Source organism: Sorex araneus, chromosome 6 (assembly GCF_027595985.1).
Source record: "Sorex araneus isolate mSorAra2 chromosome 6, mSorAra2.pri, whole genome shotgun sequence".
In the NCBI taxonomy this organism is placed as follows: Eukaryota; Metazoa; Chordata; class Mammalia; order Eulipotyphla; family Soricidae; genus Sorex; species Sorex araneus.
In genome coordinates, this window is record NC_073307.1 from 110,980,329 (window position 1) to 111,094,893 (window position 114,565).

General features: G+C 41.9%; 1 protein-coding gene, 1 non-coding gene and 1 pseudogene across 3 annotated transcripts; all 3 read left to right on the plus strand.

The window, feature by feature from the left end:
• Window positions 1-31,802: 31,802 nt before the first annotated feature.
• IPO7 (importin 7) lies at window positions 31,803-102,732 on the plus strand. 2 transcript variants are annotated; one of them, XM_055142435.1, is made up of 25 exons: window positions 31,803-32,045; window positions 53,008-53,089; window positions 57,924-58,077; window positions 59,541-59,699; window positions 64,174-64,330; window positions 66,454-66,543; window positions 73,784-73,878; window positions 73,994-74,078; window positions 75,486-75,620; window positions 78,054-78,153; window positions 78,935-79,011; window positions 79,138-79,254; window positions 83,906-83,995; window positions 84,438-84,603; window positions 85,023-85,183; window positions 86,814-86,942; window positions 89,345-89,411; window positions 89,489-89,614; window positions 90,223-90,320; window positions 92,078-92,173; window positions 93,663-93,883; window positions 93,974-94,179; window positions 95,825-96,028; window positions 99,945-100,061; window positions 101,047-102,732. In XM_055142435.1, exons 1-25 carry the CDS (start codon window positions 31,962-31,964, stop codon window positions 101,142-101,144), a joined length of 3,114 nt encoding a protein of 1,037 aa, XP_054998410.1. In that variant the 5' UTR covers window positions 31,803-31,961; the 3' UTR covers window positions 101,145-102,732. The 2 variants fall into 2 exon arrangements, with proteins under 2 accessions (XP_054998410.1, XP_004613669.1); XM_004613612.2 differs by having other exon boundaries at window positions 31,804-32,045; window positions 95,822-96,028.
• Window positions 48,087-48,235, plus strand: LOC129406293 (small nucleolar RNA SNORA72; annotated as a pseudogene).
• LOC129406322 (small nucleolar RNA SNORA23) lies at window positions 84,182-84,367 on the plus strand. The gene has a single exon (XR_008630930.1). It is a non-coding gene; the product is annotated as a small nucleolar RNA SNORA23 (small nucleolar RNA).
• Window positions 102,733-114,565: the final 11,833 nt, after the last annotated feature.

Consider the following 114,565-nt stretch of genomic DNA (forward strand, 5'->3'; position numbering starts at 1 on the left):
TTGAACCTGGGCCAGCCTCGTGCCAGGCAAATGCCCTATCCGCCGTGCTATCACTCCAGCCCCCAAAATGAAATTCTTGATGAGCAGAGATTGAAAAGAAGAGCACCCCGGGGCGGGGGGCTGGAGTGATAGCACAGCGGGTAGGGCATTTGCCTTGCATGCGGCCGACCCGGGTTTGATCCCCAGCATCCCATATGGTCCCCTGAGCACCGCCAGGAGTAATTCCTGAGTGCATGAGCCAGGAATAACCCCTGTGCATCGCTGGGTGTGACCCAAAAAGCAAAAAAAAAAAAAAAAAAAAGAAAGAAAAAAAAGTAAAGAAGAGCACCCCTGAATTTTTTTTTTAAGAGAAAGAGGATAGAGAGATAGAATAGCAGGTGAGGTACCTACTGGCTCTCAAATGATCTGGGTTGATTCCCAGCACCACATATGGTTCCTCCAACCCCACCAGCACTGCTGGGAGTGATCCCTGAGCACAGATTCAGGAGTAAAGCCCAGAGTATAACAGCTGTGTTCCTAAACAAACAAAATAAGGAGCTAGAAATTATATAACTATCTATGGGGGACTTTAGAGCTTATCAGCATGGCTACAGTAGAAAATGATTTGAAAAAGATAATGCTGCAGAAGTTAGTTCTTATTAGGTCTAGGATCTGGACTGAGTTTGTGCTGAGAAATGTGGCTTTTATCTGTTCTCAGGGAATAAAAGTGTTTGAAATAGAAAGAGGTGATGGAACATTTCAATAGTTTTTAAATGGTATTTTTACAGGAAGAAAGTTTAATCAATCAGGAAATTACATGGAGGGGGAGCTGGTGGGATAGTACAGGAGAATTAAGAAGCTGAACTTCCACACAGCCAAACCTAACTTAATCCTTTGCACCCCATATGGTCCTCTGACCAGTCAGCAGTGACCGCTGAGCACAGTGCTAAGAGTAGCTCCAGATGAAGCCAGAGAAATAGTACAGCAGGTATGGTGCTTGGGGTGCCAGGGATGCAACCTAGGGTTAGAACAGGTAATGGCCAGTTGCAAGTTAAGTACCCCTGTACTGTCTCTCTGGCACAGTTACCTCTTATTTTCTTTTTGGTTTTTTGGGCCCAACCCTGCTTGATGCAGGGTTACCGGGGACCATAAGTAGAGCCAAGGATAGAAGCCAGGTGGACTGTGGAGAAGCGTTGTAGACAGATAGGTCAGGGGTCCTGGTAAATGTACTTTTGAGGAATAATAAAACTTAAAAGAACAGGAAGACCACAACTTTGAAATTTGAAATTTCAAACCACAAATTTGAAATTCAAATCCTGAAGTCTTTGTTTGAAGATGTGAAGTAGAGGCACCACCCAGAGAAGGGTAGACCCTCAGAGAAGGAGAAGCTACCAAAGAATGATTCTTCCATCATGAAAGTACCATTAAATGTGTAACGCTTTCCTGTCATGACACCCAGATTAATTTTTACCTTCGCAAAACTCCAGGAAAAAAAAAAACCCATTTGGAAGAATTGTATAAAAGCTTCTCCCGAAAGACATTCGGGTTTGCTCTCCCTTAAACACGTTTTGTTTGCCTACTTCCACTCTGGAGAAGTCCTTGCTCTCTTGAACACACACTTCTCCCTTTCTCTCCCCTCACGTCTTTCTAAATAAGTTTCAATAAAAGCTCCCTTGCTTCCCCATTTCGCCTCCTCCTGAGTTACTTTTCTATGAAGGAAGGTGGGGACCGACCTGATGCAGGCCTGGCCTTTCCCGCGGGTCGAGCAGAGAGGTGGAAACACTCTTTTCTCAAGTCCACCTCACTTGCTCCCCACTTGACCCAGTGCCTTGCCGGCGTTCTATCTCTCGGACTTCCAAAGATGTGACTTTTTTGCAACAAAACCCGTGCAGGGACACTTTTGCGACGGTTACTTGGGAATGCAGCAAAACAAGTTAGAGGGAGGCACGGAGGCGTCTCCGCGCCGAGATGTTAAGAAATTCCACATCACTGCGGCAGCTTGAGAGGGGACGCGACGTCGAAAAGGTATTTCAAAGGGAAAGAACAAATGCGATTTGCTGAGTCCCAAAGATCTGCTCAACACCTTGCCAACGACGACGACGACGACCACCACCACCACCACCACCGAGGCGGATATGGTACGGCCTTTGCTCTTGCGCCCACGCAATGTGAGATTTGGCCGGACCCAGTGACCCGGGATGGGGTGCGCGGGGTTCGCACCCGGGGTCACTAAACTCCGGCATCCTCAGCCCTGGGGGCTCTACAGACGACAGTGGGGGAGGGGTGCTGGAGGCCTCCCCGCCCCCCCCCCCCAGGCCCTTTCCGCCCTGCGGGCTCAGCAATGTTTCCTTCCCGGGCCGAGCCCCGGCGGCTGGAACGTTTCTCGTTGTCCTGGAAAGAGCCAGGCCGGCAGCGCCGGCGCCGGGGCCCCTAGCGAGCCGCCCAGCCGCTGCAGGCCTCGGGGAAGGGCCCTCCGGGCGGGGGAAGGCGAGTGGCGGCCGCGTAAGCCGCTGAGTCACGCGGCCGGCGCAGGAATGCGGCCCGGCGGGCGGCTCCGGCGCTAATGAGCTGGGACGCTCGGCGTGGGCATCGCGGGGCCCGGCGGGAGCCGCCGCTGACGAGGCTGACCGGAAGCTGTGAGTCAGCGCGGGCCGCGCCAGGGCGGACGTGGCCCCAGTGCGCCCGGACGCTCCGCCCCTGCGCGCCCCGCGGGACCCAGCGGGAGTGGCCGGGGCTCCCCGCCCGCAGAACCTGGCTGGGGCGGCCGCGCTCACGGGTGTCTCCCCGGAGGGGGTGGGGGGCAGACGGAAATCGGCCAACTCAACAGAGGCCCGAAGCAACGTCTGCTACGGGCAGCTCTGGGGGGAAGCTACTGACCTTGAAAAGGTGACAGGGCGGTGTCCGGATGACCCAGTAGATTTTGAAGATCAAAGGGACTTGCCCAGGGGCCCAGTGCATTTGCCTAAATTCCAGAACTGCGGGCAGTAGTAATTTAAATAGTCCTACACTCTCCTCTCCTCTGCTGGGGCTCAAACTCAGAGCCTCACGCATGCAAACCGGTGCTCTATTGCTGAGTTGCTGAGTCAGGCCAGTTGGGCTCAACACAATTCTTTTTTTTTTTTTTTTATTTTTTGGGTCACACTCGGCGATGCACAGGGGTTACTCCTGGCTCATGCGCTCAGGAATTACTCCTGGCAGTGCTCAGGGACCATATGGGATGCTGGGAGTCGAACCCCGGTCATCCGCATGCAAGGCAAACACCTTACCCGCTGTGCTGAAGCTCCAGCCCCTCAACACAATTCTTACTCTTTGTTTTCTGGGGGCCACACCCAACGGTGCTCAGGGCTTACTCCTGGCTCTGCTCAGGAGTCATTCATGGCAGCGCTTGGGGGACCATATGTGGTGCCAGGATATAGAACCTGGGTCAGCTGCTTGCAAAGCAAGCTCACTACCTGCTGTACTACCTTTTACAACCTGCTTGCTTCTTTCTCTTACTTCTTTCTTTTGAAATGGAAAAAAAAATTAATTTCATGTTTGAAAACATATTTAAAAGACAAGTATCTAGACCAGAACAATCTTCAGAAGAGGCAAGACTCATAAAGATGATGAGCTTTGGGCTTAGGGATAATAACTCAGTGGAACGGCTTGTTTCCACACCTACATGTCCCCAGCCCAGTGTGGTCCAGGCTGCTTTGATATCTGAGACAACTACCCCAAATAACCCACCCACATCTACCCCACTCCACTCTGTGTGAGCATTGTACTGAAAGTGTGGAGTTCCTGCCAGCAGCCAAACAAGCCAGTGCCACGCCCACCTACCCCACCTTCATCACAGCAGTGGCAGTGACAAAGTAGGAGAAGGGGGTAGGTCTAAAAGAAAATGAGGGAGAAATAGGACAGGGTTTAAGGTACTTGTCTTGCCTTGCGTGACAAGGGCTGGAGTGATAGCACTGCGGTTAGGGCGTTTGCCTTGCAAGTGGCCGCCCCAGGTTCAATTCCTCTGTCTCTCTCAGAGAGCCCGGCAAGCTACTGAGAGTATCCTACCTGCAAGGCAGAGCTTGGCAAGCTACCCATGGCATATTCAGTATAACAAAAACAGTAACAATAAGTCTCACAATGGAGATGTCACTGGTGCTCGCTTGAGCAAATAGATGAACAACAGGACGACAGTGATATAGTGTCTTGCCTTGCGTGCCACTAACCCAGATGGATCCTGGCACCATACATGAAACCCTGTGCATCACTAGGAGTGATCCTTAAGTACCACCTTGCATGCCTTCCTGCCAATTGAATATGGGTTAGCTGCATGCAATGCAGACACTTTACCTGCTGTTCTCTCTCCAACCCCATTTTCTCCCACTTTTATCCTAGTTTGAAAGCAGTAAATGTGCAATACTTTGGGTGCTGGGATTGGGGGCAGAGATCTTATTATAGCATACTCAGGTTTTGAATCTCTATTATTTCTAATAATAGAGAAGAATCTCTATTATTCTCAGACAAGTTTGAAAGAGAGGACTGGGTGAGTAAGATATAGTCTTGTGGGTAGGGCACTTGCCTTGCATGCAGCTGACCTGGGTTCGATCCCTGGCATCACATAGTTCCCTGAGCACCACCAGGAGTAATTCTTGAGTGCAGAGCCAGGAGTAACCCCTGAAGAATCACCAGGTGTGGCCCCCAAACAAACAAAAAACAAACATAGAAAGAAAGAATGAAAGGAAGGAAGAAAAGAAGGAAGGGAGGGAGACAAGATGGCCAAATTTAGTCAAAATTTTGAGAAAAGGCATGGAAGGGCAGGGAAGAGCATGACAGGTTCAGAATTTGCTGCATGGGGATATTCTTAAGTAGGAAGTCTCAGAAAATAGGACACCTTCTCTTTTTATGTTCTTTTTTGGAGGGAGGGGGGATAGCAGGAGGGGGCACACCCAACAATGCTCAGGAATTACTCCTGGCAATGCTCGAGGACCATATGGGATGCCAGGGATCAAACCCAGGAGGGCTGTGTGCAAGATAAATGCCCTACCCACTGTACTATCACTCCAGCCCCCTCTTTATATTCTTTTTACTAAGGGAATGGCTGAGCATTCTGCATTGGGTCTAAGACATACAGGATGAACAAGTGTTGCAAAAGAACAGGATGTTTGGTCTTTTTTTTTTTTTAATGCAGGTGCATATCCTGAGTCCATCCTGCCTCGGGAATTTTTCTGTGGGGCTATTGTCTTTCTTTTAATTTCACCCTGCCTATTTCCCTCCTGTCCCTATGTAGCTATATCAACCAAACCTAAGTCTCATGCATGCCACTCATTGCCTTAAGCTACATTTCCAGTTCAATAAATGATTATGAATTGAATTTGTTGAAATAAAATATTTTTAGACCCTTTTATATAATATTAGCTTTGGGCAGAGCTCCAGAAGAGCTGTATCTATAGAAGTGATTCCTTCATCACAGGACTCCAAATCAGTCATATCTCTATTTCACATGTGTAGGACTAGAGTCTGAAATAGAATGTGTTAGGTCTTAGGGCTGGAACAATAGTATAGCAGAGAGTGTGTTGCCTTGCATGTGACTGACCTGGATTTGATCCCTGGCATCCCCTATGGCCAACTGAGCACCTCCAGGAGTGATCCCTGAGCACAGAGCCAGGAGTAAGCCTTGAGCAACACAGTGTGTGACCCCAGAACAAAACACTAAAGTGTAACTGAGTACCTAGATACTATGCTACTTTGCTAGGCATAGTAAAACATGCCCAGTAGTATTATTCTTGGGGTACCCCCAGCTGTGAATCACTCCAGACAGTGATCAGGGGAACCATGTGGTATTGGAATGCAAACTTGGAACTATTTACCCAGCCCTTGATAAACCATTTTTTATACTTTTTTTTTTCCTTTTTTGTGTCATACCCAGCTATTCTCAGGGGTTACTCCTGGCTCCTCACTCAGGAATTATACCTGGTGGTGCTCAGGAAACAATATGAGATGCTGGGGATCAAACCCAGGTCAGGCAAAAGCAAGGCAAATGCCCTATCCACTGTGCTGTTCCTCCAGCCCAACAAACCATTTAAAAAATTATATTACTGAGGGTCTGGAAAGATAGTACAGCAGGTAGAATGCTTGCCTGGCATGCATCAATCCAGATTTGACCACTGGTATTCCATATGGTTCCTCAAGCTCTACCAGAAGTAATTACTGAGTGCAGAGCCAGGAATAACTCCCTCACAACTTAGTGTGGCCCAAACTGACCCTCCCCAAATTTTATTACTGATTGCAACTCTGGTCGTATCAGAATCACCATATGGGCTTATATTAGTTATTTGTAGTCAGATTTGTATCAGTAACATTTAGAATGTTCCTAATAGATTTTTGAAGGTATCTGACTACTGCTTTATGACTTCTAGTGTAGAGATTTGCCACTTATATATTGAAATGCAATTTATTTTATTATAAATTTCTTTTCATTCACTTTTTTCTTTGTATTGTTAATACATTATATTATAGTCCATATTGGTGTTTAAGAATAATAAAAAGAGGTCAGAGAGATAGTATATAGATTAAGGCACATGCTTTGTATAAATCCAACTCAGTTTGATCCCAACATCACATGATTCCCTTAGTGTCAGCTGACCCTGGAGTCCCCTGTGCACTGCCAAGGTGGCCTCGGTGATCCCTAACATTGCAGGGTGTAGGATAACATTGGTTTGTCCTTCCTCCCTTGCCACATAGAGTTTAGGTTTAAGTGCTCTGGAGATACTCCCATTCCTTTGTTGATCTGTAAACTCTTCTCTGCACCCTCCTTTCCAACCAGTTAATCGCCTTTTCCCTAATCAGATTCTGTTATCTTGTAAGATCAGATTCTTCTAAGGACTCTGAAGTTGTATTGTAAGTTAGTGTCTTTTGCATAGTTTACCTTAAAGCAATGTCCTTTCCGTATGGACCCAGGAAGACAATTAATATTATGCTTTGTAACTTGGGAGTTGATTGACTCCAAATAATATTTACTCCTGGGCATCTACTTTCTCAACTCAGTTGCCCTTAGTTCCTAGCACCCCAAAAGTAGGGTCCCGACGAGGGACAGAATGGACCCAGGGCAAGCTGTGAGCTACCCTGGCATCAAAATGGGCCAGGCCAAAGCGCCACAATACTCAACTATAAGTTGAGGGCATGATCATGGACAATGCTGTCATGATCCAAAGGTAATGACGAGATTAGGACCCTTCTGGGGTTAGGAAGATTAACCTGGCCTGAGGACTGTGGTCTGGAATGCATGGTGAGATGTCCTCAGGAAGAACCAAACTTTAAGGTTTTATCTCTTTTTTTTTTTTGCTTTTTTTTGGGGGGTCACACCCAGCGATGCTCAGGGGTTACTCCTGGCTTTGCACTCAAGAATTACTCCTGGCAGGGGCTGGAGCGATAGCACAGGGGTAGGGCGTTTGCCTTGCATGCGACCGACCCGGGTTCGATTCCCAGCATCCCATATGGTCCCCTGAGCACCGCCAGGGATAGTTCCTGAGTGCAGAGCCAGGAGTAACCCCTGTGCAGAGCCAGGTGTGACCCAAAAAACAAAACAAAAAAAAAGAATTACTCCTGGCAGTGCTTGGGGGACCATAGGTTTTATCTCTTACTGTGCTCATACAGAATGGCATTGCTAGAAATATTAGAAGTAGATTTACTACAACTATTTAAGTGGATTACTAGTTGAGGAAAGAAGAAAGCGACACACCCTTCTTTGGATCCCACCCTTGAGCAGCTCTCCTAGTAATCTTCTTAGATGAGATTTTGTCCTTGAGGAGTGGTCTTACCTCTTTGTTGATGTGTTCATGTTCCGACCCACCTTTGTGTCACCACCCTATGTGATTGCTATATAAACTAAGACTGTAGGAGACAGAAGAGACAGAGAAGGAGTCACACGAGAGGACACGAGAGAAGAACGGAGAAGACACAGAAGTGTGGGAGAACACACAGAAACAGGGGAGACACTGAAGCAGAGCACAAGGTGAAAGAAGTGAGAGTGAGCGGGGCTTGGGATAGAGAGAAGCCAAAGCGCCCGCGAGAGAGAAGCAGAACAGGAACAGAGATTGGAATAAACTGCAATTGACACCGACCAGCCTGGCACTCATTCCTTCCTTCACCTGCCAATCTCCATCAGCCTCCCTGGGGTGGGGGAAACAGTGCAAGACTACCAAACTTCGGGTGGCGGGAGAGATAGAGCCCCGAGGCCCCCCTCTTCTTTTGTGAACACACAGCAGTGCTCTCACTGCTCCGCATCATCAGGTCCTGTCACTGAACTGTTTGCCTGGCTGTACAAGAATCCCTGACAGGAAAGAAGTTACATTAAAAAGTCTGATATGGGATTGGAGAGATAGTACAAAGGGTAGCCTGCTTGCCTAGCATTTGGTCAACCTGGTTTCCTTCCCTGGCATCACATGTGGTTCCCCGAACACACCAGAGTAATTCTTTTTTTAAAAAAAAATTTATTTATTATTAGTTTGAGAGCATTACAAAGCCATTCATTATTGGATATCATGAGCATACAATATTCCAACATTCATCCCTCCACCAGTGTACATTTCCCAGCACCAGTGTCCCCAGGTTCTCTCCCATTACCCCCACCCCCCACCCCAACCCTTGCCTGCGTCTATGGTAGGCGCATTTCCTCTCTCTCTCTCTCTCTCTCTCTCTCTCTCTCTCTCTCTCTCTCTCTCTCTCTCTCTCTCTCTCTCTCTTTCTCTCTCCACCCCCGCCCCCACATCAGGAGTAATTCTTGAGCTCAGAGCCAAGGGTAATTCCTGAGTATCCCCAAGTGTAGCAAAAAAAAAAAAAAACAAGAAAGTTTGATAGGGGCTGGAGCAATAATACAGCTGGTAGGATGCTTGTCTTATATGCAGCCAAGCAGGTTTTATCCTTGGCACCCCACATAGCCCCGGAGCCCCATCAGGAGTCATCCCCCCACCACCAGAATTTAATTAATTGAAAGTTCAATAGGGTTGAGGACTACTGCCCTAGACAAATAAATCTAAATTATGTATCCTGGCAGGACTATACATCATTGATTATTCTGGGGTTGTCCCACTGTCTTGTTTCTTAGCTGAATCTAAGATGAGGCCAGGTTGTTCTACTTGATATCCCTAGTATTGAAGCTGACTCTTCCCCACAGTTCTAAGATCTTTGTCTTTATGTCATACCCCTTGAATAGTAGTTTGTCTAGTAGCTCAAGAGATTTTGTTCAATAGAAATGATGATTAGCCAAATCAATCAAATTATTCAATCAAATTTTTTCTTGAAAAGGTAGAATTTGAGGGCCAAATGGGAAAGTAGTTAATATCAGGGTTAGACAGGAATGCAGGTAACTCAAAGTTACGGTACTGCAGAAGATAGGAGACAAGTCTTTTATTTATTTATTTATTTATTTTATTTTTTGCTTTTTGGGCCACACCTGGTAATGCACAGGGGTTACTCCTGGCTCTGCACTCAGGAATTACTCCTAGTGGTGCTCAGGGAACCATATGGGATGCTGGGAATCTAACCCAGGTCGGCCACATTGGAGGCAAACGCCCTACCCACTGTACTATCACTCCAGCCCCAGGAGACAAATCTTGAATGTGCAGAAGCATACTAAGTGAAGCAGCAGGAGCTGTAGGTACAGGGTGGCCATCCTTACAGAGAGACAGACCACACAAAGAGATGGAGACAAGCATCTGATCCTTTGTGTTGTCTTGAGTCCTATGTAGCCTTCCAATTTAATCCTCAATGAAGCTTAAATCCTATGTGATTGAGAGTTCTGTCATCTTTATTTTCCCACTGAGTCTCCAAAGAAATCTTTATCACCCAAAGTAATGTGATCTTTTGCAGCCATAGATTCTGACTACCATATTATCCAAATCATGCTCTCTCATTTTTGTGCATTTTTGTTGCAAGCATATTCTACTTGTAGCATTCTGCCTTCACAGCCCTCTCAGTGTATCTATTTTGTGTATAAAATATCCAACATAGAGGTCTAGAGAGATGGTTAATGTTAGGCATAATGCATTAATTCCTTAGAGGAAGCCTGGGTTCAGTCCCCAACAATGAATGATCTGTGGCTTCCAGAGCACAGAGAGAGATTAGGCCCTAATATCATTAATAGTGGCCCAAAAGGCAAAAAGATTCTAACTTAGATGTCACCTTCTCCTTCCTCCCATTTCTGATATCTCACTGCAAGAAATAGCTCCTTCTTGGGCCCGCTTGGGATGGGAGATGCGGGCTGAAAGTGGATCATAGACCAAACATGATTGCCACTTAACACCGCTACTGCAAACCACAACACCCAAAAGAAGAGATAGAGCAAAAGGCAATGCCCTGCCACAGAGGCGGGGTGGGATGGGGGTGGGGGAAGGATACTTGGACCATTGGTTGTGGAAAATGGACACTGGTGGAGGGATGAGTACTCAACCATTGTATGACTGAAACGCAAGCACGAAAGTTTGTAAATCTGTAACTGTACCTCACGATGATTCACTAATAAAAAATTAAAAAAAAATAGCTCCTCTCCTCATAGCTCCAATTTTCAATATTCTTTTTGGAAATTTTCAGTATTTTTAATATATTAATACTATCAGTATATTAAAACTTTAAATATACTAGAACTTTTAATAGCACTGTAGCACTGTCATCCCATTGTTTCATTGATTTGCTCGAGCAGGCACCGGTAATGTCTCCATTGGGAGACTTGTTTTTACTGTTTTTAGACATATCGAATACGTAACGGGTAGCTTGCCAGGCTCTGCCGTGCGGGTTGGATACTCTCAGTAGCTTGTCAGGCTCTCTGATAGGGATGGAGGAATCTAACCCGGGTTAGCCACGTTCGAGGCAAATGCCCTACCTGCTGTGCTATTGCTCCAGTCCAGAACTTTTAATATATTAAAACAAATATAACTAAAACATAAATATAAAATAAATATGGGGGCGGGGTTTGCCTTGGACTCGATGGACCTAGGTTTGCTCCCTGACACCCCATATAGTACTTTGAGTCCACCGGGAGAGATCCCTGAGTACAGAGCCAGGAGTAAGCCCTAAGCACCATGTATGGCCTCAAAACAAGCAAAAACATTTTAAAATAAAAAGATAGTTTTTATTAGCTAATAAAGAAGATATGCAGCTACGTTTTCTTCATTTCCTGTACAGAAGAGCTAAGCATAGAGACCTATACAAAATAGATGTCTAATTATTTACTATTCCTGGACCAGAGAGATAGTACAGCAAGTATGGCATTTGCCTTGCACATGGCAGACCTCAATTTGACCACCGGCATTCCATATGGTCTCCTGAGTACCTTCAGGAGTAATTCTTGAGTACAGAGCCAAGAGTAATCCCTGCGCAGCACCGGTGTGGTCCAAAAAACAAAAATAAATGATTTGCTAGTTCTTCTATTGATATGTTGCCTATCTTTCCCCCATTTCTGAGCTCTTAATTCTCTAATGGTGTCAATTATGTTTAAAATCTCTAGGATGGGGTGCCAGAGAGATAGAGAGCTCAAAGGAATAAAGCACATGCTTTGCATGCGGGAGTTAGAACCGCAGCATCACAAGACTCCCCTGAGTACTGCTTGGAGCTATCCCAAGCACCAAACCAGAAGTGATAACACTTGCTGGATGTGGCACAAATAAAACAATCGTACTATGGAATCAAAATCTGTTGTCACACTCAATTTTAACATGTTTGCTGAATAAAAGATTTAGCTTGTACCTGATCGCTAATCCTGTATCACAAGGATATACCCTGCTGCTTCAGAAGTTTTTAGTCATAAACATGCTCTTCCAATGGCATTGCTGTCTTTTTCCTTTCTCTCGTCTACTCCCCTTTTTATTTGGGGGTGCAGGGAACTGAACCCAGAACAAGGCAGTTGCTCTACTATGAGTCTCTGTTCTGTTAATTGAAAGAAGTTTGCCAAGCATATTTTCTTTTTCTTTTTTTTTTTTAATTGAATCACTGTGAGATAGAGCATTATAAAGCTGTTCATGCTTGGGTTTCAGTCATACAGTGTTCCAACACCCATCCTTCTACCTGTGTAATTTCCCAGCACCAATGGTCCCTTTCCCTCCTACCCCCCAACCAACCACATTTTCTTTTTCTTTTCTTTGTGCTCTCTCTCTTTCTCTCCTTCCTTCCTACCTTCCTTCCTTCTTTTCTTCCTTTCTTCCTTCCTTCATTCTTTCTTTCCTTTCTGTGCTCAGGCCTTCTGGCTCTGCACTCAGGGATCACTTCAGGCAGGCATTTGGGAACCTTATATGGTGGCAGGGATTGAACCTGGGTCATACATGTGCAAGGCAAGTACCTTACTCACTGTACTGTTTCTCAGGCCCCTTTCTTTCTTAGTTCAAGATGGAGCAACTTTTTTTTTTTCTTTTTGGGTCACACCTGGTGGTGCACTCCTGGCTCTGTACTCAGGAATTATCCCTGTTGGTGCTCAGGGGACCATATGGGATGCTGGGAATCAAACCAGGGTTGGCCGCATGCAAGGCAAATGCCCTACTCGCTGTGCTATCGCTCCAGTTCCGCAACTTGTCTTTTTAAAGTTTTTTTGCTGGTTTGTTTGTTTGGGGCTGCACTTGGCAGTGCTCATGACTTACTCCTGGCTGTGTGTTCAGGGTCACTTTTGGAAGTGTGGGGTAGGCATGGGGGACCATACATGGTGCTGGAGATTGAACCAGGATTGACCACATGCAAAATAAGCACCCAATCCTAGATAGTCTCTCTTCGGCCATGTTCTTTAACTTTTAAGGAATGATACAGATTATTGGACCCCTAAACATTTCACTAATTAATAAGCCCCAAATTCTCATAAGTTTTATCTATTAATCTCTCTTTCTCTTTCTCTCTCTAGCCTGTATTGAGGGATGTTTTCTACTCTTGCCCATCAGATCCAGTTAGTATGATATCTTTAATATAGTTGATGTGTCTGATGTTCAGCAGAATGTTAAGAGATTAGGGTTACAGCAGACAGAAATATAGTCAGTGGGACAATAAAATAAATCAGCCTTGGAGCAAGACAATAAAAGAATACTAATGCTTTTCTACTGAAGGTAAACTGCTTTTAGTTCTTACTTTCTTCAGAATCGTAACCACTTGACTTGCTAGAGACTATTGATGTGTTGACATGTCCCTCGTGTCCAGGCTTCAAAAGATCTTTACTTTGAGACCCTGAGGATAGCTCAGTGGCAAAGAGTCTACCTCAAAAGACTGAGGCTGAGAGTTTAATCCCTGGCACTTCCACACATGTACGGAATCAGTTTGGCAGCTCTATTCTCTGGGACACCTGGCGCTGCAACAGAGTGTGTGTATCCTGCTAGAGCACCACAACTAGAGTTGCACGTGTGAACATGGCAGCAAAAGATACAAGCACTATAGCCAATTTGTAACCCCTTGACAAGCAATACTATCAATCGCGTGTTTGTCCCCCAGCCATCACAACAATGGAAAAGGGAAGGTGGGGTTGGGCTGAGGGGGATGGGAGAACCTAGCCTTACTGAATAGCAGGACCAGCTCTACTTTGTTATTTTTTTTTATGTTAAATGTATTTTTAATTTTTTTTCTTTTTGAGTCACACCTGGGTTTACTCCTGGCTCTGCACTCAGGAATTACTCCTGGCAATGCTCAGGGGACCATATGGGATGCTGGGAATTGAACCCAGGTTGGCCGCATGCAAGGCAAATGCCCTACCCGCTGTGCTATCCCTCCAGCCCCGATTTTTTTTCTTTTTTTCTTTTTACTGAAGTGAGATACAGTTACAGACTTACGAACTTTCATGATTACGTTCCAGTCATATAATGAGCAAGTACCCATCCCTCTACCAATGTCCATTCTTCACCATCAATGTTCCCAGTATCCCTCCCGCCACCCCCCACCCCTCTCCTGCCTCTATGATAGGCACATTCTCTTTTACCCTCTCTCTCCTATTGAGCAGGACCAGCTCTAGATAATATCTTCCCCAAACACTGAATCTGCATTTTGGGCAACAGTGTTCATATCAGTGCATTCTCACTTCTTTAGCCTTATCTGTCTCATTTTCAGGATGAAGTCTGACCAGGAACACAGCTCAGAGAACTAGAGAGCATATATGATGTGCACAGAACCTAAAATTTGATTCCTGGCACTGCCTGAATTTCTGGGCACCATTCTGGTGGACCTCTGAGCACTTCTGGTGATGTTAATTTTTTTTTTTTAAAGCACTCCTTTGGTTTCCGGAAAGGTACATTAGCTAAATCTTTTTTTTTTTTTTTTGTGGTATGATTTTTTTCCTTTTCTTTGTTTCTTTCTTCATTTGTTTGTTTGTTTGTTTGTTTTTTCTTTGTAGGGGTGTTACACCAAATTGGACATGATTAGGTGTTCTTTCTGACTCTGCATTCTATCCGCTGTGCTATTGCCCCAGCCCCACCAAAATAATTCTTATACTTGGAGCCACAGAGGTATCCAAATAACTTGAATACATGCTGGAGGACCAAATTTGAACCTCAGCACTTCATGAGTCCTTGAGCACTTCTGGGAACAACTCTGAACACAGAGCCAGGTGTAGCTCCTGAGTACTGCAGTTTCATATTTAATCACCTGGTTATCGTTTGTGTTTGTTTTGGAGACATACCTGGCTGTGCTCAGGGATCACTCCTGGCAGGCTTGGGGGACTGTATGAATGCCAGGAATCGAACCCAGTCAGCTGCATGCAACGCAAATACCCCACCCATGGTATTATGTCTCTGCCCCCCCATCCTACTGTAATAGGAGTTGAGTCTCCTGAAATGCTATCATAGAGGTCTTCTCACTATCACCACTTAGAAAGCATTGTCAAGTGACTTAGAGGGTTTCCTTTTAAGGATTTCAAATCATCCAATTCTCCTGGAATTAATTTTAAAAGTGAATGACCCTACAATCCTCACTGTACTCATTGTCCCATATCTTCAAGTCTCATGTTACTGAATACACAGACAGCACATCTCTTTCACCTGCAGTTATTCCACACACCTGCAGATTAGATTCTTAGTATGGTGCCATGGCAAATCAGAGGTATCAGTAGACCAGATAGCAGCATGAAAACATTATTATGTAATGCAATTTCTTCCTGCTTTCTAAGGCAGGTTTTTTGTTTTTTATTTTTGTTTTTGTGCTCTGCTCAGGACTTATTCCTGGCTCTGCACTTAGGAATTACTCCTGGCAAGCTTGGGGTACCATATGTGGTCCTGGGGATCAAACCTAGGTCTGGTGCATGCCAGGCAAGCTCCCTACTATTGCTTTGGACCTCTAAGTTTATTTTATGTAAAACCATTTTAGAATATGATTCCAGAGGAGAGATGTGTGGTACAAGATGCAATCAGAAATGGAAAGAAGCCAATACAAAGATAGTCTATGAGAACAGATAGTATAGGGAGTATACAACAGCTTTCTTTGCATGTGACTGACCCAAGGTCTATTCCTGACGCCACTTATGGTCCTCTGGGCATAGCCAGGAATGACTCCTTAACACAGCCAGGGGTAGTATTCTGAGTACCTTTGAATGTGTCCCAACCCTCCTACTCCCTCAAACACGCACACATACACACTCACATACACACACAAAGATGAATTACAGAATTGCTCTCTAATTTGAAAATTCGGTGCTAGAACTTGTGAGACAACCTTAAGAATTATTTGAAATGCATACCAGATTGTCCCAGAGAGGAAAGAGGGAAAAACATTTGTTTGTCCATTCCTCCTTTCATTGGTTAAGGATTGCTCCACAGGCTTAAACCTGCCTGGCTACTTCTGGGTTATACCTGTGCAAATACCAAAGCAGATGCCCACAGGATCTTAAGAATTGTAATCTGAGAAGGAGAAGTCCTAGGGCAGGGAACTAGAGAGAAAGAGAGAGAGAGAGAGAGAGAGAGAGAGAGAGAGAGAGAGAGAGAGAGCTTACAAGAGAACTAAATTACATAACTGAAATGAGGTGCTGTCAAATTGCACTTAATCTGCATGAAGATGGCTCAAGACTGCACAGAATTGATCACTACAGCTAGAAATAAAGTGGTTCCTGAGAGTAATATGAAAGACCATGAACTTGACTTCCTCAGGTTTGCTCACTAAGTCTCTTACCCTCCAGTAACACTTAGACTTCTGTTATTTCTCAACGAGACAACTGCAACTTACTTTATCTATTTTTAATTTTTATTTATTTATTTTTTGCTTTTTGGGTCACACCTGGCAGTGCTTCAAGGGTTACTCCTGGCTCTGAGCTCAGGAATTACTTTTGATGGTGCTCGGGGAACCATATGGGATGCTGGGGATCGAACCTAGGTTGACCACATACAAGGCACACACCCTACCCGCTGTGCTATCGCTTTATCTCCTATTTTCTAAATTGTAAAAAAAAGTTTGTTGGGTCTATCTTGGACACACCCGGTGATGCTTAGGGTTTACTCTTGGCTCTGCACTTAGGAATTACTCCTGGAGGTACTTGGGGGACCACATGGGATACCGGGGATCAAATGCAGGATGGCTGCATATAAGGCAAGCACCCTACCTGCTATATTGTCACTCCCACCCCTGCAACTCTAAACTGGTTTATTTGCTCTTAGTCTTACCCTTTTCAAGTCAACCCTCATATTACTACTAGAGTGATCTTTTGCTCTAGTAGTATTTGCCTAGTTTTAATAATAGCCATGATGAAGACAGTGATGATGATAAAAATAACTATCTTATCCTCAACATTTATTTTATGCCAAATACTGAACTTACTGACAGAACCTGGCAAGCTACCCGTGGCATATTCCATATGCCAAAACAGTAACAAAAAGTCTCACAATGGAAATGTAACTGGTGCCCACTCGGGAAAATCGATGAACAATGGGACAACAGTGCTACAGCAGTGCTACTGAACTTACAATGTGTTCTTTAATTTCTCAGAAGTCACCCTAATAAATACCATTATTATTTAAAATTTCAACATGAGAAACTGAAAATTCATTGAAATTAACTGGCACAAGGACACAAGCCTTTTAGATAGTACAAGTGATATTCAAATCCAAGTCTTTCTGGTTTCAATCTGAGCTTTTTTTGGCCACACCTTACAATGCTCAGGGCTTATTCCTGGCTTTGCATATGGGATGCTAGAGATCAAACCTGGGTCCACCGCATACAAGACAAGCGCCCCACCTGCTGTATTATATCTCCGACCCCTTAACTCTGGGCTTAAAACCATTATTTATTATTTTTTAAACATGTGTTTTTACCAACAGCACAAAATCTAACATTCTTACATTTTGGCACTAACTGACCTTCCCAACTCATTACTCATCATTTTCCTCCCCTTCCTACTTAAACATGCCAAGTTCTTCCATGACTGTTACTTACTATGCTTCCTTCCTGCAGCATTTTCCATTCTAATTATGTTTAGGATAGTATTGCGCTCTCTCCCCCTAAATTCAGAAATTATGACATAGACTCATATGAAAAATTTTCTTGAACTCCTTGAAAATGTGTAGGTTTTACCTATATGCTTTTGTCTTCTATTCTTCCATCTTTAGTTAGTCTTAGTTTTGTTTTGTTTTGTTTTGTTTTTTGGAGGGGTGAGGGCACACCTGACAATGCTCAGAAGTTACTCCTGACACTGCAATCAGGAATCATTCCTAGCGGTGCTGGGGGGTCAGGGGTGGGGGGACCACATAAGATGCTGGGAATTAAAGCCAGATCAGCTGCCTGCAAGGCAAGCACCCTAACCACTGTACTCTTGACCCTAGCCTTACTTTTTCTTCTTTCCTTTCTATCCACTTTTTTTTTTTTGCACAGGGGTCACTCCTGGCTCATGCACTCAGGAATCACCCCTGGCAATGCTCAGGGGACCATATGGGATGCTGGGATTTGAACCCGGGCCAACCGTGTGCAAGGCAAAAGCCCTACCCACTGTGCTATCACTCCAGCCCCTCTATCCACTTTTCTTTCTCTCTTTCTCTTTCTCTTTTCTCTTTTACTACTTACTTTTTGGATCTCACAAATGCAGAACTGGGGTTTTAGAACAATAGTACAGCGGGTAGGGCATTTTCCTTGCATACAGCTGATCCAGGTTCAATCGCTGCCATCCCATTTGGTCTCCCCAGCTCCGCTAGGAGTAATTCTGAGTGCAGAGCCAGCAATAACCTCTGAATATTCCTGGGTGTGACCTAAAAAGCAAAAAAAAAAAAAAGAGTTAACTATAATCTCAGTTTGTTGCACATGTCTTAGCATTGTTGACTCATGCAAAACTCTTCTTCCCCGGGCTGGAGTGATAGCACAGCGGGTAGGGCGTTTGCCTTGCATGCGGCCAACCCTGGTTCAATTCCCAGCATCCCATACAGTCCCCTGAGCACTGGCAGGGTTAATTCTTGAGTGCAGAGTCAGAGGTAACCCCTGTGCATCACCAGGTGTGACCCCAAAAGAAAAAAAACAAAAAACTCTTCTTCCCGTTTTCTCTCTTACACTCACTTCTCTTTCATGGGCAACTACATTAATATGTTTGCTATGTATTCTTAAATAACTATTATTTTTGTAAGATATATATTATTTTATGTGTCTGTAGCTTTAAATGTTAGATAAAAAGACTTTGATTTTAAAAAAGTGGTAAAATTAATTCATTGTGGCAAAATGCTTCAGATCACTAGGAAGTAACCTAGCCCTAAATATGTGATGCAAACTGATCAACCCAGAATTATAAATTTGAAATCCACAATCATAGCTTTTTTTCTGGGGAATGGGATCTCACACCCAGCTGTGCTCAGAGCTGACTTGTGGTTCTGTACTCAGAGTACCATAAGTGTTGCTGAGGATTGAATGTGTATCCCCCGTGTGGAAGGTAAGTGCCTTACCCACTGTCCTCTCACTCGGCTTCTTGAGCATCTCTTTATTCCCTATTTAGTTATTCAAATTTCCCCTTGTATGGATTTCCATTAATAACATGCATCCATTTGCTTTGGGGCCTTTCTTAAATGTTTTATTTTATTTTAATTTAATTTTTAAATTTTGGGGCCATAGCTTGTGATGCTCAGGTTCTACTTCTGGTTCTGCACTCAGGGATCACTCCTGGTGGGTCTCAGGGGACAATATGGGATGCTAGGGATCAAAGCTGGGTTGGCTGCATGCAAAGCAAGTGCCCTACTCACTGTACTATCACTTCAGCTCCTGCTTTGGGATCTTATTTGTACTTTTTAAGTTTTATTTTGGTTTGGGGGCCATACTCAGTGGTGCTCAGGGAGCATTATCAGTTCTGTATTTGAGAGTCATTTCTGGAAGTTCTGGGGGATCATGTGGTGTTGAGGATTGAACCTGGACCTCCTGCATTCAAGGTCCATGAACTTGAACTCCATGAACTCCAGCCTGTTGAGTGATCTATCTGGCTCCATGCAGTCTCAGACTGATATGTAGGTATTCCACATATATATATTTTGCATTAATTTTCTTTTTATTAAATCACCATGTGAAAAGTTACGCTTTCAGGATTAAGTCTCAGCCATACAATGATCAAACACCCATCCCTTCACCAGTGCACATGTTCCACCACCAACAACCCTAGTATACTTCCTATTCCACTCCCACCCCCCCGATCCCGCCTGTGTGGCTGATTACTTTCACTTTACTTTCTCTTTACTTTGATTACATCAATATTCCAACAGAAAACTCACTATTATTATTTGGAGTTTTCCCCCAACAATCAGACCTGCCGAAAAGGCATCATTTGATAATTTGTTTTCCATTGCTGAGAATGAAGAGCATGTGAGGTTTTGGATTTCTTGTATTTTTGGAATTAAGTCCAGAGAGATTTCTGCCAGAAATTGCATCATTGCAAGCTTGTACCTCTGTTTAGTGAGCCTTATAAGATGGTGGTCGCCACGCCACCGCCGGGGAAAGCAAAGGCCGAGAGAGAAAGACCTTTCCCCTCCCGGGGCGGCATGGGGCCGTCACTTAGTTCACAGTCTAGAGGCATTTCGGCAATAAGCTGCTGGGTGCCGAAAGTAGTTAGTGGGCCTCTGGAATCATGGGCGTTCAGGAACGGAGGGGCCGCTCATGTGCGGCTGCTCAGGATCACTCCCACATATATATTGTATAATAACATTTTCTTCAATTTTCTAGGCATCATAAATTACAATACTATTAATAATAGAAATCCATAAGGCACAGGGAGAGTTCAAGAATTAATCACATTCCTTGCATATGGAAGACCCCAGTTCAATCTCCAATACTATATAGTCTCTAAACATTGATGGGTGCAACCCTAAAGGCTCCTGAGCACTGTCAGATGGTTCTGTGACCCCGGGACTGCAGGCCTTCCCGTGCAGAGCTGCATCCCCTCTCCCTGGCATTGAACTGCAGGCCCAGTTGCCTAGAATTTCTAGGAGTGCAATGAGTCTACTCCTAGAAATTCTTACTCCACCCACTTGACTGACTCTTTTTCTTTTCATTTCACTACTGCATTTTTTGTTTTTGTTTGCTTTTCTGTTTGGGGCCACAGTGGTGCTCAGGGCTTACTCCTGGCTCTGCACTCAGGGATTACTCCTGGGAGTGCTTAGGGGATCATATGGGGATGGAATCTGGCTTAGCCACATGCAAGGCAAGCAACTTACCCCCTGTACTGTCTCACTTACCCCTTACTTCACTTGTTTGTTGTTGTGATGATGAGTATCACACACACACCTGATTGTGGTGTTTGCACACTTTAATTGTTGTGCTTGTGAGATATTACACTTTAGTTATGGTACTTGCACCTGCCTGGTTGTGGAGTACTGGAGTATCATGCTTGGTTGCACCTCTAAGGGTCCTGGAAGGCAAACACTCAGCCATCCCTCAGCCTTCTTAACAAACCTTTGTAGATTTTAAATGGAATAAATATGCTTACAAACTTTGTCATCTGTTGCCTTTTTATATGGTGTCTCCTATTAGCTGGAAAATTTTTCATTTTCACTTAGACACATTTTTGGTTTGAAGAGTTTTTTTTATATATTTTTGTTTTTCTTTCATTTTTATTGAGGTACTGTGGTTTGGCTTTGAATTTTAAGAGCCTTTTCCTTCCTCTAAGTAAAAATAAATTTTGTTAGACTTCTTTTTTTTTCTATTCATTTCATAATCACAAAAGTTCTGTAGTCTAGCTAGAGAAGGAAGAAAGAACTTTGTCAGCAAAAGTTTGATGGAGACTGGGCCCAGGCTCACCTCAAGGGTGACAGCTAAGAACATGATGTAGTTGACCATGGTTGCACAAAACAGCTGGATGGTGGTAGTGTCCGCAAGAACCTTTACTTTTCTTTTTGGTTTGGGGGCTACACATTTTCCTTTTATCTCAGACCTTGCTCCTGGCTCTGTGCTCAGGGATTAGTCTTAGCAGTGCTCATGGTACCATATATAGTGCTGAGTCATCTGTATGCAAGCCTTATATCCCATTTTACCTCTACAGACAACTTCTGTGAGCTTTTGTTTGGGGAACCATATCCATTTGTACTCTGGGATTACTCCTGGCTCTGTTCTCAGGAGTCACTTGCAGTAGTCCTCCTGGAATCAAAGGGCTTTGCATGCAAATCATGCGTGCTAGCTCTTTGGGCTATCTTCACATCCCCTTCTGTTTGTATTGCAGTGGTGCTTTTCAAACTAATGTCTCTAATCTATATAGGGTCCACTTACGTATATGGTATGAAGTAGGAAGAATCCAAGTGAAAAACTAGGTGATTGAATTTTTTAAAATTTTAACTTTCTGGACTGGAGCGATAGCACAGCAAGAAGGGCATTTGTCTTGCATGCGGCCAACCGGGTTCGATTCCTCTGTCCCTCTTGGAGAGTCCAGCAAGCTACCGAGAGTATCCCGCCCACACGGTAGAGCCTGGCAAGCTACTTGTGGTGTGTTCAATATGCCAAAAACAGTAACAAGTCTCACAATGGAGACATTACTGGTGCCTTCTTGAGCAAATTGATGAACAACGGGACGACAGTGCTACAGTACTACAATACTATTGATATTGGTTTCTGGGGCCTGGAGTGATAGCACAGTGGGGAGGGCATTTGCTTGCATGCAGCTGACCCAAGTTCAATCCCTAGCACCCCAAAAGGTCCCCCAAGCACAGCCAGGAGTAACGCAGAGCCAGAAGTAACCCCTGAGAATTGATGGGTGTGACCCAAAGAGCAAAGAAAAAAAAATGGTTTCCTATGTACACAATTCCAACACCAAACCCATTTTACCTATCTCCCTCCCACAAAATTTTCATTGCGCCTCAGTTTTGTGGATCACTCCTCCTGTTATGTTGCCTTTGTCTCTGTTGCAGAACTAGGTAATTTGGGAGGGGGCGCCGCACCCAGCTCTGTGTTTAGGATTTATTCCTGGATTTATGCTCAGGGATCATTCCTAACAATGCTCATGGGAACTTATATGGTGGTGGGGATCAAACCTGGGTCAGCTGCATGCAAGGTCAGCACTTTATCCCCTGCACTATCTCTTTGACTCCAGAACTACATAATATTTTGTACGTGTATTTAATTCTTGTAATCCTTATCCAGATAATTATGTAGAACATTTTCTTTTTCTTCTTTTGGTTTTTGAACCACATCCAGCAGTGCTCAGGGATCATTCTTGGTGGTGCTTGGGACCCCATATCAGTGCTGGGGATTGGACCATTGTTAACTTTGTGCAAAGCAAACACCTTAATTCTCTTTGGTCACTGTAGAATATTTTTATCATTCCAGAAGATTCCTTGTGTGCTCTACATGCCACTCAGTATCCCCTATGGAGTGATTGCCATTCTGATTTCTATAGCCGGTTTTTAATTTTGTGTTTTTGAACTTAAAGTGACATATGTTCTTATAGTATATTTTCTATTTGTATGTGACTTCTCCGTTCAACATTGTTCTGGTGGTTCATTCATATTGTCTGTTTTTTTGGGTTTATTTTGCTTTTTGGGTCACACCTGGCACTGCACAGGGGTTACCCCTGGCTTTGCACTCAGGAATTACTACTTGTGGTGCTCAGGGGACCATATGGGATGCTGGGAACCTGGGTCTGCTGCATGTAAGGCAAACGCCCTACCCACTGTGCTATTGCTCCAGTCCCTGTTCTTCTTTTTTTTTTTTTTAAGGGGGCCACACCTAGCTGTGCTCAGGAGTTATTCCTGGCTTTGCACTCAGGAATTATTCCTGGCAATGCCTGGGGCACCATATGGGATGCTGGGATCAAATCCGAGTCAGCCACTTGCAAGACAAGTTCCTTACCCACTGTAGTATGTATCTGGCCCTTTATTTATATTGTCTGTATATCAGTAATGTTCATTTTAACTGCGCTGTAATATTCCTATGTATTAATTTGTTCATTCCATTGATGTATATTAGGATCATTTCCAATTTGGCAAATGACAAGAAAAATTACTACAAACATTCTTTATACATGTCTTTGATGAGTATAATTATTAAAAGCTTCAGGACATATATTTAGGACAATAGGTATGCTTAATTTTAGTAAGCATACCAAGTATTTTTCCAGTGATTATATCAAACTACACTCCAACTGTAGTGCATGAGAGTTCCTAATAAACACTGTATTATCAATAATTTTCTCTAAGAAGTTCTTTGGATAAGAAACATTTATTTGTGGTGGTTTTAATTAATATTTTTGTTTATTTGTTTTGTTCTTGGGCCACACCAGGTGATGTTCATAGGTTACTTTTGGCTCTGAACTCAGGACATACTCCTGGTGGTGCTTGGGGGACCATATTGAATGCCAGGGATCAAACCTGGGTCAGTCGTGTGCAAGGCAAACTCCCTACCCGCTGTACTATCACTCCAACCCCAGCATTTCTTTGATAATTGATTGTGTGAACACACATTAATGTTTATTTTCTATTATTTTTCTTTTCAATAAAATGTCCTTTTATGTCTTTTGTATTTTGTGTGTGTGTGTGTGTGTGTGTGTGTGTGTGTGTGTGTGTGTGTGTGTAATGTTAGGTATGGAACCAAGAGCCACACACATACAAGGCAAGTGCTCTACAACTGAGCTACATTCTTCCTTTTGTGCATTTTATTTTCTTTTGTTTTTTGGTGGTGCTCAGAGGTTGTTACCCGGGGTGTGTGAGAACTATCAAGTGCCAGGAATCACACTAGTGTTCCTGTATGCAAAGTATGTGCTCCAGTCCTTTGAGGTATCTTCTAACCCCCTTTTGTATTTTATTTTATTTATTTATTTATTTATTTATTTATTTGCTTTTTGGGTCACACCCAGCGATGCTCAGGGGTTACTTCTGGCTTTGCACTCAGGAATTACTCCTGGCGGTGCTTGGGGGACCATATGGGATGCCGGGGATCGAACCCGGGTCGGCCGCGTGCAAGGCGGCCCCCCTTTTGTATTTTAAATTTGTGCAGCTTCTGGGGGCTGGAGCGATAGCACAGTGGGTTGGGAGTTTGCCTTGTACGCAGCTGACCCGGGTTCAGTTCCCAGCATCCCATATGGTCACCTACCAGCATCCCATATGGTCACCCCAGCACCACCAGGAGTAATTTCTGAGTGCATGAGCCAAAAGAGTAACCCCTGTGCATTGCCGGGTGTGACCCAAAAAGAAAAAAAAAATTGTGCTACTGCTGACTTTTTAGTACTTGTATTGAAAACCATAATGTATAAAAGGAGAGAGAGAGAGAGAGAGAGAGAGAGAGAGAGAGAGAGAGAAAAGAGAGAGAGAACATTGGTGAAGGGATGGTGTTGGATTACTGAGTGACTGAAACCCGATCATGAGTAGCTTTATTATGATGTACCTTATGGATATTCAATAAAAATTAAAAAAAACTGACCATGAATAAAAATAAATTAAATAAAATTGTGTTGGACCAGAGAGATAATACAGGGATTAAGGTACTTGACTTGTAGGCAGCAGACTCTGGCTGACTTGCAGGCACTACGGAAGGTCCCTGGAGCACCTCTAGGAGTGACCTCTGAGCACAGCCAGGTATGGAAGAATTTGTGGTTTGCAGGAATTCTTTTTTTTTTTCTCATGGGGAGAGGTCCGGTTTTGGTCCGAACCTGCCTGTGTTCAGGGCTTACTCCTGGCTCTATGCTCAGGGATCAGTTCTGGCCAGGGTCAGGGGAGCATATGTGGTACTGGGAATCGAACCCAAGGCAAGCACCCTATGACCGCAATATCTCTCAAGCTCAGAATTATTTACTTATTCTGGATATAAGTTCTTACTTTGCTTGATGAATATTATTATTAATCATTTAGAATTTTTTTTATTGTTTGGGCTACACCTGGCAGTGTTCAGAGCTTACACTTGGTTCTGAGCTCAGGTATCACTCCTGCCCTGACTCAGGGCACCATATGGAGTGCTGGGGATCCAACCTGTGTTAGCTACGTGCAAGGCAAGTGCCCTACCCACTGTACTATCCCAGCCCTTATTATTATTATTATTTTGTTTTTTTACTTTTTTTTTTAGTTTTTGCTTTTTGGGTCACATCTGGCGATGCACAGGGGTTACTCCTGGCTCTGCACTCAGGAATTACCCCTGGCCGTGCTCAGGGGACCATATGGGATGCTGGGATTTTAACCCGGGTCAGCCGTGTGCAAGGCAAACGCCCTACCCTCTGTGCTATCTCTCCAGCCCCTTGTTTTTTTTACTTTTTGGGTCACACCTGGTGATGCTCCTGGCTTTGCACTCAAGAATTACCCCTGGCGGTGCTCAGGGGACCATATGGGATGCTGGGAATTGAATGGCTGTGTGCAAGGCAAATGCCCTACCCGCTGTGCTATTGCTCCAGCCCCCACAGCCCTTTATTATTTTTGCAGTAAGCCTTTTATTTTATAATAATTCTGAGTTTTTAGAATTATTTTAGAGTTTGTACAGAGTTTCCTGCATATCTTATACTTTTTTCCTATTATTAACAATTTATGTTAGTATGGAACATTTATTATAATTGATTAATCACAACAGACTGATTCATCATTTTTTTGTTTGTTCGATTGGGTATGTGGGCCACATCCCGTTGTTCTCAGGATTTACTCCTGGCTCTGTGCTCGGGGATATTTCTGGCAGGGCTCAGGGGACCATATGGGGTGTTGGGGATCAAACTTGGGTCAGCCACATGCAAGGCAGATACTCTAGCAGCTATACTATTGCTCCCATCCCTGATTCATCACTTCTAATTAAAGCCCATATTTTTTTCCCCAGAAATCTTTTTCTCCTAAAATTCTTCTTTTTCTTCTTCTTCTCCTTCTCCTTCTCTTCTCCTCTCCTCTTCCTCCTCCTCTTCTTCTTTTTGTCTTTGCGCCACACCTGGCAATGCTCAGAAATTATTCCTGGAAGTTCTCTGGGGAACATATGGTGTGCCAAGATAGAACCTGGGTCAGGTACATGCAAGGCAAGCCAGTGTCCTACCCACTGTACTATCTCCCTAGTCCTTAAAATTCTTTCTTTTCTAGAAAGAAAATACCATCCAGGATGCTACATGACATCTAGCGTTTATGTTTAGTTACATTCTTCAGTTATCAAATTTTTTATTGAAAGATGTTTTTATTATGAAATTACAAATTTATAGGAAGTACTAAGATAATTAAAAAAAACACAATAGTTTTCAACTCATTTACCATGAGTAGTTTCTTAGTTTTTATGGTATTTCAGGACTTATGCCAATTGCTTTACATATGTGATCATATAGCAAGAGAGTAATAGAAGAAAAAAGTTGAAGCCCTTAGTCATATCAAAGGCAGGATGTTTTATTGTTTTTAATTAATTGATTTTAATTAATTTGGGAGGGAGGTTGGTCTATATCTGGTAGTGCTCTCTGGCACCTGAGTGATCCTGAGCACAGAGGCAGGAGTAAACCCTGAGCCCCAACGACTGTGGCCCAAGAAGATTAAACACCATTTCACTCTATCTGCCTACAGAGTAGCTTCCTGTCCCTGACTCAGGGCCCTGTCACTGATTGCAGCGGTCAACAAGTGCCATTGTATTCCTTTGTCCCCTTCGTTGAAAATCATTATTCATATAAATGCAGATCTATGTTTGACTACCTCTTTTGTCCTATTGATCTGACCCTGTGACAATCAATATCATGATATCTTGATTAATATAGCTTTCTAATCTTTTCTTCTTCCCTAAATGCATTTGAAACGTTCAGTTTGCTAATATGCAGTTAAAAAATGTCTGCAAGGGAGTTGAGTAGTAGTAGAGCATTTTAGGGCACGCCTAGCATGTACTGACTGGGTTCAATTCCTTGTACCACATAGTCCAGCGAGCATCTCAGGATGCAGACCTGGAGACTCCTGAGCATCTCTTGGAGGTCCCCAGGAGGTCCCCGGGATGGGCCAAGCAGCAAGATCACGTCACTGGGTCCTTGTACTAAATCAAATGCTGTAGAATCACCGGACCACCTGAGCACTGCTTGTGAAGCTCCCCACACCCCACAAAAAAAGGCTGTGTGGGGGGCCGGAGCGATAGCACAGCGGGTAGGGCGTTTGCCTTGCACTCGGCTGACCTGGGTTCGATCCCCGGCATCCCATATGGTCCCCCAAGCACCGCCAGGAGTAATTCCTGAGTGCAAAGTCAGGAGTAACCCCTGAGCATCGCTGGGTGTGACCCAAAAAGCAAAAAAAAAAAAAGGCTGTGTGGATTTGCTTTTAATCTATGTGTGGATTATAATCTACATAATTGGTGATTTTAATTTGGGTAAATATAATTTCTTTGGACTGAGCACATGTGACAATGTCAGGAGTTGTTCTTAGCTCTGTGCTCAGGGTTACTCCCAAAGGACCATGGTCAAATCCAGGCCTCCCACTTGTATTTATCCTTCTGAGTTGTCTCTTTTATTGTTTATTATACTACTTTTCTTTTCTTTTTCAACTGTTTGTTACTTGCATTTTGAAAATTAATTTGGTATTTTGACCTTTTGTCCTGCAATCTTATTAAACTAACTTAGTTACTTTAGCAGTTTCTTTCCTAGATTCTTTTGAATCATCCCTGTACATAACAAAGTTCTTCTGCATATACAAACAGTTCGGGGGCCAGAGCAATAATAATATAGCAGGTTGTACACTTGCCTTGTACATGGCCACGCTGGGTTTGATCCCTGGCACCATACTTGGTCCTCCCAGCCTGCAAAGCCAGAATGAGCCCTAAGCATTGCTGGATGTGAGCACCCTCCTAGAAAAAAACTGATCTGCTTCTCCCCCCATTTTTGTGCTATAGATTTTTCATAAGAGAAAGTTAGCATATTGAGAAAATTCTCTTTTGTTTTGTTTTCCTCTTTTTTTATTTTATTTATTTTTATTTTATTTTGTGTAAAATGCTGTCAAATATTTTCTAGAGTTACTGATATTACAAATGGATTTTCTTATTTGTTTGTTTGGGGGGTGCACATTTGGGCTGTGCTCAGCTTTACTGCTGGCACTGTGCTTAGGGATCATTCTTGGCTATGCTGGGGCAATTTATATGCTGGCAGGAATAAAATTGGGGTCAGTTTCATGCAAAGCAAACACCTTAACCTCTGTATTATCTCTTCAGCTCCAAAGTCTTTGAGATCATGGTGTGTTTTGGGTGCTACTCCTGGCTCTGTGATTGGGGTCTTTTCCCCTGCAGTGCTTAGGGTCCATCTTCAGTGCCAGGAATCCAATCCAGGCATCCTGCACGCTAAGCTCAGTCTAGTGAGCTGTAGTCCTGATCATCCTTCCTTCCTTCCTTCCTTCCTTCCTTCCTTCCTTCCTTCCTTCCTTCCTTCCTTCCTTCCTTCCTTCCTTCCTTCCTTCCTTCCTTCCTTCCTTCCTTCCTTCCTTCCTTCCTTCCTTCCTTCCTTCTCTTACTTTCTTTCCTTCCTTCCTTTCTTTCTCTCTTTCTTTCTCTCTCTCTTTCTTTCTCTCTTTATTTCTTTTTCTTTCTGGGTCACACCCGGCGATGCTCAGGGGTTACTCCTGGCTCTGCACTCAGGAGTTACTCCTGGCAGTGCTTGGGGGACAATATGGGATGCTGGGGATTGAACCTGGGTCGGCCGCGTGCAAGGCAAATGCCCTCCCCACTGTACTACCGCTCCGGCCCCTCATTCTTTATTTGTTATTGTAAATTTTATTAATTCATCTTTTTTGGTCAAAGTATATTACTTTTAAAAAATATGTAGGAGGGAAAATATATAGAAGGATGAGCCAGAGTTTATCAAACTTTAAAAAAACCCAAAATATATATATATGGAGGGGATATTGAGTTATTCCTCTCACTCAACAAACAACTCAAATCACTGTGTAACTTTGTAACTTCCCTTGCTCCTTACAGCTAGTTTATATAGAAATCATGTAGGGTGGAGATACAAAGGTGGGGTTGAACATCAACAAATCAACAAAGAGAAGTAAGGCCACTACTCCAGGAGATCAACTCAAGGACAAAATCTCATCTAAGGAGATTACTCCAGATTACTAGGAGATCAGATTACAAGGGCACGATTCCATCCAGGGTGTGTTGCTTTCTCCTTTCCTCAGCTAATAATCCACTTAAATAGTCCTTGTAAATTTACTTCTAATATTTCTAGCAATGTCATTTTGTATGAGCACAGTAAGAGATATGTCAAGCTTAAAGTTTGGTTCTTCCTGAGAACATCTCACTATATATTTCAGACCACAGTCCTCAGGCTATGTTAGTCTTTCTAACCCCAGTAGGGTCCTTATTCAGTTGTCTCTTTTGGATCACGACAGAGTTTATCCATGACCGTACTCTTAACTTACAGTTATGTATTATGGTGCTTGGCCTGCCCATTTCGATACCATAGTAGCTCACAGCTTGCCCTGGATCCATCAGTCCCTTTTCGGGATTCTGCTCTTGGAGTGCTAGGAACCAAGGGCAACTGAGACTTAAGTAAATACGGATGCCCAAGAGTAAATATTATTTTGGAGTCAATTACCATGATACATAGCATAGCATCAATTGTCTTCCTGTGTCTATACAAAAAGGACATTTCTAAATAAGCCATATAAATGACACAAAGGAAAGAGAAAAGCAATGTAGGATTATTAGTTGTGCCTCAGTTGCTCTGCTGTAAGAGTGGCTCAATATACCTTAAGCTCCCTGTGGGATTGGCAAAGCGTTATCCAACAGGGGAAATATAGTAGTTTATTTTTTTCCTTTTTGTTGTTGTTTGGGTCACACCTGAAAGTGCTCAAGGCTTATTCCTAGATCTACATCCAGAGTATACTCCTGGCGGGCTTGGGAGACAAGATGGGATGCTGGGATCGCTCCAGCCCAAGTCATTTCTTTTTTACTTTTTTGGATTTAGGGCCATATCTGGCATATCTGGTGATATACGTGAGGACCATGTGCTTCCAGAAATTGGCCCACACATTGTACATTAAAAACATATGCTCCAGTCCACTAAACTATCTCTCTGGTCTGGTATATGACCATTTTATACATTATTAGTATTATAAGGCAAATCACTATTACCATTTCACTTACTGCTTTTTCAAAAATTAGAGCGATAGCACAGCTGTAGGGCGCTCCCCTTTCACACAGCTGACCCGTGTTCGATTCCTCCGCCCCTCTACGAAAACCCCGCAAGCTACCGAGAGTATCATCGAGCCTGCCCGGCAGAGCCTGTCAAGGTACCCTGGCGTATTGGATATGCCAAAAACAGTAACAATAATCTCACAATGAGAGACGTTACTGGTGCCTGCTCGAACAAATCAATGAGCAACGGGATGACAGTGACAGTGACAGCTTATTAGCAATTCTGTACTAGCTAGATAGTGGTTAATGGAAAGTACTGACAACTACTTAGTGCACACTGTCCTTTTTTTGTTTATTTGCTTGTTTGGGGGCCAAACCCGGCAATACTCAGGAATCACTCCTGGCAGTGTTCAGAGACCAAGTGGGATGCTGGGATGGAACCCAGTTAGGCCTGGGACAAAGGAAAGTCCTACCAGAAGTATTGCTGCTTGGCTGGGCCAGGTGGAGTGTGGTGGGGGACTGGAGAGTTGGGAATGATGCTTGCCTTGCTTGCTGTTGAAGATGGTTGGATTCTTTGCATCCAACCATCCCATCCAGCCCTGCCAAAAGTGATCTCTGAGTTACAGCCAAGAATAGGTCCTGAGCAGCACCAGGTGTGACCCAAAAAACAAAAACATAAACTACAACAACAAAAAAAAGAAAAGTGGATTTTAACAGGGGTTATGTTTTCACTCTGCATTTAGAGGTGATTTAGTTCCTGCCAAAACTCGAATACTCAGTAAGAAGTTGTAATGTTTGCTAGTATTTGGTTGGCTATCAATATGCAATGTGATAAATACCTACTACACATATTTCATTCATATTTTGAGTAATTTCCTTTAAGAGGTAGCTTCTTAAATGGCATTACAATGTTAAAGATTATCAACTGGTTTTGGTTTTGTTTTTGTGTTTTTGGCACCACACCCAAAGGTACTCTGGGTTTCTGCCTGGCTGTTTAGGGGTCACGCCTGGCAGCTTCTCGGGTTCGAACTGGGGTTAGCTGCATGTAAGGCAATTGCCTGGCCCATATTATCTCCCTGGCCCAGATTGCAAACATTTTTTTGTTGTATTTAGAAGCGTCTGAAATTGCTTTTAAAAGATTTCCTTCAGTTACAATATCAATGGATTGTATCACACATTGCGTTAGATTCTATTTATGGTTACATTTGGCACATTACGTGAAGCCTTTGGGATTGGGTATTACAATTTTCCATTCCGAGGCGCTTAAAACCCTTTTTAATCCCTTCTTGAAAATGTTTTTTGCAGGACATGTCCATAGCCACCAGCCCAGGGCCACGTGGGTTGAGGACGGCGCGGGCGGACTACATCTCCCAAGGTGCTCCGCGGGCGCGACGACAGGAAGTGGCCGCCGCTTCTCCCGCCTCCACGCTGGGGCGAAGAGGTTCTATCCGGGGCCTTGGCGCTTCTCTTTCCTTTCGCGCCGGTTGCCGCTGCTGAGCGCGGCGGGTCCATGTGCGCAGTGAGCGGCGCTGTTCCTGACCCAGTAGCACCCGAGCTGAGGGTTTGACCGCCTCCGCGCCGCGATGGACCCCAACACCATAATCGAGGCCCTGCGGGGCACCATGGACCCAGCCTTGCGTGAGGCCGCGGAGCGCCAGCTCAATGAAGTAAGGACGCCCGGCGGGCGGAGGCAGCGGCGCGGGCTGGCGGGCCAGCGAGCGGCTGACGGTGGCAGGCCGGGCCCTTCGGGCCTGGCCGGAGGCGCGGAGCGCGGCGCTGCGAGGCCCGGGCGGAGGGGTGGGGCGGGGACCTGCCGGCGCTGCCACGCCGGGCCGCCCCGCGCTGCCTGCGCCGTGGGGTCGGGCGGCCGCGGCAGCCTCCGCGTCGGCTCCCGAGCTGGGCCTCGGGTGGCGGCGGCCGGGGCACGAGGAGCCGGCTCCGGCGAGGCGGGCGTGACGGCTCGGACACATGGCCGGCCCGGGTGGCCGGCTGCCCTCTGGCTCGCTCCCAGCGCGTTCCCAGCGCCCAGGAGGGGGCGAAACTCCGAGCGCTTTTCTCAGACGTTTCCGGGAGCCCGTCTCGCCGGCGCCCGCCGCGTTTGGAGGGTCTCCGGGCCGCGTGTGTGTGCGGGGTGGGGGCTGGCGCCTGTCAAGCTTGTCACTGGCGGGGGGCTCATCTGGGACCCGCACCAGCTGCTGCTCCCGCGGAGCTGCTCGGGAAAGCCCTCGCAGGCCAGCCCCCGCCCCCCACCTCTCCCCACTACCGCGCCTCGGTGCCCTGATGCCCCGAAGAATGCCGCGGCCCGGGCGCAGGGCGAGGAGTGGGAAATGTCAGGCCAAGTGCTCTTGGCTAGGTAGAGCTTCACCGCTATTTTCTTGAGTGACCTTGGGCAGATGGCTGTACCTGCTGAGGCTGAGTTTTCCCCATTCATGCAGTTCGGACTCTGGGAAGCTGTGACTGTCAAGTGAGAGATTTCTCTAGGACGGAATGAAAACGCCTTGAAACGTACCAACTCCAGATCAGTGGACCCAGGGGCTTGTTTGTATTTTCCACTCCCTTTTTTGGGGGGGGCCGCAGCCGGTGGGGGGAAGTCACTCTTTAGGAGATCGCCTTGTTTTAGGTACTTTTATTACGGTGTCTTCACTTTCATGCTTTGGTTTTAAATTTCTGCAGCTTTGTATGTTAGTATTTTAAAGGTTTCTTAAAAGGGCTGTTGTGACTTCCTATGCCAGCGAATTGCCTTTCGATATACTGCTGAATGTGCCCCCTATATCAAGAGTTACTGTACTCTGTACTTTTTTTTTTTTAAAGTAATGGGAGATTATCATCTTATCGAACATGCAGCAGATGTTTGATAAGGGGTTACTTAGTGACAGTGTTGAAAAAATTTCGAGGCTGTCTTTTATGAAACTGAGTGAAGTCTTAGATGCAAGTACCTCTCCACCTGCCATTAGTTAGGTCCATGACAAATTTCCATTTGAATTAGTGTAAAAATGTTAACATTAAAAAGTTCAAGCTGAGTTACTTAACACTTCTCCTAATTGGTGGTAAACCAACTCAGTAACATTATTTATATTGACTTACTGGACCTAGGATTCTTTCTGATGAAACTCTGTACATACAGGGACCTCTGCCCTCAAGGAACTTATTCTGACCACTTTTTTTAGACAAAGCGTAAAATTATTTGAAAAGAAAGTTATCTATTTTGTATGTACATGACACCTACTTTAAACGTACCTATAGTGATGTCCAAGTTCTTAGGTTCAAAGTCACCTTGGGAGGACTTATAAATTATAGATTTTGTATTACTGGTGCCCGCTGGAGCAAATCTATGAACAGTGGGTCGACAGTGCTACAGTTCAAATACTAAATAGTAAATTGAAACAGAAGAGCCAACACTAAATCATGAAGAGTGTTTATGGATCACTTTTTATTTTGTGATAGTCATAAGATGAACATTATTTAATTATTTATTTTGGCTTTTTGGGTCACACCCGGCTATGCACAGGTGCACTCCAGAATTAACTCCTGGCGGTGCTCAGGGGACCATATGGGATGCTGGGAATCAAACCCGGGTTGGCTGCGTGCAATGCAAACGTCCTACCCACTGTGTTATTGCTCCAGCCCCAAGATGAACATTATTTTATAAAAATGTATGTATGTAGCCATAAAAAAGTTAATAGTGATGCCTACTATAACTTACTCTAAGCATATTTACATGTTTTATCGAAGTTATTATTATTTTTTAATTGGTGAGGTTTTTTTTGTTTGTTTTTGTAAAATGGGATAAATGATACTTATTGCAAATCTGAAGTTTAATTAATTTATTCTTCAACTTGATATTGACTGTCTAGTTATAATCTATTAACATCTGTTTTTGTTTTTGAGCCATACCCAGCAGTGCTCAGGGCTTACTCCTGACTTTGTGCTCAGGGATCACTCCTGGTGGAGCTCTGCAGACCATTTGGGGTGCTGGGGATTGAACCCAGGTCAGCTGTGTGTAAGGCAGTACCGCCCAACTTGCAGTACTTTCTAGTCCCTGCACTAACACCTTGCATAGACTTGTGGTAGGTGATTAGTAAATACCCAAATAGTATTCAAAATATTTCCTGTAACTTAACCAATTTACCATTCACCAAGTGTTTTGAAATATTTTGGAAAAGGGAACTCTGACTTTTTATGTCAGAGAAAGATTGGTGTCTGGCCTTTATTTCTGTGTTTATTAGCACTCCTCTCCTTAACCCCCACCCCAATTCTCACTTAGGTTTTAAAATTTATCTTTCTTTACTTTTCTCCCCTCCCCTCCCCTCCCTTCTCCTTTTCTTTTCTGGTCACACCCTGTGATGCTCAGGGATTACCTCTGGTTCTGCACTTAGGAATTACTCCTGATGGTGCTCAGGGATCCATATGGGATGTTGGGGATTAAACTTAGGTGGGCCGCATGCAAGGCTCTACCCACTGTATTATTGTTCTACCCTAGTTTAATTTCTAAAATGAACTTTCTATTGAGTAAATATTCAAATCTTGCAATTTTGGGGCTTCTATTTGAATACTTTTGTTTTTGTAGCAGAGCCTTGATTTCTGAAATCATGACACTTGATGCCAAGATACTTCACTGTTGTAAGAATGAAAAAAATAACATTTTATTTCTGGCAGGCTCTTTCTTGCTTTGGAGGAAAGATAAGATGAACCAGTTGTTCCATTGGGCTGGAGCGATAGCACAGCCGTAGGGCGTTCGCCTTTCACGCGCAGACCCTTGTTCGATTCCTCTGCTCCTCTCGGAGAGCCCAGCAAGCTACTCTTGGAGAGAGTATTGCACCTGCATGGCAGAGCCTGGCAAGCTACCCGTGGAGTATTGAATATGGCAAAAAGAGTAACAAATCTCACAATGAGAGACGTTACTGGTGCCCACTCGAACAAATCGATGAGCAATGGGATGACAGTGACAGCTGTTCCATTATGTCTCATTTACTGAAACTATATTTTAGTTAATTTAGTTACAAGGAAAAAGATCATTGGCTTTGCGTGAATCTCTTAAAATAAGTGAAATTATAATTATAATTTAAAACTGGTAAAAAAAATGTGTTATCAAAATGTAGTGCAGATAATTAAATATAAAAAGTGCCCCTAACTCAGAGTGCTTACAGTTAACCGTTCCAATCTGGTTGGAATTCCTTTTACAAGTCTCTTTGTCTTTTCTCATTTCCATCATTGTTCAGTTACTTGCAGACTTTAAATCTGTTACTAGCACATCTGTCAAGTTTTTTAGGATATGTTTCTTTTAAATACTACATATAGAAAATATTTTGAGAGATTCCATTAGACTGTAGGGATCATGGTAAGAACTCTTTTTGTTTGTGTTTTTGGTTTTTGGGCCTCACCTGGCTGTCTCAGGGCTTACTCCTGGCTCTGCCGTTGGGGATCACTCCTGGTGGTGCTTGGGGGATGCCTGGGATCGAACCTTGGTTAGCCATGTGCAAGGCAAGTACCCTACCCACTGTACTATGGCTTCGGCCCTCATAATACAGATTATTTTCAAGGTACAGCTGAGAATTCTCCACTGACTTGACTTTGTGGTGTATTACGAATTTTGCCCCCTTTTTATTGAAACATTGGGACAGAAAGATAGTACAGTGGGTAGGGTGTTTGTGGCTGACCTGGATTCGACCCCTGGCATCCTGTATGGTCCTCCAAGCACCACCAGGAGTAATTTCTTGAGTTCAGAGCCAGGAACAATACCGGAGCATTGCTGGGTGTGACCCCCCCCCCCCAAACAAACAAGAAACACTTGCAATTTTGTTGATGTTTTTTCACTTTGGCTTTGGTTTTTTGGGCCATACGTGGCAATGCTCAGGGCTTGTTCCTGCTGACTCTGCACTTAGGGATCACCCCTGACAGGGCACAGGGAACCATATGGGGTGCTTGGAATTGAACCCGTGTTAGCTATGTGCCATGTGTAAGGTCACCCACTACTGTGCTAGCAGTCCAGCCCAGAACCAGTTATAATTTTGAAATGCATTGTTGTGTTCCAATTTTTGAAGTACCTTCAGGTAGTGAGCTTTACCTTGAGACTGGAGTAAATCACATAAAAGTACAGTATTGAGAACTGTAAAAAAAAAATAAACTTTAAACTTTAAAAAAATAAACACTTAAACTTTCTTGAAAAGTTCTGTGTTCTCTGGAGGTGTTCTAACATATAGGAATCATTTTCCTTATGCATAAAATGCAAGTAATAATAGTAAGAAATACAGTGGCTTTAATGAGATGATGAATGTAAAAAAATTGAGGTTACATGATTAGATTACAGGAACTACTTTAGATTACATGAACTACTGTGTAACTCATGGTCTTTCATGTTCTGGTGGGGAGGCGGTGGCTTCGGGCCTTCCTGGGAACGTGGCTGGGAGAGGGAGAAGGGGAAGAGAGCACATGCCTCCTGTATGGGCCCATGGTTATTCCTCCATTCTTAAATGTAATTTAAAGTAGTTTCTGAAAGGCAGCCAGTAAGACAGCAGGGTTGTCATTAACTTGAAAATTTTTAAAAAAAATTTTAAAAACTTTTAGAGGGGGAGGTACTAGGAGATAGTATAACAGGTAGGGCACTTGCCTGGCACCCAGCTGACCCGGGATCAATCCTTAACTCCTTTAGAACCACTATGAGTGATCCCTGAGCACAAAGCCAGGAGCAAGCCCTGAGCACTGCTGGCTGTGGCCCAAAAACAAGAAAAGAAAGTATCTGCCCCCAAAGTGAAAAGTAGAAGTAAAAGAAGTGGAGCCGGAATGAACTTCATATGCAAAGCATTACCTGAAATAGAAAGGGTCCCAAATTTTAAAGGGGCTGTCTGGCAGCCATTGTCAGGAAAGAAACGATAGCAGATATTCAGTGATTCCCATAATTATTTTTTTTTATTGAATCACTAATCACTACGAGATGGGCTGGAGCGATAGCACAGCCGTAAAGCATTCGCCTTTCACGAGGCCGACCCGTGTTCGATTCCTCCGCCCCTCTTGGAGAGCCTGGCAAGCTACCCGTGGCGTATTGGATATGCCAAAAACAGTAACAATAAGTCTCACAATGAGAGACGTTACTGGTGCCCGCTCGAACAAATCTATGAGCAACGGGACAGTGACAGTGACAGTGAATCACTAATCTCTATGAGATGGGCTGGAGCGATAGCACAGCAGGTAGGGCGTTTGCCTTGCGCATGGCCGACCCAGGTTCGATTCCTCCACCCCTCTCAGAGAGCCCAGCGAGCTACCAAGAGTATCCCGCACACAGCGGAGCCTCGCAAGCTCCCCATGGCTGGCATATTCGATATGCCAAAAACAGTAACAGGTCTTACAATGGAGACTTTACTGGTGCCAGCTTGAGCAAATCGATGAACAATGGGATGACATTGACAGTGCTACTGTCCTAATGTGTAAATACCAGTTGATTAACAAATCCAACTTACCATATTTCCTGTCTCAGACTTAATAGTTGTACTGAGAAGATTGTTAGAGCTGATACAAGTCTTTGTATCAACTCTTTGTTAAGAAGAATACCGGTATTTGTTCTTTGGACACATCACTAGTAGGAAGCATTATGATAATATGGAAACTTTTTTCCACAATTAAAGCACAGTACCTGGCACATTATAGAATGTCAGTAAATACTTATTGAATGTGAAGAGAAATAACTTGAAAAAAATGGAAGTGTTGAAAATAGTCATCTTTTAATTTTATTCTGTTTTTTGGTTTTGGCCCATACCTGGTGGTACTCAGGGCTTATTCCTGACTCTGCACTCAGGAATCACTTCTGGCTCGCTCAGGGGGACCATATGGGAAAAAGAAAAAAAAAAAAGAACTTATAAGAACTTAATGGGTTGCAGCTATTTTTTTTTTCTTTTTGGGTCACACCTAGCAATGCACAGGGGTTACTCCTGGCTCACGCACTCAGGAATCACCCCTGGCGGTGCTCAGGGGACCATATGGGATGCTGGGAATCAAACCGAGGTTGGCTGCATGCAAGGCAAACGCCATACCCACTGTGCTATGGCTTCAGCCCCTGGGTTGTAGCTATTAAGACTGACCCAAGTATCCCTGACAATGAATGTGGTCCCCTGAACCCTGTTGGAAGTGATCCCTGACTGAGCATAGAGCCAGAAGGAAGCCCTGTGACCCAAAAACAAAGCAAAGAAAAAAAACCAAGAACTTGCTACCTAAGCTATATTTTCTAAAGCCATAAATCTCACAAATGCCATCTTTTATATTGTCTTTTCATGGTTATACTGTGCATGCAAAATTAATCGTTTAAACAATCATAATCATATATGACGATTACTCTTTTGGGTCACTACTTTCCAACTCGGTGCTTTGGGTCACTCTTGGCAGTATTCAGGGTTCTCAGGGGCTCATTTGGTACCACAGATAGAACCCAGGCTTGCCACGTGCTCAATATCTATGTTTTGTTCTTGTTTTTGTATTTTTAATTTAAGGGGCTGGAGAGTGGATATAATGGGTTAAGTTGCTTGCCTTGTAGGTGGCTGACGGGGTTCAATTCTTGGCACCTTATATGGTCCCCGAGCCCCTCTATGAGTAAGCCCTGAGCGCTGCCGGGTGTGGTCTTCTAAATAAAATTAAAACATTTTTGAGTGCCTATCATAAACAGATTTATCTCTGAGAATGGGTGATCAAGTACTGTGCAAAAAGCAATGTCTTGGGGCTGCAGAGGTAGTACAGTAGTTAGAGAGCTTAACTTTGTATGCAGCTGATCCTGATTCCAAACCCACCACATGTGGTGTCTCGTCCCCACTCCCCCCCCCCCGCCCCCGCGCAAAGGAAAAAAAAAGAATAGGGAAAGTATAGGGGATTGGAGAGATAGTGCAGTGAGTAGGGCGCTTGCATGGCTGACTTGGGTTTAGTCTCCAGCACAGCACCCCATAGTTGTCCATTGAGCACTGCCAGAAGCCTTGATTCAGGATGGTTACATTTTATTAAAAAATGCAACTATCCTGAAGGGGGGGAGGGTTCTACAGCAGATTGATGGGTGGGAGTGGGGATGCATGTCTTGTACACTACTCCAGTATTGGTTTTTGGGACAATGTAGCGCTGAGAATAGAACCCTGAGCCTCCTGTGTACAATGTATGCACACAGCCCTTGTTTTTAAATGTTTTTAATTTATTTTTTTGTAAGTTGTTAAGAACTCTCAGCTCTGTTGGGGTGGGTGAGCATGTGGTACTGGCCATTCTTTCCAAGACTTGTCACCTGCTAGGCATGTGCTGTACAACTGTAGCCACATCTCTGGCTCCATGAAGCTTAACATTTGAACTGGAAAGTTTGTGGGTTTTGGTGTTGGTTTTGAGACTTGCCAAACTGTGCTCAGGTTCCCTCCCCGAGATTCTTGGGCAATTGGGCTGGCATTTCATTGAGAGGGTTTGCAGTGTTGGGAATTCCCCAGGCCACCTTGATGGTGTGTGGCGATCCATGTGGTGCCAGAGATTGTACTGGGGCTTGAAAATGCATGCAAGATTTTTTTGGGGGTGGAGGGGATTGTATCTGTTTTTTTTTTTTTTTTTGTATGTTGGAGCAGGGGTGGGTAGGAGGCTGGGGGTGGGGGCGGGGGGAGGGGCTGCACTCTGCACTCAGGGATCACCCCTGCCTGTGCTTGGGAAGCCATGTGTGGTATCTGGCATTGAATCCAGGTTGTCTGCCTGCAAGGCAAGCAACCTAGTTTTATCTTTCCAGTCCTATTTTTGTTTCTTTATAAGGGCCTACTCCTTTGGCAGGAGAAATGGTACCTTGGATAGGGCACTTGCTAGGGTTCTGTCCCTGACACACCGTATGGTCCCCTGGTCCCTGTTAGAAGTGGTCCATGAATTAGCCCAGAGATAGGAGTAAGCCCTGAACACAGCCCAGTGTGGTCCCAAAACAAAAGAGCCCACCCAAGGCTATGTTTGGACCTACTAGGACCATTGGCTGAGTGAGATGGTGCTTGAGGGCCACCAGGGCTTGGTCTTGGACTGTCATGCAGTGCCTGTGATTGAATTCAGGGCTTCACAGATGTTAGCCCTCCTAAATTTTCATTCAACTTACCCCTTTCCTATGTTGTCATATTTGGTACCTAAATACTTGGTATTTTTTTTTGCTTTTTGGATCACACCCGGCGATGCACAGGGGTTACTCCTGGCTCTGCACTCAGGAATTACCCCTGGCGGTGCTCAGGGGACCATATGAGATGCTGGGAATCAACCCGGGTCGGCCGCGTGCAAGGCAAACGCCCTACCCGCTGTGCTATTGCTCCAGCCCCTGGTACCTAAATACTTGGTTATGGTCAGTGTTAGTGTCAGATTGCACTCAGATACAGTCCTGGGATTATTAATATGCAATCTTACTCACTCTACACAGGCACTCTACCACTGAGTCACATCTTTGTAACCACTGTGAAGGGTTCTTTTTTTTTTTTTGGTTTCTTCTTGGGCCACACCGTTGTGCTAACCCGGAGTTAACTGGTGGTGCTCAGGGTTAACTCCTGGTGCCACACTCAATGATTTGCTTCACCACCCACAATTGAAGTTTTACTTATATTTATTTTTACGCTCAACAATCCTCTCCAGTTTTTTTTTCTTTTGTCATCTAACCAGATACTTGATAGCATTGCATGCTACTACACCTCATGTTGCTTGGCAGGAGTCACATTGTTTTGTTTTGAGGTCACACCCAACTGTGCTCTGGGCTTACTCCTGGCTTTGCTCCCAGAGATCACTCCTGGCTGTGCTGGGGGACCATATGGGGTATGGGGGATTAAACCTGGGTCAGCCCCGTGCAAGGCAAATGCCCTACTATTTCTCCAGCAGAATTTTTTTGTTCTTTTTTTTTTTTCAAAGTTTTACTCCAGACTCGGGGTCAGGGGTGTTGCTCAGGGCATCCTATATGGTGCCGTGGTTCAAAGCAGGGTAGGCTGCGTTCAAGGCACCTTACCTTTGCTATCTCTGTACCCATGAGTCACACTGTTGAGTTGGCTGCTTATACACATTTGTTTATGGTGTACCAGAAATTACACATTTTGTTGTCATTTGGGATCCCAGATAGTAGCACTGCCTGGATCATGCTCAGCTCATTAAAGTTGCGACTGAGTTATTCCTGGGCCCCCAAAGGTGAAGTTTTGAATGTAATCAAAAAGAAAAGAGAGAGGCTGGAGCAATAGCACAGCGGGTAGGGCGTTTGCCTTGCACACGGTCGACCCGGGTTCGATTTCCAGCATCCCATATGGTCCCCTGAGCACGCCAGGAGTAATTCTTGAGTGCATGAGACAGGAGTAAACCCTGTGCATCACCGGGTGTGACGAAAAAAGAAAAGAAAGAAAGAAAAGAGAAAGGGGAAAAAAAACCCTTCCTTGATGTTTTTGCAGTTTATTTTATTTTTGGCAGGTGGGGGAAGGTGCATACCCACCAGTGTTCAGGGCTTACTCATGGTAGTGCTCAAGGGACCATGCACTTTAGGAACCCTGGTTGTATCCATATGCAAAGTGTGGGCTCAGATCATGGGGGTTATTTCAGTTCATAGCTATATTTGTTCTAGGCACTGGACTAAGTTGTAACTGCTACGTGAAAGAAATTCCTATTTTCCACCTCTAGAGCTCCGGTGCCATCATGACCACAGAAATACATGTTGTCAAGTTTATAATGGATTTGTACATATCAACATCAATATTCTCTTCCATTTTACACACAACTGGGGAGATAGCTCACAGAGCTGGATGCATGTTTGCTGTGCATAAGACCCAGGGTTTGATCCCTAATACCACGTAGCCTCCCTCGTTCTAGTAGTCCCAGCACTTCAGGGGAGGTGTCTCCATCTTTCTGTCCTGCACCCTCATCAAAAGAATTTAAGGAGAATCCTCTAGTAGAAATTTGAAAGTTTACCTAGGTTTACTGTATTATAGAATGAGGCAGAAATGCTGATTTTTCTTATGCTTTGTATGAGAAATGGACTTGCTTTTGCCTCATTTATTTCCCTTTTTTTGATTTTTGGGACACAGCTGACAGTCCTCAGGGATCAATCCTGGCAGGTCCCTTCTCATTGTATCATTCCTCCAGCCCCTCATAATTGAGATTTAAAAAAAACTTAATTGAGGCCGAGGGCGAGGCTCTGTGGTAGAGCACTTACCTTGGGAGGCCCTAGGTTTGGTTCTTTTTTGGGGGGTGGGTGCAGTCACACCTGGCGATGCTCAGGGGTTTCTCCTGGCTCTGCACTCAGGAATTACTCCTGGTGGTGCTTGGGGGACCATATGGGATGCTGGGAATCGAACCCGGGTCAGTGCGTGCAAGGCAAACGCCCTACCCGCTGTTCTATCGCTCCAACCCCCTAGGCTTGATTCTTTATAGTCCCCCAAGCACTTCTAGGTGTGATCTTGCACCTCAAGCTGTGGTGACCCTAAAACAGAAACAAAGGAATCTTTATTTGGAGTTCATACAATTTTATAAGAGAGAGGAGGAAACTGAAGTCTCAGCCTAGTCTGATTCTACCACTAAATGATAATATACCTTCATTATACCTTGTATTTCATATAAATAAAATATTAAAAATTGCCTTTTTCAAAACTTTTTTTTTTTGAGGGGGAGGGATTGTTTCGTGTTTACATCAGGCTGTACTCAGGGATCATGCCTGGAGGTGCTCTGGGGACCATATGGGATGCCAGAATTCGAACACGGGTCAGCTGCATGTAAGGCAAGAACCCTACTTGTAGTATTGCTCAACTTTAATAATGATAAGTTATATAACTTACATTTATGAGGCCCTGGATATAATTCCTGGCATTGCAGAAATACCAGGAACAAACAAGCAGAAAAATTAACATAAAAGGGATTGGAACGATAGCACAGTGGGTAGGGCGTTTGCCTTGCACGTGGCCGACTCGGCTTCGATTCCCAGCATCCCATATGGTTCCCCGAGCACTGCCTGGAGTAATTCCTGAATGAAGAGTCAGGAGTAATCCCTGTGCAACGCCGGGTGTGATGCAAAAAGCAAAAAAAAAAACAACAAAACAAAACATAAAAGGGTATTGAAGTTATCGTTTATTGTTAATTCCGATGCAATGTTTTATAAAACTTGTACTTGAGCAGGGGGCCTTGGGGGACCATCTGGAGTATCGGAGATTGAACCCAGGTTGGCATTGTACAAGAAAAGTATCCAACCCCCTGTACTCTTGCTCCAGTCTCAAATGGAACATATGTTTAGTTTCATTTTGTTGGAGAGAAATAAGTAGAAATGATCTTTCGAAGATCCAAAACTTTAACAGCCCAGTTCAGAAAGGTTCCTGTCGAGGGCAGCCTGGAGATGGGGGATATGGGATAGAACCTGGGAACATTGGTAGAGGGCAGTTGACATTAGTGGTGGAATTGGTGCTGTAATATTGTATGTCTAAAACCCAATTATGAATCACTTTGTAAATCATAGTACTTTAAAAAATTAAATTTTAAAAAGTTACATTTTGGGGGCTGGAGCAATAGCACAGCGGGTAGGGCGTTTGCCTTGCACTCGGCCAACCCGGGTTCGATTCCCAGCATCCCATATGGTCCCCTGGGCACTGCCAGGGGTGATTTCTGAGTGCAGAGCCAGGAGTAACCTCTGTGCATTGCCGGGTGTGACCCAAAAAGCAAAAAAAAAAAAAAAGAAGAAGTTACATTTTGAAGGGGTCTTTAGAGCATATGTTTTAAATTTGCGGGGTCCTGGATTCTATTCCTGGCAGCGCCATCTGCCAGCTTCCACCCTGTGTTGATGTGTTGACCACAGCCTGGTCCTGGGCTATTCAACAAGCATACAAAAGTCTATAAACCTTAATGATGTCAGGTGCATATTGAAAAATGTACATTTAGACAGGAGAAACTGATTTTGAAGGAAATTGACTTTCAAGGGATGTCAGGGGGCCAGGGAGCTAGTAGAACATTAGTAGAAAAAGTCTGTTAGGATATTGGGTTGTAGAACTAAAGTTGAGAAAGCAGCAACGTAAAAATGTTTTTTCTTTTGCCTGTGATTAGAAGTAGAATCAGAGGTGTGGTTTGTACAGGAGAGCTATACTTGGGGTCGTGTTCATTTTAGAGGCCTTGAGAAATAGGGAAAGGAAATTGGGGGAGAATTTGTGTTCTTAAAGTAGGAGGAAGCAAAGAAAAGGAATTTCCAATATGAAGATTAGTTATAGATCATTTTCTTTTTTCTTCAAAGAGTCTCATAAATTTTTTGTATTGGGGCCACATCCAACGGTGCTTGGAATCTTCTTCCATCAATGTTTTGGACAATGCAAGGTTAGAACACAAACACAGGGCACCCACTGAAAAGCATGCACTCTGTCCCTTTGAGTCATCTCCCCAGCTTGAGTTTAATCAATCTTCTGGCAGTAAACATGAACTGCTTTGTAGTAAAGAGAAGGCTATTAGGGAAAAGGTGAGGATGTGATGTCATGTTTCTGAATGAGGGAGGCTTAACTCAAAAAGATAATTGTGTTTGGGGTAAGGGGGACTTTAATATTGGTAACTTTGGAGAAAGCAATTTCTTGACTAGTTAGTGAGTAGAATGCTAGTATGTGGCAGAGATAATATTTGGTTAAAAGGTGAACCGGAGGAATAGTACAGTTGGTAGGGTGCTTTCCTTGCATGCATTTGACCAGGATTTGATCCCCAGCATCCCATGTAGTTCTCTCAGCATCATCAGAAGTAATTCCTGAACACTACTGCGTGTGTCCCCTAACTCCTCTGCCCCATCCCCAACACACACAAGTAGGTTTGAAGGGTGGTAGGTAGGGTCAGGGCCAGAGTCAGACTTTGCTCTGCAACGGCCAACCCTGGTTCAGCCCCTGACACTTCATATGTTCCACCAAGCCCTCCAGGAATGATTCCTGAGCGTAGAACCAAGTGTAAACCCTGAGCGTCACTGGGTATGGCCCCCAAACAAAAGCAAACAAAAAAAATGGTGGGGAAATAGTACAGTGAGTGGGGTGCTTGGAGTGCTTACAATCATGTAGCTAACATATGATTGATCCTCAGGACCAGATAGGGTACCCCAACCCACCAGCAGTGATCCCTGAGTGCAGAGCCCAGGGTAAGTCCTAAGCACTTCTGGGTGTGGCTCAAGGAGATCCCTCCCTCCAAAAGAAAGCCCAATGTAATAGGGTTAAGGAAATTCTCATTATGAGTATGTGTTTCAGTTTTTCAATCCTCTATAAAGTTAGATAAATTTGGAGGGGGAGCAGGGGAAGCTGCCTGGGGAGTATTTCAGACCCAAGATATTTCAGAACTTTTATAATAGTTTTAGCATAAAGCTTATCATAATCTATAGTCATCTATCTTAGAATTATATATCCTTCCTACTGCTGCAGGAGACCTTATCTTTATAGAATAGATATGATAAGGTAAAAACTGGTTAAAAATAAACATTTTTAGGGGGACAGAGTAAAATGGGTAAGGCGTGCATGTAGCTAACTTGGATTCGATGTATGACACCATGTATGATCCCCTGAGCATAAAGCCAGGACTAAGTCCTGAGCACTACTGTGACCCCAAACCCATGTGTGTACAACACCTGGTCACTGCACCTATAAAAGGAAAAATAGGGGGCTGGAACGATAGCACAGTGGGTAGGGCGTTTGCCTTGCACTTGGCCGACCCGGGTTCGAATCCCAGCATCCCATACGGTCCCCTGAGCACGGCCAGGGGTAATTCCTGAGTGCAGAGCCAGGAGTAACCCCTGTGCATTGCTGGGTGTGACCCAAAAACCAAAAACAAAAAAAAAAAAAAGGAAAAACAGCAGGGGAATCTTACTTTAGGGCAATCTTACTTTAGGGCTAAAAGGCATAAAGGCATTTTTTGGGGGAGTGGGTAGCAGCAGGGTGTTTCTGGGGCCACATCCACTGTACTTGAGTTAAGCTCATACCTACTGTACTATCTCTCAGGCTAATAGAAATTTGTTTTTTAGATGCTAAGGTGGTCACAATTTACCTTCTAATTTCTTAAAATTTTGTTCTAATAATCTAACAATTTTTATTTTCCCTTTATAGAATATTTTTTTCTTGCGTTTCTGTGAGTTTGAGTCTTTAAGGTTTAACTTGAAATTTCACTTGTGGACCCAAGTGATCATAGTGCAACAGTTAGACTGTTTGCCTTGTAATGACCAATTGGAGTCCTGTTTCCAGCACCACACATGGCTCCTCATATCTGCCAGGAGTAATTCCTGAATACTATGATGTGGTCCAAATCTCCTCCCTCTAAAAAATAAGTATACGTAAGGGAAGTGAAATTGAATGAGTTAGGACAGTTGAATTTCAGTGGTGTGGATTAAAGGTGAACATAGAAAGGTTGGAGAGGTAGTACAGTGGCATAAGTTGATTGTCTTTCATGAGGCTGACCCAGGTTTGATCCCTGGTATCCAGTATGGCTTTCTGAGCACTGCAGGGAGCAGTTCCTGAGTGAAGAGCCAGAAGTAATCCAAACATCACTGGATGTTGCCCCTACCTCTACCTGCCCCTCCCCCCAAAAGAGTGAACGTTAATCTTTGGTTGATGACAGATAATGAGCAGGTAAGAGAAGCTGTCTAGAAAGATATTTTTGTGTTTGCTTTTAAACTGGAGTTTTAGATCTATTTAATGATGTGTAATGATCCATTTATTGCTTCAGTTCTCTTGGTTCTCTGACTGCCGGAAGACAGGATTTTGAAGCAGACCTATAATTAGTGCCAGTATCTAGAAGTTACATTTCTGCATTGACTCATATAAAACATAAAAGCATCTTGTGATGGCTATATCGATGTTTAACTGTTAGAATAATGAATTAAATTTTAAAGATGTTAGTGATATTTTTACTTACTGTAATTTACTATAAAACTGTAAAAATGTAAGATAGTACAGTGATTTAATATCTTTTGATTTTCTCTTAAGAAAGAGGATGAGTTTTTAGCCATTTTAAATCACAAGTCCTCTGCTTTACTTTCCCTATCAATCAATATAAGTGTGTGTTAGTTAATTGGGCTGGAGCAATAGCACAGCGGGTAGGACGTTTGCATACACACCCCTGACTCGGGTTTGATTCCTCTGCCCCTCTCAGAGAGCCCGGCAAATTACCGAGAGTATCTCACTGCATGGCAGAGCCTGGCAAGCTACCTGTGTCATATTCGATATGCCAAAAACAGTAACAATAAGTCTCACAATGGAGATGTTACTGGTGCCCGCTCGAGCAAATTGATGAGCAACGGGATGACAGTGACAGTACAGTGAGTGAACATGCAGCTTGCACCCAGCTCAATCTCTGACACTTGATTTGGTACCCTGAGCCCTGTCAGGAGTGATACCTTAGCAGAGAGCCAAGAGTAAGCCCCTGAGTATCACTTGTGCTCAAACCAAGATAATTTAAAATAAAAACTCTAAAATAAGGTAATGTGAATAATGTGTAAGAGTATAGTGTGACATCATCCCAAGCACCCAACTAACTGTACTACCTCTCTAGCACTATTTCTACTCCCTCCCTCCCCTTTTTTGGTTTTTGTTTGGGGGCCATTCCCAGCGATGCCCAGGGTATACTCTATGCTCAGGAATCACTCATGGTGAGCTCAGGGAACCATATGGAATGCCAAGGATTGACCCGGGTTGACCACATGCAATGCAAATGCCCTACTTGCTGTACTAGGGCTCTGACCCTTTACGTATATAATAGTTTTATATATCTAAGAATATCAGAAGGTTCTATGAATTATTCTTGCTGTTCTGATTTTGTAATAATCAGGGCAGGCCAAATATTCGGTATAATAATAAGTCTTTGCATTTGTCCCCAGACCTAGTTCTTTACCTACCTTTCCTACCTTGTTCTAGTCTTAGAAATGATGGTGTTAACTTAAAAAAAAGTTGAAGAGCCTATCTAATGTTTACAAGATGGTTTTTAGTCCGAGGGTATAGAGGGCTGGAACAATATATGCTTTGCAGGGTCTCAGAGACACTGTATGTGTGTGAGTTTCCCCCTCCCCACACCACCTACCCACCCAAAATAAGCCTCAAATAGTGCCTGTGGGTTTGGCTCAGTGATAGTACATTTGCTGTTCATGTGTGTTGCCCTGGGTTTTATCACTGGCACCTCAAAAGAAAAAGGAGAAGGGTTTCCACAAGTCAGGTGGGAAGGGAATACAAATAATAAATTTTCCGGGCTAGAGAGATAATGATTGCCCTTCTCTGAACTAACTCAGGTTTGATCTCTTGATGTCACATATGGTCCTCCTCTGCCCACCGATCCTCAGCAGACAGTCACCACTGGTAACTCCTGAGTACACTGGATTTTGCCCACCACCCCATGTTTTTTCTGATTTGAACAGTTAATGTGTCTTTCATTATTTATTGGTGGTGCCAAGGATTAAATCCAGGGCCTCACAAATGCAAGGCATGAGCTCTACTACTGAGCCACACTCTGGGTCCTTAAAGTGTTTTATTTGATCTTTTTTTGCTTTTGTTTTTGGTTCTTCACTCAAGGATCACTTCTGGGCAGGGCGTGGACAACTGTATGTGGTATAGGGGATCAAAACCAGATTGGTTACATGTAAGGCAAGCACCCTACCCACTGTACTATCTCTCCAGCCCCGGTTTTTGCTGATTCACTTTTTACTCATTTAATTATCTATTAAATAACTTAAATTCCATGTATTATATGAAGGAAGGGTATGCACAATGAAGTTACTACTGAAAGTGGAACTTAAGGTCGTAATATAGAAGAGAGATATAAAACCAATATTTAAATTTTAAGTAGTAAGTGCAGTGAAGGAATTGAACTTGAAGATGAGAGTAATAGGGAGTACTGTTTTAGCTTGCTTAGTTAAGAATCAGGTGAAGTAACAGTACAGAGGGTAGGCTGCTTTTGCTTTGCTTGGGTTCCATCCCAGGCACCCTATATGGTCCCTGAGCATTGCCAGAAAGACAACTCCTAAGTGCAGAGCCAGGAGTAATTCCTGAGCATTGTCTGGTATGGCCCAAAAATAAAAGAAAAATATTTTAAAAGGAGAAAAGTCTTTAGGGTTGGGGAGATGGCTGAAATGGCCAGAGCCCATATTTTTGATGCAGAAGCCCTGGCACTGCTACCTGGTCTGAACACTGGTGGATCACTGGAGCTGAGTGTTACAGGGAGAAGTCAGATCATATACCGAGACTGCAAGACCTGAAGAACAGGTGAGGCAGTGGAGGTTGAAGAATAAAGAAGTTAAGATAATGTTGGGCCATATGTATAGATTTGGGAAATCAGTAGAAAAATACTGAAGTTTGTTTTGTTTTTGTTTTTGTGGCTATACCTCCTAGTGATGGGGATTGATCTGGTGGTACTGGGATACCATGTTTTACTGGGGATTGAACCTGGGCCTCCTGTATGCAAATTGTGCTCCAGCCACAAGGTTTCTTACTTTTATTTTATTATTATTATTGTTGTTGTTGTTTGCTTTTTGCTTTTTTTGGGTCACACCCTGCAATGCACAGGGGTTACTCCTAGTTCTGCACTCAGAAATTACTCCTGGCGGTGCTCAGGGGACCATATGGGATGATGGGAATCGAACCCGGGTCAGCTGCTTGCAAGGCAAACGCCCTACCTGCTGTGCTATCCTTTCAACCCCAGGTTTCTTATTTTAATGGGGGTTGATTGAGTTATATTTTTTTGTTTTGTTATGTTTTGGGGGCCATACCCAGTGATTGATTACTCCCAGGGATTATTCCTGGCTCTGCACTCAGGAATCACTTATGGTGAGGCTCAGTATATGCTGGGGATTGAACCTGGTTCAGTTGTGTGCAAGGCAATTGTCCTATCCTGGTATCTGTCTGGCCCCTGCGTTAACAATTTAAAAAATTTCTGGTGGAATACTAGACAAATGTAGGAGTACTGGCCCACAGTCATTGCCAGAGCAAAGGGAAGGAAATAGGAAAATAAAGATGATTTATTGAACTAGATTGGTGGTAATGGCAGTGGAGGGAATTATACATGGTTTTGCAAAATAAAATTAAGATCTCAGGCATTGAAATAAAGAAGATATTAAATATTAAAGATATTAAGGATATTAAGGATGGTAGTTGTTACTTTGGGGGGTAGAAGTACAGGGAGACCTCCTAACCAGTGCTTAAGGTGTGTGGGTGCAATACTCATCTCAGCTGTTTAGATATCACAGTTCAATGCTTATCCTTGCTAAACATTGTAGAGTTGATCAAACTTCTGCTACAGCCTTTTTTTTTTTTTTTATTGCTTTTTGCTCTTTTTGGTCACATCTGGCGATGCACAGTGGTTACTCCTGGTTTTGCACTCAGGAATTACTCCTGGCGATGCTCAGGGGACCATATGGGATGCTGGGAATTAAACCCAGGTGGGCCAGGTTCAAGGCAGCCTTTGAACTATTTCCTTGCTTCTTATTTTTAGGTATTGAATGCAAGAAAGGTTAGGTTATTCCTTTGATATAAAGGAGTTAAGGTAAACTAAGGGATGTTAGAATGAATTGGGTGGGAAATAATTTATTTTACATAGAGATAGTACTTAAAATCCAGGATTGAGAGAAATCAACTGGAGAGTGGAGAGGATGTTCTACTGAGTGCTAGGATTGGATTTTTTTCCCCTCATACTTTTGAATAACTTTGGAAATATATGAAAGCATTTTTGGTATATTTCATTATTTTGGGATGGGGTGGGTTTTGGGGTCATACTCAGCAATGTTCATGTTTAGAACCTACCGTTCTCTGAGCTCAGGGATCACTCCTGGTATTGCTTGGGAAACCATATGTGGTACCAGGGATCAAACTGGGGCCAGGCACATAGAAGTCAGATGCCTTAACCTATATAATTTCTAGGGCCCCACATTCTTTTCTGTATGTTGTATTGTAAATTCATATGTACCATAATAGTGTTTTGTTTTGTTTTTGAGCCACACCTGCTAGTGCTCAGGGATCATTCCTGACAGGCTTGTGGACCATATATGTGTTGGGGATTGAACCTGAATTGACTGTATACATGGGAAACATCCTACCTGCTGTACTGTTGTTCTGGTCCCAGTAGTTAGTATTAGTACTTTTACCGTGTTGAAATATAGACTTGAAACTTGTACTGAAATATAACATACAAACCACAAATGATCAAAGGGGTGTATTTGATTATTTTTTATGAACTGAACACCTATATCACTGTATCGCTGTCATCCCATTGATCATCGATTTGCTTGAGCAGGCGCCAGTAACATCTCCATTCGTCCTAGCCCCGAGATTTTAGCAGCCTTTCTTTACTCATTCTTCCCAGCAGTGCCGCATTAGAGGCTCTTTCAGGGTCAGGGGAATGAGACCCATCATTGTTACTGTATTTGGCATATCGAATACGCCTCGGAGAGCTTGCCAGGATCTGCCCTGCTGGCAGGATGTTCTTGGTACTTTGCCAGGTTCTCTGAGAGGGAGAACTAGGCTATAAGAGGTCGCAGGCTTCCGAGAATGTTGTTTTATAGTTTCTGGATCTTGGCTGTTGATGGGATTACGGGGTTGGGGGGGGTGGGAGGAAAAGAGTTTGTGAGTGTGGCTGCCAAACTACTGGAAAATGGGGAATCTGAGTGGATACCTTCCTCCTATGAGGCCCAGACCCCATGGGAGCAGGCTTGGAGATCTCAGCCCCGGGTCTCACATACCTGGGTTCCTCTGCTGGTTCCTTCATGAGTGAGGCTCATCCGAACATGTGGAGAGGGGCCTTGAGCATGGCTGTTGCTGGGTTCTGGAGTTCTTCGGCTGATCGAGGAAATAGTCCCTCTTCACTCCACCTGGAATTCCCTTAAAAATGAGTGCTGAAAGGAGGTAAAGAGATATACATGATACATACATGATAACCTTTCAGTACCTGCATTGCAAACCATTATGTCCAAAAGCAATGGGGGTGGCGGGGGGAGGCAGGAAACGTGCTATCTGGGTGGGGGGGAGGTAAACTGGGGAACATTGGTGGTGGGAAATGTACACTGGTGATGGGACAGGTATTGGAACATTGTATGACTGAAACCAAATCATTAACAACTTTGTAAGTTTGAAAAATGAAAGGTAAAGATAATTGAATATTAAAAAAAATGAAATATATGCGAGATTGCACTCAACATGGGGGATGTGTGCTGAAAGCAGATAAAGGACCAAACATAATGCCCTCTTAGTATATGTATTGCAAACCATGATGCCCGAAAGTAGAGGGAAAGAAGGGAATTGTCTGCCACAGAGGCAGGAGGTGGGAACACTTATATAAGACGTTTCTAGTAATAAAACATTTGCATCTTGAAAACATCTTTAGACTACTTATGGATTTAATTTGTCTAGCCACTTATTAGAATGTTTATATGGAAAACTTATTGCAAATTAAGAACATGGGTATCACAGGTGGTTGTATCTAAGCTACTGCGACCAGTATAGTTAAAGAATGTTACTTGAGGATAAATGGGAAATGCAGCAGTATACAGGAAAATACATACAACCAAAATTGTTTTGGGAGTTAGAGTGTATTGATATTTTAGTCCATCATAGGTAAATACTAGGAAATAAGACTGCTTTGCTTTTTTGGATAAGCCTCTTTGATAGATGAGCAGTGTAAAAGAGTACTGAGAATATTTGCAGAAATTTAAAATGTATTTTCTGTTTGTAGGCACACAAGTCTCTGAATTTTGTTTCAACACTGCTTCAGATTACTATGTCGGAACAACTGGATTTACCTGTGAGACAGGCAGGCAAGTTTTCTGGATTATTTCTTGAATATATGTAAATGTATTGTCTTAAAGGTTATAATTGAATAGACACATGTTGGAATACCCTTTCATTGATTTGATTCCTTAGAAATTATTTTTCCTTATGTGTTTATTACAAACAGAAAGTACCTTGATATTTGGTAGTGGAAATTATGTTGAGTTTAAAGAGAAACAACTATTTCATTTTTGCTTTGCTGGTGGTTGATTCTAAGATTAAAAACAAAAACATTTTTCTCCTTCCTTAAGCTATTTGCTAAGTGGTTTTTTGTTTGTTTGTTTGTTTTTGTTTTTTCTTTTTGCATCACACCTGGCGATACTGAGGGGTTACTCTTAGATCTGCTCTCAGGCTCTCCTCGTGGTTTTGGGGGGACAGTATGGGATGCCCTACTCACTGTGTATCGCTCCAGCCCCAGCTAGTAGTCTCTTAACCATTTAAAAAGTACTATTTCTTGGGCTGGAGAGATAGTACAAGGCATATGCCTTGTGTATGCCTTGTATGCAGACAACACGAGTTTGATTCTTGGCACTGCCAGGAGTGACTGCTGAACACAGAGACAAGAGTTTATTCCTGAGCACCACCAGTGTGCTCCTCTCCACAAGAAAACCCACCTCCTCCTCCAAAATAAAAAGTATTGTGTCCTAGTGTTTAATTTTGTTTGCTTGTTTGTTTTAATTTGTATGCTTGTTTTCTTGTTTGTTTGGAATCACTCCTGGTGGAGATCTGGGGAAGTTAATGGGGTGCTGGGGATCCAACCTGGGTTGTCCACGTGCAAGGCAAGTGCTCTACCTACTATACTATCACTCGAAGCAGCAACTGCTAGATTTTTAAAGAAGCATTTGTTTTCTCTTTGATTATTCTCCTATACCCGTTTGATTTGGGGACACAGTAGGTGGCACTTCAGGTACACCTGACTTGATGCTTAGAGGTCCCTCTCAGCAGTGCTAGGGATCAAACCAAGGCTTTGCATGCTGTGCCCATCCATTTAAGCTATCCCCAACCCTTGTTTTGTCTTTGTAGTAGATTTCAGGCATTCTGGATGGAGTAGAATAAATCATGTGATGCCTATAGCACAGTTCTCACTTTACATGTTGTGCTGGATTAAACAAGTCTTAAAGCTGAGCAAATAGGAAAGTATACTCCGTTCCTTTGTGCCTTGTGATTATTTGGGGATAAGATGTTGGGTCCTACTGACTGTGCTCAGGGCTTTACTCCTGGCTCTGTATTCTGGAATCACTCAGAGCAGGGTTCAGAGGACCATATACAGTGTCAGGAATCAAATCTTTGTCAGCAACATATGAGGCAAGCCTTCTTTCCTCTCATATCTCTCTCTTCCCTCCCTTTTGTGCATTATGGTACACAAAGCCACCCTGTGAGGTGCATGGGTACCAGGTGGTGCTGGGGGTTGAACCTGGCATCTTATACATGCAAGGAGAGTGCCAGGGATCAAATCAGCACTCATCATTTAGCCATATTCTTGACCTCAATCTTTAATTTTTATTGATTGGTTTACTTCTAAACAGTGCTCTGGGGCCACTTCTTTGGTGCTGTGGGGGCCATGTGGTCTTAGGGATAAAAATCTAAGTCCCCCTGGTGCTCGGCGGGAAAAAAAAAATCTAAGTCCCCCTAATACGAAGTATATGCCGAATGGCTAATCTGTATTTGGTGGGGGTGGTTGGGTCCACAGTTTGAGATACTGTGCTCATGGGTCATTTTATTGGTCGTTACTGGTCATTATTGTCTAGGAATCAAACTGAAGTCTACCACATAAGGCAAGCATTTTTTAAGCCCTTGCACTATTTGTTCTCTGGCACCGCCCACCCCTTTTTTTGGGGACACTCCCATCTATTATGCTGAGGGCTTACTCCTGTCTCTATTCCTGCATCATATCTGGTAAGGTGTGAGGTCCATATGCAGAGCCAAGGGATTGAACCTGGACTGACTGCATGCAAGGCAAATGGCTTAACTGCTTTTCTCTCTGGTCCCAAATAAATATGTGTGTTTACAGCCCCAGCCCCTCTTACAATTTTTTTTTTCTTTTTGGGTCACACCTGGCAATGCTTAGGGGTCACTCATGGCTCTGCACTCAGAAATTACTCCTTGTGGTTCTTGGGGAGCCATATGGGATGCTGGGAATCAAACCTGAGTTTGCCCTGTGCAAGGCAAATGCCCTACCTGCTGTGCTATTGCTCCGCGCCCCCTCCCTCCCCCACACACTTAGAATTTTTCACTTTTGCCATACTTCAGGGCCAAGCCTGCCATAATCACCTACCACAGTCTTACCCCCTGATATTATTACATTGGGACTTAGGTTTTCATGAATTAATTATAGGAGTGATATCACTATATCACTGTCATCCTATTGTTCATAGATTTGCTCGAGTGGGTGCCAGTAACGTCTCCATTTGTTCCTGTCATGTGCTAGTGTAGCCTGATGACTTATTGGGGACTCTTTCAGGGTCAGGGAAATGAGGACCATCCTTGTTACTGTTTATGGCACATCAGGTATTCCATGTGTAGCTTGCCGGGCTCTCTGAGAGGGATGGAGGTTTTTGGGGTGGCCTTTAATTGCCTTTACAGGTGTTCCCAGTCAGAGAGAGAGAGGTGTGTGTGTGTGTGTGTCTGAGAGGGATAGAGGGATGGAGGCTTTTGGGGTGGCCTTTAATCACCTTTATAGGTGAGAGAGAGAGAGAGAGAGAGGGGTGTGTGTGTGTGTGTATGTGTGTGTGTGTGTGTGTGTATGTCCCTGTCCCTCTATGATTTTGAACTGGAATCAGTAATAGCACAACAGAGATGGAGTTGGCCTTGCACATGGCTCATCAGGGTTTTATTCTTGGAATTCCACATGGTCCTCTGAGCACTACCAGGATAATTCCTGAGTATAGAGCCATGAGTAACCTCTGAGCATCCTTGGTGTGACTGAAAAGCAAAATAAATAAATAAAAAAATTTTATTTTATTTTATTTATTTATTTAAAAAAATTAAATATGAAAAAATAATTAAATCAAGCAAGTAATAATATGATGATGATGAAAGGAATTTATTTCAATTTTGAAAATTACTTAGTTTAGCACCAGTGAGGGCACGCTCCATTCCCAGCAATAGCCTCCAGATTTCCTCCTAGCAGGGCCTATAGGCCATATATGTGGTGGCAGGGATGGAGCTCGGATACCTACCTTTCAAGTCACCTTATTATGCACTGAGTATAACTCAGCATAAGAATGTTTATTTCATGGGCTGGAGCAATAGCACAGCGGGTAGGGCGTTTGCCTTGCACTCGGCCAACCCGAGTTAGAATCCCAGCATCCCATGTGGTCCCCTGAGCACTGCCAGGGGTAATTCCTGAGTGCAGAGCCAGGAGTAACCCCTGTGCATCACCGGGTATGACCCAGAAAGCAAAAAAAAAAAAATGTTTATTTCAAGTGTGTGAATCTTAGAAGCTCCCTCAGATTTGGTGACCCCATTCCCAAATCACACTGTACCAATGCCAAATCCTGAAGCTATGGCTTAAGTTCTGAAATCAATCACAATACACAAGACAAAAAATGGTCAGATGGCACCAGGTTGATCAGGTCGAGCAGGTGGAGGAAATCTTGATGGTTCTCACAGTCCAAATAGGTCCACAGCAAAGGGAAGATCCTTTGGGAGGATTGCTGTGAGGAGTTTGGCAATCCTGAAACAAGCTTTTTGGGGTTTGTATTTTTACCAGACCCAATGATGTTCAGGGGATCAGTTGGGATTCTGGGGATCAAACTCGGTACAGACATGGGCAAGGCAAGTGCCCTCCCTGTAAAACTATCTTTATAGCCCAAACTAGCTTTGTTATGGGCTCAATCATTCACTATATATAGACAAAAAAAATTTGGGGTTGTTCAGAGAGAGAACAGCAAATAGGCATTTACCATCCATGAGGCTGACAGTGGTTGCCCCCTGAGCACTGCCAAAATCAACCCTGAGAAATGCCAGAAAAAAACCCTGAGCATCTCTGGGCCCAAAAGCAAAACATAAAGTTCTCAGTAAAGGATTAAAGTATGCCAGGGCAAAGATAAGCATGACAAAGAACGCAAAGAAGTGATACAGGCCTGTTTTGTTCTTAGAAGTTTTGTGTAGAAAAATAATTGGTAAAATATACATAGTGCCAGGAGATATCTCAAAGGGTTGAAGCACATACTTTGCATGTTGGAGCCTGGGGTTAGATTCCAACTGGGGCTGTGTAGATAGTACAGTGGGTAGGGCTTTTGTCTTGCATCCCATGTGGTCCCCACAGCACTGCCAGTAATAATTTCTGAGTGCAGAGGTGAAAGTCATAGGTCAGACTTTTGCCTTGCACGGAACTGACCTGGGTCTGATCTCCAGCACCCCGTATGGTCTCCCAAGCCTTCCAGGAGCTATCTCTGAGTTCTGAGCCAGGAATAAGCCCTGAATACCTCTGGGTATGACTCAAAAACAAGAGGATTCCAGCACCTCTTGCTCTTTGTCTTAAGCAGACCTCAAGTACTGAGACAGGAGTAACCACCAAGGACTGCTATAGGTGATCCCAAGACCAAACAACCCCAAAAGTATAAACAGCTTTCCTACAGATAAATGGATAAACACTGTTATGAATGTGATATAAAAATTAATAGCCATTTTATAATTTCTTTGTAACAATCTCTAATTACTAAAGCTGTTTTGATTATTCACACTTTAAATAATAGCCTGCAATGTTTTGTTTTTAAAAGGTATCTATTAATTACTGGTCTGAAAGAAGTTGAGATGTTGACTGTTATAAGGGATAGTCACAGTAAATACTGTTGTCAAATTTTATCTGTATTTTAGGTGTTATCTATTTGAAAAATATGATAACACAATATTGGCCTGATCGGGAAGCTGCATCAGGGGACATATCCCCTTATACTATTCCAGAAGAAGACCGACATTGTATTCGAGAAAATATTGTAGAAGCCATTATTCACTCTCCTGAGCTCATCAGGTAAAAATACGTGTGTGTGTGTGTGTGTGTGTGTGTGTGTATACACATACATATATTCTAAACTTCGCTATATTGGCAGGTCTATGAGGCAGAAGAGCTAGGGGGATCTGTAGAGGGAAGACATTTAGATGTACTAACCTGTTTTTATAACTAAAAATTTAGTAATTGCTGTTAACAGAATTCCTTTTTGTTTGTTGAATTTCATAAAACCAAAAATTTACAAATTGGAGTAATTGGTTTATCATTAATATTTATATATAATGATATGCTTTAGGAGTGCACCATTAAAATTAGACATTTATACATGCTACAGCAGTCCAAGATAGATTATAATGTTGGGGTGGGAGTAAGGATAAAGGGGATAGTAGTAGTCTTGGGTACAATTGAATGGTGCTTTCTCTTTGCTTAAAGAGTTGCTGAGTTAAAATAATAATTTCTTTTTTTTCTCCTGAGATGGATGTGGTAGATCAAATAAGTCTGGGAACTTCTGGACATACCATGCCTTTTTTATTTTTTCCTTTTTAGGTCACATCACAAATGCCCTACCCGTTCTACTATCACTCCCAGCATGGTTTTTTTTTGGTTGTTGTTTTTTTTTCTTTTTGGGTTTTTTTTTTTATCTTTTTGGGTCACACCTGGCGATGCACAGGTGTTATTCCTGACTCTGCACTCAGGAATTACTCCTGGTGGTGCTCAGGGGACCATATGGGATGCTGGAGATCGAACCCGGGTCAGCCGTGTGCAAGGCAAATGCCCTACCCGCTGTGCTATCACTCCAGCCCCCCAGCATGCTTACTTTTATATATCTAGTTTCTACCTCTCACCTTACAAAACCTCCACTTTGCCCCACCCACAAACCTTTCTACTGGTGGCTATACCTGTTCCTCTATCTGTGAGTTTGTGTTGTACACTTTGTAGGAACTTGCAAATTGTATACAAATATACAATGATATACAATGTGCACAAATATACAGTGCATACAATACACAGTCATTAGTTAAAAATTAAAAAAAACTTTAGAATGTTATTATAGTATTTTGATACTTGAAAATGCCTATGTGGCCCAGGTGTTTTTTTTGGAGGGGGGGATGTCATACCCAGCAATGCTCAGGGACTCCTGGCTCTGCACTCAGGAATTACTCCTGGGAGCCCTGGGAGGACCATATGGGATGCTGGGGATCCGTGTGCAAGACAAACTCCATACCCTCTGTACTATTGCTCCGGCCCCTGTGGCGCAGAATTTTTAATGAAAAAATCTTATGTTTTAAATGAAACTTGTCAGTTTATGGGATTGAAAATTGGACACCAACCCCTTCCCTACATCACCTGTATATAGGTTTCTTTTAAATCAGAAAGAGCAGATAGTTTTTGCTTAGTACTCTTATCTGCATAGCCTTTTCTTCATGGGACTTAATAATTTATCTAGGTAGCACTTCTTCCCTTTGTTTATTTTTTGCTTTCAGGGTACAGCTGACAACATGCATTCATCATATTATCAAACATGATTATCCCAGCCGTTGGACTGCCATTGTAGACAAAATTGGCTACTATCTTCAGTCAGATAACAGTGCTTGTTGGCTGGGAATTCTTCTTTGCCTTTATCAGCTTGTGAAAAATTACGAGTAAGTGTCTTTCTCAATTCCTTTTAAGAGTTTGGAGAATTATAAGAAGTCTGAAATTTTTGATTTAATGTCTAGAATTATATTTGGATATGTATTCAAATTAGTGAATTATATGTTGAAAGAGCTCATTAAAATTTTGACCTAACTATGGGATTCCTTATGCCCTTTAAAAAAAAATTAATCGGACAGAGTGATAGTACAGTAAATAGGGTGCTTGCTTTGCACACAGCCAACCCAGGTTCAATCCTTGGCAACCTGTGTTCTCCCCACAATCCTGCAAGAAATAAATTTTTAAATGCAAGCAGAAGGAAGCCCTGAACAATATGGCCCAACTCTCCCTGTTGTGATACCTCCCCCACCTTCCCAATTTATTTTTTTCACCTAAATAAAGATTATCTCTAATTTTTCAATAAGAGCTCTTTAGTATATATATTAGGTCCTATGGACCCTAGTGTGACTCAGGGTAGACAAGTGCCAATTTTAAGATTGGAAAATTGTACTCAGGATACCTCAGTACTGAAGCACTTGGCTTGCATGTGGAAAATTCTAGGTTTGATCCCCGGCACCAAAAACAAAACAAAACAAAACAAAAAATTAAGTGAAATTTGAAGCAGATTAAATTGGCTTCCCATGAATTTTGATCTCTCAATAAGTTGTGTCTTTTTTTTTTATTTCACTTTTTGGGTCATACCCAACGATGCTCAGGGGCTACTCTTGGCTCTGCACTCGTGGTGCTTAGGGGACCATATGGGATGCCGGGGATTGAATCTGGGTCAGTCATATGCAAGGTAAATGCCTTCCCCTCTGTACTACCTCTCTGGCTCCCTAGCTCTGGATAAGTTTTAAAAATATTCAAGTAATTATTTTATTGGTATGGCAATGCTAGGAATTGAATCCTTAGACAGGGCCTTACAGATGAATCATATGTTCAAATTCTTAAAGAATAGATTATGCTTTGATTATTTTGGATTTTGGATCACATCTGGCTGTGCTCTAGGCCTACTCCTGACTCTGCTCAGGGATCAGTCCTGGTAGTGCTTGGGGGAAACCATTTGTATACTGGGAATTCAAACTGGGTTCTATTTCATGTAAGGCAAGCACCTTAGCTCTTGTACTATTTGTCCAACTCCAGATATGGTCATTTTTAATCATTGTATTTTGAGGAATTCATAGTTTGTGTGTGTGTGTAGTTGAGCAAATTGTGGTTCATGTAAGTAATTTATATCAGGATATATACTAGACAAAAATATTTTTTGTTGTGGTTTAGGAATCAGGAAAACATCTAACCATGGAAGATGAGGTATAGCTCTGAAAGAGGAAGTCAGTGTTTAAGGAGTTCTCTCCTTTCAGTAGTGAAAGAAATAATAATGGTAGCACTTAAAAGTCCTGCTAGAAAATTATGAGGAAGTCATGAGAAAAACTTATACTATGAGGGTTATTTTATTTCTAGTCCTAACAGCTACACAGATGCCATTGTGATCCCTCTCATTCTGGGACTTGCTTTTAGCCTCCAAAACCCTTTTTGGGTTTCAACTCAAAGTAGCTGCTGAACTGCTGCTTTTATTGTGAGCAGGAGAGAAATATACTATTTACAGCATTGGTACTGGTGTTTTTTTGTGTTCCCACCAGCTACCCATCTTCCTGCTAAGGAATGTTCCAGCTGTTGCTCCAACTTCTGTCAGAGTGCCAGTTGTAGTTCTGGTAAGTGAGTGACTAAAATGAGAGACATGCTGTCCTTTCATTGAGATCAGGTCTCTCCTGTTCTATAGTCTCAGCAGGAGAGTATGTGACAAGGATTTTTTTACTGGGAGGCTGCTACAATTTTGGAATTCCACTTGATTTTCAGCCAGTTTTTAGTTGTGGAACACAAGGTGTTCACAAGGGATCTGTGTGGACTGAAGCAATAAGACAATTCGTGGAGAAATTGGAAGTTGTGGTTGCCTTCAGGAACATAGATCCTTAGGAAATATTGTCAGTTGAAGGAGCACAGGATTATTTGAAGAGGAAGGCATGTCATACCATATGAGCCCCAAGAGAAAAATGCATTGAGGTGGAAATGAGACACTATGGTGAGTAATGATATTTGAGAAGTTGAGGCTAAATTTGGACTGGTAAACTCGTAGTGGACTTTCATTTAGTATTACATTTTCTTTCAGAAATTTTTCAGATCCTACCATAAATTGCTGTCATACCTATTATAACTTAAATTATAGATTAAAATTAGTACCACCCAACTTCCCAGAGAGGGGAGATATGTCTAACAAGAGGGGGTTTGAAATCCTCTTAATGTAATCATATGGGTGGGATAAATGGGGAAAGGTGTATAATACAATTCTCATCTTTACAGTGGAAATTATAGTTTGTATAATCAGTGCAAATAGCTTTTATGAGTTGTTACTGTTTCATCAACTCAGAAGATATATACAGATAATATTTGGGTTTTTTGTTGTACTTAGAATTAAACCCAGTGCTTCAAACGTCAAGGCAGGTGCTCTTCTTCTGAGCCATATCCCTGACATTTTAAAGGTAGCCACGGAGAAAGAGCATAGAGGGTAAAGTGCTTGCTTTGTATGCACAGATTCAATTCCTCACAGGCAGTATGATCCCCCAAGCCTATCAGGAGTGATCCATGAGTACAGAACCAGGAGTGAGCTCTAAGCACAGCAGAATTTGGCCCCCAAACAAAAACAGATAACTTTTGAAAGAGGTAGAACTACTTGCCTTATACCCTACTGACTCAGGTTTAAATCCCTGTGCCATGTGTCATTGCTGAGTGTGGTTCCAAAAACGAAAAATTAAAAGTGTATGCTATGAATATTGATAGCATGTGTCTAGGATGTGTGAGGCCCTGAATTCTGTATCTAGGACCACATAGCACCTAATGCAACCAGGTCAAGCCTTCCTGGGCACCATTACTTAAAGTACTTCAGGTTCATTAATTGATATTTAAAATGTCACCTCGTTATTCATTTTTGGTTTGAGAGTCATACCCAGCAGTGCTCCTGGGCTATTCCTAACTGTTGTTTTTAGGCAGTGTTTGGAGATCTTTAGGTGTTGCCAGGGTTCAAACATTATAGAAATGCCTTGGCGTAACACTCCCATTTCCATCCATTGTACTCTCTGTTAAACCTCAATTAAAATTTCAGTCATAATTATTGATTTTCTTGTTATTTTATTCTTTACAATTTATTTTGCTTCACATTATACCAGTAGGAAGTTTTTATTCAGATTAAATCTTTTTTTGTTTGTTTTTGCACTACATCTGGCAGTGCTCAGGGCTTATTCCTACTGTACTCAGAAATCACTCCTGGTGGTGCTGGGGGGACCATATGGGATGCTGGGGATCAAACTTGGGTTAGCCACATGCAAAGCAAGTGCCTTACCCAATGTACTATCTCTCTGGTCTCTCAGATTTAATTCTCAATATTTCCTGTCCCTCCATTCTAAAAACTAATATATTAAGAAAATGGTTTTCCTCATAGGGAAAACCAGTCTATAAAGGTAAGTTGTGCCTTTTAAAATAGTGACTTATTAACTAATAATCTATATTTCACAAAGCTATTCTGGTTGATTTTTTTTTTTAATTATATAAGCTAGTTTTTTCCCATAGGTCTACGAATTTGACTAATCTGATTCAGCACCATCAGGTTTGGCCAAATGGAAACAGCAGCAACAGCATTCAATAACTAATGGGATAAATAGCAAATTTTGTTGATACACGTATTATTAGCAAAGAGCTAGTTTATGTTACTTTTAGAAATAAAACACTTTCTGCTTTATGGATAAAAAATATTTTGGTTTTGGGCCAAACCTAGCTGTTCTCAGTGCTGACTACCAGCTCTGCGCTCAGGGATTGCTCCTGGCCAGCTTTCTGGATCATATTGGGTGGTAGGGATTGACTGCATGCAGAGCAAGTGCCTTACCTTAACATCTATACTAGCTATAGTATCTCAGGCCCATACAGATAAAACTTCTGTTGATGCTCTTGAGTGTAAATTATGCAAGGGTAATAATGTTGTAATAAGTTATATATGGATCAGCTGACACTATTCACAAGTTCTATTGTAGTGCATCAGTTGTATCAGTATTGATAATTAAGATAGCACAGTGAAGTGGTTATGAGAGAAAACCCTGAATTTTGACTGCTGATGTTTATGCTTGAAATTTATATTGGCAAAAGTATTTAACGTGTCTTTTTCTTCAGCTGTAAAGGGGAAGGGTAGGTGGTAAAGGGACTTTGAAAAGCATGGACCTTACATAGTACATACTCAGTAAACATTAAATGCTCAGTCATAGCTTTTCTCAAGGTACCTTGTGGATGATTCCTGTAGTCATCTTAAGGTCATCCCTTTAGATGACCTTTCTTGTAACTTATAGTTGGTTAGGAAGTTTTTGCATATATTTATGTGAGCAAGCAGTTTAAGTTTATACCATATATAATTCTTACAGAATTAGTTTGTATTCCTATCCAAAGGTACAAGAAGCCAGAGGAACGAAGTCCATTGGTAGCAGCAATGCAACATTTTCTGCCAGTTCTGAAGGACCGTTTTATCCAACTTCTTTCTGATCAGTCTGATCAGTCTGTCCTTATCCAGAAACAGATTTTCAAGATCTTCTATGCTCTTGTTCAGGTAATTTATTTAATATTTTAATATTTTGGTTTTGCAGTGGGGGAGTAATACACCTAGCGGTGTTCAGGATTTACTCCTGCCTCTGTGCTTATGGATCACTCCTGGCAGAACATGTACTATGCCAGGATTCTAACTGGGGTCTGCCAGTGTACGACAAGGAACTTAGCTCTTGCACTGTTTCCTCTGGTTTCTAAAGCAGTTTTTATCAGTCTACCATTTGTCACATTAAAAGATAACCAAGTGGGGGGCTGGAGCGATAGCACAGCGGGTAGGGCGTTTGCCTTGCACACGACCTACCCGGGTTCGATTCCCAGCATCCCATAGGGTCCCCTGAGCGCCGCCAGGAGTAATTCCTGAGTGCATGAGCCAGGAGTAGCCCCTGTGCATTGCCGGGTGTGACCCAAAAAGGGAAAAAAAATAAATAAAAGATAATCAAGAATTTCAGTATCAGAATAGTTTTCATTGAAGATCTAAAGTGTGATCATACAGGGATCATTTCAGAGTGATCTCTGCCTGCAAGACAAGCACCCACCCTGACAGCTGTACTATTGCTCCAGCCCTGAGTGTATTGTTTTCTTGTTACATGCCAGACATATGAGTGCCAGGTACATTTTTACCGAATACATAAACAACTCTAATACATTTTTATTTATTCACCAGGAGGGATGTTTTCCAGGAGTGCTCAGGATATCCAGAGATTGATCATATGATCTTGTGTCCAACTCTTTAGACTTGAGTTACAATACTTCGTCCTGTCAGTATTGAGAGCCACCAGAGCTATACCTGGCAGTGCTCAAGGATCTTGTTTTGCTGGGGTTTGAACTAGGTGTTCTTACATGCAAGGCACGTGTTCAACCCTTTGTTACCTCTCTGGCCCTGTATAATTTTTTAAAAAATAATTCTAATTGGGACAAGAAAGATAGTACAGTGGGTAAAGTGGATAAAAAGAAGTTGCTTACCAGTACTTTGGGAATCAGAATAAGTATGTCCACTGTTTTTGGTATATTAAATACCATTGTATTGAACTAACCCAAACTACCAGGTAAAAAAATTGCTTGTGGGGAGATGCAGAGATAGTCCAGTTGTTAGGGTGTTTGACTTGCAGATGGCTGGACTGGATTCAATACCTGGCACTCCATATAGTTCCCAGTACTCTGCCAGTGCAGCCCTGTAGGATATGGGGTTTTTTTTTTTCTCTCCAAATTTTTGTGTTTTTGTAAAAAGAAAAGGGGTAGAATAACATTAGGTTTGTCTTTTCAACCTTGCCACAGGGAACTTAGTTTACCTTAAAGCAATGTCCTTTCTGTATGGACACAGGAAGACAGTTAATATTATGCTTTGTAACTTGGGAACTGATTGACTCCAATACTATTTACTCTTGGGCATCTTCTTTGTCAACTCAGTTGCCTCTAAGCTACATAATTTCTTGTGATTTGCTACTGCAAAATATCGTGTATCCACCAAGTTCCCATGAACTAAAAAAAAAAAAATCTTTTGGCTTTATTTAATCAACCCTTTCCGCAGACTCAAACCTCTGGCAAACACTAATCATTTTATTGTCTCTGTAGTTAGATCTTTTCCAAAATGTCATGTAATGGAAGTACATAGAATATAATCTTTAGATTCACTGTTTTTTAATTTGAAATATATCCACATCTGAACAACTAGACTGTCAGTTAATTCTGTGAATTATTGAATTGAATATAATCAATTTTTTTTGGAATTTATTTTGTTCAGCTGATATAGGACATCTTTTTTACTTAAAATTTAGATCAATTTTGAATAAATCTGTGGTAATGAGAAAAAAATATCCTACACAGCCCAACGGAAAGGAGAAAAAAAATCTTTGTTTTGGGGGATACACCCAGTGATGCTTGGGACTTACTCTTGGGGTGCTTCGGGGACCATATGGGATGCCAAAGATGGAATGAGCATAGGTTGGCCACACGCAAAGCAAACCACCCTACCCACTGTGTTCTCCAGCCTGAAATTTTTTTCCCCTTATGTAGTAAAAACAGATTATACATTTAGTGAAATCTTTTTTGCAGATATTGTAAAAGAAATAAAAATAGGATTTTGGGGAAATGAGGATTTTAAAATATTGATTCTTGATTTTTATTTAGTACACGTTACCCTTGGAGCTGATAAACCAACAGAATCTGACTGAATGGATAGAAATTTTGAAGACTGTTGTGAACAGGGATGTACCTAATGTAAGTTTTCTTTGTTCTTACATTGCTAAATTTAAGAAAATTTTGAGAATTTTAACTGGTTTCCTAGAGCATTTCTTATGTATATTTATATAATTTATGGTGAGAGAAACCATTTCTTTTGTTTATGTGTAGGCATATACTTAATCAATGAAGGAATGTATTTAAGTTTTGTTATGTATCATTACTTATTTTATTTTTTATTTTTCTTTATTTTTTTTTTTGCTTTTTGGGTCACACCCAGCGATGCTCAGGGGTTACTCCTGGCTTTGCACTCAGGAATTACTCCTGGCGGTGCTTGGGGGACCATATGGGATGCCGGGGATCGAACCCGGGTCGGCTGCGTGCAAGGCGAACGCCCTACCCGCTGTGCTATCGCTCCGGCCCCTCATTACTTATTTTAATTGGGGTTTTGTTTTGTCTTGTTTTTGCTTTTTGGGTCACACCCAGTGATGCACAGGGGTTACTCCTGGCTTTGCACTCAGGAATTACTCCTGGCGGTGCTCGGGAGACAATATGGGATGCTGGGAATTGAATCTGGGTCGGCTCTGTGCAAGGGTAACGCCCTATCCAGTGTTCTGTCGCTCCAGCCCCTTAATTGTATTTTTTAAATTAAGAATTTTTTTTTTTTTTTGATCACTGAGATACACTATAAGGTGGTTATAAAGCTGTTCATGGTTGGGTTTCAGTCATACAGTGTTCCAACACCCTTCCCACTGCCAGTGTACATTTCCCACCTGGGAAATGTCCCCGGTTTCCCTCCTGCCGCCCTCTCCACCTCCAGCCTGACTGTGCTAGACACTTTTCTTCTCCCTCCCTCTCCTCCCACCCCCCTTTTTGCGCATTATGGTTTGCAATACAGTTACTGACAGGTTACTATGTTTTTTCCTTTACCTACTCTCATAATGCAGTTCTTATCTAGAGTGATCATTTCCATCTATCATTGTCACAATGGTCCCTTCTCTATACCAACTGCCTTTCTCCACAGCACTTGAGGCAGACTTCCATCTGTAAACCAGTCTTCCTGGCCCTTTTTTTTCTACTGTCCATATAGTTTCATATTAAGCTTTTTTATGTTTTTTTTTTTTTCTATGTCTGTGTCTTGACTTTTGAGACATTTCAGTCAGTATGATCTTCTCTGTGTCCATCTATTTATAAGCAAAGTTCATGACTTCATTTTCCCTCATGGGGTATAGTATTCCGTTGTGCAGATGTACCATAGTTTCTTTATCCATTCGTCTATTCTCAGCATCCAAGTTGTTTTCAGAGTCTAGCTATTTTGAATAGAACTACAATGAACATAGAAGCGCAGACGGCATTTCTTCTATGTGTTTTTGGGCGCTGGGGTATATTCAGGGTAATGGAAGTGGGTATTGCTGGTTCAAAGGGGAGCTCAGTTTCTAGTGTTTTTGAGGAATGAGCATATTGTTTTCCAAAAAGGCTGGACCAGTCACCATTCCCACCAACAGTGAATGAGAATCTCTCATCTGTACCAACAGGTTGCTCTTATTCTTTCTTTTTTTTTTTTTTTTTGCTTTTTGGGTCACGCCCAGCAATGCACAGGGGTTACTCCTGGCTCATGCACTCAGGAATCACCCCTGGCGGTGCTCAGGGGACCATATGGGATGCTGGGATTTGAACCAGGGTCGGCCGCATGCAAGGCAAATGCCCTACCCGCTGTGCTATCACTCCAGCCCCACTCTTATTCTTTTTGATGTATGCTAGTCCCCCTTTTCATTTCTGATTGGTTTATGAGGGCTCTCTCTGTTTCTTTGTGAGTCTTGCAAGTGGTTTGTTGATTTTGTTTATTTTCTCAAAGAACCAGCATTTGCTTTTGTTGATCTTTTGTATTGTTTATTGGGATTTCAGCATTTTGATTTCTGCTTAAGGTGTTGTTGGTTCCCCCCCCCCCCCTTTTTGGGTCACTCCTGGCGATGCTCAGGGGTTACTCTTGGCTTTGCACTCAGGAATCACTCCTAGCGGTGCTCAGGGGACCATATGGGATGTTGGGGATTGAACCCAGGGCAGCTGCATGCAAGGCAAATGCCCTACCCGCTGTGCTATTGCTCTAGCCCCTGCTCTAATTTTTATTGCCTTCCCCTGCCTGGTTTGGGCTCCTTTTATTGTTTATTTCCCAAGAGGTTAAGCTATGAAGTTAAGTTACATATGTGGGCCCTTTTTTTCCTTCTTGATGAATGCTTTCACAGCTATAAACTTTCCTTTTAACACTGCTCATTGGCTTTTGCCATGTCTCACAAGTTTGGTGGCTTCTGTCTGCATTTTCATTTATTTCTGGGAACCTTTTGATTTCCTCTCTAAGCTACTGGTTGTCCAGTAGTGAGCTATTTAATTTCGAGGTATTTAATTTGATTGTCTGTTTCTCTGTGATTAACTTCTACTTTCAATGCATTATGGTCTCAAAAGATAGTTGATTATTAATTTCTAGCTTCTTGATTTTATGGAGGTATATTTTGTGTGTCAGCATCTGGTCTATCTTCAAGAATGTTCCTTGTACACAGAGAAGAAAGTATTCTGCTTTTTGTGGATGTAGAACCCTATATATAGCTAACTTCTTTCTTCCATTTCTTCCCTATAACAGTATTTTCTTGCTGAGCTTTAGTTTATTTGATCTATCAAAAGGTGACAAAGTGGTGTTGAAATCTCCAACTACTATTGTATTGCTCTCAGTATCTTTCAAGTCTTTCAGTAGTTTTAAGTATTTTGCTGGTCTTTCAGTAGGTACATGTATGTTTCGGAATGTGAGTTCTTTATGATGTATAAATGCCTTGATCTTTAAGAAATGCCTTCACTGTCTTGTAACCTTTTTCCAGCCTGAAGTCTATGTCATCTGATGCTGGTATGGCCACCCCAGCCTTTTTTGTGGGGTTGTCTACTGGAAGGTTTGTTTCCCAGCCTTTTGACTTTGAGTCTGTGTTTGCTGTTTGTTCAGATGAGTTTCTTGGAGGCAGTACATTGTTGGGTTCATTTTTTGTAATCTGTCCTGCCACTGTTGTTTCTTACTTGGTGATTTAGTCTATTGACATTGAGAGAGATTATTGTTATGGGGTTCTGTGCCATCTATCTGTGGGAGTTTGGTGTGTTTGTGGGGCTTGTCTTAAAATAGCCCGTTTAGTTCTCATAATAATGTTTTTGAGCTTATGAATTTCCCAGGTTGTTATTTATCTGTTATTTATCTGAAATTGTGTTCTTTCAAATATGAATGAGAATCTGGGTATTTTTTTTCTTTTCTTTTGAGTCACACCCGGTGATTGACAGGGGTCACTCCTGGCTCTGCACTCAGGAATTGCCCCTGGCGGTGCTCAGGGGGACATTTGGGATGCATGCAAGGCAAATGTCCTACCCACTGTGCTATCACTCCAGCCCCTGGGTAAAGTATTCTGGACAGAGGCCTTCATTTTTTGAGTTTTTTTGTTTTTTGTTTTTCCCATTGTATCCCACTACTGTTTTTGGACCTGAAGCGTTTCTTCTGATAAGTCTGCTATAAATCATAGGATGCTCCTTTGTAAGTAATTTTCTTATTTGATCTTGCTGCTTTCAGTATTCTGTCTTTCTCTGTCCGTCCATTTCCCCCATTCTGACTAGGATGTGTCTTGGGATATTTTTATTTGGATTTCTTCTACCAGGTACTCCGGGATCTGGGAACATGCATTCTTCGGCTCTAGGAACTTCTCAACAATGATGGTTTTGACAGTTGCTTTTTTTGCTTTTTTTTTTTTTTTTTTTTTGCTTTTTTGGTCACACCTGGCAATGCACAGGGTTTACTCCTGGCTCTAAACTCAGGAATTACTCCTGGCGGTGCTCAGGGGACCATATAGGGTGTTGGGATTCGAACCCTGGTCAGCTGTGTGTAAGGCAAACACCCTACCCGCTGTGCTATTGCTCCAGCCCCACACCCCAGTGATTCTTATGTTGTTTCTCTTGAATTCATACCAGTGTTCTCATCATCTTTTTGAGTTTATTTTGAGTCTCTTTTCCATCTTCTGCTGTTGTCTGGAGATTCTCTGCACCTCATCTTGAATCTCACTGATTCTGCCCTTAGCAGCTGTTAACTCTGCTACTGAGGCCTTCCAGGAAGTTTTTCATTTCACCTGTCACGTTTTTCAGATCCTCGTTTATGCTTCACTGGGTGCATTCCATTGTTTCTTTGAGCTTCTTTTGCATCCTCAATCGTTCCATTCTATATTTCTTATCAGAGATTATATAGCTCATTATTATTGGCTGGGTCATCTGGGGTAGGGTCATCTCAGCTATTGTCTTCACTCAGGAAGCCTGGTGGGTTTCTGTGTTGCTTTACACATTGTGACCTTGGTAGTTTGGAGTTGTATCTTTCTTTATTTAAAAAAAAAAAAACACACCTTTTTTCCCCAAAGAGTTGTTCACAGTAATTGATTACATTCAATATTTCAACACCAATCCCACCACCATTACACCTTCCCACCACCTTTACTTTGAGTTTCCCCACCACCATCCAAGCCTGCCCCAAAAGCAGATACTAAATAACCTAACTTTGTATTGCTTGTTATGAATCATTGACTAAAAATGATCCAAAAAGTTTTTCTTAGAGGAAAGTGTGAAAATTGTTAAATTGTTGTATCTCATCTTGGAGTCTTTAAGCCCCTAAATTAGAGATCACTAACATGTTGTTCAAGTGGAGTCCTGTATGCTAAAATATATTTACATATATTTTGTGTGTTTGTGTGTTTGTTTTTTTCCTAATCAAGATTGCGTGTCTTCTACCTTACACCCCATCAAACGTGGTGTGCTACTCTTGGTGTATCAGTGGCACAATTGTACAAAATGTCACATGCATATGGCGGCAAAAGCAGTCACACGCTCCTGAATTCTACGATTTTTTTTTTATAGGATTCTAGAACAGGAGTTAATTTTTTTTTTTTAACTGGATGATGATTTTGGGGTCCAGAGGTCTTTGCAGCATGCTGCTCTCTTCCGAGATTCATTTGTGAGACTGGATCAGAGTCATTAATGCCCAGGGGCCGTTTGTGGGTGTGACTGCCAGAAAAGCAGAAGCACGGGAAGATGGGAGGAAGGACTCCAGCGTGCAAAGCATAGCTAACTGGTTTCGCTCATATTTTGTTGTGTTGCTTCTTGGGGATTTTTCATCTGGTTGTGGTTCTAGAATGTTCAACCATAGTACTCACCAAAGTTTGCACTCCATTTAGTTGTGGTACTTACACATGTGCTCACTGATAGTCTCAACTCTTAGTTGAGTGGCATGACACTCACTTTATTTTTATTTTATTTTATTTTATTTTTTAATTTTAAATGTATTTATTTTTAATTAGTGAATCACCGTGAGGGTACAGTTACAGATTTATACATTTTCGTGCTCATATTTCCCTTGTACAAAGTTCGAGAACCCATCCCTTCACCAGTGCCCATTCTCCACCACAAATAAACCCAGCATCCCTTCCACCCCCCAATCCCATCTCCCCCCACCCCACCCTGCCACTGTGGCAGGGTATTCCCTTTTGTTCTTTCTCTCTAATTAGGTGTTGTGGTTTGCAGTAAAGGTGTTGAGTGGCCATTGTGTTCAGTCTCTGGTCTACATTCAGCCCGCATCACCCTTCCCCCCGCATGGCCTTCTACCACATTATACTTGGTGATCCCTTCTCTGAGTTGCCCTCTCCCTAGAATGTGAGGCCAGCCTCCAAGCCATGGAGTCAACCTCCTGGTCCTTATTTCTACTATTCTTGGGTGTTAGTCTCCTACTCTGTTATTCTATATTCCACAGATGAGTGCAATCTTTCTATGTCTGTCTCTCTCTGACTCATTTCACTCAGCATGATACTCTCCATGCCGATCCACTTATATGAAAAATTCATGACCTCCTTTTTTCTAACAGCTGCATAGTATTCCATTGTATAGATGTACCAAAGTTTCTTCAATCAGTCATCTGTTCTAGGGCAATCGGTTTTTTTCCAGATTCTGGCTATTGTAAACGGTGCTGCGATGAACATGTAAGTGCAGATGCCATTTCTACTATACTTTTTTGCTTCTCTGGGATATATTCCCAGAAGTGGTATTGCTGGGTCAAAAGGGAGCTCAACTTCTAATTTCTTGAGAATCGTCCGTATTGTTTTCCAAACGGGCCGAACCAGTCGGCATTCCCACCAGCAGTGTAGAAGGGTCCCTTTCTCCCCACATCCTCTCCAACAGTGGTTGCTTTTGTTCTTTTGGATGTGTGCTAATCTCTGTGGTGTGAGGTGGTATCTCATGGTTGTTTTGATCTGCATCTCCCTGATGATTAGTGATGTAGAGCACTTTTTCATGTGCCTTTTGGCCATTCGTATCTCTTCCTTGGTAAAGTTTCTGTTCATTTCTTCGCCCCATTTTCTGATGGGGTTGGATGTTTTCTTCTTGTAGAGTTCAACCAGTGCTTTATATACCATTGATATCAACCCCTTATCTGATAGGTATTGATGACACTCACTTTAGAAGTCTTTTTCTTGAAAAGTTCTACCAGCACCTATATATCTTGGATATTGACCTCATCAGATGAGTGTTGGGTAAATAGTTTACTTTTCACTGTGAGCTGTCTTTGTATCTGGTCATCCTTACCTTTGAGGCCCAGAAGCTTCGTAGTTTAATGTAGTCTCATTTGTTTATCATCTTTCCTTCCACTCGCTTGGTCAGTGGTTTTTTCATCTCTGAGAATGGCCATAAATAACTCCAGTGCCATGGAGAATTCTGCCTGCATTTTCCTCTATGTACTTTATGAATTCAGGTCTGATATCAAGGTCTTTTATCTGTTTTTGATTTGATTTTCATGATGGTATTCGAAAGAGGTCTGAGTTTCTTTCCCTTTTTTGCATGTAGCTGACTAGTTTTCCCAGCACCATTTGTTGAAGAGGTTTTTCTTTGCTCCACTTCATTTTTTTTTGCTCCTTAATTAAAGATAAATGATCGATACCTGAGGGTCTGTCTGTATGTTAATACCATGCTGTTGTAGTTACTACTGTTTTGTAGTACTGTTTGAAGTTGGGGTAGCTGATGCCTTTCATCTTCTTTTTCCCAAGGGACATATCCAGTAGAAATCTGGGGACTATGAGGTGTTATGGGGCCTATCACAGAACTGGTTATGTTTACGTGCAAGGCAGACATTTTTTTAGGTGTTTTAAGTATTTGTGACCTTTTTACCTTATGCTCATCTTCTTAAATTATGTTACGTCTTATTATCATTAAACTAAATGTTTCTTTAAAGGAAACACTTCAAGTTGAAGAAGATGATAGACCTGAGTTACCATGGTGGAAATGTAAAAAGTGGGCTTTACATATATTAGCCAGACTTTTTGAAAGGTAAGCTCCACATAATTGGTATATGATATTTTAAATTTATATTTCAAACTTTTCACTTTATAATGTTAATATAAAGTAATGAAAAGGACCAATGCATGTTTTAATACTATTTTAGATACGGAAGCCCTGGCAATGTTTCCAAGGAATATAATGAATTCGCTGAAGTATTTCTAAAGGCATTTGCTGTTGGTGTTCAGCAAGTAAGTATAAGATAATTTTTCTTAGTAGAATAATAGCATTTGTTTCTGTTCTTTTTTTCCCCCCTTGTTTTTCTGCATCTAAGATCACGTGTTAAGAACATTTTAAACCTTGTCAGCTTTCTGTTGATACTGTTTCAGGAGTGAAAATATACTTTTAAATTACTTATACTAGTGAGCTTCCATAGCATGAAGATTTTTTAAACTGATAGTATTTACCATGTTAGAAATGATAACAGTTCAATACTACTAATTTAAAGTAATAGCAAATCTATTTAATGTTAATATGATGCATTGAAAATAACAAAAATGATATTCAAAGTTAAAATTTTCTAGAAGAAAGGAATAAATTGCTAGAAATTTTTACTTTATCTGGGCCCAGATTTATAGTGCAGTACGTAAAGTGCTTGCCTTGCATGTGGTTTACACTTTGATCTGCAGCATTCCATATGGTCTCCTAAATACTGCCAGAAGTTATCCCTGAGCACAGAGCCATGGGTAATCCCTGAGCACCACCAGTTTGACCCGAACCAAGATTTTTTAAAAAAATTTTTGTTACTATCTTTAATATCTGGCTTGAAATAAGCCTATATATTTATGCCTCCATATTTAATTTCTATTTTAATTTGTAGAAATAACTAAGACTGCCCTTACAGAAAAATAAGTTAGAATAGAATAGGGTGCTGGTTTTGTTGTATTGTTTTTATTTTCACTTTTTATGCCCCACAATGGTCCCCACATTTTCCTGGCTCTGCACTGAACAATTACTCCAAATAATGCTCAGAGGACCATATGGAGTTTTGGAAGAGTCAAACCCAGATTGGCTGTGGGCAAGATTCCTACCTGCTGTACCATATATCCAGCTTGAATGATTGGATTTCTTAAATAACAGATAGAATCAAAATCCTTGACTGCCGTTAAGTATAGAAAGTGACGTTAATGATATAGTCCTGTCTTTGTGTAGTTTTGGCGGAAGTTGGAGTAGGTTAAGTTATGCTTGGCTTTACTCAGGGCTTACTTTCTAGCTCTGTGTTCAGGAATCACTTCTGGCAATGCTCAGAGACTGTGTGCTATGGATCGAATTCCAGTCGACTGCATTCAAGACAACCACCTTACCCACTTGGGACCTGAATATTCAATTTTATATGAAATAAATTTCATATGATAATTTCAGTAAATAGCATATATTTTTCTGTTTATATACTTAATTAGAAACTGCTCTTTTCACCGAATATTAGTTCATTTTGCATATTTAAATGTGTTTAAATATGATTGCTTCAACATAATTTTTAAAAGCACTTGATTTTGAGGAGAATGTGACTTCTTATAAACTGGAAATTTAAAGTAAGTGTTGGATATTCTGAATTACATGTGACAGGTGATTAAGTTTTTAAATTTTTTCCTCGAAAGGTTTTACTGAAGGTATTATATCAGTACAAGGAGAAACAATATATGGCTCCTCGAGTTTTACAACAGACATTAAATTACATTAATCAAGGAGTTTCTCATGCCCTGACCTGGAAGAATCTGAAACCTCATATACAGGTAATAATTTTTTTGTGATTTGCCACACTTTACAGGGGGGCTTTTGGTTTATAATTAATTGCTTTTTGTTTGGGGTGCCACACCTGGTGATACTTAGGAATTGCTCCTGGCCTCTGCACTCAGGAATTATTCCTGACATTGCTTAGGAGATCCTATGGAATGCCACAGATCGAGCCTGGGTTGTATGCATGCAGTGCAAACACCCTACCTGCTGTACTGTTGTTCTGGTCACCTACTTTAGACATACATTGTTCCAATACCAATCCTGCCACCAGTGTCAGCTTCCCTCCACCAGTGTTCCCAGGCTCCCTCTTCTACCACTCACCCCACCCTACCCCCCCAACAAGTGATGATTTTTTTATCTGAATTTTTTTTTTTCAAGGAATTAGAGTGGAAATAACATTTGCTCTTATAAAAGGTTTAGGAGATGCTTTTTATTAACTTGTATTATTTAGTTCTGATGATTGAGAAAAATACTATAAGTATTTTGTGAATACTTAAGATCATTATACTACATACTTTTTGTTTTTATGGGTGGAACACAATCAACTTTGCTTATGGCCCAGAGAACCCAGAGATTGGCCTTACTGTGGCAGTTCCTGCCTTATGAATGTACTGTCTGTCTCTCCACGTTCTTAGATTTGTTTTCTTCTTACTGTTTTGGAACATACCCAGCTGTGCTCAGGTCTTAAGTCTATTTCCTCAAGAGTCACTCCTGGATGGAAGAGGGTAGAGCCATATGCAGGGAATTGAAAGTGGATTTGATGATGGACAGGACAAACATTTCAATCACTTTTCTATTATTCCATTCCCTGGATTATCTTTCAATCTACTCAAACTTGCCATTGAATGTGATTAGTCAATATTTTAGTTTGGTCATTTGGAGTAAAGGTTGACTCCAGTGTGTGTGTGAAGTAAAATAGTGTAATTTAACAAAATTCACTTAGATAAATATAAGGAGAGAGAAAGAAGCAAAATATGCCTTCAAGAGAGAAAATGGGCTTCTCCGTCATGGAAAAGGGTTCATCAGGGGCTGGAGTGATAGGACAGCAGATAGGGCATTTGCCTTGCACGAAGCCGAACCGGGTTTCGATTTCGGGTCAAATATGGTCCCCTGCGCATCGCCAGGAGTAATTCATGAGTGCAGAGCCAGGAGTAATCCCCGTGCATCGCCAGGTGTGACCCCCCCCAAAAAAAGACAAGAAAAGCGCTCATCAGATTAGTTTTGAGGATAATTGGCTTACATGTATGAGTTGTTTTTTTTTTTTTTTATAACTTTTGGGTTTGAGGTACTCAAATTTCATGGTTGTATTTTCTCAGAATTCATAATGCTGCCTATGTATACCTGTCAGTATATAATTGTACAGAATATAAGACGGTATATGCTGTAGTGGGCTGGAGCAATAGCACAGCGGTAGGGCGTTCGCCTTTCACGAGGCCGACCTGTGTTCGATTCCTCCACCCCTCTCAGAGAGCCTGGCAAGCTACTGTGGCGTATTGGATATGCCAAAAACAGTAACAATAAGTCTCACAATAAGAGACGTTACTGGTGCCCGCTCAAACAAATTGATGAGCAACGGGATGACAGTGAAAGTGATATGCTGTAGTTACTCCTAGAATGCATTTTTTTTTAATAAATTTATTTATTTTTAATTAATGAATCACCATGAGGGTACAGTTACGGATTTATACACATCTGTGCTTATGCTTCCCCCATACAAAGTTCGGGAACCCATCCCTTCACCAGTGCCCATATTCCACCACCAGTAAACTCAGCATCCCTCCCATCCTCCCCAATCCCATCTCCCCCCCACCCCACCCTGTCACTGTGGCAGGGCATTCCCTTCTGTTCTCTCCCTCTAATTAGCTATTGTGGTTTGCAATAAAGGTGTTGAGTGGCCACTGTGCTCAGTCTCTAGCCCTCATTCAGCCCGCAACTCCCTTCTCCCACATGGCCTTCGACTACATTATAGTTGGTGATCCCTTCTCTGAGTTGCCCTTTCCCCAGAATGTGAGGCCAGCCTCCTAGCCATGGAGTCAACCTCCTAGTAGTTGTTTCTACAATTCTTGGGTGTTAGTCTCCCACTCTGTTATTCTATATGTCATAGATGAGTGCAATCTTTCTATGTCTGTCTCTCTCTTTCTAACTCATTTCACTTAGCATGAAACTTTTCATGCCGATCCACTTAAATAAAAAATTTGTGACCTCCTTTTTTCTAACAGCTGCATAGTATTCCATTGTATAGATGTACCACAGTTTCCTCAACCAGTCATCCGTTCTAGGGCATTCGGGTTTTTTCCAGATAGAATGCATTTTTTAAGTGAAGATTTACTATTTTATATACATGTGATAGTGAGGTTTTTTTTTTTTTTTTTTTTAAGAAATTTCAAGGTTTCATTTTCAGGCTGACTTTCTTAACTTTCAAATTTCAGGGTATTATCCAAGATGTTATTTTTCCATTGATGTGCTATACAGATGCTGATGAAGAACTTTGGCAAGAAGACCCTTATGAATATATACGCATGAAATTCGGTAAGGAATTTCATAAAAAAAGTAAATCTTCGGTGTATTGGTTACTTATCTTTGGTTCTGGGTTTTTTGACTCTTCCTAATGGTGTTCAGGACTATTCCTGGCTGTATGAGTAAATCCTGGATGTGCTCAGGAGACCATATGTCATACCAGGGACTACATCTCAGGCCCCTCTTTCTGTTTTAATATTTTCTATACATTCTTCAGACTTAGTGGAAAACACTAGTTATGTCAGTTGATAACTATAATCCTTATTTTTAGCATAGGAAGTTATTGTTAGGAAATTATTAATGTTGAGATCCTTCTTTTTTTTCTTTTGGCTTTTTGGGTCACATTGGGAGATGCTCAGGGATTACTCCTGGCTCTGCACTCAGGAATTTTTCCTAGCGGTGCTCAGGGAACCATATGGGATGCCAGGGATTGAACCTGGGTTGGCCATGTGCAAGACAAATGCCCTACCCCTGTACTATCACTCTGACCCTTGTTGAGGTTCTCCTTCTGGCACATGCCCAAACCCTAGAATTTATTTTACCCAGGGGTAGCTACTGGTGGGGCTTAGAAGCCATATGTGGTTTGAAAGTGAGATGAAGGCTTTTGCTTGCCTGCAACTGATAGACTCCTGTTCAATTGCAGAACCACATGTGGTCCCAAGATTTCCAACCTGAGCACCATTAGTTGAGGCCAGAAAATGAAAATCTTTTATTATAGAGCATCATTTTAAGTTAATGTGAAATATTTATTGAAATTGCCATTTTATAAATTAATTTCAATTTCACCCTGTAGATGTGTTTGAAGATTTCATTTCTCCTACTACTGCTGCACAGACACTTTTGTTTACAGCCTGTAGCAAGAGGAAAGAGGTACAGTATTTAGTATTTAATGTTTATATAACTTTGTCTTTAATGTTTATAGTTCAGATAAACACTCATTTTGATGGTAGCTGTGTAATTAATTTTTAGGATTATTATTTTTCTCTTTTAATATAGGTATTGCAAAAGACTATGGGATTTTGTTACCAGATTCTTACAGAACCAAATGCTGATCCTCGAAAAAAAGATGGTGCCCTACATATGATTGGGTCTTTAGCTGAAATACTTCTGAAGGTATTTCTTTGCTTATTATATTGTTATTGTTACATAAATAAGTTCATGGCTTATTTATCTGAATGGGATCCTCCCAGGCAATACTTAGAGATCTCTCCCAACACTTCTCAGTCTGTTGGGTATCAAACCTGGCTTCACAGCATGCAAGGCAAGTGTCCTACCCACTGTACTAAAAGCTCTGAGTCCTTTATGCGTTTTATTTTTTTTCTCTATTACAGGATATTTTTAACAGTTTTCTTCTTGAAAAAATATTTACGAAAAATTGTGAAATCCCAATGCCTGTTTAGTGATACATTTTCTAAAGAATGACTTGACTGGAGGCCAGAGAGTAGAGCAGGTCAGGTGTTTTCCTTGGCACGTGGCTGACTTGGGCTCTATCCTCACCATCTCATATCAGGAGTAATGCCTGAGCACAGAGAGATGAGTAAAGGCCTGAGCTACTACTGGGTGTGGGCAGTGCCCCTACCTCCGACTCTGCCCCCAACATACACAAAAAAGGGGGGCATGTGGAGACTGGTTCTTTTGGATTCATTCTAGGGCTAGAATGGAACTTGGGCTAGAAAGGTTGGACAGGGGTTAAAGCACTTGCTTGCATGTGGCAGACTGCAGTTTGAGCTGTGGCCCCACAGCTTTTATAATGCTTTATTGCGTTCAGTTTGCATACATTTTGTGTATCTTTCAGCTTTTCTGTATGTGCAGACAACCTCCACCCCTTAATTTATAATAATAATAATAATAATAATAATAATAAAGTACAAATAAAGAGAAATTTGTTGTCATGAGGACCTGTACTTTTCAGTGAGTTCTTTGGCACTTTTCTATTTCTTGTTTTAACTTTATTTTTAAGTAATTTTAGACTTAAAAAAAATAGCAAGAATAATTCCCATTACTCTTCATACAGCTTCCCCTAAAGTTACCATTTAGCTGCACCAGTATTTTCAAAATTAGGAAATCAGGACTGGAGAGATAGTACAGGACCTTATTACATGCAGCCCACCTTCCTTTGGTTTCCAGCTCAGTCCTCCAAGCCACTGCCTCAGTTCACTCTTGTGCACAGAGCCAGGAAATAAATACCCTCGATGCTGTAGGGCATGATCCCTTTCTCCCCCCAAAAGAACCAAAACCAAGAAATAAGTATTGATACAATACTATTAGTCTTCAGATTGCTTTAAAATTTTATAAGATTTTGGGACTGGAGTAATAGCATAGTAGGCAGGGCATTTGCCTTGCACTCGGCCAACCTGGGTTTGATTCCTAGCATCCCATATAATCCCCTGAGCATCGCCAGTTATGACAAAAAAATTTTATTTTTAATTTTATAAGATTTATCATTTCTTCTTCATCCTCAATATATCCTAGTTTCATTTATTATCTTATTCTAGTCCTTTGGGTTTGAGGTATATTGTTTGTTCCTCTTGGTTTTGGCATACCCGGTGATGCTTGGTTGGTTATATATTATTGATCCAGTACTTAGGCGTCACTCTTCATGATTTTAGGAACCATGTGTTGTCAGCGATTGATTCTAGGTCTCTTGCATACAGTAAGCTTTTCAAAACTTTGTACTAACTCTTTTTTTTAACTTTTTATTAAATCACCATGTGGAAAGTTAAAAAGTTCTCAGGTTTATGTCTCAGTTATACAATATTCAAACACCCATCCCTTCACCAGTGCCCATATTCCACCACAAAAACCCCAGTATACCGCCCCACCCCCTACTGTATAACTAATGAATTTCACTTCATTTTCTTTTTACCTTGATTACGTTCCATATTTCAACACAAAACTCACTATTGTTGTTGGAGTTTCCACCCAAGAAAGACAGCCCTACTGCCAAGGAAGCATTTGATAATTAGTTTTCCATTGCTGGGAATGAAGAGATATGTAGCCCCACTGCTCCAAGTACATAACTCTTTTTTTTTTCCTTTTTCCTTTTCCTTTTTTTTTCCCCCCCTCATCCCCCTTCCCGCACCTCATAGTATGGTGTACGCCACGCCACGTTTCTCCCTGAAAATGGGAAACAACCTGAAAAGAGGGATATTTCCTCTTCTCGGCCGGCGTGGGGCTTTTGCTTAGCTCACAGTCCAGAGAGGTGGCTGCTACATTAATAACCTTCAATATTTCAACAAAAACTGTTATTATTTGGGGTTTCCCCCCCAAGTCAGACCTGTTCAAAAGGAACCGTTTCACATTGCTGACAATTATAGATGTTATATAGCAGTTTTGGATTTCTGTATAAAGTCCAGGGAAAATTCTGCCAGAAATTGCATAGCCCAGCTCACACTCCCAGTGCATTGCTGTAAGAAGTCTCTGGTATCAAAGTCTTTAGGCGCAGAGTCCACTTCACTCTCAGCAGCTCCAAATTTATCTGGGCCGAGGGTGTGCCGGTTACACCCCCTTCCCATGAGTCCCTAGGAGCCCCAAGTGTAAAAATCTGAATACCTCTGGGTTAGGATTCTTAGAAGATGGCGCCTGCCATGTAGGTGCCGCCGCCGCCGCCATTTTTCCGTGCAGGAAGACAGGGTGGGGAGGAAAAATCCACCCCCGGGCAGCACAGAGTTACAGCCCAGGTCGCAGTCTCAGTGCATTGCTATTAGAAGCTGCGCTGGATGCCCGAATGTGTTAGGTCTCTGGAATCAAAGTCTAAAGACGCAGAGGGTCCCTGTACTAACTCTTAAGTGTGCTTTAGTTTTGTTTTTGTTTGGCTTGGTTTTTGTACGATACTTCATAGTGCTCAGTGTTTACTCCTGACTGCACTCAAGGATCACTACTTCTGAGGCTTTGGGGGATTGAGCCCAGCTGCATGCAAGGAATGTGCCCCACCTACTGCACTACTGCTTCTTCCCCAAAAGAGTAAAATTTAGCACATATCATTATTCAAACACTATTACTTTTGAAGTATAGCAGGACTACTTTAAAAACAACTGGTGAAAGATATTCAGAGTTTTCTTTTGTTCACATTTTGTTTTGGGGTCACATCTGTCAGTGTCCAGGGATCACTCTAGGCCAAACTTAGGGGACCATATGGAGTATGGTTGGGGCTGGAGCAATAGCACAGCGGGTAGGGCAGCTGACCCAGGTTCGAATCCCAGCATCCCATATGGTCCCCCTAGCACCACCAGGAGTAATTCCTGAGTGCATGAGCCAGGAGTAGCCCCTGTGCATCGCCGGGTGTGACCCAAAAACAAACAAACAAACAAAAACATATGGAGTATGGTTTGGCTGTGAGCAAGGCCTTCCTGCTGTACTATCTTTCCCCAATATATTGAAATAATGGTCATAAGGTTAGAAAATCTGATACGGATAACTGTGGGTCAAGAAAACAGAATGCGTTATGTATGGGTTTTTTTGTTTCTTGTTTGGGGTTGCACCTGACAGTTGGGGGCTATTTCTGGCCCCCTGCTTGGATGTCATTTCTTATGGTATATGGGGAATTCTGTGAAATCAAACGTAGGATTCCCATAGCAATTCTTCAGCCCTTTGAGCCATGTCCTCTTTCATTAATCATTTCTTAACACAGGTATATAGTGTGTAAAAACACAAAAGAAGAGGGGGCCCAGCAGGGCTCTATCTCTCCACTGCCCACGTTCGGTAGTCTCCAGCCGCTTCCCCCACCCTGGGGAGGTTGATGGCGATGATGAGGCAGGCGAAGGAAGGAACGTCCCTTTCAGCCCCGCTCGCTCTCACTTCTTTCACCTTGTGCTCTGTTTATGTGTGTGCCACTGTGCTCTCTTGCGTCTGTCTCTCTGTGCCTGTCTCTCTGCGTCTGCCTCTCTGTCTCTGCCTCTCTGTATCTTCTGTCTTCTTCCTCTGTCTTCTTCTGTCTCCTTCTTCCTCTGTCTCCCTTGTCTTCTTTCTCCTATCCCCGTCTCTTCTATCTCCCCTCAGTGCCCCACAGACTTAGTTTATATAGCAAATTACATAGGGTGGTGACAAAAAGGTGGGTTTAACATCAACAAGTAAACAAAGGAGAGTAAAACCATTTCTCAGGAGATTAACAAAATCTCATCTAAGGAAATCTCATCTAAGATCCACTCAAGGGTGGGGGTCCAAAAAAGGGTGTATCAGGGTGTGAGCTAGTAATCTACTTAAATAGTCGTAGTAAATCTACTTCTAATATTTCTAGCAATGTCATTCTGTATGAGCACAGTAAGAAATAAAACCTTAAAGTTTGGTTCTTCCTGAGGACATTCACTGTATAATCCTGACCACAGTCCTCAGGCCAGGTTAGTCTTCCTAACCCCAGCAGGGTCCTAATCTCGTCATTACTTTTGGACCATGACAGCATTGTCCATGATCATGCCCTCAACTTATAGTTGAGTATTGTGGCACTTTGGCCTGGCCCATTTCGATGCCAGGGTAGCACATAACTCACCGCTTGCCCTGGATCCGTCCTGTCCCTCGTCGGGATCTTGCTTTTGGGGTGTTAGGAACTTGAAAGCAGATGCCCAGGAGTAAATATTTTTGGAGTCAATCAACTCCCAAGTTACAAGCACAATATTGTCTTCCTGTGTCCATACAGAAAGGACATTGCTTTAAGGTAAACTATGTTCCCTAAGGCAAGGCTGAAAGGACAAACCCCATGTTATCCAACATATAGCATTTGGGAAAATTATATTTTGAACGTTTCTAAAATAATTGTTTCTATTTACAGAAAAAGATCTATAAAGATCAGATGGAGTATATGTTACAGAATCATGTATTCCCTCTCTTCAGCAGTGAATTAGGCTACATGAGAGCAAGGGTATGTTTCACAATTAATTGTGTTGATTTATAATATTTCTTGAATCTTGCTAATTTCTCAAATTTTTCTTTTGTTTTGTGACAATGTTAGTTTGATATATTTTGTTATTAGAATTTAAAGTTTACTTTATAGCCTGTATTTCACTTTATGCTTTTTTTTCTTTTTAATGTACATTCTTAAATGGCTGCTTTAATGTGTGCATAGTTTTCATCTGTGTATGATAGCAATATCTGTTTGTGTTTTGCATTCAGATCTTGCTATTCACACATACATCAAGCAGCCAGAGAGTAAACTTGGGATCATAGTACTGGTCTAGTGTTGTCTCTTGGGACATACTCTCCCACTGACCAGCCTCCAAATTCCCACACACAAGCTTCATGGATTTAAAAGTTTTTACTTCTAGGGACTATAAGTAATTGATCACAATTTTAAATATTTAAAGGCATGCTGGGTTCTTCACTATTTTTGCGAAGTTAAGTTCAAAAGTGACCAGAATCTACAAACAGCGTTAGAGCTGACAAGAAGATGTCTGATTGATGACAGGGAGATGCCTGTAAAAGTTGAAGCTGCCATTGCACTCCAAGTATTGATCAGCAATCAGGAAAAAGGTAAAAGGATAATATATTTTAAATGATGCATCATTGTTTTATATATATGCATATATATAAAACATAAATGATGCATCATTGTTTTATATATATGTATATATATCAAACATATATGTACACACACATACACATATATTTTTACTTTTGGGGGTCATATCTGGGGATGCTCAGGGATTATTTCTGGCTCTGCCTGCACTCAGGAATCTGGTAGTGCTTGGGGGACCATATGGGATTCCGGGGATCATACCTGGGTCAGGTATGACCTACGCGTGCTAGGCAAACACCCCTACTCACTGTATTACACTCTAGCCCACAAGGCATAATTTTAGAAAACTAAAGTAAAAGTAACTTCACTTTTACAGTGGATAGATTTTAAGAAGTTTCAGCTATTTTGGCTAACTTTTTTTTCTTCTCTGCAGCCAAGGAATATATTACTCCTTTCATAAGACCTGTAATGCAGGCTCTTCTTCATATTATACGAGAAACAGAAAATGACGATCTTACCAATGTAATTCAGAAAATGATCTGCGAGTATAGTGAAGAAGTTACTCCTATTGCAGTAGAAATGACACAGCATTTGGTATGTTTTTTGAAGCAAAAAAACCCCCCACTTAATTGTTCAGAGTTTATTATAGAGCAGATGGTTTGTTTTTTTTAATTATTAAGACACTGGCTTACAACAAAGTCATTCGAGTCGAATTTTAGGCATACTATATTCTAGCACCAGTTCCACCACTAGTGCCTACAAGTTTTAAACCAGGTACTTAATGTATATTTAAATTAATGCAGTCATTACATGAGAAATATATATTATTTATAAGTACATATTATTATTGTTGGGGTTTTCTTTCTTTTTTTTTTCTTTTTCATTTGCCTTCACTCAAGCTACTCTCCCAGTTATTTTCTGTGGACAATGTGGTACCAGGTATTGAACCTAAGGCTCCTGAATGCAACTTATGCACTCTAACCCTTTGAAACTATCTTTCCATCTCCAGAACTAATTTTAAATGAATATTTGTGTAATTAGTAGTTGATTTTACAGGTGATGTTTATGATACAGTTCCCATTTCTAAGTGTAAATAAGGGTAATGGAAAGCATTAACAGATATTCAGCAATTATATTCATTTGTATTCCTTACACAACGATTTTTTTTTTGAAGTTTTCTGCTTAGTACTAAGATTTTAAAGCATATTAACTCTTGGTATTATAGATTTAATAAAGGTTAGATTATGAAAAAAAATTTCCAGGTGGTATTGAAGCTAATGAGGAATTGTAAATGAATATTGATATTAGCAGGAGAATGCATGCTTCACAGGTGTGAGGTCCTAGGTTTGACTTCTTGACACTAAAGGGGGCTTGGGAGAGCAGTTTAATCTTCTGCATTAATTAATGCATTCTCCTGCTAATCCCCATCACAACCCAGTTGTTAAAATATTATTAAGCTCATAATTAATCAAGACCCCTTTCAAAATGATTTTATTTTATTTTATTTTTGGTTATTGAGTTACACCTGGCTATGCACAGGGGTTACTCCTGGCTCATGCACTCAGGAATTACTCCTGGTGGTGCTCGGGGGACCATACGGGATGCTGGGAATTGAACCCGGGTCTGCCGTATGCAAGGCAAACGCCCTACTCGATGTGCTATTGCTCCAGCCCCATTAAAATGATTCCATTTTAGATCTAAAAAAATCTGTTAAGGGCCAACATCCCATGATCCTTAGTATAGTTCCCCATGGAGTTACACCAACACTACCCCCTCCCAACTGAAATTTTTTTTATTTTTATTTTTATTATTATTTTTTTTTGCTTTTTGGGTCACACCCAGCGATGCTCAGGGGTTACTCCTGACTTTGCACTCAGGAATTACTCCTGGCAGTGCTTGGGGGACCATATGGGATGCCGGGGATCGAACCCGGGTCGGCCGCGTGCAAGGCAAACGCCCTACTTGCTGTGCTATCGCTCCGGCCCCCCAACTGAAATTTTAAAACCAAAACCATGATTTATTTTTTCTCTCTTCCCCCCCCCCCCGTTTTATTTTTTGGTATTATTCAGTTGCACCTGTAGCTACTGTTGCTCCCATGAATCGTTTCAGAACACACCCATTCCTCCCTAGAATGAGGGAAATACCGATTTGGGGAACTTGTTTGGCCTGCAGTGAATTAATGCAACTCTAATGCAAACCTAAATTATATTTTGTTTGAACTTAGGCAATGACGTTTAATCAAGTCATCCAGACAGGGCCAGATGAAGAGGGAAGTGATGACAAAGCTGTTACTGCTATGGGAATTCTAAATACTATTGACACTCTTCTTAGTGTAGTAGAGGATCATAAAGAGGTAAGTAACATTTCTGTTGCTGGATTCAGGACTTTTTCTTTATGCCAGTCATCAACTATTCTATGCTTTTCTGAAGGGGCCCTGAGATCTTGATTTTTTCTTGTTAAATGAGAATTCCTTTAATAAGAATCCGATACCTATGGGCTGGAGTGAAGTACAGCAGGTAATTGTTTGTCTTGCATGTGGCTGACCTGAATTTGATCCCTGACATCCCACATGGTCTCCTGAGCACCACCAGGAGAAATTTCTGAGTGCAGAGCCAGGAGGTAACCTGAGCGTCACTGGGTGTGACCCACAAACAAAAAATGACACAAACATAAAGGTTGATAACCTAATGTTTTTCAGTTTTTCTAGCATAAGGTATAGGAAGGAGAATTACTTAAATTCTTTTCTTGAGGCTCAGGATATTTGCTTTTTCTTTGTTTCTCTTTCTCAGATTTCAGAAGTGTGGTTGTTTCTAAGAAAATATATTCATCCAAGTTCTCCTTCCCCGGCCCCCCCTTCACCACCACCCCTTTTCTTTTGGTTTTGGGAGCACATCCAGTGGTACTCCACTCAGGACTTGTTCCTCTGAGTATAGGGATCACTCATGGTGTTCCAGGGACTGTATATGGTGGTGAGATGGGAAAAGTATAGGCAGCCTGCAAAGTAAGCAACTTAACCCCTGTACAAGCTCTCTGGCCCCCTTCCCTCCCTTCCTCTCTCTTTTCCTCCCTTCTTTTTTCAGGGGGTTGGGGGCATAATCATTGATGCTCTGGGCGTACTCCTGGCCCTTAGCCAGGGATCACTCCTGGCAGGTGCAGGTAATCTTGGAATTCAGGGATTGAACCCAGGTCAGTACATGGCAAGCACCTTACCTATGGTACAAACACTGCATTGCCAAGACTTCCTTCCTGCTCAGGGATCATTTGTGGCAGTGGTCCGGGTACCATAGGTGGTTTTGAGTATTGAACTTAAACGTTTACTTCATGCCCACCGTCTCTCCAGGTGCAAGTTTTCTATTTTAAATTGCTTTATTAAATTGTGATAGTTTTGTTATTTACTTTATGGAGGTGTACTGTCTCCCAAACCCCAGATTTATGGTAAAGTGTTTTTGTTTTTTGCTCTTGTTAGTTGTGTTTGGGTTGTGAGTCACATCCAAGCAGTACTGGGTAAAGAGGGGAGGGGGTTTATTTATTTTATTTTATTTTTTAATTTTATTGAATCACCGTGAGACAGTAACAAGCTTTCATTTTTGGGTTATAGTCACAGAATGATCAAATACCCACCCTCCATCAGTGCACATTCCCCACCACCAATATCCCAGGTATTTCCCCCCCCTTTTTCCCACCCTCCTTGCCTCCATGGCAGACAATATTCCTCATACTCTCTCTTTATTTTGGGGCATTATGGTTTGCAACACAAACACTGAGAGGTCATCATGTTTGGTCCATTATCTACACATCTCCTATCCCGACTGATTCCTCCAGCCATCATTTTCATAATGATCCCTTCTCTATTCCATCTGCCTTCTGAAGGGAGGGGTTTTAGTTGCTTCCAAAATCTTTGCTAGTGTTTGCCTCCTGTATACAAAACATGGGCTGGAGTGATAGCACAGCGGTTGGGCTTTCACCTTTCACGCAGCCGACCCGTGTTCGATTCCTTCGCCCCTCTTGGAGACCCAGGCAAGCTACCCGTGCGTATTGGATGTGCCAAAAACAGTAACTATAAGTCTCTCAATGAGAGATGTTACTAGTGCCCGCTCAAACAAATCGATGAGCAACGGGATGACAGTGACAGTGATACAAAACATGCCCTCTTACCTGTTGAGCTAGCTTCCTGGTAAATTATTGTAGTTACCAGAATTAATCTTATCAAACATTCTGAGCCCTTTCAGGTAGTTGGAATCCAATTGAGGACCATAGTGAGAATTAAATCAGAATTCATATTTTATTTTTGTTTGGTTTGAAGGCTTTATTTTATTACACTTATATAAATTATGGTGACTTCCATTATTGGGAGTGGTGACAGTAATAATGCCTTTCAAGTAATTTTTATCTCATCCCAGAGTGAGACTTTAATTATATCTCCCCTGAATTAATCTGTTTACATATTTAAATTTTTTGGCAGAATGATTGTGGATCCTTTATTTTTATGACTACATGCATTTTCTCAGGATATTAGTTTATTTTCCTTCCTAGCTAACTTACATGTTATTTCTGGTGTTTGTCATTTGTCATACTACTACTATTTCAAAACACAAAACAATTTCCTAACAATATAGAACATATTTAAGTGCTGTAATTGCAGAATGCTCTATTAATATCCAATATAAATATTTAAGTTTTGTATTTCATATCACTGAATATTTAGTAATTACTACTGTGTAATGCAATTCCATGTAAATTTTTCTTTTCTTTTAGATAACTCAGCAACTTGAGGGAATCTGCTTACAGGTCATTGGAACTGTTTTACAACAGCATGTCTTAGGTACAGAACTTTGATTGCTAAAAAATAATGTGTTTCACATCAGCAAACACTGTCCTAATGCTCATATTTTCTTTTAGAATTCTACGAGGAAATCTTCTCTTTAGCACATAGTTTGACGTGTCAACAAGTGTCTCCACAGATGTGGCAGTTGCTTCCTTTGGTATTTGAGGTTTTTCAACAAGATGGCTTTGATTACTTCACAGGTGAGTCAAGTTATTATTTAAATACTGAAGATTCCCTTTAGTTTTTCACTTTCTGTAAATCAACAGTATATACTTGTATTTTTAGGAAATTCTTTGACTTGGTTATGAGTAATAGTTGATACCCCATCGCATTTTTATTAAATGTTTTTAGTTATTGCTTTAGTTTTTTTCCCCTTTTTAACGTTGTCATCCTCCTACCATGTATCATCTATAATCCTCGTGTTCAACTTGCAGCTGTGGATATATGGAGACCAAAGAATAATTATCTATATGTTCAACTAATAAATGTAAAGTCATAAATGAATATACTTTCAAAGTGTGAATATCACAAACCATGAATCTTTTCTAAGTTATTTCAGGAAAAAAGCAACTTAAAATATCTAAGATATTTGGGGCCGGAGCGATAGCACAGCGGGTAGGGCGTTTGCCTTGCACGTGGCCGACCCGGGTTCGATCCCCGGCATCCCATATGGTCCCCCAAGCACTGCCAGGAGTAATTCCTGAGTGCAGAGCCAGGAGTAACCCCTGAGCATCGCTGGGTGTGACCCAAAAAGCAAAAAAAAAAAAAAAAATCTAAGATATTTAACTTAACATTTTTTTTAATACAGATATGATGCCTCTACTTCATAATTATGTAACAGTTGATACAGACACGCTTCTGTCTGATACCAAGTATCTTGAAATGATATACAGTATGTGCAAAAAGGTAGGTTTTTTAAAATATATTATAACATCACGTGAGATTAATGCTATAAAAAATGTACATAATTCTGGTGCTGCGATATATATGTATATATATATAAACATATACATAGGTATATATATTTTAAATTTATGCTAAAAATATGTAATTCAGGCCCAGTGGTAAAGTATATACCTTGCACATATGAGGATTTCTGGCTCTAGAAAGTATTTAATTGTGAACATACCTGGTACCATGGTGATGGTAATGTATTAGTTTGATAAAAGTTGGTTGAGGGGAGTATACAAAGTTAAATCAGAAGGAAAAGTCATACAGTATGTATGACATGTGCTTGTGCAATTTTATCCTTGTGCACAGTAAAGTTATAAGATTGTTGAACAGGGACCCGGGAGATAGTACGTCCCAAGTTCATATCGCTCTCATCTCCCCTCTTAAGATGTGTACTTTCACAAACCTTTATACTTGGCATATGTATTGGGGCTCCCTTTCCACTCAGGGCTTATCTTGAGGGTGATAATTCTTTCTACCTCCCTCTCCCTTTTTTCTCTGTCTCTGTCTCTCTGTCTCTCTTTATCAAAAACTTCAAATAAAACGGGAAAAAAAATGTAGCGTGGGCTACACCTTGTCATGCTTAAGAATTACTTTGGCTCTGCACTTAGGGCGCACTTAGGGCTCAATCCTGGTAGTGCTCAGGAGACCATATGGGGTCCCAGTAATGGAACATGGGTCAGCATCTGTGTGGAGGGTGACAGCCCTACCTTATTATCTGTATTATCTCTCCACTCCTCCAGTATTGTCTTTTACTACTATTTGTCTTTTGCCTTGCTCTAACTTGATTTAAAATTGTATTATGACATAAATATTCCTGCTCCTTTCGACATTTGAATCTTTTGTTAGCCCGTGTTTTTGTTCTTGTTTAATACTCCTGCCCAGGGATCATTCCTGGTGGTGCCTAGGAAACCATTTATGGTGATGGGGATCAATTGGACATTGTCAGTTACATGGCAAGACAAGCGCTTTGCCTGCTGTACCTCTTAATAGTCATGTTTTTAAAGTGCCTATGGGTTCATCTTTGCTAGACTTTGAATCAAGAAATCAGAAACTTTGGAGAGTATAGGAATATTAGATACATTTTATGAAGAAAATCCTTGCAGCTGTGGATATATGGAGACCAAAGAATAATTATCTATATGGCTATATGGTGTGTGGGAAGACTGCATAATGATGATTTATTTAACCAGTGTTTCTGAGCCAGGGGTGGGGGGCAGGCTGCTGTGCATCAGTCTAGAGGACCAATTGGTAGGAAGAGCAGGAGAGCCACAACAATGAAACAGTGTTGGAGGAGGGGGTGCAAAATTAGGAAAAGATTTAGACATTGAAGACCAAGATACCAGGATGCTGCAGTATAACAAATGAATAGCTTTATCCTCTGAGGTGCTTAGACTATATCCTGTACAGTTAATATTGCAGCCATTTATAAAAACTAGAATATTTTTGTGAGAGGGCACTCCTGGCGGTGTTTGGGACTTATTTCTGGCTCTGAGCTGAGAGATCACTCCTGGTAGTCTTGGGGGACCTACCAGGTGCTGGGGGTTGAACTCAGGTAGCCTGCATGCCCTGCCCTCTGTACTGTTGCTCTGGCCTAATTATAGTCTCTTACAAAATCTAATAAAGACTATGGACATGGGATGTGTATTTTCAGTTAAAGGTTTTTAGATGATATGTAAGTTGAAGATTAAAATATGTATTTCTGTAATCAGGTTCTTACAGGAGTTGCAGGAGAAGATGCAGAGTGTCATGCAGCAAAATTGTTAGAGGTCATCATTTTACAGTGTAAAGGACGTGGTATTGACCAGGTCAGTGAAACAGGGTGATTCATATTGGAGCCTACGGAGGATAAATTTAGGATTATAATTGTGTTATATATTAAGGGTATTTTTTGTGTATTCAAATTTGACTGACTGATATTATTATACTTGTTTCCATCCAAGGTTTTTTAACTTACATTTTTTTAATTTTTTAACTTACATTTTTTAATACTTTTTGTTGTTGTTTTTGGGTCACACCTGCTGTGCTCAGACTTACTCCTGGCTCTATGGTCAAAGATAACTTTTGGCATTGATTCGAGAGACCTTATGGGGTAATCAGGAAAAATCCCTGATTAGTCGAAGGCAAAGCAAGCACTTTACCTACTATACAAACCTCTCTGGCCCTATGGTTTGTTTTAACTATCTTTTGCCACATACACTTGTATAGTAAGTCAATCATAAATTTTTATAACTTTCCAAATAGGCTGAAATTATATTACAGGTGTATGGTATATGATTTTCATAAAATTTTATTTATTTTTTTTAACTGTCCTGTCCAATGAGTTGCTAAATTACCTGAAAAACATTAGTCAACCAAGACAACAAGATAATCATCTCACTCCAGAGAGACAGGCACTCATCTAAAAAAACAACTAGTGTTGTGAAGAATGTGGTGTAGAAGGGACCCTCATTCACTGCTGGTGAGAATATTGACTGGTCCTGCATTTTGGAAGGCAAAATGGACAATACTTAAAAAATTAAGAATCAAGTTTCTATATGTCACAGCAATTCCATTCATGGAAATAATACCGTTACAGCCCCCAAAGCACAGTGCAGAAAAGACATCTGCACTCATGTTCATTGCAGCATTATTCACAATTACTAAGATTTGGAAACATTGCAAGTGTATTTTGATAAAGCTTTTTAGTACATTACACAATGGAATACTACTCAGCCATACAAAAATATGAAAGTCATGCAATTTGCTGCCTTATGGATGAATCTGGAGAGTATCCTGTTGAGTGAAATTTAATCAGAGGGAGAGGAACAGACTCAGAGTGCTTTCTCTCATATGTAGGATATGAAGAAACATTTGGGGAATATCAAATGCTCAAAGCAGTAGAGGCAGGAGTGGAGAGTATATGGTAGGCAGGACAATGGGGGAGGGGGAAAGTGCCTGCCACAGAGACAGGAAGGTAGTGGACACTGGTGAAGGTATTGATGTTGGAACAATGTATACCTTAAACTCAGTCGTGAATATCTTTGTAACTTTGTGATTTTTAGCAATTCATTGGGGAGGGGGCAGGGAATCACTAGGAAGAAATACTGTGAATCCATGACTGATGTTATGTTAAGGTACTGACTCTCAGGTGGACACAATTTCTGAAATTAAATTTCCCAGCAAATTGCATCTTGAATAAGATATGCAGGATTATCTAATAGGGATGAGGTTCAGATGACATTCGTTTGTTAGTATATTTTAGTGGAATAGTTAGCTATTTCTTACAGTTTTGGAATATTTGCTCTTTCTTTACAGTGCATTCCTTTATTTGTGGAAGCAGCTTTAGAGAGACTGACAAGAGAAGTAAAGACAAGTGAACTTCGAACAATGTGCCTGCAAGTTGCCATTGCAGCTTTGTATTATAATCCACATCTACTTCTGAACACCTTAGAAAATCTTCGTTTCCCTAATAATGTTGAACCAGTCACAAATCATTTTATTACTCAGTGGCTTAATGATGTTGACTGTTTCCTGGGGTGAGTGACATGAATTGGACCTTTATTTGGCTTTATAGGGAATTCTCACTGTGAAAAAGGAAGAAAATTATTTTACTGTATATTTTTTAGGCTTCATGACAGAAAGATGTGTGTTCTGGGCCTATGTGCTCTCATTGACATGGAACAAATACCACAAGTTTTAAATCAGGTTTCTGGACAGATCTTGCCAGCTTTTATCCTTTTATTTAATGGATTAAAAAGAGCATATGCCTGCCATGCAGAACATGAGAATGACAGTGATGACGATGATGAAGCTGAAGATGATGATGAAACGGGTAAGGGATTTGTGCAGAAAAAAATTCAGTTACTTATTTATATGGATGTGGGTGAGAGATAGTAAAGAATTAAGGCATTTACATTGCATGTCACTTATCTGGGTTAGATAATCATCTTTGCACATTTCCTTGATCACTGCTGGGTATGACTCAAAGACACCTCCCCTCTCTTCCCCAGAAAAAGAAAACTCATAGGAATTAATGTTTTTAGAAAGCTTTCCTAAAGAAAGTATGGTTGTAATCATGCATATTTATTAATAGAAAAAAATGAAAGTCTACCTTATAAGTAGACAGTGCAAGGCAGAATCTTCAGTTATGGTTCCAATGTGTTTTAGGCACTCACGGTAATCTGTTCTAAAGATCACGGCTGGGTTTCAAGGGCTAATACAGAAATTAAAGTGCTTGCTTTGAAAGACATCCAACCTCGGTTTGATTGCCCAGCCCCACAGTTTCTCTAGTACCACCAGGAGTGGTTCCTGGGCAGAGCTAGTAGTTACCACCGAGCCTTGCTGAGAGGAACCAAATACCACCCCTAAGAGAAAATAAAAATGTAGGGCTGAAGCAATAGTACAACAGGCTAGAATGCTTCCTTTGCCTGTAGGAAGTCTGGGTTTGATCTCTGGCATAAAATGACGGTCACCTATGCACCAATTCGGAATAGCTCCTGTGTGCTGCCAGTTACAGCCCCAAAATCATGAACATTGAGATACACCTTCACAGTAAGAATAATTAAATTTGGCTGATATAATTACCTAAAAGACAGTAAAGACTTCAAGAGCCTAAGTTGATTAGGTGTTGGTTAAGTGAACTTAATGTGAGGGGGCGGAGAGGAAGAACAAAGATCAGGGCGATTTTCCCTGCTTGCAGCTGATCCTGTTTGAACCCCAGTACCACTCAAAGTTCCCTAATCACACCAGGTGATAACTCAAGTCCACCCTCCCAAAAAAGAGTAATAGTAATTAAGTTAGTATGATGCGGATATTGCAAATTTTGGTTTTTCTTTATTCACTAATTTAGCCAGAGGCTTAAATATCAAAAAAAGGGTTTTCTTGGGGGAGGGGTTAGCACAGTAGGGCTTGCACTCACTTTTGAAGCCTTGGGTTGATCCTCAGTCCCCCTACCCCGCTCCCCCAAATATTGTACCAAATTCACTTTATTATTATTATTTGCTTGGATATGGACCATATAGTGAGCACAGAGTTGCTATGTGGTCATTTTTTTTCACACCTGTAGACATTTAGTACTAAAAGCCATCCATGGTTTAGAGCCCGGTGAATATTTGAAAGGGCTGGAGCCTGTACTTGGCTTTTGGAAGCCCTGTTCTTAGCACACAATACTTAGTAACATTGGGAGTAGCTCCTAACAGTCCATGTTTCATTCAAATACTCTTCCCCATCCCGCAAGAGTCACTGTTTTCACAAGCCTCTGTGAGAATTTTTTCTTTTATTTCTTGAAAAGATTTGATTTCAGGGGTTGAAATAATATACTACAGCTTGTCTTGCACTCAGCAAGTTTGTTTCAATTCCCAGCACCACCGATACTAATTCCTGAGTATAGAGCCAGGTGTGGCCCAAAAACCAAAAAATGAAAAGATTGAAATCATTGTAAGTTTGTTGAGTAATACTGTTTCATCACTTGGCAGAAGAATTGGGTAGTGATGAAGATGATATTGATGAAGATGGGCAAGAATATTTAGAGATTCTGGCTAAGCAAGCAGGTGAGGATGGAGATGATGAAGACTGGGAAGAAGATGATGCTGAAGAAACTGCTCTGGAAGGCTATTCCACAATCATTGATGATGAAGATAACCCTGTTGACGAGTATCAGATATTTAAAGCTATATTTCAAAGTAAGTCAACTTACTGTGTGTAATTCCAGATAACTTTATATCTTATTTTTCTGATACAATCTGGTTGTTGGGTTTTTAGTGGGTCTGCTTCGAGGGATTTTTATGTATATGCACACATTATGGATATTCAAGTTTGTTCCAAACCAATGCAGTTTTTTTTTTAAATTAATTAATTAATTAATTTTTTATTGAATCACTGTGAGAACAGTTACAGGGCTTTCAGGATCAAATCTCAGTCATGCATCAATCAAACATCCATCCGTTCACCAGTGCACATGTTCTACCACCAAGAACCCCAGCATGCCCCCCCACCGCCTGTGTGGCAGATGATTTTCATTTTACTCTCTCTTTGCTTTGATTACATTCAATTTTCAGCAGAAACCCACTATTACTATTTGGAGTCTTTGATTACATTCTTTGATTTGATTACAATACCTTGGTTACATTCAATTTTCAGCAGAAAACCACTATTATTATTTGGAGTGTCCCCCCCCCCCCATCAGACCTGTCGAAATGGCATCATAGGTATGTTTTCTATTGTTTATTGTTGATAACAAAGAGCCTATGATGTTGCACGGTCACAAAAGCGGCCGTTCAGTTTTAGGATTCTGGTATTTTATTAACTAAGCCCAGAGCTATTTCTGCCAGCAGCCACTGCATTCCGAGATTGGTTGTGTGCGTCTGGAATCATGGCTGTTTAGGAGCAGTGGAACTGTTCGTAGGTGGTCACTCGGGTTCTCATTTGGGCGGGGAGCAGGGCTGGCTCTGAGAGAGAGAGAGAGAGAGAGAGAGAGAGAGAGAGAGACACACACACACAATTGCGAGATTCCCCATGCGTCCCATCACTGCAGTGGAGCTGTTCGTAGGTGGTCACTCGGGTTCTCATTTGGGCGGGGAGCAGGGCTGGCTCTGAGACAGACAGACAGACACACACACACACACACACACACACACACACACACACATTGCGAGATTCCCCATGTGTCCCATCACTGCAAGCTCCTATCTCTTTGTCCAGTTAACTCTGAAAGGTGGTGGTCACCATGCTGCCGCAAAGGGGAAAAGGCCCAGGGACAGAAACCATTACCCCTCCTGGGGCTGCATGGGGCCATAGCTTAGTTCATACATAGTCCAGGAGTATATCTGCCAGCTGCCGCTGTTTTCGAGATTGGTTTTTGTGCCTCTGGGATAATGACTGCTCAGGGGTGATGGAGCCGTTCGTGAGCAGCTTTTTGTATATCAGCGGACGCGTGATTTGGAGAAATGGTCCCAGTCCCACATACCGGCACCATTTAGTAGCTCAGTGTTGCCGGGATTCCTTCTGGAAAAGGCGGGGTGCCTGCTGGCCCGCAATGCCGTTTCTGTATATGAAAGTTAGGTCTGTGGCTTGCTCTTCACTCCCATGTTTGTGTGTTTCTCTCTCTCTCTCTCTCTCTCTCTCTCTCTCTCTCTCTCTCTCTCTCTCTCATGAGTGCGCACACGCTTTCTCATGGTTCTCTGTTCTAGAATCACTCCTAATAGACTCAGGAGACCATGTCAAGGGCTAGGGCTTGAAACTGCCATGGCCACATACAAGGCAAACACTATACCCAATTCTTTACCCACACATACCTTGAACATATACCTTTCGTGCTTGTCTTTATGTTTCTTTACTTGCCTGCTTCACTGTGTTCTCTTGAAAACTATTTCCTCTGTTTCCTCTTTTCTCCATTCATTTCTTCTCAAAGCCCAGAGCTATAGTAAAGCAGCACTTGTCTTGCAAGAGGCCAACCTACATTCAATCCTCAGCATTCCATATGGTCTCGAGCTCTGCTGGGAGTAACCCCTGAATAGTGTCAGCACCAGGTGTGGACCCCTCCCACCCCCCAAAAAAACCCCACAAACCTCTTGGGGGCTCTAGAAGTTGTACAAGTAGGGCCTAATCTGTGGTTGATCCAGGTTCGACGCAAGGCACCCTATGTGGTCCTGGGGTCAACTGCATTCATGGCAAGCACACTTCCTGCTGCATTCTTTCTATTCTATGGGATTCATGTCTTAGTCTTAAAATCCTATTAATCTTTTTGGGTTTGTTTTTGTTGTTTGGGGGTGGGGTTGGGAAGTAGTGCTCAAGAAGCCTGGGCCTCACTTTTGACCACAGTTGGTTAATCTGGCCAAATGGTACCCCAAAATGTCGAGGTAGTTAGTGGGCTATCTCATTTCGTGCAGTGCCAGGATCGAAATGTGTGTTTTTGCACAAATGCAAAGCATGTGCCTGTGCGTCCTGTTCTAGCCCAATGTTTATTTTTTGGGGTTGTTGTTTTGGTTTTGTTTCATATTTTGTTCTTTTGGTCACATCCAGCCATGCTCAAGACTTAGTCATGGCTCTATGTTCAGGGTTTGTTTCTGGCAGGGCTGGGGGACCATATGGAATGCCAACCAGTGTCTGCATGAAAGCAGACCTACCTGCTGCACTCTTGCATGGGCCCTAAAACATAAATATTAATTTTTGGTTTGTTTTTCATTTGGGGACCATAATTGGTGATGCTTGAGGAACCATGTGAAATTCGGAGGTGGAACCCAAATTGGATTGTGCAAGGCAAGCGTTCTGCTTGATGTATTATCTCTCCAGCCCCCCAAAAGTATTTTTTTAAGTAATAAGATCTGAACACTAAAATAATTCCTTGGTCTGTGTTAACAGGCATGAAAAACATTGATTTCCTTTAGAATTTTTGGGTGACCAGGTACATTGTCAATGAGCTACAATACATTGAAAGGAAGTCTTCCCCCCATCCCCCTTTTTGAGCCACGCCCAATAGTACTCAACTTTTTCCTGGCTTTTTACTCAGGAGTTACTCCTGGCAAGCTCAGGAAACCATAAAAGGTGCCAGGAATCAAACCCAGGTTGGCAGTGTGCAGGGCAAGTGCCCTACCCACTGTACTGTTACTTCAACCCCAGATTTTTTTTTTTTTGAAAGCTGATTGTTTCAATAGTAGACTTTAAATATTAAACTGTATCATGAATAGATGTGCTTTCATCTAAGCTTCTTTTAGGTCACAGTTTAGAATGGTAAATAAAAACCAAGTCACTGTTGGGGCTGGAGTGATAGCACATCGGGTAGGGCATTTGCCTTGCATGCGGCCGACCCGGGTTCAATTCCCAGTATCCCATATGGTCTCTGGAACACTGCCAGGAATGATTCCTGAGTGCAAAGCCAGGAGTAACTCCTGAGCATCTCTGGGTGTGACCCAAAAAGCAAAAATAAAAAATAATAAAACCATAATGCCCAAATAAAATTAAAAAAAAAAAAAAAACCAAGTCACTGTTCACATTAGCTGCTAAGGAGCCTGTCCTTTGAAGCCAGACAACTTTTCCCTATCTACAGTACCATTTCTGGCTCCAAAGCCTGTTTCCTTTTATTGAAAACTTACAGTCATTTTATTAATATTTAACGAGCAGTTTGTTAATGTATGCTTACCAAATCCTTATATCAGACTTTTTAGATCACTTGCAGCTTTTACATCAGCAGTTGCTCCCTCATCTTAAACTTTTATAACTCATGAACCAAACTCTGCTAGCATCATTTTTTTTTTTTCTGTAGCTACTGTACCTTGCTTAATTATCACAGAATTGAAGAGTTAAGACCTTGGTCTGGATTAAGCTTTGGTTTAAGGAAATGTCATGGCTAATTTGATCGTCTGTCCAGAGCACTAACATCCATAAGACAATTTTGCATTTATATGTTCAATAGTGTGGGACGTCTAATTTCCTTAGAGAACTTTTTCTTGGCGTGTTTTCTTTGTTTCACAAGTGACTCATTATTATTGGAGAATATAAAATAGAGTAGAATTTCAAAACGGGAGGTGCAGTAGAGTAAGTAAAATAGAAAAGAACAATTTAGTTTCTCTTATTGCCTTATTTCCTCTTACTTTTTGTCAGCTATACAGAATCGTAATCCTGTTTGGTATCAAGCTCTGACTCATGGTCTTAATGAAGAACAAAGAAAACAATTACAGGATATAGCAACTCTAGCTGATCAAAGAAGAGCAGCCCATGGTATGTTAATTGACCACAATCCCTCTTAAATTCAGTTTATGACTTAGTAGTAGTAGCTTTACGTTTTTATATTAAATAATTTTAACTTGTATAAATTAGTTTTAGGTTAATGAAATGAACTTCTAAAGGAATAAAATGAATTCTGATTTTGGCATTGCTTTTTTGATTGTATATATAGTTGAAGTAGTTGAAGACTACTTCCAGTGTGTGGTAACTATAATAAAGTTGGTTTTGTTCCTGGTGACGATAGTAGAAAGTTCTATAAATATGTATATTAAATAAGCTATTAAATAATCATAATGTCTTCTCATCTCTAAACATTTCAGTATGCATTTTTAAAAAAAACATTTTAGATAATACCGTCTTAAAAGAATTTTGTGCCTAATACCATTTGTCAAACTAATTTCATATTCGAAGATTTGTCCTAATAAGGAAAGCGTATCTTTCAAGTTTTTTTTTTGTTTTTTTTTTTTTTTTTTGCTTTTTGGGTCACACCTGGCGATGCACAGGGGTCACTCCTGGCTCATACACTCAGGAATCACCCCTGGCGGTGCTCAGGGGACCATATGGGATGCTGGGATTTGAACCCGGGTCGGCCGCATGCAAGGCAAATGCCCTACCCGCTCTGCTATCGCACCAGCCCCCTCAAGTATTTTTTATGTTTGAATTTGCTTGAAGATTTATTGGCTTTATTTGGATATTAGATCCTGCTTGATAAGTTTGACTCAAAATGAATTCAAGATCTTTGTTTTTTTAATGGGAAGTGAATGTTGAGTAGCAAGTCTATAATATACATTTAACAGGAGAGTTTGTCTTCCTTACATAATACACTCTTCCCTTGCACACATTTGGAGGGAGAACAAGAGGCCAACTTTGGAACTTGCGCGCTAATACTAGTTGGTAAACTTGTTAATGTCTGTTTCTTCTGTCCTCCAAAATCTTATGATTAAATGCTGTGTTAAACTTTGACATATGTGTTTTCTAGAATCCAAAATGATTGAGAAGCATGGAGGATACAAATTCAGTGCTCCAGTTGTGCCAAGTTCTTTCAATTTTGGAGGCCCGGCACCAGGGATGAATTGAGTTATCACTTTCTTTCCTGCTGTGATTGTAGTGAAGAGCTTGTGTTCCTCCTAGTAGCGGTTCCAGAACTGGTTCATGTTATCTACTCTAAACTAATTGATCAATAGATGGACAAAAAAACCCCAGGAGGTGGGACCTGATCATGCAACTTGGCACTGAAAAAGAAACCAGAGGGATTGGGGGGGCGGGATGGGGGGTATCTTGGGGGAGGGTATTTTCTTTATTTTTGGAAGAAAGTAAGATTCTGACTGAAAGTTCAAGTGACACTGTGGAAATCTGAAATGAGGGGATGTCATGAAGGCAGCTTTTCTTTTTCTGAGGAAAAAATAGGCATGGGCTACAGGACTATTTAAAATGTCTCATTTACAGTATAAGCGTAAAGGTAGATGTAATTTTTACACCTATGAGTATTTGTCTGATTTCTGTCTCTCCCTCACCATTGGAAATCTATTCTTTATATGTAAATAAGATAAGGTAATTGATAGCCTTATTCAGTCTTCATTTTCATTCATCAAAGATTGTTCCTATGTAGATTATTGGACATTTATTGTAGCACTACATAACTGATTAAAAAAATCTGTAAATGAATTAGCACTTTCATATTGAAACAAGCCTGCTAGCCTATGTATAAAATAGCAAAATGTTTGCTGTTTATAAAAAGAAGGGATTTAATGGGGAGGGGGGATGGGTAATTTCAAGTTATTAATTTAAAAATGAACTTAGCAATTTTGTACCTGGTGACTTTGTGGTGCACTCACCTCTTATAGTGACTTGAATTCGGTATGTTAAAAGGGGTTAGTGATATTTCATTGCTGCTAAAAAATGGCAACTCCCTCTGTGTCCTATGTTTTTCTTAAAATTCTCAGTGTACAAGTGGATATTTGGATACAAGACCTTACTGTAAGAAATGAGAAAGGTGGTATTTGAAACATGTAAATTGGATATAAAATTCCTTGAAGAACTTTTTTATAAAGTTAAGTTATATAAAATATATAACTTAAAGAGTTGATCAGAGTATGGCTAAACATCTATATATGCAATCTATTAAAAGAACTTAATTCGGCTATTATGTCTTATTTGATTGCAGTTTTTTTTTCTATAAAATTTCCCCTTCATCGGCCTGTTTTTATCCTGTACCTACAAAATATGTAAAATGCCATTTTTAAATTAGACATTATCTATCCTCCTCCCTCCATTTCCTTTATCCTCCTCATTGATTGTGGTATCTGATCTTAAGCAGATATGCTGAAGGCACATGGTTCCCTCCAAAAACCACTATTGATACCACTGCAAAAAAAAAAAAAAAAAGCCAGTGACAAGGCGGTGTAGGGAGGCTAGCTTGCTTCCCTCTGTCCTGTACTGACTGCATGTTCAAAAATAAGCCTTTATTAATCTTAACATCTATCAGATGAGTCATACATTGGGTTATTTTTTTATATACATATGTACACAAAATATTTCAAATTGAAACATCTCAATGGATTCAAAACTGTTAAGTGCTATTGTCTATAACAGACCAGAAAATTTATAACTGTAAAAATGAAACATGCACATATTGATATTTAAAATGCATAATGAAGAAAACCCATTGGTGTTGTGTTTTTCTTGTATGCCGGTAATTAAGCCACTACTGTTGGCATTGTTTGGTTTTCTATTTTAACACTGAAGGAGTGAAAGTATTTCCTATATTTATGAATTTCCTATGAAAATATTGGCAAAAAAATTAAAATATTGTCTAAAATGTGTGGGTGAAAACTGTTAATCAAGTGTGTTTCTACTCCCCAAGCCCCCAAGTTGGACACCATCTGTATATCTTAGGTTACTTAAGCAGATTTCACTATTATAAAAAAATCAATAAAATTAAAATGAGTTGTATCTATACAACATTGTGTACAAGGGGAGATACTGAATAGTATTAACCATTTTCGTCTTCCTTCACCTTTTACCCTTCTACCTCTTAGTCTACTTTTTTAAATTTCAGACTTCATTGCTCTTTGAATTGATATTTCAGATTTTCACATTGTTACTAAAAAACCATATGTAATAAAGGTTTTAGTTATTCCCATGCACAATATGAAAGTTCTCATTTGCTGAGGTTTTGTTCAAGAAAAGATGTTGGCATGACTTTGAGAACAGTTTTATCTTGTGTCATATTCAAACATCTCCACATACATATTTTTAAATAGAGAATAAAATTAGATTATAGGGCTGGGGAAAAGGCACTTTTGCGTTATACGTAGCTGACCCAGGTTTGATCCCTGGCACCTCATATGGTCTCCCCTGAGTACCATCAGGATTGATCCCTGAGCCGCACAGCCAGGAAACACTTGGGTGTAAAAGTCAAATATGTACCACAGTTGTTTTTTGTGTTTCCTTGAACTTGATATCAAAATTAGTTTCGGATAGATCATGCCTAGATAGACTTTTGACATGTCTAGATAAAGTAAGAATTTTAGGGTAATATTTGTATTGGACATTATTTATAAACCAAATACAATCAATGCACGTAGATTTTATTTTTATTTTTATTTTATTTTTATTTATTTATTTGCTTTTTGGGTCACACCTGGCGATGCACAGGGGTTACTCCTGGATCTGCACTCAGGAATTATCCCTGGCGGTGCTCAGGGGACCATATGGGATGCTGGGAATTGAACCCGGGTCGGTCGCTTGCAAGGCAAACGCCCTACCTGCTGTGCTAGCGCTCCAGCCCCGATTTTTTTTTTTTTTAAAGCACACAGCTCCCATACTTCCACTTCAAAGTTTTCCCTTACATAGCCTATTTTTAAATTTTTTACTTCTAATTCTAATGTTTGGGTTTTTGTATTTGACTGTTAGAAAGCCTAGATTTTTGGGGGGGTATATTTAAGGCACTCATGTATTAGCATTAAATAAAGGCAGTTAATCTGTTTTCTGCAGGTTATAAAATGGTGATACCTTGGGGCCAGAGCAATAGCACAGCGGGTAGGGCGTTTGCCTTGCACGCTGCCGACCCGGGTTCAATTCCCAGCATCCCATATGGTCCCCTGAGCACTGCCAGGGGTAATTCTTGAGTGCAGAGCCAGGAGCAACCCCTGTGCATCGCCGGGTGTGACCCAAAAAGCAAAAAAAAAAAAAAAAAGAAAATTGTCACTGAGAATTGTATTAACATAACTAACCCAGGTCTGTAGCCTTAAGCACTTAGGCATTACATAAGTTTTTGTAGAATAAATAATATATAAAATTAAACTTATAAAAATGTCCATTTTATATAGTTTATAAGTTTTGATGAAGATTGTGACTGCCAGTTTTGATCCTGAATTCTATGCTTTACCCTTGAGGTTGGTTGGCTACTGTTGCAAAATAGCATTTCACACTTTGGTGCATTGTAAAGGAAGGTTATGTATCTGTTTACAATAGAATGTGCTTGGGGGACCATATGGGATGCCGGGGATTGAACCTGGGTCTGCTGTGTGCAAGGCAAACGCCCTACCTGCTGTACTCTCTCTCCGGCCCCTAGAAGGTGCTTTTGATGATACTGTAGTATCTCTGAGATGAAAGTTAACCTAATATCAGGAGGTTGGAAAGGTAGTAAGCTATTTGTCAGATAAGATATTCAAGCTCCTTTTTGTTTTAAATTTTTTATTAGTGAATCACTGTGAGGTACAGTTACAAACTTAAGAACTTTAGTGTTTGTATTTCAGTCATACAGTGATCGTTTACCCATCCCTCCATCAGTGCCCATTCTCCTCTACCGATGATCCTAGTACCCCTTTGAACCACTCCCACCCCATCCCCCACCACCCCATCCTGTCTCTGCGTCAGGGCATTCCCTTTGTTCTCTCTCCTTTTGGGTGTTGTAGTTTTTAATAGAGGTATTGAGTGGCCTTTATGTTCAGTCTATAGTCTACTTTCAGCTCACATCTTTCTTTTTTTTTTTTTCTTGAAGAAGTGGTGAAGTTTTTATTAAATCCACAGAAGTAAAAACCATATTGTGAGAGGGCAGGGGATGGGACCACCAAGAAGTGGGAGCCAGACCACCAAGGGTAAAGGTTGTGAGGGGTATGTTGAAAGGATAGGTAACAGCCAAGATAAGGGGCCGGCTAGGGATACTGGTCAGCTCACATCTTTCAACCCGAATGGGTCCTCCCAACATCCTCTACTTGGTGTTCCAAGAAGGCTCCTTTCTAAGGATCAATGTTCTTTGTATACATTGCTTAGTTAATGTAATCAAGATTTAAGTTCATCTGTAAATTATAAAAGTTAACAGATGATTGAACACAGTACCCTTCTCCACTTAATTCAGCAACACTGTAGGCCTTTCACTTATATGTGTATATTATGTGTTCCAGGAGAACCATGTAGATCAGAGGGAATGAGGAGGGGGAAGGGTACTGCTGGACAGTCTGGGAGAGGGTGGCAGTAGCTTCTAGTATGCTTGCTAAAAGAAGGTAAGTTTCCAATGGAGTGCTAAGTGATCTTTTTCTCCCTGAAAAAAATATATTGCTTGGGACACTAAAACAGAGAAGGCAGCTTGCTTTCAAGCCCATGTTGTCCCCTTGAACACATACTTCGATTGTCTGTTTCTCTGCTTACTTCCACTATTGAGAAAACTGTATTGCCCCCCTTCTATCTTGTCACATCTAAGCAAATTTTGTTTAGTAAAAATTACCACTTACTTGTACACAAAAAAATCTAAAAACAGATGAAGCATATACCCCTTGGCCTTTTAAGGACTATTACTGTAAATAGTGCAGCACATACTGCCACCTCATCAGAGGTCAGCACCCAGAACTTAGATATGACTGTCCATTTTCAAGAGTGGGAGATTGTGAATATTACAGATTGGACTTGTGTGAGTTTATTATTATGGGAGGAACGTCAAGTTTTTTTTTTCTTTGAGTCACACCCAACTATGCACAGGGGTTACTCCTGGCTCTGCACTCAGAAATTACATCTGGTGGTGCTCGGGGGACCATATGGGATGCTGGGAATCGAACCCGGGTCAGCTGTGTGCGAGGCAAACGCCCTACCTGCTGTGCTATGGCTCCAGCCTCTCAAGCAAGCTTTTTATGAGCTTTCAGAATTTTTAAAACACAGGTGGTAATTCTGTTTTCACACATAGATTAAAATTTACTAAATAAAGGCTGCCGTGGTAGGTAGGTAGGGCCAGACCAGGTCTGATCCCCTGCATTCCATGTGGTCCCCCAAGCACTACCAGGAGTAATTCCTGAGTGCAGAGAAAGAAATAACACACCTAAGCATTTTTTTCTCCAGGTAATGAACCCTGTATTTGAATTACTCAAAGCAGGTGACTTTCTTTAGGCTAAATAAAGCATCTTCCCAAAAAGACTTTAAGGTAGTGGACTTAATGAGAGAGAAAACTTGTCTTAGGGCTAGGTAGATTGTGGGAGACCACAACACAGTTCCTTGGCACTACCAGGAGTGATACAGAGCTGGATAGTCCTATTTCATGTTAAAATTTCTTTTGGGGTACCACACCTGGTAGTGCTCAGCGGTAATTTCTGGTTCTGCACTCAGGAATCAATTAAGTGGGGGTGGGGAGGGCCACCATGGTTCCTGGTATCAAAACCAGGAGTGCAAAGCAAAGCATACTGTGGGGCCAGAATAACTGCCTTGCATGCAGCCAACCTAGGTTGGATCCCCAGCATCCCATGGTTCACCAAGCACCACCAGGAGTGATTCCTGAGTGGAGCCCGGAGTAACCCCGAGCATCGCTGTGTGACCCAGAAAGCAAGAAAAACAAAAATAAAAGCAAAGCATACAGCATGTGCAGCCCATTGCTATGATGTTCTACTAGTGCATTTAGGCCAAAGGAAGTAAGAAACAAAAGGCATAAGTGGAGTAACAATCTTTTTTCCTTTCTTTTGGCTTTTTGGGTCACACCTAGCAATGCTTAGGGGTTATTTCTGGCTCTGCACTTAGGAATCACTCTTGCGGTGCTTGAGGGTCTATATGGGTTGCTAGGGATGGAACCCAGATCGGCTGTGTGCAAGGTAAATGTCCAAGCACTGTACTATGGCTCCAGCCCTCTTATACCCTAGAGAATGTACACACTCATACAGGGTCTAGAAATGACTTCTTAGATTCATAGTTGACTGATTTTCAATAATGCTAAAATTATTTAATATGGCAAAGACATCAAATGACTCTGAGATAGTTGGATTTTCACACAAAAACAAGAAGTAAGATTTTTTTTTTTAAATGGAAATTTTATCATTTATTTATTTATTTATTTTGCTTTTTGGGTCACACCCAGCAATGCACAGGGGTCACTCCTGGCTCATGCACTCAGGAATCACCCCTGGGGGTGCTCAGGGGACCATATGGGATGATGGGATTTGAACCCGGGTCGGCCGCGTGCAAGGCAAACGCCCTATCCGCTGTGCTATCACTCCAGCCCCAAGAAGTAAGATTTTTATTTCACAACATACACATTGAATAATTCCGTGATCCAATATTTTCCATCATGTACCAGGTGATGCCAAGGAATAGACCTGGAGCTTCCACAAGCAAAAGCATATACTCAGACTTTGAGTTATCTTCCTGGACTTGCTTCAGTGATTTAAAGATGTCAAATGGGACAAAATAAGTGATAGATGTGATTAAGCAAATTACTTAAGTAAAACACTGAAGTTTTACTTAAATTCAAAAATGAATTGGACTCTGGAATGCTGTAACAGGAAGTTGTCAAACTCCCAAAATGCAGTGATAAAACTGGGAAATATTTAACAAACCACTGGAAAATTACTTTGGCCTGCATATAGCAAGTGGGGCACTTTTCTTGCATACAGACAACCCAGGTTTGGTCCCCAATATCCCACAACATCCATACAACATCCCTCAAGCCCCACCAGGAGTGACCTCAGAGTACAGCCAAGTGTAGCCCCCAAACAAAGGATAACAAGCTTCAAAAGAACACTTCCAGTTAGTTCAAACAATCCAACAGACGGGAGAAACTTAAAATTCTAAGTATATAGGGTTGGGGAACTAGTGTAGCTGGTATGCTGCTTGCCTTGCATGTGACTGACCTGGGTTCTATTCCGTGTACCCCAGTTTTTTCCAGGAGTAAGCCTGAGCAATGCCAGGGGTAATTCAGACTTCTAGGTGTGGGTCCCAAACAAAAAGTATATATAGAACTTGTACAACTGAAAAATAGAGGAACTCAAGTAGACATGGGGTGTAGTTCCCCAACACACACTCAAAGTTGCTTTAAATTTTTAAATGGGTATTAAAGAAAGAGGTTCCTAAAACTTTTTCCTCTTGCAACCTCCCCTGCACTTTTTTTGTGGGGGGTGGGCGTGGGCAGCATTAGTGGAACTCAGGTCTTAACTCCTGGCAAGGTCTCTGTACTAACCCTGGTCACAGTTCCTTTCACTGAGACAGGAAGCATAGATAAGCACAGTCTGAGTGTGCTTGAGTGCACGCTTTGCATGTGAGGCTCAGGTTCCATCCATAGCACTGAGGCAGGAATAGCCTAAGCATAGTGTATTACCCCTGAGCACTACCTGGTATTGCCCCCAAACAATTCATTACATATTTCCTCCCCCCCCTACCTTATTATCCACATTTGGGGGTTTTTGGTTACTCCCGGCTCTGCATCACTCCTGGCAGTGCTTAGAGGACCACTGGGGATGCCAGGGATCAAACCTTGGTCAGCTGTGGGCAAGGCAAACACCCTACTTGCTCCAGGTCTCAGATTTGGTTCAAGTTCTCTTAAACATAACACAAAACATACCCTACTACCACTCAAAAACGTGTATTCTAATTAAGCACTAAATAATGCTTAAGACTGAATTTAATCTACAGACCAAGGTCGCTAAACCCATAAGCCCCATGAAGTTACGCTTGGTTTTGCTTTGGAGCCACACACAGTGGTGGTAAATGACTCACTCCTGGTTCTTTATTCAGGGATCACTCCTAGCGAACTCAGGGAACCATTAGGGGTGCCAGGGATTGAACTCAATTTGACCACATGCAAGGCCTTGCCCCAGTGTACTATATCTAGCTAGCCAGCCCATCCTAGATATTACATAAAAGAGCTAAGTGCAGTATCTTTTTCTGTATGTCCAGTAACTTTTTTGTATAAACATGCAAAATCAAGCAGTTCTCCAAAAAGGTGTTTTATTTTTTTGGAGGGGGGGCACACCCATAGGTGCTCAGGCCTTACTCCTGGCTCTGCACTCAAGGATCACGTTTGGCAGGGCTCAGGGGGCCATATGGGGTGCTGGTGATAAAATCGGGAATTGGCATCAAGCTAGGCAAACACCCTATCTGCCCTACCAGCTGTACTATCACTCTGGCCCCCTCCAGATAGTTTTAAGTATAAAAAAGAAACAATAAACATTAAATGTGTAGGGGAGACAGAACAAAGAACTAGAGTGATTTGTTTTGTGAATTCTAGAGACCAAGGTCTGACCACTGAGTACCAAACTGGACGTAGGTGTGACCCCCAAACCAAATGTACACTTACAACAAAGCTCTGGGTTTGATCTCTGGCATCTAAAATTTACAAGAACATATATATACATATGCATATATATATATATATATATATATATATTGCTCTTTGGGTCACATCCAGCGATGCACTGGGGTTTCTCCTGGCTCTACATTCAAGAATTACCCTTGGCATTGCTCAGGGGAACATATGGGATGCTGGGATTCGAACCCGGGTCAGCTGTGTGCAAGGCAAAAGTGCAAGGTACATTTTTTAAATGAAACATTATATGAAGGTAGTAAATATGTTAGCCTATTTAGAATATTGAAAGAATTGGGGAAGAAACAAAACATAACTGAGGCCAGAGAGAACACAGCAAGATTCGGGTATAGCCCAAAAGCAAAAAACGAAAAGGGATAGAGACAAATCCCATCTCCAAATGGGATGGAGTACATGCTTTGCCTACAAGAGGCCCATTTCAATCCCCAACAGCACACAGTTCCCTGGACACTGCCAGGTGTGCCCCCAAACCAAAATGGGCCAAAGAGATAGTACTGGGGTTAAGGGGCTTGTGTTACAGGCAGCTAAGATTCAGTCCCTGGGTTAAGTGACATTGCTGTGCGTGGACCCAAAATAAGAGCAAATAATAGTAATAAAGATTATACACGGGGGTTGGGGACATTTCTCAGTGATACAGTATGTATCTTGCATCTATGAGACCCTAGATTCAAGCCCACTTCCCAGATAAATTTGTTTTGGGGCCACACCAGGTGGTGCTCAGGTATCACTCCTGGTGGTGCTGAGGGGACTTTATTAGATGCTGAGATTAAACCTGAAATGACGGGTTTCAGGTTTTGGACCACACCCAGCAGTGCTCAGGGGTTACTCCTGGCTCTGCATGCAGGAATTACTCTTGGCTGGCTTGGAGGACCACAGAGTGCTGGGAATCAAACTCAAGTTGGCCACAGCATGCAAGGTTAACAGCCTATATGCTGTACTATCAGTTCGGTTCGGGCCCCAGGTCTCATATTTGGTTTTGGACCACACCTAGTAGTGCTCAGGAGTCACTCCTGGCAGAATTTGAGGAACCATATGTGGTGTTGGAGCTTGAACTTAGGTTGGCCATATGAAAGGGAAGCACCCTACCTGCAGTATTATCAGATCCCTTAATCTGGGTGTGGGGAAACTGGAGTCACTCCTGACAGCCAGAGGGACCATATAGGGTACTTGAGATCCAAGTTGTGCAAGACAAGCACTCTTCCCACTCTACTCTCAGGACTTCTCTTAAATGTTTTTGTTTTTTATGGGCCAGAAAGAGAATGTACAGAGATTAACATGCTTGCCTTATGGCTGATCTGTCAGATTCTGGGCACTGCAGATAGTACTGAGTACTGCCAGGATGGACTAGAGCGATAGAACAGCAGGTAGGGCGTTTGTCTTGCACGTGGCCGACCCAGGTTTGATTCCTCCATCCCTCTGGGAGAGCCCAGCAAGCTACCGAGAGTATCCCGCCCACACAGTGAGCCTGACAAGCTACCCGAGGCGTATTGGATATGCCAAAAATAGTAACAAGTTTCACAATGGAGATGTTACTGGTGCCCGCTTGAGCAAATCGATGAATGGAACAGTGCTCCTGCCAGGATTATACTCTGCATAGAGCCAGTAAGACCTGAGCACTGCAGGGTATGGCCTCAAATCAAAAACAGGCAAAAACAAAAAATTTGCCAGGTTCAATCCTGAGCACCATGTATGGTTCCCCAACCACCAGAAGTGATCCCTAAGCACAGAACCAAAAGTAAGCCCTGAGCCCTGTTAGATGTTTACCCAAAACAACCATTTTGGGACACAGCGATAGTACAGTGGTGCTTGCCCTGCATGCGGCCAACTTGGTACTACATATGGTTTCTCTAAGCCTGTCTGGCTCAGTGATTTCTGAGTGCAGAGTCAAGAATAAGCCCTAAGCAGTCAGATGTGGCCCCAAAACCAAAGCAAACAACAAAACCCACAGAAACCCAAAGCACAATTTATGTAACGGGGCTGGAGCGATAGCACAGTGGGTAGGGCATTTGCCTTGCACACGGCTGATCCGGATTCGATTTCCAGCATCCCATATGGTCACCCGAGCACCACCAGGAGTAATTCCTGAGTGCAGAGCCAGGAGTAACCCCTGAGCATCTTTGAGTGTGACACAAAAAGCAAAAAAAAAAAAAAATTTTTTTATGTAACAGCCTAGCCTACATTCTTATTTTTGGCTGTTCCAGAAATTGAACTCTCACTTATGCAAGGAATGTCCTGTCCTGTGCATTGATTGAAGATGAACTATTATCAAGACACTAACTTTATAAGATGTAAGGCATGGTAGGTAATCTGGGGAATCTGATTATTTGGCAGGGGGGAGAGGGGCGCGGGTTATCTGGCAATGCTCAGGGGTTACTCCTGGTTCTGCACACAGGAATCCTGGTGGTGCTTGGGGGACCATATGGCATGCTGTTGGCTGTGTGCAAGGCAAACATCCTAATGGCTGTATAACACTCCAGTCCGAAAGTCTGAAGATTATATTTTGGTTTTGGACCATACTTTTTTTGGGTGACACAGCTGTGTTCTGGGTGCAGAGATCAAACCAGTGCCTCCCAAACGCAAAATATGCTTCTAGCACCTTGAGCTATTTCTCAAAATCACACCTTATCTGTACTCCACTGTAGCACTTCACTGTCTTCCCGCTGTTCATTGAATTTGCTCGAGCAGGCAAAAGTAACGTCTCCATTGTGAGACTTGTTGTTACTGTTTTTGGCATATCAAATATGCCATGGGTAGTTTGCCAGGCTCTGCCATGCGGGGAAGGTACTCTTGGTTCCTTGTGGGGCTCTCCGAGAGGGATGGAGGAATCAAATCTGGGTCGGCCATGTGCAAGGCAAACGCCCTACCCGCTGTGCTGTCGCTCCAGCCCCTCTGTACTCCACACAATGACAAATGGAATTATAGTCATATTCCATTTCTGTTGAAGATCTCAACAAGTCAATCCAGTCTCAATAAACTTCATCCAATTTTGTGTTGGTTTTTCATTTTTATAAGAAGGTAAAAAATATGGGAGTGATGACAGAACAGTGTATGCTAAAACTCTTTGTAAATCATAGTACCTTAAAAAGAAAAAAATCAAGAGGGTGTGGTGCTGCCAACAGGCCAACTGTACCTGTGGGGCGAGTACATCAGCAGCTGATGGTACCTTCAGACTTACTGATATCCCAAAATTGTCACTGTGCCTCTGGCCAGACCCCAACAACTAGGACCAAGTTTCCAAGAAATTAAATGACTAAAAGTTACATATTGGGAGCCACACCCACAAACTATCTCCAGCTCAGCTATACAAGCTCATTTATCAGTCTTGTTTCAGAGATCCATAAATGTAGAAGAGATCAAAAGCCTCAGTTAATCTGACCTGCGATAAGCTTCATGAACAGACAAGGGTAAATCCGATGGAGGCGGGTTAGCCTGGTACCTGCCTAAGGAAAGCCCCTGGCAGCTGCTTGCTCCCACAATCAAAAATCGCTGCCATGCCCCTGGCCAGACCCCACTGTCTCAGGACGGGCCTCACCAAGATAACCTGTTAAACTTTCAGACATGCGGGTTTTATGTCCGAAATCTCCAGTATTTCTTTCTCAGAGTCGAGATGGGCTACCTCCCCTCATTTCCCTATACTCCTGGTAGCACTGGCAGTTATCCTCACAAACCAACTCCAGCATCACCATGAAACCGACTCTCCTGGCTTTGATTCAGACCCATAAATAAATCTTAAAAGAGATCAAAAGTCGCAGTTAATGTCAGACCCACACAAGGCTGAACAGAGGGTAAATGGGAGGGAGGCAGGTCAGCCTGGTGCATACCCAAGCAGAGCCCCTGGCAGCTGCTTGCCAATCCAAAATTGCTGCCATGCCACCAGCCGGACTCCACTATATCAGGACAGACCTCACCAAGATGGAATCTTCTAAAAATTCAGTCATACAGATTTTGTGACTGAAATCTTCAGGCTTTTGGGGTTGGGATAGTCTATCTTCCCCTACCTCCCTGTACTTCCTGAAGCTTCAGCATTCATGTCCACACCCCAAGCTGCAACTAGTTAAAAAGCTACTCCAGCCTTCCCCATAAAAAATACTAAACGCAGAAAAAAAAAAAAGTACTGAACACCCTGACCAAACACGATTACCTCTTTGTACCTGTATTGCAGACTAATGCACAAAAGGAGAGGGAGACTGGCTGTGGGTGTGTGTGGGGGAAAGGGGTGTTGTGTTGGGGGATGCTGGGAGGGAGACAGGAGTCACTGGTGGAAGGAGGTGGGCAGTTGGCAGAGGGATGGGTGTTGGATCATTGTGACTGAAACCCAATCATAAACTTTTATAACGGTCCATCTCGCAGATATTCAACAAAAATATTAAAAACCATGCCCCGCCCCTACCCCACAATGCTAAAGAGGTAACTTCCTGGCTCTGCACTCCAGAATTTAGTCCCGGGGCTGGAGCGATAGCACAGCGGGTAGGGCATTTGCCTTGCACGCAGCCGACCCAGGCTCGATTCCCAGCATCCCATATGGTCCCCTGAGCACCGCCAGGGGTAATTCCTGAGTGCAGAGCCAGGAGTAACCCCTGTGCATTGCCAGGCGTGACCCAAAAAGCAAAAAAAAAAAAAAAAAAGAATTTAGTCCTAACAGTGCTCCGGGGACCGTATAGGATGCTGGGGATCAAACTGGTTGACCATGTGCAAGGCAAGCACCCTACCCAGTGTACTACTTCCCCAGCACCTAAAATAGTATATTTTGTTTTGTGGTCACACGCAGGGGTGCTAGTCTAGACATGGGTTAGAATCCTGGCTGACTGTATACTACACCCCTCCAGGGCCCAGTCAGGAATGATCCTTGAGCACAGCTAGGTGTGGCCCCTAAACAAAAAAATAAAAACTAATGAATAGTGGAAAATCAAAGTTTCATTTC

Bases quoted from the DNA above. Each gene is read 5' to 3' on its own strand.
- IPO7 (XM_004613612.2), top strand. From the start codon at position 31,962: ATGGACCCCAACACCATAATCGAGGCCCTGCGGGGCACCATGGACCCA. The intron at 66,544-73,783 runs GTAAGTTTTCTT...GTTTCTTTAAAG, and splicing joins TGAACAGGGATGTACCTAAT to GAAACACTTCAAGTTGAAGA. The intron at 73,879-73,993 runs GTAAGCTCCACA...ATACTATTTTAG, and splicing joins TTAGCCAGACTTTTTGAAAG to ATACGGAAGCCCTGGCAATG.